At 52.0% G+C, this 141,473-nt stretch overlaps 7 protein-coding genes across 7 annotated transcripts; 6 read left to right on the top strand and 1 right to left on the bottom strand.

Annotated features, from left to right (window-relative positions):
- Positions 1-29,370: 29,370 nt before the first annotated feature.
- On the top strand, positions 29,371-61,988 carry LOC309685475 (olfactory receptor 14C36-like; the record flags this gene model as incomplete). The annotated part of the gene is made up of 2 exons (XM_082501238.1): positions 29,371-29,540; positions 61,217-61,988. The coding sequence occupies 2 exons, from the start codon at positions 29,371-29,373 to the stop codon at positions 61,986-61,988; spliced, it is 942 nt and encodes a 313-aa protein (XP_082357364.1).
- LOC309685469 (olfactory receptor 6E1-like) lies at positions 46,457-47,392 on the bottom strand (the record flags this gene model as incomplete). Its single annotated transcript, XM_082501232.1, has 1 exon — positions 46,457-47,392. The coding sequence occupies one exon, from the start codon at positions 47,390-47,392 to the stop codon at positions 46,457-46,459; it is 936 nt and encodes a 311-aa protein (XP_082357358.1).
- On the top strand, positions 54,377-55,337 carry LOC309685468 (olfactory receptor 8A1-like; the record flags this gene model as incomplete). The annotated part of the gene is given in 2 exon segments (XM_082501231.1): positions 54,377-54,445; positions 54,447-55,337. Coding segments are annotated over 2 exon segments (960 nt in total).
- Positions 61,989-74,113: 12,125 nt separating the features above from the next.
- On the top strand, positions 74,114-75,049 carry LOC309685474 (olfactory receptor 14I1-like; the record flags this gene model as incomplete). Its single annotated transcript, XM_082501237.1, has 1 exon — positions 74,114-75,049. The coding sequence occupies one exon, from the start codon at positions 74,114-74,116 to the stop codon at positions 75,047-75,049; it is 936 nt and encodes a 311-aa protein (XP_082357363.1).
- An 11,833-nt stretch (positions 75,050-86,882) lies between these two features.
- Positions 86,883-87,818, top strand: LOC309685473 (olfactory receptor 14I1-like; the record flags this gene model as incomplete). Its single annotated transcript, XM_082501236.1, has 1 exon — positions 86,883-87,818. The coding sequence occupies one exon, from the start codon at positions 86,883-86,885 to the stop codon at positions 87,816-87,818; it is 936 nt and encodes a 311-aa protein (XP_082357362.1).
- A 12,024-nt stretch (positions 87,819-99,842) lies between these two features.
- LOC309685472 (olfactory receptor 14A16-like) lies at positions 99,843-100,832 on the top strand (the record flags this gene model as incomplete). The annotated part of the gene is made up of 1 exon (XM_082501235.1): positions 99,843-100,832. One exon carries the CDS (start codon positions 99,843-99,845, stop codon positions 100,830-100,832), a length of 990 nt encoding a protein of 329 aa, XP_082357361.1.
- A 23,332-nt stretch (positions 100,833-124,164) lies between these two features.
- LOC309685471 (olfactory receptor 14A16-like) lies at positions 124,165-125,154 on the top strand (the record flags this gene model as incomplete). Its single annotated transcript, XM_082501234.1, has 1 exon — positions 124,165-125,154. One exon carries the CDS (start codon positions 124,165-124,167, stop codon positions 125,152-125,154), a length of 990 nt encoding a protein of 329 aa, XP_082357360.1.
- Between the last annotated feature and the right edge of the window lie 16,319 nt (positions 125,155-141,473).

The following is a 141,473-nucleotide window of genomic DNA, read 5'->3' as shown; positions in this document are numbered from 1 at the left end:
GCCTCTGCTCCCTCTCTGGCACGCAGTGCTGCCAGGCCTGACCGGTCACTATGGCCACGGGGACACGGCACGCCGCCCCCGCCCAGCCACGCCTCACATGCATTGTGACAAAAGGCCTGTCGCTGCCCCAGGCCGCTGCTGTCCCTGCTGTCCTGTGACCTGTCCCCGATGGGTCTCCTGTCCCCCCAAGTCTCTGGGGTCCCTCCTGTCCCCCCTGGGGCCTTCACCAGCCGGCGTCACCTCCCGGCAGCCCCTGGGCCAGTGCTGGCCCTCCCCACAGCCCTGTGCCCATCCTGCCACCCCCGATGCCTCTCACCTCCTGCTGCCCTCCTGTCACCCCCTGGGCTGTCACCCCCTGGGCTGTCACACCCGCTGTCCCCTCCTCTCCGCAGCCAGCCGGGGCAGATGCAGCGGGCTTTGCCCTGGGGCACCCGACTGCCCACGCTGCAGGGCCAGCCAAGGCAGGGGACATCTTGGGGACTCTGAAAGGACCTTGGGGCAGGGACGGAGAGTTCAGCCAAAGAGGCCAACGACCACCTCTGTTTATTTCCATAAACCAATGCACTTCCCAACCTCGGCACACACACAGTTGCTGCTTGAACTCTGCGGAGGAGGACGAAGGAGTCAGGAATGAACCGTCAAAATCAGGATGTGCCCCAGGAGACTATTTCTTGCTCTCTCAATCACCACAGCTGCTGCTGACACAGCCCTAGCGCATGGAATCCTGCCTTGAATGACGAGGTCTAGCTGTGCTGGTTGATACGCTGAAGCTTGCAGACGTTTCTGGGAACACTGCTGATTTCTCAGCCTTCCTTCCTAGGAAAGATGCTGCAGCCCCTTAAATCAGCTTTGGGGCCCTTTGCTGGAAGTCCTTTAGGAGGTCAAGAGCTTCCTTGCACTGGGGAGCCGAGCACTGGACACAGCACTGCAGATGTGACCTCACAAGTGCTGAGGAGAAGAGACAGGTCACATCCCTCCAGCTGAAGACAACGCTTTTCCTAACACAGCCCAGGAACCTCTTGGCCTTTGCTGCAGCGGTGCATTGATTTTGGATGCTTGTGCAATGCCTCACACAACTGTGGCCTGGGCACTCATAGAAAATAGATACCTGATCATTTCCATACAGTCAGTGTCAGTGTGTGTGCCTTCTGAAACCATGCACGTGCTAACAAGCAATGGGATTTGGGTGAGTGACGTGTTTGTACAGTGAATATGAACTACAAATTCATAGAATCATAGAATCATAGAATCACAGAATCATAGAATTGTCTAGGTTGGAAGAGACCCTTGGGATCATCGAGTCCAACCATCTACCCTACTCTACAAAGTTCTCCCCTACAGCATATTCCCCAACACCATATCTAAACATCCCTTAAACACACCCAGGGATGGTGACTCAACCACCTCCCTGGGCAGTCTATTCCAATGCCCGACCTTGTGACCTTCATACCCTTGGGAAGGCAGGATTTCAAAAGTTTCAAGCAAAGTCTTAACTGTCAACAATGTTGAGTTTATTTTTTTTTTAACTAAGACAAAGCTAGACTTTCATTTTTTTTAAATACATCCCCTGTGTCCCCCCTTCCACTCTTCCTCGCCCAGCAAGACTGCAACCTGCTGCCTCCTGTTCTGCGGGTCGTGAGCCATCCATTACAGAATGGCCTAGAACATGGCCCCTTCTTTCCCACTGAGATCCTCCTTCTGCAGGACGCGCTGGAGATGGTTGACAGAGAGCTCCAGAAACTCTCGATACCCTGGTCACCCTTTCCAAGTGATGGGGGATGAACGCGTGGGCTGCTTCTCGCAGGTCAGGACAGTAGTAATACTCGGTGAATCTCCAGAGGCCGACGCAGTTCTCCAAGCACAGCTGGGACTTTAAGAACTCGCAGCACAGTCTGACGATGCCCATGATGTTGAACTGCTCGGCCGCTATCAGCAAACGTTCAACATTGTTGGCTGTGACCGGTACTGTGCCGGTGTAAGCGTACTAGATAATGAGCTGCATCATTTCAGGTGAAGTGCCGGGGATTTTATAGACAACCTTCCCGGCATTGCTCCAGCGGGTGGAAAACAAAGCACTGAAAAAAGAAAAGCAGCGCTGGGGGAAAAGCATCTTTGATGCGTTAAACCTAGACCCCGTTATCCCCTGTGCCTCCTTCCCGGGGCACCAATTTGGGCACGCGCTGTAGCCACGCTGGGAGGCCGTGGGGTTTATAAATTCATGTGTTACGAGCCGGTTGTTTTAACAAGAAGTCACCGCCTCTGTTTTAGTTGTTGATGATTGATGCTTATACTAAGTCACGGACTTTTTCAACTTCCTGTAGAAGGTGGGGGGGCACAGACAAGACAAGCTCGCCAAAGGTATATTCCATCCCATAGATGTCATGCTCAGTATATAAATGGGAGTCAGCCTAGGGTCAGGGATCCATCATCGCTTCTCTGGACAGGCGGGGCAATTGATCATTGGGTGGTGACAGCAATTTGTGTTGCATCACTTTATTATCATCATCATCATCATCATCATCATCTTTTCTGTTATTATTCTATTAAACAATATTTATCTCAGCCCATGTCTTTTTTTCCTTTTTCTTCCTTTTCTCCCTATTCTACCTGGGACATCCCTTTTTATTTAAGAGCTGTTATTTGTCAGGCCACATGTGGCACGGAGTTGTGCAAGGGTCACACAGTAGGATCAAGATTCAAGACAAGTAGTATAAACCCAAAAAATACAAATAAGCGGGATTATCACAAGATAAAAAAGCAGGCTCGTGGCCTAAAATAAACTCTGGGCAATGTGCGGAGAAGGGGCGGCAGGTTATTGTCGGTGAAACAGTGTCCATTGGGCCAATTTCCATAGGGCATCCTTGAGCTCCTGGTTCCTCATGCTGTAGATGAGGGGGTTCACTGCTGGAGGCACCACCGAGTACAACACTGCCACCACCAGGTCCAGAGGTGGGGAGGAGATGGAGTGGGGCTTCAGGTGTGCAAACACGGCAGTGCTGACAAACAGGGAGACCACGGCCAGGTGAGGGAGGCATGTGGAAAAGGCTTTGTGCCGTCCCCGCTGTGAGGGGATCCTCAGCACAGCCCTCAAGATCTGCATGTAGGACACCACAATGAAAACAAAACACGCAAATACTAAACAGACACTAACTACAATAAGCCCAACTTCCCTGAGGTAGGAGTGTGAGCAGGAGAGCTTGAGGATGTGGGGGATTTCACAGAAGAACTGGTGCAGGGCATTGCCCTGGCAGAGGGGCAGTGAAAATGTATTGGCCGTGTGCAGGAGAGAATTGAGAAACCCACTGCCCCAGGCAGCTGCTGCCATGCGGACACAAGCTCTGCTGCCCAGGAGGGTCCCGTAGTGCAGAGGTTGGCAGATGGCAACATAGCGGTCATAGGCCATGACTGTGAGGAGAGAACACTCTGTTGACATAAAAAAGAGTACAAAAAAGAGCTGGACAGCACAGCCAAAGTAAGAGATATCCAGGGTGTTCCAGAGGGAATTGGCCATGGCTTTGGGGAGAGTGGTGGAGATGCAGCCCAGGTCTATGAGGGAGAGGTTGAGGAGGAAGACGTACATGGGGGTGTGGAGGTGGTTGTTGCAGATCATGGCAGTGATGATGAGGCTGTTTCCCAGGAGGGCAGCCAGGTAGATGCCCAGGAAGATCCCGAAGGTCAAGAGCTGCAGCTCCCGTGTGTCTGCAAACTCCATGAGGAGGAAGTAGGTGATGGAGCTGCTGTTGGACATTTGCTGCGTCTGGGCAGGGGCACCTGTCCAAGGAGGAAACAGAGTAAGTCAATGCAGACTTCTGTAAGAAAAATGAAAGCCATTTCCCGTAGGCTCTGTCTCTGTTGCATACAGTCCCTTTTCATTTTCCAGGAGACCTTCCTCACGTCCATGGCTGGAGCTCTATTTGGCGTTGGCTGCCTGTGCCGTGAGGATCAGGGCGCTGCCCAGTGGCTGCCGAGGAGTCAGCCCTGCTCTGCAGCAGGGAGTTCATAGGGAGGGTGGTGGCAGGAGCCAGTCCTGGTGTTCTGCTTTGGCTGAGGAACCCACACCTAATGCAGATGGGCTTTTCAACATCTCAGCACTTCTGCTGCCCTCCAGGGGAACAGAGTGAGTGCTGTGAGGCATGAGGATTGCCTGGGGCAGAGAGCAGAGTCAAGGGAAATGGTTTGTCCCTCCATCTTGCACCGTCATGAGATGGAGGGGGATTACCCTCTTGTATTATGCAATCAGACAGTGCTGAGAGCAGAAGGATCCATCTCAGACCATGAAATGTCTCACCCTTTCTCAAGGTCTCAGCAGCCCACCTCTAGCCAAGGACACCCACAGCTCATTTCACCCACCCAACAGCATTTCCTCAGTCACAGAGTCTCTGTTTCTCTGTGGGGCTTTCCGATATCACAAAGGTGCTATGGGACAGGTTGGCATCCTGGAGGGCAGCTCACAGCTTCCATGGACACCCAAAGGACTTACCCAATTTATGGGATCTCAGTGAGAGAAAATGGACTCCTTCCCCACCCACACAACCTGCATTGCCCACAGCCCCACAGGTCAGAGGAAAGCGGGGACACTGGTTCCCATGGACACACTGGCAGGAGTGGATGAACAATATCAGTGTGGGACTCTGCAGCTGAAATTCCCATCCCAGGGAGGCTGACAGCAATAAAAAGATAACTTTAAAGGAGACATGTGGAGAAACCCGGAGAAATTTCGTGAGGGTCTGACTGGGAGAGGCACAGGGAGAGGCAGCCGGGCACTCAGGGCAGCATTACCCTCACCCTGCTGGGAACGCCACCGCCCAGACACTGATCATGCAGGGCAGGTGCCCTCAGCCCCACCGCTGGGCAGCAGCAATGGGGCACGTGGCAGGAGGGATGCCCCTCGCCTCTCCTGCTGCTCTGCCGGGCACAGAGCCGACTCCCACCCCAGAGCCCATGGCCGTGAGGGCTGAGGGCTGTGATGGGTGACTCAGGGAAAGCATCTGCACTGCAGGGGTGGCTGGAGGTGCCCCTATCTCCCCTGCAGCAGGGCTTCCAGGAGCAGTCTCCCTCCTTCCCTGCCCGTCTCCACTGCCTGGAGCTCTCCCTGCCAGCAGCTCTTTCCCTGCCCCCACGTCTCTTCCCTGCCAGTGCTCACAGACCCCATGGCAGCCCCCGTGTGCCCAGCTCTGCCCTGCAGCCTCTGCGTGTGTGCAGGGGCTAAAGAGCAGGTGCCACAGACCCTGGTAAGACTGGAAAGGGGATGCTGGTGCTGTCTGTAGCCCCCAGAGCTGGAAACCGAAGACACAGACTCAGGAAAGCTCCTTATCTCTACATGAACCCTCCTTTGATCTTTCATTTGAAAGTCCTCTTGGACATGTGCCACTGCCCACCCAGCCAACCAAGAGAAGAAACAGCAAAAGAAATTTACCTTCATATTAAGGGAACTCCATCTTGAAAAGTCCCTCCAGGAATGACCAGAGGTCATCTGGAGGTGTAATAAGCCCTGACCCACACAGCACCCTCTTCAAGGCGAAGGACATTGCCCAGCCAGGGGTCACTCCTTCCACCCACAGCTTCTCCCCACAGAAGCTACGTGGGAGCTCTCTGGGCAGGCGGAGAGCTGACCCTGGCAGGTGGCAGAGTTCGTGCCTGGCACACAGCCCCTGAGGTGCAGGGACCCTGCTGGCAAGGACAGCCCTGACCACCCCTGCCTGCACACCCACCTTCACAGCCCTTTGGCCATTCCTGGGAGAAGGCAGCTGTCATGTCCTGATCCTCTGATGGTGAAGCAGGGAAGCCCCAATCTAGAGAATGTCCTCTTCTTCCACAGCAGAGAAGTGTGAGCGTCCACCTGAAAGATCCCACGGGCTGTGGGAGGTGCCAGCTGTTGGAGATCTCTCCAGCTACTGCAGCTGCTCTGCTTTGGGAAGAGTTCTCCCCCCACTCACCCTCAGCATCCTCCCTCTCCAGACTGCCTTCAACCTCTCTCTGCCTCCCTGCTCTGCCCTCGCTGCCTGCAGGCAGTGCCCTCAGCCCTGCTGCGCTGTGCAGAGGAGCTGCTCCTGGGCAGAGCTGTCTCTCTGCAGCGCTGCCCGCTTGCCAGGACCTCCCTCCGGCCCAGCAGCCCGGCCCAGCTCAGCAGCAGAGGACCAGCTGTGGCTTTCTCTGCCTCCTCCCCACACTGCCCCAATCCCTCGAGGTGTCCCTGCGCCTCCAGGGCTGACAGCTCCTCCAAGGCAGCGGGGTCTCTCCTGGGGAGCAGAGTTTGAAGCAGAATGAAGTCATCACCGACTGTCCCTCTCTGAACCCTGGACAGACTGATCCCTGTGGTGGAAAGTGCTCTGCCAGGGTGTGCGGACCTACAGGAGGTATCCGTGTTCCCCTCTGGAAACCCCCATTCCTGCCGCATTGCCAGGCAGGGAACGGAGGCAGTGATGGGCCGGGGATCATTCCCACCGGTGCAGGGCAGGGATTGAGCCAAGTCAATGAGGCATCTCAGCTCTCAGCAGTGTTTCTGAGGTCGGAGGGACATTCAGTTTCTCCAGTGCAGCGCACAGACCCACCAGAGGGAGGATTCCTCTTGCCTCACCTCAGCTGCCCTAAATCGGAGTGAGCTCCTTCTCTGAGCTGCCCTGTGAGTAATGGAGACAGAGGCCAGGAGGGAGCTTTTCCAATGCAAACACCGGGTGACATCTGAGGTGCCAGAGGTGGTTCAGGACACGTGCAGGGAACTGCAAGCTCTAATGGCGTAATTTTGAGAGACAGGGCAGCATCCGTGTGCACTGGTGGGGAATCCCTTTGGCCAACAGAAAACATAGAAGATCACAGAATCACAGGATCACAGAATGGTAGGGGTTGGAAGGAACCCTTGGAGATTGTCTAGTGCAACCCCCCTGCCAAAGTAGGGTCACCTACAGCACAGTTGGACAGGAATGCAGCCGGGCAGCTTTTGAATATCTCCACAGAAGGAGACTCCACAGCCTCTCTGGACAGCCTGTTCCAGTGCTTTGTTGCCCTCAAAGTAAAGACATTTTTCTTTGTGTTCAGATGGAATTTCCTGTGTTCCAGTTTGTGCCCATTTCCCCTTGTCCTGTCACTGGGCAGCACAGAAAAGAGTCTGGCCCCATCCTCTTGACACCCTCCCTTTAGACACTGATAAGCATGGAGGAGATCCCCTCTCAGCCTTCTCTTCCCCAGGCTAAACGTACCCACCTCTCTCACCTGATTCTTATAAGAGAGGTGCTCCAGTCCCCTGATCATCTTTGTAGCCCTCTACTGGACTCTCTCCAGCAGTTGCCTGTCTTTCTCACACTGGCGTACCTAGAACTAGACACAGTACTTCAGATGCAGACTCAGCAGGGCAGAGCAGAGAGGGAGGAAGACATCTCTCCACCTGCTGTCCATGCTCTTTTGTAATGCACCCCAGGAGACCATAGGCCTTCTTGGCCACCAGGGCACATTGCTGGTTTATGGTCAACTTATTGTCCACCAGGACTCCCAGGTCCCTCTCGGCAAAGCTGCTTTGCAGCAGGTGAACCCCCGACCTTTACTGCTGCATGGGTTTTTTCCTCCCTGGATGCAGGACCCCACACTTACCCTTGAACTTTATCATGTTCCTCTCCACCCAGCTCTCCAGCCTTTCCAGGTCTCACTGACCGGCCTGCTGTTTCCTGGGTCCTCCTTCCTGCCCTTTTTCAAGATAGGCATGACTTTGGCTTTCCTCCAGTCCTCAGGCAGTTCTCCTGTCCCTCCTGACCATTCAAAGATGATGGAGAGCACCTTCGCAATAACATCTGCCAGGTCCCTCAACACTCCTGGGTGTGAGCCATCAGGGCCCATGTATTTGTGGGTGTCAAGTTTGCCTAAATCATCTCTAACCTGATTCTCCTCCACCAAGCGAAAGTCTTCCTTTTTCCAGACTCTTTCTCTTCGCTCCAGTCTCTGGGATTGCTGAGGGCCAGCCTTAGCAGTAAAGACTAAAGCAAAGAAGGCATTAAGTAATTCTGCCTTCTCTGCATCTTCCGTCACCAGGGCACCCACCTCATTCAGTAGCAGGCCCACATTTTCCCTGGTCTGCCTTTTACTACTGATGCACTTGGAGAAGCCCTTCTTATTGTCCTTGACATCCCTGGCCAGGTTTAATTCCAAGTGGGCTTCAGCCTTCCTCGTTGCATCCCTACGTACTCTCGCAATGTTTATATACTCCTCCCAAGTTGCCACTCCCTTTTTCCACATTCTGTAAACTTCCCTCTCGCACCTGAGTTTTTCCAGAAGGTCCTTGCTTATCCATGCAGATTTCCTGCCTCCTCTGCCTGATTTATTACTCATAGGCATGCACTGATCTTGAGCTTGGAGGAAGTGGAGCTTTTCTATTAATCAGCTCTCCTGCACCCCCCTTCCTGCCAAAGCCTTTGCCCATGGGATTCCTCCAAGTATGTCTTTGAAGAGGCCAAAGTCAGCTCTCCTGAAATCCAGGCTTGTAATTCTACTTTTTGCCCTGCTTCTTCCACACAGGATCCAGAACTCCGCCGCCTCATGGTCACTGCAGCCAAGGCTACCCCCAGCCTTCACATCCCCAACTAGTCCTCCTTTATTTGTCAGTAATACGTCCTGCAGCGCACCTCTCCTCGTTGGTTTCCCCACCAACTGTGTCAGAAAGTTCTCATCAATGCTCTGCAGAAACCTCCAGGACTCTGTGTGCCTGGCTGTGTTGTTTCCAGCAAATATTGGGGTGGCTGAGGTCCCCCGTGAGAACCAGGGCCTGTGACCATGAGGCTATTTCCAGCTGTCTGTAGAAGGCCTCATCAACTTCCTCTTCCTGATCTGGTGGTCTGTAGTAAACACCCACAGCAGTGTCTCCCACATTTCCCTGTCCCTTAATTCTTAATGATAAGGTCTCAACACATTCTTCATCCAGCTGCAGGCAGAGCTCAAGACATTCCAGTTGCTCTGTCTTGTAGAAAGCAACTCCACCACCTCACCCTGCTGGCCTGTCTTTCCGAAACAGTACATAGCCGTCCGTGACAGCATTCCAGTCCTGCGAGCTATCCCACCATGTCTCTGTAATTGCAATGAGACTATGGCCCTGTGGCCATCATCCCCTCCGGAAGGGTTTTGTGGAAAGGAAGGCTGGGACACTGTGTCAGGGTTTTCACTGAAGGAAGTATTGACCCAGAAGCCTCATCATTTTACTGCTGTCCTTCAGTCCTTGTGCCCAACACATGTTGTTCAGACACATGTCCTTCAACACATGTCCTCCCAGAAATGGAGGAAAGTATGCCAAAGAAAAAGAAGTCATTATCAGGGGATTTGTTGGGAAACAGCACAGGATGGGCTCAAAGATGTCTCCCTTATCTTGTCAATGTCTTCTCTTTCAGCAGTGCGCCGTGCCCAGAGTAGCTGTTCAATAGCAGCTCCAATACCCAGTTCCTCCTTCTGGCATGTGCAAACACTCGGGAGCTGCAGCTCTTGACCTTCGGGCTCTTCCTGGGCATCTACCTGGCTGCCCTCCTGGGAGATGACCTCATCATCACCGCACACGCCTGCGACCACCTCCTCCACGCCCCCATGTACTTCTTCCTCCTCAGCCTCTCTGTTCTTGACCTGGGCTCCATCACCACTCTTCCCAAAGCCATGACCAATTCTCTGTGTATGTGGGACACAAGGGCCATCTCTTACTCAGGATGTGCTCTTCAGGTGTTTGGTTGTTTTTTTTTTTTTTCTTTTTCTGTGTTGCAGCAGAGCTTTCTCTTCTCACTGTCATGGTTTACAAACACTACATTGCCATCTGCCAACCCCTGCACTACGGGACCCTCCTGGGCAGCAGAGCTTGTGTCCACATGGCAGCAGCTGTCTGGGGCAGCATTTTACCCTATGCTGTGCTGCACACGGCCAATACATTTTCACTCCCCCTCTGCCAGGGCAATGCCCTGCACCAGTTCTTCTGTGAAATCCCCCACATTCTCAAGCTCTCCTGCTCACACTCCTACCTCAGGGAAGATGCAGTACTTGTGATTAGTATCGTTTTTGGATTTGGCGGTTTTGTTTTCATTGTGCTGTCCTATGTGCAGGTCTTCAGGGCTGTGCTGAGGATCCCCTCACAGCAGGGGCAGCACAAAGTCTTTCCCATGTTCCTCCCTCACCTCCTCATGGCCTCTGTTTGTCAGCACATCAGCGTTTACCCACCTGAAGCCCCTGTCTATCTCACCTCCCTATCCCTTGACCTGGTGGTGTCAGTGCTGTACTCGGTGGTGCCTCCAGCAGAGAACCCCTCATCTTTTGTTTTTCAGAAGCAACAGAATGCCTGTTTTCTTCTGCACAGCATTCAGAGTGTAACTCATTACAGGCCCAGAATGTCTTCTCAGGTTTTTGCTGTGTGTGTGTTTCTTTGTTTTTCTTGTTATAATGTTGTGCTCAGCAAAATTTTATTATTCTTCCCACTTCTAATTCATTGTGTACCTGTAGAATTTGACCCACAGACTGTGTAAATCAGGTGCAGTGCTCTCTGTGTATTCAAACAAAAGAAAGGACCCTGCAGCGACTTGTTTGTCTTAGGTCCTTCCTCTGAGACCTCTGTAAAGACACAGGGCAGTGCCTGTGTGCAGATGTGGAGGGGAATGAGTCCCAGCACAGCAGCACTGCCAGGGCGCACCAGCCTCGGTCTTGCCAGAGCTGCTCTCTTGCCACTCCCACGCTCTCGTTTGGAGCCCTTGTGTAGGTGTAAGGCCTCAGGGGTCACAGTCCTGCTGTGTGGTAGTCCTGTGACTGCAGGCAGGGACAGGCCATGAGCACTTCTGTGATACAGCTGACCTCTATAACGGCATCTCCATCATGACAGGGGATGTCCTCAGCACAGTGCTTGAAGGCTTCGGTCTTCTTCCAAAGTTGCTCTCAGGAACATGCCCAAGGAATAGACTCTAAAGAGCCTTGTTGCTTTGTTTGTTCTCTGTGGGCTCAGTGCGATGAGACTGTGGTCCCAGGATGGCCTTCTAGGGACTTAGGGCTGGTTCAGGTGTTGCTTGTTGGTGGCCAGGGCCCATGCAGACAGTGAATGGTCTCCAACGAACCTGCCTGGAGCTCTGCAGCAGTTCATAGGGCTGATGGCAGAGCAGCGTTTTTCTGGAGGGACTTGGGAGCTGCCAGAAGAGCACAAGGGATCTGCAGGGACAGCGCCAAATATCTGTATGGGCCTGCAAATGAGAGCTCTGCAGCCGCGAGGGAGACAGCTGGCACAGGGAAAGGAGTCTGGCAAGTGATCCATTTTACCCTCAGTGAACTTTCACAGACTGGATCCAGCGCAGCACCCAAACACATCTCACAGCACTGGAGTAAGGCAGGGTACCTCTGAGCACCTTCCATGGCCACATAAGAGCTTGTGTGGGAGGTGCTCAGTGGCAGTGACCACCATCAGCTGGGTCTGCCTCCCAGCCTGACCAGCACAGCCCAGCAGAATCAGCCCATTCGTCCTGGGCACCACAGCCCACTTGCTCTGCAGAGCAGCATCACCAGCTCGAGGGCTGTGGGGACCATGGGGACAGGGTGCAGCAATGACTGGCTGAGCCAGCACAGGCGTGCTGACCTTGGGAAAAGGCTCTGTGGGCAGGTGGGATGTCCTGGGAGAAGAGCAGGGAACGGTGTGTGTGCAGGGGAGACATGGAAAGAGAAACACTTGGCTGTGAGTGCCAGCTTGGGCCAGGCTGCCCTGCGGCTGGGACAGCAGAAGCTGCCGGAGGAGCGCTGGGGCCAGGACTCTGTGCTTTCCTGGGGAGCGCCGCTGGTAACGGGGGCTGCACGCTTCCTGGGATGGGATCTCCAGGACATGACAGCAGAAGAGACACTGCCACTTACCTCCGTTTCCTCCTTGCTGCAGGGCCCAACCAGACCGGGCTGCTCTGCTCGGCTGGGGAGAAGGTAGAGGAGTGGGGATTGCTGGGAAGGGGCTGGGACGGCTGGGCTCGGAAACGCTGGGGAGGGAGAAACACCAATGTACAGCTAAAGTGTGTGAGCGTGCAGGGTAGGGGCACACAGCAGTGTCCTCACACAGCCCGGGCTCCTGGGAGAGACACACAGGAGCAGCAGAGCAGGGTGATGTCTCTGCCTTTGTTCATGGGACACCCCAGGGAAGCTGCCCCGGGGCAATCGTCACAGGGCACCCACTAACAAGCACCGCTTCCATCACTGCCTTCTCGCCCAGCTCAGAGAGGTTGTTCTTCCCTCCACAGAGGGACATTGAAAGACGAGGTGTGAAGACCATGTTTGCGTTGTACAGAGGAGACAGAAGCATGCACATTGCGTGGGGGTGGTAAGATGAACCCAAGTGAGCACAAACGCCATCAGCTGTTCTTAGGGGTGCCATGAAGGACTGTGGGACAGACGGTGTCTTGAGGTCACTCCACCTGGAGAGTAAGGTCCCCTGGGAAACCCCCATAATGCAGCACTGGAATGATGAGTGAAGAGCAGGAGGACACACCACAGGGCTGAGGTGCCGGCCAGCCTCTGGCACTGGGAACAGGAGGCCAGGGAGACACTACGACTGCTGCAGTGCTCTGCCTCTGCCTGTGGAAGGGAAGGACTCGTGTCTCCAAACACCCCTGTATGTACGAGGAGTGCATGAGGCCAAATGAGGTGGGGACACCTCACAGCCCTGACATTTGTGTCTGACTCCAGGAACAACCCACACTATCCCAGTGAGGTTCATCTCACCTGCCTTGGACAGGCTCAGTACCAATTCCTCTGTCTGCTATGTTATCCCTCCTTGGCTTTCTGGCCAAGAAAGGGGAGGGGGACAATCGAACCTTCTTGATGCAGTTTCCCGTCCTGCAAATGGGGAACATCACCAACACTTGACAAATCTCTTCATCCTCTTTCATGACTTGCCCAGTATCTTCCTGCATTAAAAGGCTGCCAGGCTCTTCCTTGTTGTGCATGATGGGAGGAGGAAGGCCAATGGGCATCAGCTGAAAAACATGAAGAAAATCTTTCTCCCCATCAAGACAGTCAAGCACTGGAGGAGATCTCTCAGAGAGCTTATGTCATCTCTATATTTCATGGAATCATAGAATGGTTTAGGTTGGAGGGGAATTTAAAAACCATCTACTTCCAACCCTACTGCCATAGGCAGGGACACCTCCCACTAGACCAGCTTGCTCAAAGCCCCATCCAGCCTGGCCTTGAACACCTCCAGGGACGGGGCATCCACCACTTCCCTGGGCAACATGTTCCAGTGTCTCACCACCCTTGGAGTAATTAATTTGTTCTTAATATATATAATGTGACCCTCCTCTGGACTCACTCCAACAGGTCCATGTCCTTTTTCTGTTGGAGGCTCCAGAGCTGGATGCAGTACTCTAGGTGGAGTCTCACAAGAGCAGAGGGGAAGAATCACCTCCCTCGACCTGCTGGCCATGCTGCTTTTAATGAAGCTCAGGATGTGCTTGGCTTTCTGGGCTGCAGGCACACATTTCTGGCTCATGTTGAGCTTCTCATCCACCAACACCTCCAAGTCCTTCTCCTCAGGGCTTCTCTCTATCCATTCTGCACCCAGCCTGTATTTGTGCTTTGGTTGACTTCCTCTTGCAACTCTAAACTTCAAACATTTTTGGTGTTGTTATTCTCTTTGCTTGGTTTTGTCTTGTTTTAATAAGTGATTTCTCAGCGATTTTGTGCGCTGCCTCTGTTTGCAAAGGCATGTGATCATAAAATTGGGGTGGGATGCAGTGAGAGGGACACGGGAGCGCGGTGCCAGTGTAGGTGCCTGGGACCTTCTGCCCAGGCTCCAGCTGCAGCTTCCCAGGGGCTCTGGTCTCCAGCAGCTCCTCTGGGACAGTGGCCAGGCCCAGGCAGGTGCTTCAGAGACACAGGGCCCTCTGGAGGTACCACTGGGTACTGATGGTCAGACAGCGGAGCGCTGCCTGGAAGCCTGAGACATTTTGACATGTGTATGAGCATGACCTCATCAGCTAAAACAAGAGAATACTTTTAATACACATTTGGTGTTCTCCCATGAGATGTAGATGAGGAGTTTTCAGGATGTCCATTGACAGCAAGACGAGAGCTACTGACCTTTCCCTCTCTTTGTATTGTCAGGACTCTCTCTCAGCCTCTGAATTTAATCCCCCTCATCTTTCACGTATTTCCACCTCTCCTAAACGAAGTGGCCATGTCTGAAGGCACCTTTCCAGCCGTGCACGTGCACAGAAGCACTTGTGATTGCTCTCTACATTTCCCTTCCCCTTCCTCTTTCATCATTCAGACACCTCTCAACAATCCCACTGCTGCTTTGAGCTTCAGGCAGTTAAAATTTGTCTTTCAGTAGTCTGTTGAATTCTGGGTTTAGGACATCTCTTCATTTGTTCTTATTTCCATAAGAACAGGTTCAACAAGACTTTAGGTTCAACAAGGTTTCAGGTTCAACAAGGCCAAGTGCCGGGTCCTGCATTTGGGTCACAACAACCACATGGACACTACAGGCTTGGGGTAGAGGGGTTGGAAAGATGCCCAGCAGAAAAGGACCGGCAGATATGAGCCGGCAGTGTGCCCAGGTGGCCAAGAAGGCCAACGGCATCCTGGCCTGTATCAGGAATAGTGTGGCCAGCAGGACTGGGGAACTGACCATACCCCTGTACTGGGCACTGGTGAGGCCCCACCTCGAGTACTGTGTTCAGGTTTGGGTCCCTCACTACAAGAAGGACATTGAGGTGTTGGAGCGTGTCCAGAGAAAGGCAACGAAGCTGGTGAGGGGTCTGGAGGACAAATCTTATGAGGAGCGGCTGAGGGAACTGGGGTTGTTTAGCCTGGAGAAGAGGAGGCTGAGGGGAGACCTTATTGCTCTCTATAGTTCCCTGAAAGGAGGTTGTAGAGAGGTGGGGGCTGACCTCTTCTCCCTGGTGACAAGTGATAGGACAAGAGGAAATGGGTTCAAGTTATGCCAGGCAAGGTTTAGATTGGATATTAGGAATTTTTGTTTCACTGAAAGGATTATCAAGCATTGGAATAGGCTGCCCAGGGAGGTGGTGGATTCGCCATGCCTGGAGGTGTTTAAAAGGGGGTAGATGTGGTACTTGGGGACATGGTTTAGAAGTGGTTCTGCCAGGGTAGGTTAATGGTTGGATTTCATGATCCTAAACGTGCCTTCCAACCTCAACAATTCTATGATTCTATGATTCTATTCTATGAAATCCATGCTGATGTTTCTTGGACATGTTCTTCTGTTATCGGTGCCCAGAAATGTCACCAAGGAGGGCTCTGACTGATGGCGCAACACTCCTTACCAAAGTGAGCTTGTACAGCCAGTGGCTCCCTGGGTTGCACATTTGGACTCTTTCAAAGACAGGTGCTACACTTGCTTGTCCTCTCTCACCAGAGACCTCTGCAATCCCATGACCTTTCAAAAGGGATATTCCAAAGAAATATTGATCTTCCCCTGTAACCTCATTACCACTCTTCTCCCTGTTACACACTGTGTGTACTTTCTCTAATCTTTCAGATGCTTACCCTTCTCCTGTGACAATGCTCATTTCTAAAGTCATCTTTGCAGATGCAGACTCTCTGGGCAAAGGCTCTTTCCATTCTTCGCCAGTTTTCTCCTCCCCTTACTCTTTCTTCACTCAGATACCTCTCACCTGTGCTGCTTTGACTTTCAAGGAGTTCAAAGCTTGCCTGTCTTTCAACAATCTAATTGTCTCCTCGGCCAACTCCTTAATTGTGTTTATATGTCTTGTCTATCTACCTTCCTAAACTCTTTCTCATAAGAACTCGCTTGTAGAAAGGCAGCCTCATTAGAGGTAGCTTGTCCTGAGCGTGTGATTGCGGACTGTGTGTTATTGTTTAGGAAATCTGATTATGCTTTACTTTTCTTGTCTTACAAACAGGAAAAGTTCTCCTGCGCCTGGGTGCAGCCAGGGCTCTGAGGAGCGCAGGTGGGAGATGGGGCAATGGAGCTGTGACATCCAGCTGCAGACTTCAGTGGAGAAGTCTGATGCAAGGACCAGGGATGTCAGTCCCAGGTGGCCAATGTCAGAAATGGGGAGGGTGGGGAGGTGAGGAGCAAAGCTGTCCTACAGTGTCAGACCTCCATGGACTGCTTCTCCTCCCTGTCCAGACCCCCTGAAGGGACACCCTGTATCCAGAACAATCAGAGAATGCTTCTATCCTAATCGTAAGTGATAATCAGGAGTAATACATTATACCCTTTAAAATAAAAAAGACATTTTTCTTAGGTGCACTTTGAAATCTCCTCCTTAACTACACTCTGAAACCTCTCTAATTGGCTGTACAAGTCTTGAAGATTTGAAGAAAATTACAAGAACGATGAACACCTTGTTAGGGCTTTCTGTCTTTTAATGAGCCCCACGGTGTATTTGGTGCTGAGTCCATGAGCCTCAGGCACTGAGAGAAGATTGAACAAAGTGCTCCAGAAGTCCAAGTCAGAAGCAAAGTACCTTGAAGCCTTGATTGGCCCCACTGAGGGTCGTTACTGCCAAAGCCTCCCCAGGGACTCGTTAGAGGAGATAACTGGAGGCTGTGGCTGCAGGTAGGCAAAGGCACTGTGCAGGTGGCTGTAACGCTGAGGAACCCCTTGGCTTGGTTGATGCAGCAGAAAGGCCAAACCTTGACCCTCAGGCCCTGGGAAGGCAAGTCCTGCCCACTGGTGGCTCAGGGCTCTTCCTGGGGGCCGTGGGGTGTGAGGGTGAGCGAGGCTGAGTGTAGGAAAATTCTGTGACAACTCCTGCCCTCCTAAAAAGGGTCAAGGACAAAACAAAATCCAGAGTCCCAAAAGAATCACAGAATCATTGAGAATTGCAAAAGACCTTTAAGATCATAGAGTCCAACTGTAAACCTAACACTGCCGAGTCCACCACTAAACCATGTCCCTATGTGCCACATCTGCACATCCATTAAATACCTCCAGGGATGGTGACTCAACCACTTCCCTGGGCCGCCTGTTCCAGTGCTCGAAAGCCCTTTAGCTGAAGAAATTTTTCCTAATACGCAATGTAAATCTCCCCTGGAGAAACTTGAGGCCATTTCCTCAAGTCCTCTCTCTCATTACTTGGGAAAAGTGACCAACCCCCACCTCGCTACAACGTCCTTTCAGGGAACCGTAGAGAGCGAGAAAGTCTCCCCTCAGCCTCCTCTTCTCCTGTCTGAACAACCCCAGTTCCCTCAGCCGCTACCCACAAGACTTGTCCTCCAGACCCCTCACCAGCTTCGTTGCCCTTCTGTGGACACACTCCAACACCTCAATGTCTTCCTTATACTGAGGGGCCCAAAACTGAACACAGTACTCGAGGTGGGGCCTCAACAATGCAGAGTACAGGGGGACGATTACTTTCCTAGTCCTGCTCACCACACTTTTACTGGTACAAGCCTGGATGCTGTGGGCCTTCTTCGCCACCTGGGCACACTGCCAGCTCATATTCAGCCACCAACACCCCCAGGTCCTTTTCTGCTGGGCATCTTTCCAGCCACTCTGCCCCAAGCATGTAGCGCTGCGTGAGGTTGTTGTGACCCAAGGGCAGGACCCGGCTCTTGGCCTTGTTGAACCTCACACCATTTGCCTCGGCCCATGGATCCAGCTTGTCCAGATCCCTCTGTAGAGCCTTCCGACACTCAGGCAGATCAATACTCCCACCTTAATTGGTGTCATCTGCGAACTTACTGAGGGGGCACTCCACCCCTTTGTCTAGATCGTTGATAAAGATATTAAAGACAACCGGTCCCAGTACTGAGCCCCAGGGAACATCACTTGTGACCGGTCGCCAAATGGATTGAACTCCATTCAGCACCACTCTTTGGTCCCGGCCGTCCAGCCAGTGTTTTACCCAGCAGAGTGTACACCTGTCCAGGCCATGAGCAGCCAGTTTCTCCAGAAGAATGCTGTGGGAAAAAGTGTCAAAGGCTTTAATGAAGCGCAGGTAAACAACACCCACAGCCTTTTCCTCATCCACTAAGCCGGTCACCTTGTCATAGAAGGAGGTCAGGTTTCTCAGGCAGGACTTGCCTTTCATAAACCCATGCTGGCTGGGTCTGATCGCCTGGTTGTCCTGTATGTGCTGCATGATGGAACTCGGGATGATCTCCTCCATAACCTTCCCCAGCACCGAGGTCGGACTGATAGGCCTGTAATTCCCCAGGTCCTCCTTCTGGTCCTTCTTGTAGATGGGCACCACGTTTGTTATCTTCCAGTCAACTGGGACCACCCCAGTTAGCCAGGAATGCTGATAGATGACGGAAAGTGGCTTGCTGAGCACTCCCGCCAGTTCCCTCAGTACCCTTGGGTGGATCTCAAGCGGCGCCATAGACTTGTGTATTTCTAAGTGATGTAGCAGGTTCCTCACCATTTCCCCTTGGATTGTGGGGCTTCATTCTGCTCCCCAACCCTGTCTTCCAGCTCAGGGGGCTGGGTAACCAGAGAGCAACTGGTCTTACTCTTAAAGACTGAGGCAAAGAAGGCATTAAGTACGTCAGCCTCTTCCTCATCCCTGGTCACTGTGTTTCCCTCCACATCCAATAAAGGATGGAGATTCTTCTTGGCCCTCCTGGTGTTGATGGTGTATTTACGAAACATTTTTCATTGTCTTTTATGGCATGGCCAGATTAATTTCTAGTTGGGTTTTAGCCCTTCTACTTTTCTCCCTGCATAACCTCATGACATCCTTGCAGTCCAACTGAGTTGCCTGCCACTTCTTCCAACTGTCATAAACCCCTTTTTTCCCCTCAGTTCCAGCCAAAGCTCTCTGTTCAGCCAGGTCTTCTTCCCTGATGGCTCGTCTTTCGGCACATGGTGACAGCCTCCTCCCGTGCCTTTACAAGTTCCTTCTTGATGAATGTCCAGCCTTCCTGGACTCCTTTGCCCTTCAGGACTTCCTCCCAAGGGACTCTGTTAACCACACCCCTAAACAGGCCAAAGACCACCCTCCGGAAGTCCCAGGTGGCAGTTCTGTTGACCCCCCTCCTTACTTCACCAAGAATTGAAAATTCTGTCATTTCATGATCACTATGCCCAAGATGGGCTCCAATCCTCACATCCCCCACAAGCCCTTCTCTGTTGGCAAACAACAGGTCCAGCGGGGTGTTTCCCTCCTCTGCTCCCTCCCCACCTGTGTCAGGAATTATCCTCAACACACTCCAGGAACTTCCTGGGCTGTTTCCTCTCCACTCTATTGCATTTCCAGCAGACATCCAGTAAGTTGAAGTCCCCCACGAGGACAAGGGCTGGCTATCGTGACACTTGTCCCAGCTGCTTCTAGAATATTTCAACTGTCTCTTCATCCTGGTTGGGTGGTCTATAACAGACTCCCACCATGATATCTGCCTTCTTGGTGTTTAACACCTCCCAGTACAGACTGGGTCCTGTCCCAGTACAAAGTGGATTATTTTAACGTGTCCCAGCATAGACTGGGCCCCATCCCAGTAGCAGTGGGATCCCCTCATCCCCTTGGAATGCAGACTGGGCACCATCCAAGTACAAATTGCATCTCCTGGCAACCTCCCAGCACAGACTTGGCCCTTTCAAGTCCAAAATGGGTCCCTTTGAACTAAGCCCAAGAAGACTGGGCCCCGTCCCTGTACAAACTGGATCCCCAATCCAGTACAGACTGAGCCTTCTCACAGTATAAACTGCACCCCTTTAACCCCTCCCACTACAGACTGATCCCTGTGGCAGTACGAACTAGATGCTGTGGTCCCCTCCCAGTACAGACTGGGTTCCCTCCTGGTACAAACTGGATCTCTTGCTCCACTCCCAATACAGAACAGACTGTCAACAAATAGAGATTACTCCATTTAACCCCTTCGAGTACAGACTGGGTCAATGCCGAGTCCAAAATGGACTCCCCGGTCCCCACCCACTACCAACTGGCCACCTCCAATACAATCTGGATCCTCTAACTTATGCCAGGACAGACTGGGCCCTGTCCCAGTCCAAACTGCATCCCCTGATTCCCTCCCAGTACAGAAGGGGCCTTGTCCCAGTATGAAGAGAATCCCTTTAATTCCTCCCAGCGGAGAAAGAGCCTCTTCCTAGTCCAAAGTGGATCCCAGCACAGCTCCCAGTGCAGACTACTCTGTGTACCAGTACAAAATGGATCGCTTTAACACTGCCCTGTACAGACTGGGCCTCATCTCAGTACAGACTGGATCCCCCACTTTCCTCCCAGTACAGTCTGGGCCCTCTCCACGTAGAAACGGGATCCTCTGAGCCAATCCCAGCAGAGTCTGGGCCTCGTCTCAGTACAAACAGACTGGGCCCTGTCCCAGTACAAACTTTATCCCTTTAGACCCTCCCAGGGTACACTGGGCCACCCTCCCAGTCCACACTGGAGCCCCTGGCCCCTTCCCACTACAGTCTGGGCTCTGTCACAGTACAAACTGGATCGCTCTAACCCCTGCCAGTACAAACTTGGCCCCTCCCACTACAAACTAGTCCTCTTTAACCCCTCCAAGTATAGGCTGAGCACGCTCCCAGTATAAACTGCATCCTCTCATCCCCTCCCAGTACGACTGGGCACTGTGCCATTTCAAACTGGATTTCATTAAACCCTTCCAGTACAGACTTGGTCCCCTCCCAGTAAAAATGGGCTCTGTTTAGCATCATGGAATGGTCTGGGTTGGAAGGGACCATTAAAGGTCATCTAGTGCAACCCCCCTGCCATGAGCAGGGACACCTTCAACTGGATGAGCTGTCTCCAAGCCCCGGCCAACCTGGCCTGGAATGTTTCCAGGGATGGGGCATCTCCTGTCTCTCTGGGCAACCTGGGCCAGTGTCTCACCATCCTCATTGTTAAAAGGTTCTTTATATCGAGTGTAAATTTCCCCCCTTTTAGTTTAAAGCCCTCACCCTCTGTACTATCGCAACAGCCCCTGCTAAAAACTCTGTCCCCAGCTCTCCTGTAGGCCCCCTTTAGGTACTGGAAGGCCACAATAAGGTCTCCCCAGAGCCTTCTCTTCTCCAGGCTGAACAACCCCAACTCTCTCTACCTTTCCTCACAGCAGAGGTGCTCCAGCCCTCGGAGCATCTTTGTGGCCTCCTCTGGACCCACTCCAACAGGTCCATGTCTCTCCTGTGCTGAGGGCTCCAGAGCTGGAGCAGCACTCCAGGTGGGGTCTCACCAAAGCAGAGCAGAGGGGCAGAATGCCCTCCCTCGACCTGCTGGTAATGCTTCTTTTGATGCAGCCCAGGATACCGTTGGCTTTGTGATCTGCGAGCGCACATTGCCAGCTCATGTCCAGCTTTTCACCCCCCAGTATACCCAAGTCCTTCTCGGCAGGGCTGCTCTCCATCCCTTCATCCCCCAGGCTGTATTGATATCAGGGATTGCCCCAACCCACTCGATCCCACTGCCTATGTCATTGATGAAGATATTGAACAGTACCGGTCCCAGTACGGATAGCTGAGGTTCACCGCTTGTCACCAGTCTCCATCTGGACATGAGGCCGTTGACCACTACTGGATGGGACCATCCAAGCAGTTCCTCATCCACCGAACAGTCCACCCTTCAAATCCACATCTCTCCAGTTTCACAGAATCACAGAGTGGTCAGGGTTGGAAGGGACTTCTGGAGATCATCTAGTCCAAGCCCCCTCCCAGAGCAGGGTCACCTACAGCAGGTTGCACAGGACACGCCCAGGCGGGTTTGGAATGTCTCCAGAGTGGGAGATTCCCCCACCTCTCTGGGCAGCCTGTTCCAGTGCTCTGCCACCCTCAAAGGAAAGAAGTTACTCCTCATGTTAAGATGGAACTTGCTACATTCAAGTTTGTGCCTGTTCCCTATAGTCCTATCACTGGGCACCACTGACAAAAGACTGTTCCCATCCCCCTGGCACCCTCCCTTTAAGTATATATAAGCATAAATAGGATCCCCCCTCAGTCTCCTTTTCTCCAGACTAAAAAGCCCCAAGTCCCTCAGCCTTTCCTCATAAGACAGATGTTCCAATCCCCTCATCATCTTTGTAGCCCTTTGCTGGACCCTCTCCAGCAGTTCCCTGTCTTTCTTGAACTGGGGAGCCCAGAACTGGACACAGTACTCCAGATGAGGCCTCACCAGGGCAGAGTAGAGGGGGAGGATGACCTCCCTCGACCTGCTGGCCACACTCTGCTTGATGCACCCCAGGATGCCATTGGCCTTCTCAGCAACCAAGACACATTGCTGGCTCCTGGGCATCCTGTTGTCCACTGGGACATGCTGCTGCATGTTCCCCCAAAATCTTCTTTCCTTCCAGCTGGACAAGCCCAGCTTTTTCAGCTTCTTCTCACAGCACAAGTGCTCCAACCCTGACCACCTTGGTGGCCCTCCACTGAACGGGACCCAGTTTACCAGTGTCTCTCACGCATTGCAGGGGGTCAGAACCTGGGGGAGTATTCTGGATCTGTTCTCAAATGTGCTGAGCCCAGGGCGGTAATCACTCCCACTGGCTGTGCTCCTGCTCATATCACCCAGGATGCTTTTGGCCTTTGCTGATGGCTCCTTGTTTTGCCTAATGAAACCAAATGACCACCAGAGCCTTTCCTGCAGTGCTGATACCAACCTAGGCAGTCCCTGCCCTCTGTCACTTCAGGCCCTTAGTCAACCTCAGCGAAAGAACTTCAGATCTGTCCTTGTTGGATAGCATGATGTTACTGTTGGCCTGTCTTTCAAGCCTGTCTAGGTCCCTTGGGATGGCAACCCTGCCCTCTAATATAGTGTCTGCTCTCCTCAATGAGGTGTCAGCTACAAATGCTAGAAAAAAAGCATTTTCTCATCTCCTTTGGGTAATTAAAAGCCCTTGAAACATGGTGGAACCTGACTAGATACATCCCTCTGGGCAGAACACTATGCGTTCACCATGTTCTTCCAGGCCCGAGTACTGATCTCAGTTATTACCCATCTACTTATCCACCCAATCAGACCATAATGTCCTAACTGGACACAAGAATACTGTGGGGAATGAGGCTGATAGCATAGTGTTCGGCGCAGAGTCTAGTTGGAGGCCTGTAAGTAGCAGTGCTCCCCAGGGGTCAGTACTGGCCAGTCTTGTTCAACATGTTAATCAACGTCCTGGATGAGGGCACAGAGTGTATCCTCAGCAAGTTTGCTGACATCTGTTGGAAGGGTAACACAGCAGGGCATAGGCAGTCCAGGAGGTTCTTGGATTGTATTGCCAACGTCTTTCTCCCAGTGGTAGAGGAGCCAATGAGGAGAGGAGCTCTGCTGGACCTTCTCCCTACCAACAAGGAGGGGCTGGTAGGCAGTGTCAAGCTCAAGGGCAGCCTGGGCTGCCGTGACCATGAAATGATCAAGTCTGAGATTGTCAAGGCAGCGAGGAAGGTGCGCAGCAAGCTGACCACCCTGGGCTTTAGCAGAGCTGACTGTGGCTCCTTGATGAAACTGCTCAATATAGTGCCATGGGATGAAGCGCTGGAGAGAAGAAGGGCCCAAGTAAGCCAGTTAATATTCAAGGTTCACCTCCTCCAAGCTCAGGAGTCATGCATCCCTACAAAGGAGAAGGCAGGCAGAAAAGCCAGGAGGCCTGCATGGATGAACAAAGAGCTCCTGGACATGCTCACAAGTGAAAAGGAGGCCTATAGGGGGTGGAAACAGGGGCGGGAAGCCTGGGAGGAATACAGAGAAATTGTTCAAGCAGCCAGCGATTGGGTTAGGCAAGCTAATGCCCAGATTGAACTAAATCTGGCCAGGGGCATCAAGACAAACAAAAAATCCTTCTTTAAGTATGTCGGCGAGAAAAGAAAGACTAGGGAAGATGTGGGCCCTCTCCGGAAGGAAATGCAAGAACTGGTCACCCAGGACAGAGACAAAGCTGAGGTCCTCAGTGACTTACTTGCCTCAGTCTTCACTGGCAAAGACTGCAGCCACACTACCCATGATACATAAGGCAAAGGCAAGGAGCTGGAAAATGAAGAACTGCCCACTGTAGGTGAAGATCAAGTAGAAGACCACCTGAGGAACCTGAAGGTGCACAAGTCCATGGGACCTGATCAGACACATCCGCGGGTCTTGAGGGAACTGGCAGATGAAGTTGCTAAGCCACTGTCCCTCATATTTGAGAAGTCGTGGCAGTCTGGTGAGGTTCCCACTGACTGGAAAAATTGGAAGAATAACCCCTGTTTTCAAAGAGGAAAGAAATGAAACCCCAGGGAACTACAGGCCAGTCAGTCTCACCTCTGTGCCTGGCAAGATCATGGAGCAGATCCTCCTGGAAACTCTGCTGAGGCAGATGGAAAATAAGGAGGTGATTGGTAGCAACTAAGATGGCTTCAGCCAGGGCAAGTCATGCCTGACAAATTTGGAGGCCTTCTACGAAAGGCCTTGCAGCGGCAGTGGACAAGGGAAGAGCAACTGATGTCATCTACCTGGACTTATGCAAAGTGTTTGACACTGTTCCACACAATATCCTGGTCTCTAAATTGGAGACACATGGATTCGACAGATGGACCACTCAGTAGATAAAGAATTGGCTGGACGGTCGCACTCAAAGTGTTGTGGTCAATTGCTCCGTGTCCAAATGGAGAGCAGTGATGAGTGGCATTCCTCAAGTGCTGTACAACATCTTTGTCAGCGACACGGAGAGGGAGATCGAGTGCACCCTCAGCAAGTTTGCTGATGAAACCAAGCTGTTTGGCGAGGTTGACATGCTGGAGGGGAGGGATGCCATCCAGAGGGACCTGGACAGGCTGGAGAGGTGGGCCCAAGCCAACCTCATGCAGTTCCACGAGGCTGGGTGCAAGGTCCTGCATCTGGGTCGGGGCAATCCCAAGCACAAACACAGGCTCAGCGGGGAATGGCTGGAGAGCAGCCCTGAGGAGAAGGACCTGGGTGTGCTGATTGACGAGAAGCTCAACATGAGCCAGCAATGTGAGACTGCAGCCCAGAAGGCCAACCAGATCCTGGTGTCCATAAAAAGCAGCATGGCCAGCAGGTCAAGGGAGGTGATTCTGCCCCTCTACTCTGCTTTGGTGAGACCACGCCTGGAATATTGCATCCAGCTCTGATACCCTCAACATAAGAAGAACATGGATGTGTTAGAGCAGGTTCAGAGGAGGCCCTGAAGATGATCAACGGTCTGGAGCAGCTCTCCTATGAGGACAGGCTAAGAGAGTTGGGGTTGTTCAGCCTAGAGAAGAGAAGGCTCCGGGGAGACCTTATAGCCCCTTCCAGTACCTAAAGGGTGCCTACAGGGGAGCTGAGGAAGGACTTTATACTAGGGCATGTAGTGATAGGATGAGGGGGAATGGCTTTTAACTGGAAGTGGGTGGATTTAGATTAAATATTAGGAAGAAATTTTTGACTTTAAGGGTGGTAAGGCACTGGTGGAGGTTGCCCAGAGAAGTTGTTGAGGTCCCATCCCTGGAGGTGTTTAAGGCCAGGCTGGATGGGGCTTTGAGCAAATTGGTCTAGTGGGAGGTGTCCCTGCCTATGGCAGGGGGGTTGAAACTTGATGATCTTCAAGGCCCCTTCCAACCTAAAGCATTCTATAAAACAATAAGTGCTTTTTTAAGTACATTAATAGCAAGAGGAGGTCTAAAGAAAACGCTGGACCGATAGTTGTTGAAGGTGGTCAACTGACTGATAGGGATGAAGAAAAAGCAGCAGTGTGCAATGCTTTTTTTTGCCTCACTCGTTAATCACGCATCTAGAGCTTGGGCTGCCCGGTCCCCTGAATCGGAGGACCACGAGTGTGGAAACAAAGACTTTCCATTTGTGGGACGGAAATTGTCAGAGAACAGCTGTATCAGCTGAATGTTCACAAGTCCATGGGGCCTGATGGGGTTCATCCCAGGGTATTGAAGGAGCTGCTGGATGTGCTGGCAAGACCTCCCACAATTTCTCTGGGCAACCTGTTCCAGTGCCTTATCACTCTCAAAGTGAAAAATTTCTCCCTAAAAACTAATCTAAATCTACCTTCTTCCAGTGTGAAGCCATTCCCCCTCATCCTATCATGTCCTGCCTAATTAATAAATCAGAGCAGATATGCTGGACCTCAGCTAAGCACCAGAACCACGCTCAGATGTGTAACAAAGAAAGGCAGTACCAAGTGCCCAAGGTCCCATGCAAGGAAAAAGTTTTCTTCAGAGCATGCAGGAGTGGATGGCAGATGGCAATGGAAAGATGAAATGAGGTGACCCGAAGGAGAGCAAACCCTCGTGACCAGAGAGACGCAGGGCTGGACTGTGCAGCCGTGGCAGGAGAGGGCGTTGCTCTCTGGGATGTCTCTGCAGCCCTCCAGAGCCTGTGGTGTAGGGAAGCTGATCTCCAGGAAGGACATGGTGCTTTGGAAAATGTCCTCAGCGATGGACATCCTGTGATCCAAGAACATGGGGTAAATCATTGCTCTGTTCCATGATTGCATCATCAAAGGGATGACTAAAGGCTGTGGGAGAAGCACTGCCTACATCTGCTGGATGGAGATGGGACAGGACTGGCTTCACTGCAGCTGCCTCAAAAAAAGCACTGAATGTCCCAGAGGTTCTCTTGGGGTGTGTTACACGGCTGCTCTGAATGCCGATCGTGTTCCTGCAGGTCTTGTGCTGTCCCTGCTGGCTGCATGTGGCTGTGCAGGAGAGCCCTGGCACCTCCCGTAGCACACAGGGTGTAGGTCACCTTCCAATGGAGCAGCTGCCCTGAATGAGGTTGGGCACTGTAGGGGTGTCTGTGAGAAACGGGCCATGGGTGCCAAAGGAGATGGGGTAAAGACAGCTGGTGGAGGAGAGAGAGTGTCACCACCATGCCCCACCAGCCTCAAAACGATGACTCCAGACACTGCCCTGTCCCTCTTAATATTTCCATCAGTTACGAGCACGTGTCTTAGACCACCTCTGGCACCTCATGTGTCACCTGTGCTTTGCATGGGTACAGGAGGTACAGGAGACTCCTGCCTTTCACTGCCTGGGTGTGCTGTCTCCCAGTGGGGCAAGAAGAGGGGATTCTTGGACATAACTCTGTCTCCGAAAGGGGAAATGGCACTGCAGGGAAGAAGTTTCTCTGCCCAGCAGAGGGAGAAAAGATCAGTGATGACTTCAGCTTGTTTCCCAGGTGGTTCCCCTGGAGCGCCAGGGACATCTCTGAGGGAGCCCAGAGGGGACAGAGAGAGTGCCACCGTGGGCTGGTCCTCTGCTGCCAAACTGGGCTGGGCTGCTGGGCCGGAGGGAGCTCCTGGCAAGCGGGCAGCGCTGCAGAGAGACAGCTCTGCCCAGGAGCAGGACTGAGGGCAGTGCCTGCAGGCAGCGAGGGAAGAGAAGAGAAGAGAAGAGAAGAGAAGAGAAGAGAAGAGAAGAGAAGAGAAGAGAAGAGAAGAGAAGAGAAGAGAAGAGAAGAGAAGAGAAGAGAAGAGAAGAGAAGAGAAGAGAAGAGAAGAGAAGAGAAGAGAAGAGAAGAGAAGAGAAGAGAAGAGAAGAGAAGAGAAGAGAAGAGAAGAGAAGAGAAGAGAAGAGAGGGGTAAAGGCAGTCTGGGGTGGGAGGACAGGAGAGAGCTCACCGGGGGACAAACCTTCGCAGCCTTTCACATGGTAAGTCTCTGGCTGTGGGGCAATGCAGATGAGTTCCTGGCAGTGTCTCCTAGAGCTGGCACATGCCATGGCTGATAGGAGCTGTCAGGATGGCTCTCCTGGCTTGTCTGGTGTGGAGCAGAAGGATGTGCTTCAGAGCATGGATGTCCTGCTGCACCTTCAGAGGGACAATGACGGACAGCTGCCTTCTCCCAGGGATGGCTCCGGGGTTTGCAGATCGGTGTGCAGGCAGGGGTGGGCAGGGCTGTCCTTGCCAGCAGGGTCCCTGCACCCTGGGGGCTGTATGCCGGGGCAGGGACTCTGCCGCCTGCCAGGGTCAGCTCTGCGCCTGCCCGGGGAGCTCCCACGGAGGTGCTGTGGGGAGAAGCTGTGGGAGGAAGGAGTGACCCCTGTCAGGGCAGGGTCTTTCTAATTTTGAGAGGGTGCTGCATGGGTCACGGCTGCTCACAGCTGCTGACCACCCCTAGAACATTGGCAGAGGCAGCACTGCAAGGGGAAAGTCAAGGCAGGGGCTACCTTAAAGACAAAGACCTTTCCAGGCTCTGTGCTCGCAGCTTTCTCCTAAGGGAAAGGAGCTGTCACTGTGACACTGAGGGATCAGCAGGTCTGCCACAAACCTCATCAAGTGCCTGCACTCACTCCTCTACCCACAGACAGCACCAGCATCCCCTTTGCCTGCAGCATCAGGCTGGATCTGCTCCACTCCTCAGGACCCGCACAGAGGGAGGTGGCCCTGGGCAGTGCCCTGCTGCTGGGAGGGGGCTGCAGGGCAGAGCTGAGCACACAGCGGGTGGGATGGGCTCTGGGGCACTGGCAGGGGGAGACCTGGGCACAGAGCAACAGCTCCTGGCAGGGACAGCCCCAGGCAGCAGAGACAGGGGCAAGGGCCGGGGGGAAACTGCCAACACGCCCGGGGGGAGGCTGCCTTCAGCCAGCTCTCCTGGGCTCCTCCATGGAGGTGTCTGCTGGGCGCTGTCTGCTGGGACCTGAGCGCACTCTCTCTTCACATCATCTCCTCTGCGGCACCCCGACTGCCTGCTCTGCCGGTCCTGTGGGGCTTGCGAGCTGCCCCCAGCAAGGCACAGCGCTGCCGTCGGGTCCTGGGGAGTGCTGAGCCTTTCCTCGGGGGTGGGCAGTCTCCTCTCAGAGAGCTTTGCTTCTCTCGGGGAGGGGTGGTGTCCTGCTCTCTCCATCACAGCTCCATCTCTGCGCTGGGACAGGGAAGAGATTGCAGATCTGCCCTCTCAACCAGTGCTCCCCTCATCCCATATGAGTTCAGCTGTTTGGTATTTTTTAAAAAGTAGTTTGTGTGTGGAGTCATCTCGAAGGCAGATGAAACAAAAGCAGAGGGCAGATGGGCAAAACCCCGATGGACAGTGCAGCTCTGCTGACTCTGCTTTAAGCCAAAGAGAGCTGAACTCGTCTGTCCCGTCTGAAGAATCGTAACATGATTAGTCATCAAAATGAGGATTTCTACATTCATGAGATGTTATCATGGAAAATAAAAAGCACAGGCAAAAATTTATAAGGACATGCTAACCCTCTGCTCTGCAGCCCACGCTCTGGAGAGCCATGAGTGCAAATATTGAACTTTTCCATTACAGGTGGATTATATCTGACACCCCTTGTGACGGTTGGAGCTGTCACAGAGCAGCTCCCTTGTACCCACTGCAGCACAGCAGGGCTGACTCCTCAGCAGCACAGGGGCAGAGGTGCTGCTCCTCACACCACACTCAGCCAGCACCACCCAGAGATAAAAAATGCATTTCAACTGGGGGTGATATCTATGAAAAATGGAGTATATGGGCTCATAGAATTCTGTCCTGATTTTTTCCTGTCTTTTCCTTCCTTTAACAGAGCCCCCATAAAAGAAATAACTAATGTCCAACAGCAGCTCCATCACCCACTTCCTCCTCATGGAGTTCGCAGACACACGGGAGCTGCAGCTCTTGACCTTCGGGCTCTTCCTGGGCATCTACCTGGCTGCCCTCCTGGGAAATGGCCTCATCATCACCGCCATCGCCTGCGACCACCGCCTCCACAGCCCCATGTACTTCTTCCTCCTCAACCTCTCTGTTCTGGACCTGGGCTGCATCTCCACCACTCTCCCCAAAGCCATGGCTAATTCCCTCTGGAACACCAGGGCCATCTCCTATGGAGGGTGTGCTGTCCAACTCTTTTTCTTTCTCATTTTTATTTCAGCTGAGTATTTTCTCCTCACCATCATGGCCTATGACCGCTACGTTGCCATCTGCCATCCCCTGCACTATGGGACCCTCCTGGGCAGCAGAGCTTGTGTCCGCATGGCAGCAGCTGCCTGGGGCAGTGGGTTTATCAATTCTCTCCTGCACACGGCCAATACATTTTCACTCCCCCTCTGCCAGGGCAATGCCCTGCACCAGTTCTTCTGTGAAATCCCCCACATCTTCAAGCTCTCCTGCTCACACTCCTACCTCAGGGAAGTTGGGCTTCTTGTATTAAGTTCTTTCTTAGGTTTTGGGTGTTTTGTTTTCATTGTGGTGTCCTATGTGCAGATCTTCAGGGCCGTGCTGAGGATGCCCTCTGAGCAGGGACGGCACAAAGCCTTTTCCACGTGCCTCCCTCACTTGGCCGTGGTCTCCCTGTTTATCAGCACTGCTGTATTTGCTCACCTGAAGCCCACCTCCATCTCCTCCCCACCCCTGGATCTTCTTGTGTCATTTCTGTACTCGGTGGTGCCTCCAGCAGTGAATCCCCTCATCTACAGCATGAGGAACAAGGAAATCAAGGATGCCCTGTACAAATTATTGCAATACAATCTACTTACAATTAATATGGTGCCCATTATCCCACAAGGGCTCCCACAGTATTACAGCAAAGACCAGGACTAACTTTTCTTCAATTGTGCATTTTACCTTACTGCTTTTCTTGTTGTTTTGTTGTTTTGTTTTCTTTTTTTTTTTCATTCTGTTTTTTTATTATATACCTGTGATGTTACTGTTCTTCTTCTCATGCTTGTTTTTTTTGGGGGTTTTTTTTTGTTTGTTTTTTTTTTTTTTTCTTTTCCTGGACCCAAAGACCTCATGTGCATAAGGATCACAGAATCACAGAATGGTCAGGGTTGGAAGGGACCTCTGGAGAGCATCTAGTCTAACTCCACTACCAGAGCAGGGGCACCTACAGCAGTGGCACAGGACGGCTTCCAGGCGGGTTTGGAATGTCTCCAGAGTGGGAGACTCCCCCACCTCTCTGGGCAGCCTGTGCCAGTGCTCTGCCACCCTCAAAGGAAAGAAGTTTCTCCTCATGTTAAGATGGAGCTTCCTACGTTCATGTTTGTGCCCGTTACCTTTTGTCCTGTCACTGGGCACCACTGAACAAAGACTGTTCCCATCTCCCTGGCACACTCCATTTAACTATTTATACGCATTAATAAGATCCCCCCTCAGTCTTCTTTTCTCCACACAAAAAAAGCCCCAAGTCCCTCAGCTTTTCCTCATCAGAAAGTTGCTCCAGTCCCCTGATCATCTTTGTAGCCCTTTGCTGGACTGTCTCCAGTAGTTCCCTGTCCTTCTTGAACTGGGGAGCCCAGCACTGGACACAGTACTCCAGATGCAGCCTCACCAGGGCAGAGTAGAGCGGAAGGAAGACCTCCCTCGACCTGCTGGCCACACTCTGCTTGATGCCCCCCAGGATGCCATTGGCCTTCTTGTCCCCAGGGCACATTGCTGGCTCAAGGTCATCCTGTTGTCCCCCAGGATCCCAGGTCCCTTTCCTCTCCAGCAGGTCTGCCCCTAACCTGTACTGGTGCATGAGGTTATTCCTCTCCAGGCTCAGTACCCTACACTTGCCCTTGTTGAACTTCATAAGGTTTCTCTCTGCCCAACTCTCCAGCCTGGCCAGGTCACACTGTATGGCGGCACCACCTTCTGGCATGTCAGCTACATCTTCCAGTTTTGTGTCATCAGCAAACGTGCTAATGGTACACTCTATCCCTTCACCCATGTCATTGATGAATATATTGAACAGGACTGCACCTGAGCTAGATCAAAGCTCCTTGTTTAGACTAGCTTAATAAAGAATCCAGCAGAAAATTAGTTGTATCAACTTCTGCATCTTCACATCTCCCCTGGAGCTGGGCCCCAGCATGCAAGAGGGGTTCAAGAGGCAAATGCCCAGCTGTCCCATGGAGGATCAGCCTCGGGGGCCCTTGGGGCTACCCCTGGCTGCCTCGCTGGGCACTCTGTCTCTGCTGCCTGTGAGTCTGAGCTGTTGCTCCCCTTGAGCCATGGCCAAGGACAGCAGGATGAGGTCGTCTTTTCAGTGCTGGTATCTCCTCACATCCACAGTCTTCTGTGCTCTTGCCTTTGTGTTACCCAAAAGGTCTTGTGGAACTTGTGACAGTCCTGTTGTCCAGACAGTGGCATCCCTGTGGCTGCAGGCAGGAGCAGGTCACGTGAACCTGTTTACCAGAGCTGGTCTCTGTGCAGGAACCACCATAATCAAAATGGTTTCTTAAGGGAGGGCCCAAAGGCTGAATGCCTCTTCCAAAGCTGGTGTCAGGAATGCACCCAGGGAACTGCTCCCTCAAAGGACCGTTTCTCTTCTTGAGACCTTGATGGATTTAGGGGGACAGGCTCAGAGTGCCAGGGGGATCTGTGAGGGACCAAGGACTGGGTGAAGACCTCCCTTCATGCTTGCACATGTCCACTCAGACAGCAACTGGTCTTTGACTTATTTGCCCGGTGCTGTCCCACCTGCAGTGGGGCTGATGAAAGATGAGGAATCAGGCACTACCAGGAGAGCTCAGGGGATCTTCCGGGACAGTGCGTGAGTCTGGGTGGGCAGTGAGCGGCACCTCATAAAATGAGTGACCATCCAAGGTTGAAAATGTCAACCTGTGGAGCCCATGGGCTAAGAAGGAAACTTGAAAGCAATGACAGGTTGTGAGGACCCAGTAGGAAAAGGGACATAAGACTGGAGAGCAGTTCAGGACACCCTCTCGGAAAGCCTCAAAGGCTGGATCTAGTGCAGCCCTGTCCTGTCCTTTGTGCCATTGGAGACACCCTTTGGTCCTGCTCAGCCCTGTCCTCTCTTCCTGAGCCAGGAGGGGAGGTGGAACGGGGCTCAGCAGCAGTCATCCCTTTCTGGCTGGGTCTGCTGCCCACCCTGACCAGCATGGCCAGTGCAGGCTCACCTCATGGCCCCAGGGCACCACAGCCCCCTCCCTCTGCACAGCAGCACCACCAGCTCAGGGCCATGCAGGGATCACAGGGTGGGAACCAGGAACGTCAACCTGGGGAAAGGATCTCTGGGGAGAAGGGGTGTCCAGGGGGAAGAGCAAGGGAGCATTTCTGTGCCTGCAGGGAGGAACCCATGAGAAGGAGAAAGCTCTTTCTGCAGCACCCACTCGGGGCAGGCTGCTCCGTCTCTGGAGCAGGACTCTTGTGCCGGCCTGGGGAGAGGGGCTGGCACTGAGGGGGCAGAGGCCGCCTGTTGTGGGCACCTCCTTGGCCCGAGATCAGGGCTCCTGCAGGTTCACGGACCTCCGTGTCCTCCTGCCACGTGTAGCCTCCAGCCACGGGGCTGATGGGGAGGCTGAGAGCCCTCTCTGTTCCCCAGCAGCTGCTGTGCCCTTCAGAGGGGCTGTGGCTGTGGGGGAGCAGCCAGAGCTCTGCAGCACCCTGTGGTGGGCATGGCCATGGGGCCAGCCCAGAGGGGACTGCTTTGCGGGGCTGGGCTGGGGAGAGGGCAGGGGAGTTGGGGAGAGCCTGGGAGGGGCTGGGCTGGCCTTGGACGTGCCCGGGAGAGGACACACACCCACTGGAGTGTGTGGTGCAGAGCCCGGTCTCGTGGCAGGGAGCTGAGACATGCGGGTGCAGGAGAGAGGAGGCCGGTCTGTGCCCTCGGTGCCATGGGCAGACTGGGAAGGTGCCCAGGGCATTCGTCACCCTCAGCCTCTCTCCTCGGCTCCTTCCAGCACTGGCCACTCGCCCCTGTTCATGGGGGAGGTTTGCTCTGTGGCCATCTCCTGCCTGAGTCCTTGATAGGCCAGCAGAAGGCACATGGCCTGAATGCCAGTTGTGAGGGTGTGTTGTGGTTTGGGCCACACTGGGCACTGAAATGAAAGAGAGACGCTCTCCACCACCTCTGTCTCCAAGGAGAGGAGGGAGACAGAGAAAGAGACACTTGGGTTTGAAAACTAAACTACTTTAGTGAAAATATTAAGAATATAATAATAATTAAAAAGGAAATACTGTTATAGATACACTGTATGTAAAGTGTATTGAGCTCTCTGGATGATGATGACATTATCGTCAGGCACTGGGAAAGGCCCAGAATGGACTCAGTGCTGGACGGGAACTGGATTCCGGATCTGGATTCAGGAACACATGGATCGGGGTCAAAGGCAGATGGACAGAGTCCTCCTCAGACGTCGGCCATTGCAGAAAGAGGGCTGACCCTCTGACCACTCAGCTTTTACAGTGAGCATGGGGCAGATGGGGTGGAAGATCCTGTTGGTCACTTTGGGGTCACCTGTCCTGTCCGCTCCTCCGCGCAGGTGGGACCCCTCTACGCTCTTCTGCTTTTGACCCTCCAACGTGGCACATAACCAAGTGAGCTGCCCTTGGCTGTTATAGCAATGAGCGTAAGCGAGAGCCTCTCTGCACACCATTGCGGTATTGTGACTCTGGAAACAGACACAGTCTGAAGAAGGAGCCGTTAATTTCAGCGAGTGCAGCTAGTTAGAAGAGACTTCACTGGGAAGTATAATTACTGAACAGAAAAATGGTTCTGTTTTACCTCAAACTAGGACAGACAGGGATCTTCAGAGCCTGGGTGGGTGCAGCTACACAAACACAGATGTCTTCAGTCACAGGGACACAGATGCCTGGTGCCCGTGCAGGTGCCCTGACACCCTCTATCAGCAGCTCCCAAGGTGCTCTGGTCTCCTGCAGGTCCCGTGTGACATTGGCCTGTCCCAGACCAACACCTCAGCTACGCCGGGGCCTCTACAGGTGGTCCTGGATGTCTGCGGTCAGAGAGCTGAACTCTGCCAGGAACAGCTTGCAACTTCTCAAAACACATGAGCACCTTTTCACCAGCTGCGATGATGGTATCTTTTTTGTAAAATGGCAATTCTTTCCCACTGTGCCAGAATGGGAATTTCCAGGAAGTGTTTTAATCGCAGGAGAAGAAATCTTGGCCTTCCCCTGGACTTGCCTTGCAGGACTTTGCCCATGATCCTGTGTATTTAATCTCCTGACGCTTTCCACCTGTCCTGACAAAATGACCGGGTCTAAAGGCACCTTCTCAGCAGACCAGCCGGACCGATGCCCTTCCCATTGCTCTCCAGTTTCCCCTTGCCCTTACTGCTCGCTCAGTCTGATCCCTCTCAACTACCCAGGTGCTGCTTGAGAGTTAGAAGCCCGCCCTTGTCTTTCAGCAGTCTAATGGGCTCTTCAGCCAAATCCTTCCGTGTCTTTATACCTATCATTTCCCATCAGTCTCTCTCCAATACTTCTAGTGACAATGATGACCCTCGCTGGAGGAGTTTCACCAGGTTGAAGAAGCCCACCTGCCTCAGCGTTCCAACACAGGGCACGTGCTCTAGGCCCCAGGGCTCAAAACCAGGAAATTCCACCGGAATTAAGAAAACAGGTTGTGGCACCAAGGGTGCAGGACACTGGCCCAGGCTGCCCTGAGAGGCTGTGGAGTGTCCATTCATGGAGATATTCAAAACAGACCTGGGCATGCTATTGAGCAACCTGCTCTGGCCGACTCCCTTTAGGCAGGGGATTGAAGTAGATGATCTCCAAAGACCTCTCTCAATCTACATGGTACTGTGAGGACATGAAAGTCCAGTGAAAGCTTTATGTCTAGGGTAGATGCTTCTGAGGTCCCTTCTGCCTGAGAAGGCAACAGGCCAGCAGCAGCCCAAGGCCTGGCATGTTATTGTGAGGTCACCTCTGCCAGAGTCCCAGATACCTGAACAGCTGACATCTGCTTTGGATGCTCATTTTGGGGCCATTGCTGTCTCTGCAGGTGGCAGGCCAACCCCAGGCTCAAGGCTGGGTTCAGTGCCCATGACGGCCTTCCTTCATGAGTACCAGACAGCCCAGCAGCAGGCCCATGGTTTGGATGTTAATTCTGAGGTCAGTGCTGCCACAATCTCTGACAGGCCAGAAGCAGGCAGATCACCTGGATATGGAATTGGAGGTCAGCGCTCTCTGAGTGCCTGAGAGGCCAGCACCAGCATCACGGGTGAGGTTGGTGTTTGCAGGTCCTTTCTGCCTGAGTCCTTAACAGGTCAGCAGCAGGTATGGCCAGGATGCCAACTGTGAGGGTGCTGCTGCCGGAGAACATGAGAGACCATGAGCAAGCTCAGAGGTGTTGGACGTAGTGTGTTTCAGAGCACCTCTTAGGGCAGCAGAGGGTTGATGACCTGGCTTGGTACTTGTGAGGTCCCAACTATGGAACATGTCAGCAGCAGGAGTGTGTATGTAACATACAATATGTGCATGACAGCATGTATGGAACATGCCAGCAGCAAGAGGTTGCTTGTGAGGTCACCACTGCTTGGACACTGGACTGGCCAGTAGAAGGCCCGTGACCGGGATCTGTGTTTGTGAAGTCATTTCTTTGTGAATATCTTTTTAAGCAAGGATCAGGTTTGTAGCTGTGTTAGGTGCCTGTGAGGTCTCTTCTTCTCGGAAACTTTCCTGGACTCTTCCCTAGGTGGTGGGATGCCTGCAGTAGTGTTCCCAAGGCTTCAGACAGCTTTTGCCTTCTCAGCAGTGAAATGTCTCTACTTTTCTCTCCCCTGGGTTGGGATTCCTGGACTCACTGGAAAGACGCCCAGCAGAGCCAAGATGCCTGGTCCCCTAACCCCTGTCCTGGATGGGGATCATGATGGGAGGTGTGGCACTCAGCATACTGTGTGGTCCCCATCACTGCCTGGTGGGCTTGTATCCCCCATCCTCTGGAAGCCATTGTATTTCCTGCAGCAGCAGGAGCCCTTTCCCATTGCCCCTTAGATGGTTCTGTCAGGCTCCAAGCCCTGCCCGAGATCTACACTGGGACACAGGGGCTCCTTTCTCTTTAGTCCCCACCCATGCACACCACAACCTGGACGTCAGATGAACACGCAAGGGTGCATAAATGTGGGAGCAGTGTGACCACCACATCGGCAAAGATGTTTCAAGGGTGCACCCAAACCCTTGGCTCAGGATTTGCCTTCCCAGGGCCTGGGGCTCAGGGCTCGGCCTTTGTGCTTCAGAAAGCCAAGGCAGGGTTTTCTCAGCTGCGCAGCTGCCCCCACAGGGCCTTTGCCTACCCGCAATCATGGCCTCCTGTTGTCTGCTCGAACGAGTCCCTGGGGGGGCTTGGTCAGTAACCACCCTCAGTGGGGCTCAGTCATACTTGAAGGTGCTTTTTCTCTGCTGACTGTGACTTCTTCATGAGAGGTTTGTGCAATCTCCTCTCAGTACCTGAGGTTCAAGGGCTCAGCAGCAAAAATGCCATGGGGCTTGTTACAGTGAAGAAAGCCCTAAAAAACCATGTCTCTTCCTGCCATTTTCTTCTACTGTTGTACAGTTAATTGGACAGTTTCCCAGTGTACTTATGGAGAAAAGTATCAAAGAGCTTCTAAGAAAAAAGACTGTTTATTTTCAAAATAGAGGAGAGGCTATAGCTGCACTCTCTGATCGATGTTGATCCAGGGTCTCTGCTGAGGACATCTGGACTAGTCAGAGAAGCTGTCCCTTGAGGTCTGACACAGCATGGACAACCTTGCTCCGCATCTCCCCAACCCCACCACGTCTCTCCTCAGCCACCTGGGACGTGCCTCGCTTTGTCTCACATCACACTTCTCCACCGCACTCTGCAGCTGGAGGTTACAGCTCCTTTGCACCAGCGCCCACTGCTTTCCTTAGAGACCTGGAGGCACAAAGGCAAAGAGGGACTTGTTCTTATTTCTAACAAACCAAATAAGTTATAAGATTTGCCTCACAAAACACACTCAAAAACTCTATGTCAAGTACAAGCTGTCCCCAATGGAGTTCACCTTCCACAGTGCATAACCATGCAAAAAATGATTTAGACAGATGGAAATTATAAAATCAACAAAACTAAAGAGGTTCCTGAAGACTGATAGCCATAGATTTTGGAAAGACCCACAAGCTTTTAACTGCCTGAAGCTCAAAGCTGCAACTGGATTGTTGAGAGGTGTCTGAATGATGAAAGAAAAAGGGGAAGAGAGATCTAGAGAGCAATCACAAGTGCTTCTGTGCAGATGCACTGCTGGAAAGGTGCCTTCAGACATGGTCAGTTTAGTTAAGAGAGGTGGAAATAAGTGAAAGATGAGGGAGATGAAATTCAGAGCCTGAGAGAGGGAGTCCTGACAAAGCAAATAGAGGGGAAGGTCCATAGGTCTCCTCTTGCTATCAATACACATCCTGAAAACTCCTGAATTCGATCTCATGGGAAAACATTGACACTTTATCAAAAGTATTCACTTGATTCAGCTGATGAGCTTATGCTCTTACACGATGGTTGGGATCTGGGCTTGGTCATCCTGCTTGACGAAGCACATTGAGGGCTTTAACAATGATCTTCACATTTCATTTTCCTCCAACTTCCCACTTCACCAGCTCCCAGGGATGGCAAATTATCTGCTCATTCCCTCCATGGTCTCTTCAGTGAGGGACGTCAGCAGGGCCTGCCAACACCCTCAGAAACCTACAGGTTTGCTGCTTCTCCAGAAGCTTGGTCAGCCTTTCAGGAGCTGCAGTTCAGGAACTCGGCACCAGAGGGCTCATTCCCACAAAAAAAACACCCGAAGGAACCAAGTCGGGGCCTAATTTTCCTTTAGTCTTCAGGTCTGATGTGGCTCATTTAAGAGATTTTGGGAGTGTAGCCAAAGTGAAAAGATGTCAAAGCAGAGAGACAAAGGGAAGAAAAGGTTTGATTTTAACTAGCCAGTTTTGCATTAATGCCAATGCGTTTGGCTTAGAGGAATGACTTCAAGTAGAGTCGGCACCATCCAGAGCCATATGGATGGACTGTCACAGCCCCCGCACCATCCCTTGCAGGAGACACCCCCCTCTCCTAGGCTGAGGCGTGCATTCAAGATGCAAACCTCTGCAGTGCCCACTTGTCACAGGCCTCCCGGCAGAGGCTGACTCATTCCCCATGACCCTCCAAGCCTGCATCAGCTCATTGGGCTTTTGCTCCCCAGCACTGCAACGCTCCAGCCCATGGCAGCTTTGGCTTTGACACCCTCCCTCCATGCTGGGCCAAGGGTTCCCAGTTCCTCCTTGGCAGCTGCCCCTGCTTCCACCTCCTGCCTGCTGCCTTTTGGCCCTGGCGCTCACTCACTTTACACCAGCAGCCTCCTCAGAGGGATGTTTCTCTTCATGGCTATTCAGAGAGATCCTTCCTGCCCTTGGAGGAGGCTGTCCTGTAAGGCCTATGAGATTCCCTGAGCTCCTTCACCCTTCAGAGCTGCTTCCCAGGGCACCGCTTGTATCAGTCTCCCACACACGTCAAAGTCGTCTTCTCCCCATCTGTGCTCAGCTGCTGGCCTTCCTCACTCCTCTTTGACACCTGGGACACCACTATTTCCTGGCCACGACAGCCAAGGCTCACGCTGATGATCACACCCTGACCAGCTCTTCCATGTTGGCCAGTACCTGGGCTAGGTGAGCATCACCCTTCCTGGCCCACCTGGCAGCTGTGTTAAGAAGTCATCCCAGATTCCTCCAGACTGTTGGCACCCTGTTGCTTTGCCTGGCCACTGAATGCCAGGATACTTACGGTTCTTCATGGGAACCTGCTCATGCACCTGGAGGCTTCTCTGGGTAGATGTCAGAAGAGTTTCAAAGGTCCCTTATGGAGGCTGAGTGCCTTTCTTACTGGGATCATCACAGACCAGCACCTCCTGGTGAAAAAAAAAAAAACAAACACCCTTGGATGCAAACTCTCTGGTCCTACGCACTGGTAAGTGTGTAGTTGGCTCATGGCTTGTTCCCCATCCACTGCAGGTTGTTCTCCTCTGGAATCCTGCCTCAAAGCACAAAGGCCTGGGAGACCTTGCTGGTGGTAACAGAGGAAAAGAGGATATCAAGTATCTCAGATCTATCTACACATACTCCTACTAAATTCAGCAGTGCTGCTACATTATCCCTTGGGCTTCTTTAACTGTTCCAGAAGTAGCAAAAGCTCATCTTGGTGCCCTGGAATTCCTTTTGAGTTTCAATTGAGTTTTGATATGGACCATTGCTGGGCCTGGACAGTGCTCTCCTTTAGGACAAGATTTATCCAGGCACACTGTTCAAGTTATTGGTCTTTTCATTGACTGTATCACCAAGGGAGTGAGTGAGGATGCCTGTGTAGTGTGCTTCATGTCCATGCAACGCGTGTCACTGTGGGATAGAGAGGGGTCAGACCTTGCCCCTGAACAGACCTGGTGACTGATGCCTCTGACTGATGCCTCTGAATGATGGCATCAGACAACAGAACAGACACCAAATAGCACTCTCTGTGATGCTGTCTGGGGCATCTGTGATGCATCCACCCTGAATGGTAACTGTTTTCTCGTAGGTCCCGTGTGGCCCATGCCAGCCTTGGCATCTCATGTAGCTCTCTGGGCCAAGGTTTGAACATGAAATTGAGTAGCTGCCCTGAATTCTGTCAGGCAATGTGGGGCTGAACAGGGGAACAATGCCATTATTGTCACTGGAGATCTCTATGATTAGAGAGAGAACACAGAAAATAATATAGGAGTTCTCTATCATAGGTTCTATGATTCTGTGGTTCAGTGAAAGGGCGGTCGATTGGAAGCTTGCTGAACACCTGGGGTCAGAAGGTTGTGACCAGAGGTGCGCAATCCAGCTAGAGGTCATTTACTACGTCTGTACGTGGGGAGTCGACACTGGGACCAACGCTCTTTAACAACTTGGTTAATGGCCTGGATGGTGGGGCAGAGTTCACCCTCAGCGGGTTGCAGACGATATGAAACTGAGAGGAGTTGCTGCTACACAAGATGGTTGTGCTGCCCTTCTGAAGGACCTCAGCAGGCTGGAGAAAGGAGCAGAGGGGAACTTCACCGAGTTCAACAAGGGGAAATACCCAGGCAGCAGTAACACCATTCAGCAGTATATGTTATAGAATCATAGAATAGCTGAGGTTGGAAGGGACCTTTAAGATCATCAAGTCAAACCATTAACATACCCTGACAAAAACCACTTCTAAACCATGTCCCTAAGTACCACATCTACCCTGTTTTTAAACACCTCCAGGGATGGTGAATCCACCACCTTCCTGGGCAGCCTATTCCAATGTTTAATAACCCGTTCAGTGAAAACGTGTTTCCTAATATTCAGTCTAAACCTCCCCTGACATAACTTAAAGCCATTTCCTCTCCTCCTATCATTTGTCAGCAGGGAGGTCAGCCCCCACCTCTCTACAACCTCCTTTCAGGTAGCTGTAGAGGGTGATAAAGTCTCCCCTCAGCCTCCTCTTCTCCAGGCTAAACAACCCCAGTTCCCTCAGTCCTTCCTCATAAGATTTGTCCTCCAGACCCCTCACCAGTTTTGTTGCCCTTCTCTGGACACGCTCCAACACCTCAATGTCCTTGTAGTGAGGGGCCCAAAACTGAACACAGTACTCAAGGTGGGGTCTCACCAGTGCCGAGTACAGGGGAGCGATCACTGCCCCAGTCCTGCTCACCAAACCATTCCTGATACAGGCCAGGATGCTGTTGGCCTTCTTGGCCACCTGGGCACACTGCTGGCTCACATTCAGCCGTCTGTCCACCAACACCCCCAGGTAATTTTCTGCCGGGAAGCTTTCCAGACACTCCGCCCCCATCCTGTAGTGCTGCAGGGGGCTGTTGTGACCCAAGTGCAGGACCCGGCACTTGGACTTGTTGAACCTCACACCATTGACCTCGGCCCATTAGTCCAGCCTGTCCAGATCCCTCTGCAGAGCCAACCTACCCTCAAGCAGATCAGCACGCCCATCTAGTTTAATGTCATCTGCGAACTTACTGAGGGTGCATTCGATCCCCTCATCCAGACCATTGATAAAGATATTAAAGAGAACCGGCCCCAGCACCAAGCCCTGGGATACAACACTTGTGACTGGACACCAACTGGATTGAACTCCATTCACCACCACTCTCTGGGCACGGCCATCCAGATGGTTTTTTACCCAGCGAAGAGTACACGTGGTCCAGGCCATGAGCAGCCAGTTTCTCCAGGAGAATGCTGTGGGAAACGGTGTCAAAAGCTTTGCTACAATCCAGGTAGATTACATCCACAGCTTTTCCCTCATCCACTAAGTGGGTCACCTTGTCATAGAAGGAGATGAGGTTTGTCAGGCATGACCTGCCTTCCACAAACCCATGCTGACTGGGCCTGATCACCCTATTCTCCTGCATGTGCCATATAATGGCCCTGAGGATGATCTGTTCCATGACCTTCCCAGGCACCGAGGTCAGACTGACCGGCCTGTACTTCCCTGGATCCTCCTTCCTGCCCTTCTTGTGGATGGGTGTCACGTTTGCCAACCTCCAGTCAGCTGGGACCTCCCTGGTTAGCCAGGACTTCTCATAAATGATGCAAAGTGGGCTGGTGAGCACTTCCACCAGCTCCCTCAGTACCCTCAGGTGGATCCCATCCAGCCCCATAGATTTGTGTACCTCCAGGTGCTGAAGCAGGTCCCTCACCATTTCCCCTTGGATTACAGGGGATGCATTCTGCTCCCCATCCCTGTCTTCCATCTCAAGGGTCTGGGCACTCAGAGAACAACTGGTTCTACTGCTGAAGACTGAGGCAAAGATGTCATTAAGTACCTCAGCCTTTTCCTCATCCTTGGTCACGATGTTACCGGTCCCATCTACTAGAGGATAGAGAATATCCTCAGTGTTTTTTTATTGCTAATACATTTATAGAAACTTTTTTTTTTGCCCTTGACAACAGAAGCCAGGTATAGTTCTAGCTGGGCTTTGGTCCTTCTAATTTTCTCCCTACATAGCCTCACTACCTCTTTGTAGTCCTCCTGGGTGGCCTGCCCTTCCAAAGGCCATAAATCCTCTTTTTCTCACTAGGTTGCAACCCTAGCTCCCCGTTCAGCCAGGCCGGTCTTTTTCCCAAACGGCTTGTGTTTCGGCACAGGGGGACAGCCTGCTCCTGCGCCTTTAAGACTTCCTTCTTGAAAATCATGCAGGCTTCCTGGGCTCCTTTACCCTGGAGGACTGCCTCCCAGGGGACTTTGTCAACCAGGCTCCTGAAAAGCCCCAAGTCTGCCCCCCGGAAGTCCAGGGTAGCAGTTCTGCTGACAATTACGATAGATGGGACTCCTCGTTTTGAACTACAGAAATTCAACAGACCTCTTAAAGGAATAGTTCATCACTTTAGAGAATTATATTTTTGCGTGTGTGTGTATATATACTTTAGAAGACAAATATAACAGTAATTTGAGTGAGACTGCACTTTTAGAGGACTCTAGTGTCTGAATTTGTGACTATATTTACTTTATAGCCAGCTGTGGTGTGTGGGTTTCGAGGTCTCAGCGTTTTCGAGCTCACCCGGTGCGGGGACCTCAGGAGGAGACCTCAGCACTCGACCCAAGCTGCCACCACGGTTATTTCATACCATGAGCGTCGTCACATTCAATATAGATTAGAAAGTTTGCTGCAAAGTTCATTCTCTCCCTTGATGGCTGCTGTCGTGGTTTGGCCTCAGCCAGCAACAGAGAACCACGCAGCCGCTCGCACGACTCCCACAGCCGTGGGAAAAATCAGCAGAAAAGGGCAAAACTCGTGGGTTGAAATATTATAATTTAGCAGAACAGACAAAGGGAAAAAGAAAGAAAAGAAAGAAAGAAAAACAATAACACCGGTGAAGGAATACAAGAACGCGATTACAGTACCGCCGCGAAGCGCACCGACCGGACCCGCACCGCCGCGACCCGCCCCCGAGTGGCGACTGACTCCCCCGCCCCGGCTAGCTCCTTTTATAGCGGGGCATGGGTCACGTGGTATGGAATACGTGCCTCCCCTGCCGGCTCCTTGGAAATTAACCCCATCCTTGCCGGAACCAGGACAGCTGCCATCCTGAGAACTTCTTCCCCAGTGCCAGATCCCCCAGCCCTCCCCCTCCTCCTGAAGCTGTAGCGCTCGCAGTGTCCCACATTTACTGTCCACTGCTGGGAGTGCACAGCTTCCGACTGATATCGTTGGCTGAGTGTAGTCTTTGTATATTTTGTATTGGTATCTGGATCCATATTGGTTCTTTGGTGTTATAATGTAAATTATCCAATCTTTGTCTATTAAATCTGTTGACATTTCCACCCATGTGTTTGCTTGTTTTTTGCCTGATTCCCTTTCCTGGGTGGGCAGGGGTCATGGGGTGACAGAGTGATTGTCTAAATGACAATAAATTGTGAGGGGTTTCTCAAACCATAACACAGGCACAACTTTATGGTGAGGCTCTGGACTTGGTTTCTTCTTCCCCATTGCTCGGGGAAGCCGGGAGGTGGTGTGCGGTTTTCCTACACTCAGCCTCGCTCACCCTCACACCCCATGGCCCCCAGGAAGAGCCCTGAGCTACCAGTGAGGGGCAGGACCTGCCTTCCCAGGGCCTGGGGGTCAGGGGTTGGCCTTTCTGCTGCATCAACCAAGCCAAGGGGTTCCTCAGCATTACAGCCACCTGCACAGTGCCTTTGCCTACCTGCAGCCACAGCCTCCAGTTATCTCCTCTAACGAGCCCATGGGGAGGCTTTGGCAGTAACGACCCTCAGTGGGGCCAATCAAGGCTTCAAGGTACTTTGCTTCTGACTTGGACTTCTGGAGCACTTTGTTCAGTCTCCTCTCAGTGTCTGAGGTTGATGGAGTCAGGGCCAAATACATCATGGGGCTCGTTAAGGTACAGAAAGTCCTAATGAGCTATTTCTCTCCCTGTCATTTGCTTCAAGTCTTCAATAAAGCTAATTGGAGATGTTTCATAGTGTAATTTAGAAAGAAGATTTTACAGAGAACCTAATAGAAAATATTTTTTTATTTATTTCAAAGTTTCTTTTTATTAACTTTTCAGTGAGAAAGATGCGATAGAAGCAGTCAGCAGTTGATATTGATGCAGAGGGTCTCCTCAGGAGGTCTGGACAGCCAGGAAAAGCAGTCCCCTGAGGTCTGAGACTGTATGGACAGCCTTGCTCCTCACCTCCCCTTCCTCCCCATCCCTGTCATTGTCCAACTGGGGTTTGCATCACTTTTCCTTACCTCAGACTTCTCCACTGAAGTCTGCAGCTGGGTGTTACAGCTCCATTGCACCATCTCCCTCCTGCGCTCCTCAGAGACCTGGCTGCACCCAGGCACAGGAGGAGTTTTGCTCTTTGCAAGCAGAGAAAAGTAAAGCATGATCAAGTTTGATAAACAATAAAACACCCTCTGCAACCAGATGCTCAGGACAAGCTGCCTCTAATGAGGTTGCTTTGCTACAAGGGATGATCTTATCAGAAATGCTTTAGATGGACACGTACAAAAAGAGAGATATAAACGTAGTTACAGACTTGGCTAAAGGAGATAATTAGACAACTGAAAGACAGGCAAACTTGTAACTCCCTGAAGCTCAAAGCAGCAGCTGGATAGGTGACAGGAATCTGAATGACCAAAGAGGAAGGGCAGGAGAAAAGTGGAGTGCAATAGAAAAGGCCTTTGTCGAGACAGTCTGCATCTGAAAAGCTGACTTTAGAAATGGTCATTGTATATAAACAGGTGATACAGGTCTGAAAGTTGAGGGAAATTAAAACCACTTTATTAACAGGCAGAATAGTGGCAATGAAGTCACAGGGGAAGATCAATACTTCTGTGGAATATCATCTTTGAAAGGTCATTGGATTTGCAGAGGTCTCTTGTGAGAGAGGACAATCAAGTGTTGGACCCAACTTTGAAGGAGGCCAAAAGTGCAGCTCAGGGAACTACTGGCCCAGAAAGCCAACCACATCCTGGGCTGCATCAAAAGGAGCGTACCCATAATGTGTCCTACAGCCCTAGGCAACAAGGATGCACATAGAGAGCATGTATATAAACAGGTGATACAGGTCTGAAAGACGAGAAACATTAAAACCACTTTATTAACAGGCAGAATAGTGGCAATGAAGTCACAGGGGAAGATCTATACTTCTGTGGAATATAATTTTTGAAAGGCCATTGGATTTGCAGAGGTCTCTTGTAAGAGAGGACAATCAAGTGTTGGACCCAAATTTGACCAAGGCCAAAAGTGCAACTCAGGGAACCACTGGCTGTTCAAACTCAGATTGCTGAGGAGTGTGCCATGAGTCATTGTCCTCTTTTGTGACATTTCTGGGCACCAAAAAGAGAAGAATGTGTCCAAATGCAGTCAGCATGGACTTGCTGAGGCTACATACTGGGACATAGTGGGGCATGTGCACTTTCAGCCCAGAAAGCCAACCACATCCTGGGTTGCATCAAAAGAAGCGTACCCATAATGTGTCCTACTGCCCTAGGCAACAATCCCCGTAGTCCAAATGGTGATCCAGAGAGCTGCTCTCTTTGATTCATCTTGTTGGGTTTCACTCCTGGGGCTGATGGCTGTTCCAGGGCAGCTCTGGAAGGAGGTGAGCTGAGATGTTCCTTCCTCAGGAGTCTGTAATTGGGGTTTCCATCTGCCACTGTGCCTCTGTGCTCTTCTTGATTTCTGGAGATGGGCTCTTGATGAGCTGCTGGCTCTGCTGTGGTGGGTTGGGGAGCAGGACATTAAGTGAGTTACACCCCTGACATTGCTTGTGCCTTCTTCAGTTGCAGATGAGCTTCTTATCACTCAACCTAAAACAATCCAATGAGAACATAAATCTCCTGAGACATCTGTGTTTGGCGGTTACATGCATATTCATTGGTATTATTTAACATAGGAGAGCAGATCATTGGAGTTGCTGTCCAGAAAGGCATCGTGACTGAGGGAAAAGCTATCGTGTTGCACGGGCAATGGCTTCATTCAGGGCCAGTGTCACAGCCTTGTTTCTAAGACTGTAGATGAATGGATTTAAGAATGGGTACAGGACAGTGTTCAGCAAAGCTACCATTCTGTTTGCCTCCAAGGAAACATCTCCTGAAGGATGCACATAGAGAGCAATGCAGCTCCCGTATACAATGGCCAAGGTGGTGAGATGAGAAGAACATGTAGCAAAGGCTTTTTTCCTGCCGGAGGCTGCTGGGAGGTGTAGAATACAGGGAAGGATGCCTATGTAAAATGTCAGAGTTAAACATAAGGAACCGAGAATGACAAACGAAAATAAAACTGAGTCTATTTTCCAAATCAGGCTGGTGTCAGAGCAGGACAATTTGAATAAGGGGGAGTTGTCACAAAAAAAATGATGGATCTTGTTCGAACCACAGAAAGTCAGCTTGTAGAGGAGGACTGGACGGTAAGTCAACAGTGTGATGCCCATGACCCAAGCAGCAAGAACCAGGTGGACGCAGAGCTGAGGCTTCATGATGGCAGTGTAACGCAAAGGCTGGCAGATGGCAACATAGCAGTCAAAGGACATGACAACAAGTAGAACAAACTCTGTACAGCCCAGGGCAAAATAGAAATAGGATTGGGCAAAGCAGCTGCTTAGTGAGATTGTTCTCCTACCAGAACCCAGGATCACAAACAATTTGATGCTCGTGGAGGACGTAAAGCAGATTTCCAGGAAGGACAGGTTGCTGATGAAAAAGTACATGGGGGTTTGCAGGCGGTGATCCACACACACGAGGAAAATGATGGTTGTGTTCCCCATCACTGTTGTCAGGTATATGAGCAGAAGGACCAGAGAGAGAAATAGCTGTAGTCTTTGATCAAGCCCCGAGAAACCCTCGAGGATGAACTCAGTAACTGCAGTTTCATTTTCTGGTCCCATGCTGAATTTCAGTTCATCCTGCCGAGGCAGGAACACGGCACAAAGCCAAGTGTGATAATTTCATGGTCTGGATGACAAGGTCTATCCTTCCTCTTCTACGCCTTTCCTTTCCTGCAGTCTTCCTATAGAACACAGAGATAGTCCTCCAAGCATTTCTCACACCCTGGCTTTTATGTTTTACATTTCAGTCCCCAGAGTATTTGTCATCTTCTTTCTACCTTTTTCAAACACTCACAAAGGGTTCTTTCTGCAGAACAGAAGATTTTAAAGAGGCTTTTAGCCATTTCAGCCCATTCCTGGGAAATTCCAAATTCACTCAGACCTATTGCAAACATCTGTCATACCTATGTGCCAAACTCATCTCTTCTATTGCACAAATGCTAAACCATCAAATCAAATCAAATCAAATCAAATCAAATCAAATCAAATCAAATCAAATCAAATCAAATCAAATGTGTATGTTGAAAGCTCTTTTTTGTACTTTTCAGTACTTGCCTTTTTGGGCTAGGAATCCCTGAGGATTTGTTGATTTCAAACCAAGTAATATCAAGCACCTCTTTTGTAATCCCCTGCTCTCTTCCACAGATTCTGGCTCTCTGTTTCTTCAGGAAAGGGGGAGGGGGTGGAATAGGGACCACATAGAACTTGTCTTCTTCAGTATTCTAAATAATGATTGAAATTTACCATGGTTCCACACACTCTGTCACACGGTCTCCTCTGACATTCGTCTGGGCCGAAATGCAGTGGTTTCCAAACAGCGGCTCATTGCTATTACTACCAAATGTCCTGACCTAAATGCAGGGCAAGAGAAGAGTGTCTGGAAGAGATTTGTAATCTTTCTTTGGCATGCCAGTTATGGGTTGGGAGGACCCAGTCTCTAGCATTTTCTCGTGTCTCCATTGACTGTAGAGGGAGCCTTGGGGAAACAAGTTCTCATAGGCACCTGCAACGAAGTACATGGAACTCATTATTCGAGTCTCAAATCTCTGACTCATTAACATACTGTTTGTTTTTTTTTTCATCAAAATACACATTTAACAGAAGGAAGCACAAGAAAAAATACATGCAATAAAGACTGATGTTTTTCCCTTCATCTTTGCATTTGCTTTTAGACATAGAAAGAAGCAGAGCAGATGACCCCCCCAAATTAGGATGATTCAAAATGGAAGGGGAGGAGAGGGAGGGGAGGAGACGGTGGGTTTGAATCAGGGATGCAAAGCTTCTCCACAGCCTGTGTTGTCCCCGCAGGCTCTGTCCAGGGCAGAATGGGTAGCACTTACCCAAGGAGTAAAATGGGAAGTTCAGTATAGGGCGGTGCCCCATGCTTGCATGGACATTTGAGCTTGGGGCTCAGGCTTCTCTTAGAACCCAATCGCCCGGCTTGTTCTTTGCCTCTAGTCTGGCACAGGGGAATTTCTGCACTGGCTTTGCCTGGAAAACTTTCTGAGGTTAAACCACTGGCTGGATGCGGCTCAGGCTCAGTCACCTACAGCAGGATGAGCATAGTGAGTCAGTGCAACAGAGGTCACAGTCCCAGTTTCCATTTTCTGGGTCAGTTCAAACACCCAAAGGGTTGTGTGTTCTTACTCTGTTGGGTGACACCTAAATTATCTGAAAATAAGAGGAGAGAGCAACGCTAATGTTTCATAGTAGCTGGTGCCCACGCGGGCTGCTCCCGGCAAAGGGACAATGCCGCAGAAGAAGCAGTCTCTACACTGGGCACAGAGGGTCCGATGGCATACAAGTTGGTGGGGCTGAGCATGGATAGAGTTGTCATTCCCCAGCAGCTAAAGATAAGCATGGAGCACAACCAGGAGTTCGTAAGGACAGAGTAGTATGAGGGGTTGCAAATGGCACTGCAGCAAAGGAAACACATCCCAGCACATAGGTTAAACTCACCTGGGCCCAGGAAGACAGAGGAGAAGGTCTGTGACTTGTAAGCAGCCACAGAGACTGCCAAACATGTTAGGGGAATGACCAAAGTGAATTAAATGGCCAAGAAGGACAAGATGCTGAGGAAGGGATCCATGGGGGTGTGGTATAGCGGCAGAGTCAAATGATGGCAATGGTGACTGCATTCCCCGTGACAGTGAGCAGATAAATCACCAGCAGCAGTGTGAAAAGGAGGACTTTCCACTCTGGAATGACTGGAAAGGTCTTCAGGAAAGATGTGGTATGGTTGTGAGGATCCATTTCTGTACCCAGTCAGTTGAACGCATGACAAGGGTAACTAATACCATGTTGTGTTTTTGACCCTTCCTTCCCTTTTCTTGGGCTTCCTCTTCCTTCTTGAAATGGGACACCAGAACTGCCCTCTGTAAGGATTCTGCTTTTCTCTGTGTTTTTACCCAGTGGCATGAAACAAATATTGATCCAGCCCACTTGTCTTCAGACTCAGGAAATGCCTCTCCAGCCTTGCTGGTTTGCATGGGTATTCTGGACTGCCAGCTAGGAACTGATATTTCTGGCAAAAGCTGTATGAATTCTGTTACATTTCTCATGGTGGTGTAGCTGGGCATCAAGCCTGTGCAAGTGTGCAGCCAGAGCACTTCAGTCATTAATCCCCTGGGTGGTCCAGGGACCCTCCCAACTCATCATCTACATCGACAAGAGGAGACACTGGTCTGAGAGAGGGGATTGACATGGAACCAAAGGATTGAGTTGAGTCACCCCCTTCAAAATTAACCAGCTCCAAAATGAGCCAAAATGAGTCACCTTCAAAATTAACTGCTGGACTTGGCAGTGTTAGGTTAACAGTTGGACTCGATGATCTTAAAGGCTTTTTCCAACCTCAATCACTCTATGATTCTATGATCATTTCAGAAGCATCTCTTCTACAGACCCACGCAGCCATTGCAAAAGTCTCCTTGCAATTTCCCTTTAAGCCTTCCCTTGACTAGGATGCCTACAGCACCATAATCCATGTATTGCTATATACATACTGAAATCGGCACTCTCGGATAAGTCCCTGTTGTGTGTAGCCCTGGAAAACTCCTTTTGAGTGTAAAGGAAAACAGAACCAGCAGGAAAGTGGTTTGGCAACAAAATAGGAAAACAGAGCAAAGGGGGAAAAAGGGACCGTGTGAGTGGAAACAGGTTTCTAGTCAGCAGGCTTCTCTGATGGAGCCCTGCAGTAGCCTGTGTCCCGTGTTCTCATTGGAGCCGATTTCCAACTACCTTCTGTGCGGGCGCATCCTCTGTTCTTAGTGGGCATGTGTGAATGGCAGTGAACTTCAAGCTGGAATCACCGGTGAGGAGGATACGAGGTCTGTCTTCCAGCAACTGGAGCAGGGCTGCAAACATCCTGGACTCCAATGCCCGGGTGCAGGCAATGAGGAGACCATGAAGACCAGGGTCCAGCAGCTGGATAGAACCAGTGCCTAAGGCAGACCTGGGTCTTCTCCTAGAGAGACTCATGGGCTGGAGAAGGCTGACTGGCTCTCTCCTGCCCTCTGCGCATGGCTCACAGGGCCCTGCTGACCATAGACCTCAACGTTGCAAGAGCTGAGGAACTCCTGGAGGAACAGCATGGTACAAATTGGCAAAATGGGCTTTGAGTCCTTGCCGGTCCTGGCTCTCCAGACTGTACCTGCACAGCTTGATCAGGACACGGTTCTTCAGCCGCCACCAGCATCAGGTAGGCACCAGTGAGGACCCTCAGCTCCCTTCAGTCAGGGGAGCAGTGTCTGTAAGCAAGTTGTCTTGTGGAAGAAAAAGGGGGCCAAGGTGTCTGGGAGTCACTATCAGAACCCAAGTGGGAAAGGAAAAATGCTCTTGTTTTTGACAGAAAATCTCATCTGGAGTTAAAGCATGGGTCAGACCTTAACTAGAGCCAAGAGTGAACATAAATATCATCCAGGAAAAAATTCCTTCACGTGCACTGGCTCAAACCAGATCACTCACAGAATCCCAGGATCACACCGGTAGGGTTTTGGAGGGGGTCTCTGGAGATTGTCTTGTCCCACCCACCTGCTAAACCCCCCTTCAGCTAGTGTGCCTGAAGGGTGGTGGGATCTGCTCAGGGAAGGCTGCTCATGGGCCCCTCGTCCCCCCGCTCTGGCCTCACACACATCGAAAGCCACCAACAGCTGGGGCACATCTGGAGCAAGGCTTCATGTGTGATCAGAGATGGATCTGCAGAGACCCCCACCAGGAACGGCTACAACCTTACAGTTACAAAAGGACTCTGCTTGTGAAGAAACCATTAGCCTTGGTAACTACATGGTTTCATTCTTATGATGCAAGTGGATGGAGACCTCTCTTATGAAGAGAGGCTGAGAGAGTTGGGGTTCTTCAGTCTGCAGAAGAGAAGGCTCCAGGGAGACCTTACAGTGGCCTTCCAGTACTTAAAGGGGGCCTACAAGAAAGCTGGAGAGGGACTTTTTACAAGGGCATGTAGTGATAGGACGAGGGGGAATGGCTTCAAACTGGAAAAGGGGAGATTTAGATTGGATATGGGAAAAGAAATTCTTCGCTCTGAGGGTGGTGAGACACTGGCACAGGTTTCCCAGAGAAGCTGTGGCTGTTCCATCCCTTGAGGTGTTCAAGGCCAGGCTGGATGGGGCCTTGAGCAACCTGGACTGATGGAAGGTGCCCATGACAGGGGGTTGGAACAAGATGATTTTTAAGGTCCCTTCCAACTCTAACCATCCTAGGAGTCTATGATTCTATAACCTGAAACGGGAGATTCTGACCTGGAACAGGAAGAACATCAGACAAACAGACACTGGAACAAGTTGTCCAGACAGGCTATGGAATGTCTACCCTTTGCAGTTTTCAAGACCCTACTGGGACACAGCCCTGACCACCAAGTCTGACTTCACTGGAGACAATGCTCTGTGCAGTTGCTACCCTAAATGATGTCCCAGGGTCCTTCTCTCCCTTTGCACTCAGAGGAGAGACCTGAGGGGTCCACCTGTCATGAGGAGCAAGTCAGCAGAGCTGAACCTAAGTCAGCTCCCTCAACCTAAAGCTGGAGCCAAGCAGAACCCTGTGCACCATTCCTCTAGGAGGGTGGAGTCCTAACTGTCACTCTAGATCAGCAGCTGAGCTCACTTTAGTCCCCAGCAAGTGAAGCACCTTGGCCTCTGGGGAAGGTTTGGGTTTCCTCTCTCCTTAAAGGGCAGAGCCTGGCACCCCTGTGGGGGACTTATCCTGTCCCACATTCCCAGTCTCCTCAGCTTGGAGGAAATCACTCCTTCCTCCCCAACAACCATTCGTGGAGTCTAGAAGGACAAGATGTGAGGAGCATCTCATTACAGTTCTGCTCCATGAGCTGGAAGAGATCACGGCTCATTCCCCAGCTCGTTTCCCCGCCTCCAAAGAGCACAGAGGTCCAAGGGAGGGCAGCTCAGGGCTTTCATCCCCCCGGGGCTTCACTTGCACAGGGCTCACTTTCTGTGACACAGAGAGTTGAGCTGCAGCAGAAACCTTCAGGAGCCTTTTCTATAAACCTGGGAGGCACTGCAGAGAAGGGGATATTCAGGTGCTGCTGAAGACTCTCAGAAGGAGATGGTGACAGGTGAGTGCAAGGACAAGAGCAGCGACTAAGCCATGGGTCAGGGTCTGCAGGCAGAATTGGAAAGGGGAGGGTGGAATGCGGAAGAGGCAGGAGATAGCCCCCAGACCTTGCCTTTCATGCTCCATTCCCCTCAGAGGAAGGGCTGTGACATCCTGCTGGGGACTACAGGTAGGTGCTGGGTTTGCTGAGGTGGGTGTCATTAATGTGCCAGTGGCTCTTTGCACAGCGGCCACTAGGAAGTGGGGCCATGTGTCTTGGTACAGCCCTGTCCTGCACGTCTTCTTATTCCAGCTCACTCTTTCCTCTGGATACCCTCCCTGGGTCCTTGACGCCACTGAACAGATACAGGCAGCGTGGTTGTCAGTGCAGAGACAGAGCTGCGGGGCATCAGCTGATGGGCACTCGGACACCTCCGTGGACATGAAGAGGTTGGAGAGGAGGGTATGGGGCCAGCGTGCCAACACACGTCCTTTAATGTCTCAACTCTTATTCTCTCTCTGTCTCTTTCTCCATCTTGCTTGTGTCTTAGGGCTTCACCTCAATGCCTCAGCTCTCTCACAGCTGTCTCTCAGCCATCCACATGGGGTGTGATTTACTGAGAGCACTGACTCTGGGGCACCCTCCCCATGGAAGCACCTTCTGGAACAATGCATCCCAGTGTAGGTGCGCTGAATCACTGAGTCAAAGGGCTCCTCCGTCCCAGGAACTCTCTGGGCTCTCCAGGTGCCTGCCTTGGCCATCTCCAACTCTCTGTCAAATGTGTAAAGTTTGAGGCAGAGCATCATCAGGGACAGTGTTTTGTCTGACCCGAGTGTTATGGAAGCCCAGAGAGGTGGTGTGGGCTTTCTCTTTCAGCCACAGGCGTTCCCTGGGCAGGCAACCAGGTGTGTATCAGGCATTTACTGGAAACGTGTGGTTCATGAGGATCCTGCACCGCCTCAGCCCCCACTCACCCCCGGGACACTCTTGTGTCTTCATTGCAGTGCTGAACAGGGAGCCCTGAGCACTCAGGTGGCAATGCTGAGGTCAATGATGTATTATTCCCCTAAAGGCTTTTTTGCATGATGGAGTTTTCCTCCCTGGCCCATCTTTCTGTTGCTTGAAAGCAGGATTTGGTTAAACCTATGCTGGCTAGTCCTGGCAATAACTTCACGCATCATCATCTAATGTGATCAAATGAACTTTCTCTTTCATTCCACAGAAATAGGCACCTCGATGCGGCAACTCACCTCTCTAATCAGAGGAGATTCTTCAAAGAAGAGCAGTTTGGCCCTCTCAAAGAACCTTTTCTTGCCCATAGTGCCCCTAAACCAAGTCGGAATTCAGTCAAATGGGGGAAAACCTCCATGTTGTCTCTGGCAGTGACTTCTTCCCAGTTCATTTTCACAAAAAACACAGAAACGCATGCCCTTCCCCAGGTTCCCTTCCTGCCTCATGGGGAAAACAAGGTCCTACGGCACTTCATGGAGAAAGAAGAATGGGACAACCAGACCTCAGCAGTGGTGTTCCTCCTGCTGGGATTGAGTAACGTTCCCCAAGCTTCAGGTGCCTCTCTTCATCCTCTCTCTCATGTTCTACACGGTGACCATGTTTGGCAACATCCTCGTTGTTGTGCTGGTGGTGGCAGATCGGCATCTTCACACTCCCATGTACTTCTTCCTGGGGAATTTATCCAGTGTAGAAATCTGCTATACCTCCACTATCCTGCCCAGGCTGCTGGCCAGCTTCCTAACCAGGGACAGAACCATTTCTGCTCAAGGCTGCATGACGCAGTTCTTTTTCTTTTGCTGTTTTGCAGGTGCCGAGTGCTACCTGCTGGCCACCATGTCCTATGATCGGTACTTGGCCATATGTCAACCCCTGCTCTATGCAAGCCTCATGAACTGGAAGCTCTGTCTCCAGCTGGCGGCTGGGTCCTGGCTAGCAGGATTACTGATGTCTACCAGAGTCACTGGACAATTTTCCAAGTTACACTTCTGTGGTCCCAATGCAATTGATCACTTCTTCTGTGATTTTGCCCCGTTGCTAGAGCTCGCCTGCAGTGACACCACCGTGCTTAGACTGGTGACTTTCATAATCTGTTTTCTGGATGTAGTCGTCCCGTTTGTAGTCACTTTGGTATCCTACATCTGCATCATAGCTGCGATCCTGAGGATCCCCACCACCATGGGGAGGCAGAAGGCCTTCTCCACCTGCTCCTCTCACCTCATGGTGGTCACTGTTTTCTATGGCACCCTCGTCGTTGTCTATATGATACCCAGGACAGCCTCACTGAGGCAGCTCAATCAAGTGCTCTCCTTTTTCTACACCATCCTCACGCCCATGGTCAATCCTCTCCTCTACAGCCTGCGGAACAGGGAGGTCAAGGGGGCTCTAGGAAATGCACTCAGAAAAACTGTGGCCTGCGTCGAGAGCTCATACTAGTTGAGATCCACCAGGAAGACACAGGTTGTGGGTCTCCTTTGACCAAGCATGGACAATTCGTAAGTGCATATTTTGTGTCCCAGGTCTATCTTTAGAAGTGCAGAATCTGTGGACTGGTTGTGGAATGAGAAGTGGGAGAGGGGAATTTGTGTCTTAAAGAAATACAGGTCTGGTGTTGAAGAGTGTCAAATCTTCCCTGGCTTGCTTCCTTCTTTAAAGTAAACACGATTGTGATCCTGCAGGTGGGAGCTGTGAAATGCCACACCTGCCCAGGAGTGGGAGAAAACTTACGCTAAACATGCTGTTTCCTCTTCCGTTACCCAGCCAAGCTGAGGGCTGCCATTCTTGCATGCCTGGGACTCCTCAGGGCACCTCCCTATTGGCAGTGAGAAGTGGGCAGCTGAATCAAGACCCACTAGTGGACACGTCTAAATTCCAGTAGATGCATGCCAGCCCTCGTGTTCTCTGGGCTTCCTAGCAGAGGACAACTGTGAAAGCTAGTCTGACAGGGTCACCCCCCCGAAAAGAAAAACCAAGATCCATCTTCAGAAGACAGGCAAACAAGCTGGGTCTTGGCTTCCTGATGTTTTAACACAGCAATCATCACTTTCCCCTTTCTTTCCTCCTCCTAATCTGTTTCCCCCTCTCCGACCCTCCTCTCCCAATGTCTTTACTTTTTTGTTTCCCACTGGCTGACTGAGGTATGGCAAACTCAGTCCTCCTGTTTTCTTCTTTCTTGCATGAGAGAACAAGGTCAGCTCATGAGGCATGACTGAGTGAAGATACCCCCAGCAGCGGGCATGCCCCATTTCCTGCCCTGAGGCACGCACACAAGATGGAAATGTCTCCATCATCCCTGATTTGCGCAAGGGCCTTCGGCCCTGACATACTGCCACAACACGCTTATTCCTCCTCCAAGCACAGACGAAAATTCCTTCCCACTTCCAGGCTCAAATCACAGTTGCAAGAATTTGCTGCCCTTCAGAAGAGGCCTTGAGCTTCTTGGATCTTCTTGGTGCTCATGGCAATGTTCTTGGCTGCCTCCAGGGTTGATGGGCTTCTTGTCTATAGCAAGGACATTATGACAAACTTTTAGGAAATGTTTGCTTTTCTGTCATTCCGACATATAGAAAGAGTAGACATAGAAAAGAGTGAAATACACGGAAATGGATGCTGAGCTAAGGGACAGTAAGAACCAGGTGAGATACCCCCATAGCTGTGGCTTCCTGGCAAGAAGCCCATCCTGCGAAGGGGATCCAGCCTCTGCCGCTCTGGAGTGGGGAATCAGCAGTGTCCATGCCACCTGGGGACACATACAGTGACTTTTGAAAGACCACCCTTCCTCTGAACTGCTTTGGATTTGTTCTTGAGGATGGGGTATCACGGCTCACGCTGCAAATACTGATTTCACTGGCACTGCCCAGAGCGGCTGTCCAAGATGCAAACTGCTGCATTTAGATTTAGGCAGATTAATGTTTGTGGGTGACTTTGGATTGTTCTTTTGTGATTGGTGGGGCTTTTGTTTGTTTAGTTTTGGGGGAGGGTGTTACTTTTTTTAGATACTGATAGGGAACTCACACAACCGCCTGAAGGATTGTTGGAGGATTACTGACAGAAGGCCCAGCATTTCTTGCATCTCAAGACATGAGATGCCAGAGGCCAAGGGAAAGATGGTTTGGGCACTACCTTGGGATTTGGGGAACAGATACTCGCTCCCCTCTCGCAACACCCTGCTCTCCTCAGTGAGGGCTGTGAAAAACTCTGCCAACCAGGTCTGAACTCACATTTGTCTCAGGTAACTTATGTCTAACTGCAGCCAATGTGGTCCAGCCAGCTCAGGATTTGAGTTTCCATTGGAGGACAAATCATTTCAATTCACACTTCTTTTCCATCTTCACTCTGACACTGAAAGTTGTGTGACACAACTGTCCTGGCTCTCCGGGAAGGATGGGCAAAAGTTTGATACCTGAACGGGAACTTTTGCCCTTGCTGGAAATAGGAACGCAGCAGGCTCGAGCCAAGAGACCCAAGAAACAAAACTTCCCATAGGGCCAACTAATGAAAACTTCCCACAGGTTGTGGGACCTTCTCTTTACTGACAGAGAATTAGTGAGTCTGGAAAATACAGCTTCAGCTATTTTTCCCTCTCTCTTTGTAACGTGGCTCTCAGAATTTATGTAGAATAGAATCATGGAATCATAGAATCATGGAATCATAGAATCATGGAATCATAGAATCATAAAATCATGGAATCGTTTAGGTTGGAAGGGACCTTTAGGTTCATTGACTCCAACTGTTAACCAAGTCCACCACTAAACCATGTCCCTCAGCACCACCCCAACATGTCTTTTCAATACCTCCAGGGATGGTGTCTCAACCCCTTCCCGGGTAGCCTGGTCTAATGCTTGATAATCCTCTCAGTCAAGACGTTTTTCCTAATGTCTAATGTAAACCTCCCCCGGTGCAACTCGAGCCCAATTCCTCTTGTCCTATTGCTTGTTACTTAGTAGAAGAGACCAAGCCTCACCTGGCTACAACCTCCTTTCAGGTAGTTGTAGAGAGCAATAAGGTCTCCCCTCAGCCTGCTTTTCTCCAGGCTAAAAAAGCCCAGTTCCTTCAGACACTGGCTGAGATCATTGTTGCACATTTGGGCTGAAGCCCCCCAGCTGTGGCACCAGGCAAGCGGTGACTTGCCACAAGGAATCCTGGTACCAAGAGTCCAAGACCCCATGTGTGCTACTGATGGGACAAGAAGAGGGGGTACTCATGGCCAGCTCTTCTTCTGCTGGGAGAAATACCACTGCTGGAAGTAAGTGTCTCTGCCCACCAGAGGGAGGGAACATCAGAGATTGCATCAGCCTTTTTCACAGGCGGTTCCCCTGGAGCCCCAGGGACACCTCCAGGGAGCCCAGAGCGGACAGAGAGAGTGCCACCGCGGGCTGGTCCTCTGCTGCTGAGCTGGGCCGGGCTGCTGGGCCGGAGGGAGCTCCTGGCAAGTGGGCAGCGCTGCAGAGAGACAGCTCTGCCCAGGAGCAGCTCCTCTGCACAGCGCAGCAGGGCTGAGGGCACTGTCTGCAGGCAGCGAGGGCAGAGCAGAGTGTTCACCAGGGGAGGCATCTCCACAGCCCTCGGCACAGTAAGTCTCTGGCTGCGGGGCAGTGCAGCTGCAGCTCCTGGCACCATCTACAGCTGGCACCTTCCATGGCTGGGGCAAAGGAGAAGGACGTGCTCCAGAGCAGGGCTTCCCTGCCCCACCATCAGAGGCACAGGGCACGATGGCTGCCTGCTCCTGGGGACGTCTGCAGGAGGTGACACTGGGTGTGCAGGCAGGGGTGGGCAGAGCTGTCCTTGCCAGCAGGGTCCCTGCCCCCCGGGGGCTGTATGCCGGGGCAGGGGCTCTGCCGCCTGCTAGGGTATGCTCTCAGCCTGCCCGGGGAGCTCCCATGGCGCTGTGTGGAGAAGCTGTGGGTGGAAGGAGTGACCGCCAGTGAGGCAGATTACTTCTGCTTTTGCAAGGGAGCTGCAGGGCTGAGGACTGCTCCCAGCTCCAGATCACCCCAAGGACATTTGCAGAGGGTTCTTTTGAAAAATGATGTCAAGGAACTATTCACCTGCAGGGGAACAAGTCTGTGCTGTGAGTTTTCTCCTCTTGGTCGGCTGGATGGGCAGGGAGAGATGGGAATGGATTTCTCCACCGTGCACAAGGCTCTGAGACCCCATTTGTTGATAGGACTTGTCTGAGGTTCTCGTTAACCCCTGCACACGAAGATGTCCCTGGGCAGTGCCCTGCTGCCAGGAGGGGTCTGCAGGGCAGAGCTGTGCACGCAGCAGGCGGAATGGGGTCTGTGAGCATGAAGAGGGAGGAGATATGGGGACAGAGAAACAGGTCCTGGCCAAGACAAGCTCCAGGTAAGAGAGTCATGGGCAGGGAGGAAGAGAGGCGGGCTCCCAGAAATGCTGTGGGAAGGGGGATACAGGCATCTCCCTGCCCTCCCCGACAGTGCAGATGCCTTCCCTGGAGCAACCCCTGGTCCCCTCGCTCACACAGCAGAGCCTCTGCCCTTCGTGTCATGCGGGTTTGGTCATGAGTTGCCTTTCCAGCAACCTGACCACCACAGAGGAGATTTGCTCAAGTGTCCGACTGTGTCTCCCTCTCCTGCCTGCCCTGGCAGAGGTACTTTGGCATTCCCTCTTCTCCCGTCTGCCCTTGTTCTTACTGTTACACTCCCTGGTGGGGGGGGCTAAGGATTGAAGCGCAGCTGAGACACCAACACTGCACATCCTTTCGTGCACGTATGTCCATGGAGGAAAAGCAGCCAACTTGCATCCTGTCTGCCTTTGGCGCTCTTGGAATCACAGTGTATGTGGCTGGAAATGACCTGATCGTGCCTTCAGGATAAGCAAATTTAAGATAAGTGATTCCTTGTTTGAGGGGTCCTGCTGGGCTGCAGGCTGCCCTCCAGAAGGACACAGTTCTCCCACGGCATCTCTGTGTTATCTAGCAGTCCCACAGAGAAGACATCGTGGTGCTAAAGCCATGGAAACGCTGCTGGGCAGCTGTCTGTGGGCAGCTGTAATGAGCCCTCTGTGTCCCTGGCTGGGAGGGCAGAGCTGAGGTCTTCCTCAGGTATGATTAGAGGGGCTGAGGGCTTTAGAGAGATGCACTTGGAAGGCGCATTCCTCTGCTCGCACCAGTGCCACAGAATCGTAGACTCCTAGAATGGTGTGGTTGGAAGGGGCCTTTATGGGTCACCTAGTCAACCCCTTGCAATGACAGCCCGTTTGTGTCTCAGGACCCACAAGGCGCAGCAGGATTTCTGTCTTAAAAACACTCCTAAGGTGTGTTGGGGCAACTAAAACAGTATGAACACAACAACATCCCCACAGCTCTGCTCTGCAGTCGGGTGCATTGGGAGCCACAATGCTGAACAGCTCTTTGCTATCAAAAGTGGATTTAATCTGAGATCACCCCAAGTTCCTATTTTCCTTTTGCTGTAGGACAGGTCTGAGTCCTGCAGAGCCAACAGCAGAACCTTCTGTTCTCTGGGGCACCCTCAGACAGCACCAATCTCAGCTCACAAAAGGTCTTCCTGGAAAGGTAAAAGTGGTTTGGGGGGGTTTTATGAGAAATTGAATAGATTATACTCAGAGAATTCCAGCTCTGGAGCCCCAAGCAAAAGAAGGGCATGGACCTGTTGGAGTGGGTCCAGAGGATGGCCACAAAGATGATCAGAGGGCTGGAGGCCCTCTCCGATGAGGACAGGCTGGGAGAGTTAGAGTTTCTCAGCCTGGAGAAGAGACGGTTCCATGGAGAACTTACTGCGGCCCTCCAGTAACTAAAGGGGCTACAGGAGAGCTGGGGAAGGACATTTTACAAGGGCACGTAGTGACAGGCTGAGGGGGAATGGCTTTCAACTGGAAGAAGGTAGATTTATATTAGGAAGAAATTTTTCACTTTTATGGTGTTAAGGCACTGGAGCAGGTGTCCCAAAGAAGTTGCGGAAGCTCCAACCCTGGAGGTGTTCAAGGCCAGGCTGGATGGAGCTTTGAGCAACCTGGTGTGGTTGGAGGTGTCCCTGCCCATGGCAAGGGGGTTGCAACTCAGTGATCTTCAAGGTCCCTTCCAACCTAAACCATTCTATGATTCTATGAATTCTACCCTAACTTGTCACTGTCTTTACATTTTGAAAAGGTCCCTGTGCCCCAAAGAGGAAAATGCCCAATGGCAGCTCCATCACCCAGTTCCTCCTCCTGGCATTTGCAGACACACGGGAGCTGCAGCTCTTGACCTTCTGGCTCTTCCTGGGCATCTACCTGGCTGCCCTCCTGGGAAACGGCCTCATCATCACCACCATCGCCTGCGACCACTGCCTCCACACCCCCATGTACTTCTTCCTCCTCAACCTCTCTGTTCTTGATCTGGGCTCCATCTCCACCACTGTTCCCAAAGCTGTGGCCAATTCCCTCTGGGACATCAGGGCTATCTCCTACGCAGGATGTGCTGCACAGGTATTTCTGCTTTTCTTCTTGCTCGGAGCAGAGTTTTCTCTTCTCACAGTCATGGCCTATGACCGCTACGTTGCCATCTGCCAACCTCTGCACTACGGGACCCTCCTGGGCAGCACAGCTTGTGTCCGCATGGCAGCAGCTGCCTGGGGCAGTGGGTTCCTCAGTTCTCTCCTGCACACGGCCAATACATTTTCACTCCCCCTCTGCCATGGCAATGCCATCGACCAGTTCTTCTGTGAAATCCCCCACATCCTCAAGCTCTCCTGCTCACACTCCTACCTCAGGGAAGTTGGGCTTCTTGTGGTTAGTTCCTGTTTAGCATTGGGGTGTTTTGTTTTCATTGTGGTGTCCTATGTGCAGATCTTCAGGGCGGTGCTGAGGATCCCCTCACAGCAGGGACGGCACAAAGCCTTTTCCACGTGCCTCCCTCACCTGGCCGTGGTCTCCCTCTTTATCAGCACTGGAGTGTTTGCCCACCTGAAGCCCCCCAGCATCTCGTCCCCATCTCTGGACCTGGTTGTGTCATTTCTGTACTCGGTGGTGACTCCAGCAGTGAACCCCCTCCTCTACAGCATGAGGAACCAGGAGCTCAAAGATTCCATTCAGAAACTGATTTCATGGTCACCTTCTAAACAGCAATAAAATTACCATCTCTCTCCACAGATGACTCATAGGATGTTCTACGCCAGTCCTGAGCTCTCTTTCTTCTCTTCATTCTTATTTTCATTCTTACTTTTTTTTTTAGATTTTTCCTGCAGAAAGGTTTCGATGCCTTCCACTTCAAAAGAGGCTTTAACCCACTATCTCTCCACTGGTGCCTCTATAACAGTGTCTAACACCAGGTCAGAACTGAAACTCTCACAGCATCCCTATAACAAAATGGGATCTACTTTGTGCTATGCAGAAACACTGGTCCTTTCTTCTAAAAGTTGGTCTCAGGAGAAGGCCTGAGCAATGGCATCCCCAAAAGGACTGTTGCTTTTGTGTTCTTTTAGAGCTCGAGGATTGGATTTAGGACTCACTCGTCAGCATGTAGTGACAGTGGAAGCAATGGCTGGTCACAACAGCCAAGGCTGTCACATACAAGCCGTGACAGACAACTTTATTCTCAAGGGGGAAATGGAGTTTCCTGGAGATCCCCTGGGCTCTCCACAAGCAGCATTTGCCTGGGGTGGGCACGGAATGGAGCCCCACAAAGTGAGAAATCACCCAAGATGGAGTCACCAAGCTGAGTGGTGCTGTTGACATGCCTGAGGGATGGGATGGCATCCAGAGGGACCTGGACAAGATGGAGAAGTGGGCCCATTTGAACCTCATGAAGTTCAACAAGGCCAAGTGCGGGGTCCTGCACATGGGTTGGGGCAACCTCCCATATCAGTATAGGTCGGGGGGATGAAGGGATTGAGAGCAGCCCCACTGAGGAGGACCCGGGGGTATGGGGCAATGAAAAGCTGGACATGAGCCGACAATGTGCACTCACAGCCCAGAAATCCAGCTGTGTCCTGGGTTCCATCAAAAGAAGCATGGCCAGCAGGGAAAGGGAGGTGGTTCTGCCCCTCTATTCTGCTCTCGTGGGACCCCACATGGAGTGCTGCCTCCAGCTCTGGAGGCCTCAGCACAGGTGTCGTGGTTTAACCCCAGCCAGCAGCTAGGACCATGCACCCACCGGTGCAGTTCTCCCCCTTCCCCCAGGAGGAAAGGGAGAAGAGGGTGAAAAAGAGTGGAAAGTGAAAGAAAACGAACAAGCAAACAAACAAAATCCCCCAAAGTCATGCGTTGAGGTAAAGAGAGTTTAATAGAACAATAACAGAAAAGGAAAACAACAACAACAGCAACAACAATATTACTACTGCTACTAATGACAATACAAGTCACTGTCACCACTCAGTGAATTGGTGCCTTCCCGAGCAGCGTTTGCACGTACCCTCCCCCTGGTTAAACCCATCCAAATACCGAGCATGACTTCTGTGGAATGGAATATTTCATTGCCCATTCCATCATTCTCTCTCAGCCCCTTTGAGCTTCTACGGAAAGCTGAAAGAAAAGTCCTTGAAAAATATGAACAACACCTAGCAACAACTAAACCAATATGCATTACTAACATTCTTTTCCTACCAAATCTGAAACACAGCAGCCACTGGAAAGAAAATTAGAGTTGTGGTCAAGGTCTCCCTGTCCAAATGGTGGGCAGTGACGAGTGGCGTTCCTCAGAGGTCCGTACTGGGTCTGGTGCTGTTTAACATCATTGTTGGTGACATGGATGTTGTGATGGAGTGCACCCTCAGCAAGTTTGCCAATGGCACCAAGCTGTGTGGAGCGGTCGACATTCTGGAGGGGAGGGATGCCATCCAGAGGGACCCGGACAGGCTTGAGAGGTGGGCCTGTGCAAACCTCGTGAAGTTCTATTATGCCAAGGGCAAGGTCCTGCATGTGGGTCAGGGCAATCCTGTGAACAAATCCAGGCTGGGTGAAGAATGGCTTGAGAGCAGCCCTGAGAAAAAGGACTTGGAGGTGCTGGTGGATGAGAAGCTCAAGATGAGCTTGCAATGTGTGCTGGCAGCCCAAAAAGCCAACCGCATCCTGGGCTGCATCACCAGCAGCATGGTGAGCAGGGCGAGGGAGGTGGTTCTGCCTCTCTACTCTCTCTGGGGAGACCCCGCAGTGCTTCATCCAGCTGCTGGGCCCCAGCATAAGGAGGACATGGATCTGTTGGAGTGGGAAAAGAGGAGGCCACGAAGGTGATCAGAGGGGTGGAGCACCTCTGCTGTGAGGACAGGCTGAGAGAGTTGGGGTTGTTGAGCCTGGAGAAGAGAAGACTCCGGGAGACCTTATAGCAGACCGAGTAGCTGAAGGGGGCCTAAAGGAAAGCTGGAGAGGGACTTTTTAAATATGGTAGTTGTGGAGCTGGAGCTGGTGGACAGTCAAGGTAGGCCAAAGCATCTCAGCTGAGACTACTGATTTCTCTCCCTCCGGGAGAAAAGGCAGCCTGGACAATTGCACCCAAGCTGTCCATCACTGGAGGAGGATGGGCAAGGAGTGGGTGCGGATGTTGCAGAGTCTGCTTGAAGATGTTCCCGTAACCCAGACCCCTTCAAAAGAGCATGCCGTTCACTTTCTCTCTTTGCTTCCCTCTGTGAATGGAGGGAGCTCGTGACCTTAGTGTGTGACTCGCTGTGAGCCCATGTGAACCGAGTCCAGGGCAGGGAGTGCTTTAGTGTTCGTGGGATCCCAGTTTGGCACAAAAATGTGTTTTCCTTTGGTCTAAGGCTATCCACTGTGGAGAGTGGACTTCAGCAGAGGTAAGGTGGACTTAATGTACAGCAGAGGAGTGTATTTTGCATTTTGTATATTGTATTTTTCTATTCAACCATGCCTTCCTTTGGGCTTGTTTTTGGGTTGCAAAGAAAATTCTGTGTCTGGGTGCAGTTCATTCCCCAAGTGAAACAGGTGGAAACTGGTGCCAAAGGGCTGAAACCTGCAACTCCAGAGTGTAGCAGAGAAAGCTCAGATTTGAGGAAAGGTGCTGTAAGTCCCAGGTGGCTGATGAGAGAAAGGCGGGGTTGGAGGTGGGGACAAAGGCTGCCCATAGAGTGTCTGACATACAGGGTCTTGACTGCCCTACTCAGTCAGACTCTGTTTGGAGAGGTCCAGTTTCAGTGTCATTTGGAAATTGCTGATATCAATAGACAGAGAAATTAAGCAGACAAATAAAAAAAAAGTAAGAAAAATAAATCCTTTCTTCTTGTTATTTACTATTGAAACCTTTTCACTTCTGAAATCTCTCTAATTAACCACAGCAGAATTGTATAATAAGAAAATTATGCCCAGAGCTGTGGCTCGTTATGGCATTTTGCATGTTAATGAGCCCTCTGGTGCCCAGTTCCTGAACTGCAGGTACTGAGGGTGGATTGAAGTGGTCTCTAGAGCAGTGCAAGTCAGCCTCCAAGGTTCTGAGGGCGTCAGCGGTCCCCACTGAGGGCCATCCCTGACTGTCCCTGAAGCAGAAAGCCAGAGGCACTGCTTCCAGTTGGAAATGAAATGTGAAAGTGTCTGTGAAAGCCCTTGCCGTGTCTCATCAAGCAGGATATTCAAGCGCTGACCCCCACACCCTGGCAATGGGGACTTCTTCCTTCAAGGGATGCTCAGGGCTCTTCCTTGGAGCAGTGAGATGAGGGGGTGTGTGTAGGAAACCTCTCGGGCTGTCTGGAGGGTGGGGGAGGAGGCAGCGAAGCAGTGTGTCTGTGAGGAACTGGAGTGCTCTCAGGGGCTCCAGTGGAAGAGTCCACAGCCATCGTGGAAAGGACAAGGATTTCAGTTCTGCTGGGGCAGGGTGGGGGGGATGTCATGCATCCTGACCACAGGCTGTCCTACACTTTCCTCTGCCTGTGCCTGTTTCTCTGCAGCTTTCAACCACCACCCGTGCTTCCCCACCTCACTCCCACCCCGTGCTGGCCCAAGCTTTACCCATGACTCTCTGTCTTCACTATTTCTTCAAACACAAAGCTGTGTTTTTCTGAGCTTTTGCCAATGAGTTCCCCATAACCTGTGCAGCTTCTTCCAAAGCCCTCCTAATGCTCCTCTGTCTCTAGAGATGCAGCCACAAGAGGGAACCCCACCCCTGAGCCTTCCATCCTGTCTGTACTGAGAACTATGTGCCCATCCATTGCAGCACCACAAACTGTTTCATTTCTTCTACTGCACCTTCGCAGTGACTCCATCGCTGTCAATGGCAGGGGCTGTGCGGCTGGGTAGCAGCTCCACAGGAAAAGCTCTGCTGGTCCTGGGGTTTCATTTGGCAAAACAGGAGCCCTCAGCAAAGACAGCCAACAGCATCCTTTGGTTCTCTTGTCATTCCCTGAAATCACAAGTGCTTCTCTTTTATTCTCCTTATACCCTCCCAAAAGAACAGCCCACCTGTGCTGGTTTGAGGTGAAACAGAACCCCTCTTCTGTTCAGCAACTTTACTTTGCAGCTGAGCCTCTTTGAACTAACTGAACTCTCTGAAATTAACAACATATTGTGGTGACACTGTTCAGAGTGATAAAACCTGATTAGTTGTAATGTATGCCGAGGAATGGTATGCAGAATTCTCTTTCTCATACTTATTGGTATAACCCCCAAGGCCAGCTGATTTGGTTCTTTGCCCCATTGGAGGGTCAGAAGCAGAAGAGCATAGAGGAGTTGCACCTGTCGGGAGGAGGGGCCAGGACAGGTGACCCCAAACTGACCATCAGGGTAATTCATCCCATCTGTTTCATGCTCAGTATAAAAGCTGAGGGATCAAAGGGTCCCCTCTTTTCCTTCAATGGCTGTTGTCTTGGGAGATTTCTGGCTGTTTTTCTGCCTTTGATGCCTATCTGTGCATTCCTGAATGCAGTTCCCATCTGTCCCTGAGTTGAGCCTGGGACTTTCCCCAGGCCTGCTGGTGACGTGATTATCATCCTGGGAGTTTGATCCAGTTTAGTATGTATGTCATTATTTCTTTTTTATTTTGTTATTAATATTGTGTTAAAGTACCAGACTTTCTTCTAAGTTCATAAGTATTTTTCTCTTCTTCCTGTCCATGGAGAGAGAGGTAGGGGAGAGCGTCTATTGTTTGCTGCAATGGCCAGTGTGCTCCAAACCACAGTAAGAATAAGGGAACTGTACTGTTGGACTGAAGGCAGTCCTTGATCCTGCACATGGAATTCTGTCAACAAATAACTTGTGTTCATTTAATATTTGGTTGGCTGACTCAGGGAATTGTCCCTGACACTCCCTTGGCTGGACTCAAACAGTGTTTTCTCTGGGAAGCTGTCTGGAGGAACTGCCTCATATCAACTTCATTCCGTGGTCTGTAAACTTAGGGCCACGCGCTGCAGTTGAAGTGGAAGGTTCGTGGGTGATGGTGGTGACTGCAATGACACATCATGCAGCTTTTGGTCTGGGTCTCTGGACACTCCGAACCAATGGAACACTGAAGTGCAGTAAATCTGGATTTGGAGCATACGGAAAACACCATGAAAATGTTTAATCTGGTTGAAGCAGCAAAATTCTGTGAGTGTTTGCCCCTGTAGAGGCAGTATGGGAAGTGCACAGCATCAAATAGATGGTGCAGCTTGAGTGGTGTGAGTAGAATTGTAGAATCATAGACTCATAGAATAGTTTAGATTGGCAAGGAAATTAAAGATCACCAAGTCCCAGCCCCCCTGCCCTGGGCAGGGACACATCCCACTAGACCAGGTTTCTCCAAGCCCTGTCAAACCAGGCCTTGAACACCTCCAGGGATGGGGCAGCCACAGCTTCCCTGGGCAACCTGCGTCAGTGTCTCACTACCCTCACAGTGATATTTTTTTCCAAATATCTATTCTAAATCTCCCCTCTTCCAGTTTGAAAGCAATCCCCTTGTCCCGTCCCTACTTGCCCTTGTAAAAAGTACCTCCCCAGCTTTCCTGTTGCCCCCCTTCAGACACTGAAAGGCTGCTATAAGGTCTCCCAAAGAGCTTTCTCTTCTCCAGGCTGGATGCTGATGGTCCAGGGCCAGATGCCTGGCTGGACATCTGTGCCACCCACCATATGTGCTCTTTCGTAGTCGGAAGCCATGGGCTGGAGCCTGCAGGTCCCTCTGTCACTAGAAGCTCATGACTGTCCTGCTCAATGGCTTGCTGCGGTTCAGGTTGAAGGTCAGCCATCTCCCCTCCCCACAAGGCACTGCATAGACAGCAGGGCCAGGGAACCCTGTGGGGCGTGCGTACGCCTGCCTCTGTTTCTGCTTGAGCCCCACAGGTGAGATGGGCCAGCAGCCTGGGTGCTGGCAAGGGTCTCAGGCTCCCATGTGGGGTTTGGGAAGCTGTGGCGTGGCCACAGGGGACAAGCAGGCACCCTCCAGTGAAGCCCATAAGTGTTGCCCAAGCTCCCTCTCAGAACCTCAGGCCGCTTACCCACTGCTGTCCCATGTGCTGTTCATGGCCCAGCACAGGGCCGTCAGGACGACGACAAGGAGCACATTCATCATTGCCAGAAGCAGCACATGGCAGCTGCAAGAGCCGAGGGGTCATCCCCACCAGTGAAGCAGCCAACGTATTGCCCACAGTCCTCACAGTGCCTGCGGTGCCCTTGTTCCCGGGGCTGATGTCACAGAGTCGCTGGTTCCGGGCACTGGGCACGGTGGCCTCTCAGGGGGAAGGAGGGGCAGCCTGGGGGGTTCCAAGCAGGAGGGGAGGCAGAAGCTGGCATGGGATACCTCTGAGAGACCCCACTGAATGCTCTGCCTGTGGGATGATGGTGTGCAGGCCCCGTGGCAGGCAGCAGTGCCTGTCTCCGAACACTGCCTGCTGACAGCTAGCAGGAACAAACCAAGCGTGGCATCATTGCCCTTTGGGCAGTGCCTGCTGCGACAGGGTTATGGGTAGATGTTTTAAGGCAAAAGAGGGTCGATTTAGACTACATAGACTACATCTTTGGCAGCAGGCTGGCCAGCTTGGTGAGGCGGGCTTGAATAGAGAAGACTTGGGGCTGGGGTGAAGGGGACAATGCTCATGCCATCACAGCTTACTGGGGAATAAGCCCGGCCAACCAGAACAGTGACAAATATTCCTAGGTGGACTCCCAAGGTGATATCCAGAAAGCCAACCACCTCCACGGTGCGTACGACTGTGATGGATCCTCTCGCTCTCCTCCAGGGAAACCTGCATGCTTGATGACCTCTCTGAAATGCCTGAATTGATAAGGCCTTCTACAGACAGCTGGAAATAGTCTCATGGTCACAGGCCCTGGTTCTCATGGGGGACCTCAGCAATTCTGGTATTTGCTGGAGAAACAACACAGCCGGGTTCACACACAGTCCCGGAGGTTTCTGCAGAGCATTGATGAGAACTTTTTGACACAGTTGGTGGGGAAACCAACGAGGAGAGGTGCGCTGCTGGACGTATTACTGACAAATAAAGGAGGACTAGTTGGGGATGTGAAGGCTGGGGGTAGCCTTGGCTGCAGTGACAATGAGACGGTGGAGTTCCGGATCCTGTGTGGAAGAAGCAGGGCAAAAAGTAGAACTGGACTTAAGGAGAGCTGCCTTTGGCCTCTTCAAAGACATACTTGGAGGAAAGCCATGGGCAAAGGCTTTGGCAGGAAGGGGGGTGCAGGAGAACTGGTTAGTAGAAAAGCTTTATTTCCTCCAAGCTCAAGATCGGTGCATTCCTAGGAGTAAGCAATCGGAAAGAGGAGGCAGGAAATCTGCAAGGACCTTCTGGAAAAAAATCAGGTGCAAGAGGGATGTTTACAGAAAGTGGAAAAGGGGACTGGCCACTTGGAACGAGTATATAAACATTGCGAGAATATGTAGGGGTGGAACTAAGAAGGCTGAAGCCAGCCCTCAGCAATCCCAGACCCTGGAGGAAGAGAAAAAGCCTGGAAAAGGGAAGATTTTCCCTTGGTCAAGGTGGATAGGGTTAGAGATCATTTAGGCAAACTTGACACCCACAAATCCATGGACCCTGAAGGGACGCACCCGGGAATGTTGAGGGACCTGGCAGATATTATTGCAAAGGTGCTCTCCATCATCTTGGCTTTAAACTGGAAGAGGGCAAGTTCAGATTGAACATTAGGAAGAAGATTTTCACTTTAAGGGTGGTAAGGCACTTGAACATGTTGCCCAGAGAGGTTGTTGAGGCCCCATCCCTGGAGGTGTTGAAGGCTAGGCTGGACGTGGTCTTGGGCGACCTGTTCTAGTGAGAAATGTCCCTGCTATGGCAGGGGGGATGGAACTTGATAATCTTTAAGGTCCTTTCAAACCTAAACCATTCTATGATTCTATGATCTTTGAAAGGTCACAGGGGACAGGAGAAGTGCCTGAGGACTGGAGGAAAGCCAAAGTCACGCTAGTCTTCAAAAAGGGCAAGAAGGAGGACCCAGGAAATGGCAGGCTGGTCAGCGAGACCTGGAAAGGCTGGAGAGTTGGGTGGAGAGGGACATAATGAAATTCAACGAGGGCAAGTATAGGGTCCTGCACCCTGGGAGGAAAAATGCCATGCACCAGTAAAGGTTGGGGGTTCACCTGCTGCAAAGCAGCTTTGCTAAGAGGGACCTGGGAGTCCTGGTGGACAATAAGTTGACCATAAGCCAGCCCTGGTAGCCAAGAAGGCCTATGGTCTCCTGGGGTGCATTACAAAAGAGCGTGGGCAGCAGGTGGAGGGAGGCCATCCTTCCCCTCTGCTCTGCCCTGGTGAAGCCACATCTGGAGTACTGTGTCCAGTTCAAGAAACACAGGGAACTACTGGAAAGAGTCCAGTAGAGGGCTACAAAGATGTTCAGGGGTCTGGAGCACCTCTCTTATGAGAAACAGCTGAGAGAGCTGCGTCTGTTGAGCCTGGAGAAGAGAAGGCTGAGAGGGGATCTCCTCAATGCTTATCAATATCTAAAAGACGGGTGTCAAGAAGATGGGGCCAGACTCTTTTCTGTGCTGCCCAGCAACAGAACAAGGGGAAACGGGCACAAACTGGAACACAGGAAATTCCATCTGAACACAAGGAAAAATGTCTTTACTTTGAGGGCACCAAAGCACTGGAACAGGCTGTCCAGAGAGGCTGTGGAGTCTCCTTTCGTGGAGATATTCAAAAGCCTCCCGGCTGCATTCCTGTCCAACCTGCTGTAGGTGACCCTACTTTGGCACGGGGGTTGCACTAGACGATCTACGAGGGTTCCTTCTAACACCTACCATTCTGTGATCCTGTGATTCTGTGATCTTCTATGTTTTCTGTTGGCCAAAGGGATTCCCCACCAGTGCCCAGGGATGCTGCCCTGTCTCTCACAATTGCTCCATTAGAGCTTGCAGTTCCCTGCACGTGTCCTGAACCACCTCTGGCACCTCAAATGTCACCCGGTGTTTGCATCGGAAAAGCTCCCTCCTGGCCTCTGTCTCCATTACTCACAGGGCAGCTCAGAGAAGGAGCTCACACTGATTTAGGGCAGCTGAGCTGAGGCAAGAGGAATCCCTCCTCCAGTGGGTCTGTGGGGTGCACTGGAGAAGCTGAATGTCCCTCCGGCCTCAGGAACACTGCTAAGAGCTGAGATGCCTCATGGACTTGGCTCAATCCCTGCCCTGCACCGGCGGAAATGATCCCCGGCCCATCACTGCCTCTATGCCATGCCTGGCAATGGGGCAGGAATGGGGGTTTCCAGAGGGGAACACGGACGCCTCCTGTAGGTCCGTACACCCTGGAAGACAATTCCCACTGCAGGAATCAGTCCATCCACGGTGCAGAAAGAGACAGTCGGTGATGACTTCATTGTGCTTCAAACTCTGCTCCCCAGGAGAGACCCCACTGCCTTGGAGGAGCTGTCAGCCCTGGAGGCGCAGGGACACCTCGAGGGATTGGGGCAGTACGGGGAGGAGGCAGAGAAAGGCCCAGCGGGTCCTCTGCTGCTGAGCTGGGCCGGGCTGCTGGGACGGAGGGAGGTCCTGGCAAGCGGGCAGCGCTGCAGAGAGACAGCTCTGCCCAGGAGCAGCTCCTCTGCACAGCGCAGCAGGGCTGAGGGCACTGCCTGCAGGCAGCGAGGGCAGAGCAGGGAGGCAGAGAGAGGTTGAAGGCAGTCTGGAGAGGGAGGATGCTGAGGGTGAGTGGGGGGAGAACTCTTCCCAAAGCAGAGCAGCTGCAGTAGCTGGAGAGATCTCCAACAGCTGGCACCTCCCACAGCCCGTGGGATCTTTCAGGAGGATGCTCACAACTTCTCTGCTGTGGAAGAAGAGGACATTGTCTAGATTGGGGCTTCCCTGCTGCACCATCAGAGGCACAGGGCATGACGGCTGCCTTCTCCCAGGAATGGTCAAAGGGCTGTGAAGGTGGGTGTGCAGGCAGGGGTGGTCAGGGCTGTCCTTGCCACCAGGGTCCCTGCAGCCCGGGGGCTGTGTGCCAGGGCAGGGACTTTGCCGCCTGCCAGGGTCAGCTCTCCGCCTGCCCGGGGAGCTCCCACGTAGGTTCTGTGGGGAGAAGCTGTGGGTGGAAGGAGTGACCCCTGGCTGGGCAATGTCCTTCTGCTTTGAAGAGGGTGCTGTGTGGGTCAGGGCTCTTTACACCTCCAGATGACCTCTGGTCATTCCTGGAGGGACTTTTCAAGATGGAGTTCCCTTAATATGAAGTTAAATTTCTTTTGCTGTTTCTTCTCTTGGTTGGCTGGGTGGGCAGTAGCACATGTCCAAGAGGAATTTCAAATGAAAGATCAAAGGAGGGTTCGTGTAGAGATAAGGAGCTTTCCTGAGTCTGTGTCTTTGGTTTCCAGCTCTGGGGGCTACAGACAGCACCAGCATCCCCTTTCCAGTCTCACCAGGGTCCGTGGCACCTGCAGACCACACAGAGGCTGCAGGGCAGAGCTGGGCACACGGGGGCTGCCATGGGGTCTGCGAGCACTGGCAGGGAAGAGACGTGGGGGCAGGGAAAAGGCTGCTGGCAGGGAGAGCTCCAGGAAGTGGAGATGGGCAGGGAAGGAGGGAGACTGCTCCTGGAAGCCCTGCTGCAGGGGAGATAGGGGCACCTCCAGCCACCCCTGCAGTGCAGATGCCTTCCCTGAGCCACCTAGCACTGCCCTCAGCCCTCACGGCCATGGGCTCTGGGGTGGGAGTCAGCTCTGTGCCCGGCAGAGCAGCAGGAGAGGCGAAGGGCATCCCTCCTGCCACGTGCCCCATTGCTGCTGCCCAGCGGTGGGGCTGAGGGCACCTGCCCTGCATGATCAGTGTCTGGGCGGTGGTGTGCCCAGCAGGGTGAAGGTATTGCTGCCCTGAGTGCCCGGCTGCCTCTCCCCGTGCCTCTCCCAGCCAGACCCTCATGGGATTTCTCCTGGTTTCTCCACATGTCTCCTTTAAAGTTACCTTTTTATTGCTGTCAGCCTCCCTGGGATGGGAATTTCAGCTGCAGAGTCCCACACTGATCTTGTTCATCCACTCCTGCCGGTGTGTCCATGGGAACCAGTGTCAAAGTTTTCTTCTGACTTGTGGGGCTGTGGGCAATGCAGGTTGTGGGGGTGGGGAAGGAGTCCATTTTCTCTCACTGAGATCCCATAAATTGGGTATGTCCTTTGGGTGTCCGGAAGCTGTGAGCTGCCCTCCAGGATGCCAACCTGTCCCATAGCACCTTTGTGTTATCGGAAAGCCCCACAGAGAAACAGAGACTCTGTGACTGAGGAAATGCTGTTGGGTGGGTGAAATGAGCCGTGGGTGTCCTTGGCTAGAGGTGGGCTGCTGAGACCTTGAGAAAGGGTGAGACATTTCATGGTCTGAGATGGATCCTTCTGCTCTCAGCACTGTCTGGTTTCATAATACAAGAGGGTGATCCCCCTCCATCTCATGACAGTGCAAGATGGAGGGACAAACCATCTCCCTTGACTCTGCTCTCTGCCCCAGGCAATCCTCATGTCTCACAGCACTCACTCTGTTCCCCTGGAGGGCAGCAGAAGTGCTGAGATGTTGAAAAGCCCATCTGCATTAGGTGTGGGTTCCTCAGCCAAAGCAGAACACCAGGACTGGCTCCTGCCACCACCCTCCCTATGAACTCCCTGCTGCAGAGCAGGGCTGACCCCTCGGCAGCCACTGGGCAGCGCCCTGCTCCTCACGGCAGAGGCAGCCAACGCCAACCAGAGCTCCAGCCATGGACGTGAGGAAGGTCTCCTGGAAAATGAAAAGGGACTGTATGCAACAGAGACAGAGCCAACGGGAAATGGCTTTCATTTTTCTTACAGAAGTCTCCATTGACTTACTCTGTTTCCCTCCTTGAACAGGTCCCCCTGCCCAGAGGCAGCAAATGTCCAACAGCAGCTCCATCACCCATTTCCTCCTCATGGAGTTTGCAGACACACGTGAGCTGCAGCTCTTGACCTTCGGGCTCTTCCTGGGCATCTACCTGGCTGCCCTCCTGGGAAACGGCCTCATCATCACCGCCATCGCCTGCAACCACCGCCTCCACACCCCCATGTACTTCTTCCTCTTCAACCTCTCCCTCCTCGACTTGGGATCCATCTCCACCACTCTCCCCAAAGCCATGGCCAATTCACTCTGGGACATCAGGGCCATCTCTTACTTAGGATGTGCCGCTCAACTCTTTCTTTTTGACTTTTTCATTTCAGCAGAGTTTTCTCTTCTCACCATCATGGCCTATGACCGCTACGTTGCCATCTGCCATCCCCTGCACTACGGGACCCTCCTGGGCAGCAGAGCTTGTGTCCGCATGGCAGCAGCTGCCTGGGGCAGTGGGTTTCTCAATTCTCTCCTGCACACGGCCAATACATTTTCACTGCCCCTGTGCCAGGGCAATGCCCTCGACCAGTTCTTCTGTGAAATCCCCCACATTCTCAAGCTCTCCTACTCACACTCCTACCTCAGGGAAGCTGGGCTTATTGTAGTTAGTGTCTGTTTAGTATATGGGTGTTTTGTTTTCATTGTGGTGTCCTATGTGCAGATCTTGAGAGCTGTGCTGAGGATCCCCTCACAGCAGGGACGGCACAAAGCCTTTTCCACATGCCTCCCTCACCTGGCCGTGGTCTCCCTGTTTGTCAGCACTGCCGTGTTTGCACACCTGAAGCCCCACTCCATCTCCTCCCCACCTCTGGACCTGGTGGTGGCAGTGTTGTACTCGGTGGTGCCTCCAGCAGTGAACCCCCTCATCTACAGCATGAGGAACCAGGAGCTCAAGGATGCCCTATGGAAATTGGCCCAATGGACACTGTTTCACCGACAATAACCTGCCGCCCCTTCTCCGCACGTTGCCCAGAGTTTATTTTAGGCCACGAGCCTGCTTTTTTATCTTGTGATAATCTCACTTATTTATATTTTTCTGGGTTTATATTACTTGTCTTGAATCTTGATCCTACTGGGTCTGACCCTTGCACAACTCCGTGCCACATGTGGCCTGACAAATAACAGCTCTTAAATAAAATGGGATGTCCCAGGTAGAATAGGGAGAAAAGGAAGAAAAAGGAAAAAAAGACATGGGCTGAGATAAATATTGTTTAATAGAATAATAACAGAAAAGATGATGATGATGATGATGATGATGATGATGATGATGATGATGATGATGATGATGATAAAGTGATGCAACAGAAATCGCTGTCACCATCCAATGATCAATTGGCCCGCCTGTCCAGAGAAGCGATGATGGATCCCTGACCCTAGGCTGACTCCCATTTATATACTGAGCATGACATCTATGGGATGGAATATACCTTTGGCCAGCTTGTCTTGTCTGTGCCCCCCCACCTTCCACAGGAAGTTGAAAAAGTCCGTGACTTAGTATAAGCATCATTCAGCAACAACTAAAACAGAGGCGGTGACTCCTTGTTAAAACAGCCGGCTCGTAACACATGAATTAATAAACCCCACGGCCTCCCAGCATGGCTACAGCGCGTGCCCAAATTGGTGCCCTGGGAAGGAGGCACAGGGGATAACGGGGTCTGGGTTTAACGCGGCAAAGATGCTTTTCCCCCAGTGCTGCTTTTCTTTTTTCAGTGCTTTGTTTTCCACCCGCTGGAGCAATGCCGGGAAGGTCATCTATAATATCCCCAGCACTTCACCTGAAATGATGCAGCTCATTATCTAGTACGCCTACACCGGCACAGTACCGGTCACAGCCAACAACGTTGAACGTTTGCTGATAGCGGCCGAGCAGTTCAACATTATGGGCATCGTCAGACTGTGCTGCGAGTTCTTAAAGTCCCAGCTGTGCTTGGAGAACTGCGTCGGCATCTGGAGATTCACCGAGTATTACTACTGCCTTTATTATTGACTTTATTATTGACCTGCGAGAAGCAGCCCACGCGTTCATCCCCCATCACTTGGAAAGGGTGACCAGGGTATCGAGAGAGTTTCTGGAGCTCTGTGTCAACCATCTCCAGCGCGTCCTGCAGAAGGAGGATCTCAGTGGGAAAGAAGGGGCCATGTTCAAGGCCATTCTGCAATGGACGGCTCACGACCCGCAGAACAGGAGGCAGCAGGTTGCAGTCTTGCTGGGCGAGGAAGAGTGGAAGGGGGGACACAGGGGATGTATTTAAAAAAAAAAAAAAGTCTAGCTTTGTCTTAGTTAAAAAAAAAATAAACTCAACATTGTTGACAGTTAAGACTTTGCTTGAAACTTTTGAAATCCTGCCTTCGCAAGGGTATGAAGGTCGCAAGGTCGGGCATTGGAATAGACTGCCCAGGGAGGTGGTTGAGTCACCATCCCTGGGTGTGTTTAAGGGATGTTTAGATATGGTGTTGGGGGATATGGTGTAGGGGAGAACTTTGTAGAGTAGGGTAGATGGTTGGACTCGATGATCCCAAGGGTCTCTTCCAACCTAGACAATTCTATGATTCTATGATTCTATGATTCTATGAATTTGTAGTTCATATTCACTGTACAAACACGTCACTCACCCAAATCCCATTGCTTGTTAGCACGTGCATGGTTTCCGAAGGCACACACACTGACACTGACACTATGGAAATGATCAGGTATGTGTTGTCTATGAGTACCCAGGCCACAGTTGTGTGAGGCATTGCACAAGCATCCAAAAAAATGCACCGCTGCAGCAAAGGCCAAGAGGTTCCTGGGCTGTGTTAGGAAAAGCATTGTCTTCAGCTGGAGGGATGTGACCTATCTCTTCTCCTCAGCACTGGTGAGGTCACATCCGCAGTGCTGTGTCCAGTGCTCGGCTCCCCAGTGCAAGGAAGCTCTTGACCTCCTAAAGGACTTCCAGCAAAGGGCCCCAAAGCTGATTTAAGGGGCTGCAGCATCTTTCCTAGGAAGGAAGGCTGAGAAATCAGCAGTGTTCCCAGAAACGTCTGCAAGCTTCAGCGTATCAACCAGCAGAGCTAGACCTCGTCATTCAAGGCAGGATTCCATGCGCTAGGGCTGTGTCAGCAGCAGCTGTGGTGATTGAGAAAGCAAGAAATGGTCTCCTGGGGCACATCCTGATGCTGACGGTTCATTCCTGACTCCTTCGTCCTCCTCCGCAGAGTTCAAGCAGCAACTGTGTGTGTGCCGCGGTTGGGAAGTGCATTGGTTTATGGAAATAAACAGAGGTGGTCGTTGGCCTCTTTGGCTGAACTCTCCGTCCCTGCCCCAAGGTCCTTTCAGAGTCCCCGAGATGTCCCCTGCCTTGGCTGGCCCTGCAGCGTGGGCAGTCGGGTGCCCCAGGGCAAAGCCCGCTGCATCTGCCCCGGCTGGCTGCGGAGAGGAGGGGACAGCGGGGGTGACAGCCCAGGGGGTGACAGCCCAGGGGGTGACAGGAGGGCAGCAGGAGGTGAGAGGCATCGGGGGTGGCAGGATGGGCACAGGGCTGTGGGGAGGGCCAGCACTGGCCCAGGGGCTGCCGGGAGGTGACGCCGGGTGATGAAGGCCCCTGGGGGACAGGAGGGACCCCAGAGACTTGGGGGGACAGGAGACCCATCGGGGACAGGTCACAGGACAGCAGGGACAGCAGCGGCCTGGGGCAGCGACAGGCCTTTTGTCACAATGCATGTGAGGCGTGGCTGGGCGGGGGCGGCGTGCCGTGTCCCCGTGGCCATAGTGACCGGTCAGGCCTGGCAGCACTGCGTGCCAGAGAGGGAGCAGAGGCCGCGCTGGGCTCAGCCAGGTAAAACGATGAGGAAATGTGGGAGGATATCTTATAAGAACAAACTTGCCAGATGTCTTTGAAAGCTGGTGGAGAGCGCTGAAAGGGACAGAAACAGAACGGAAGGGCAATTTGAGGAAAAAGTGGTTTGGGCGACTTAATGTTGTCTTCAACTTGTTTTACTCCACTGCATTGGAGAACTGGTTTTGTGGCAGTTGCAGAAACTGCTCACCAGCAACATTTTGGATCAAGAGTGTATCTGTGAGGTATAATCTACGCAGGCCCTTGAAAGCCATCTTGCACACGAGTTTTCTCTCTATCTAAATGACAATTTGGAATCTCTTTTTAACGTGACTTCTTTTCTACACCAAAGAAATTGTCATTCAAGTGCTACTGAGCATCATTTCATCATTCATTTCTAACTGTATTTTTTTCCCTGGTACTACAAGTTAACCATATCAGGGCAGTACTGAAGTTTTACGGTAGAACATTTATGGTGAATATATGTAAGCAATGTTCTTAGAGAAGTCTTAAATTCTTTTAAATCTAGTCAAAGGTGCCTGTTTCTCAGAGATCATAATGGTTTCGTATTACCCAGTATGATATTTCAGTTTGGTAATCGCCGTCTTGATAAATTTGAATGTGATTAAAGACTTGGGGATGGGACTTCTCAGAAACAGAAAGACCTGTAACGTGTTTTCATTCCTTAAACATTAAATTCCCCCCATCCCAGCCCCTCCCGCCGGTCGTTCTGTGACACTCTTACAACAGTCTTTTCTTTAAAATGGGTACTCGTGGGTGTTTTCCTCTTCCTTTTTCATGTATTAAAAGTTAAAGAGAATAATATGTACGCTGCAGGAACTGTAACTTTGGGCTCTGCTGGGTGGAAGAGGAGACCAGGGCGTTCCTTCAGAGTGTGTGTCTGCACTGCAGGGGATGGCAGGGAGGGTGCCCAAGTGCCCTCTCCCAAGGTGTTTGTGGGAGCAGGTCCCTCCGACTCCCTGCCCACGTCTGGGCTGCCTGGAGCTGTCCCTGCCGGGAGCTGTTTCTCTGTCCCAACATCTCCTCCCTGCCAGGGCTCACTGACCCCATCCCTCCCGCTGTGTGCTCAGCTCTGCCCTGCAGATCCCTCCTGGCAGCAGGGCACTGCCCAGGGACATCTCTGCGTTCCAAGGGCTAAGAAGAGGCTCAGACAAGTGCTAACAAGAACTGGGGTCTCCGTGCCTGCTCCAGAGTGGAGAAAAAAAAATTCCCATCTCCCACTGTCAGGGATGTCACAGGGATGTCACAGTCAGGGGTGAGAAGGTAGAGTTGAGGCTCCTGAAAGAAGGGAACAAGGCCAAGAGGGGGACTTCAGGAGAGCAGGCTTTGGCCTTCTGAGGGACCTGATCAGAAGAATCCCATGGGATAGGGCCCTGCGGAGAAGAGGGGGGCAGAGAGCTCTTTGATAGTCAAGAATCAACTCTTGCAGCTCCAGAACCATCCACCCCATCATACAGGAAATCTGTCAAAGCTGGCAGGAGCCTGGCATGGGTGAGAAAGGAGGTCCTGACTAAAATGAAGCACGAAGGGGCAGTCTAGAGAAGGTGGACGCTGACTGGCTTGTGGCCTCAATGATTCTTTGACTCTGTGGTACAGAGAGCCATTTGTGTGAGCGTGTGCTTGTCTGTGCCTGGGGGGAGCAGGGGCACGAGGGGATCCCGGGGCCAGGTTCTGGATAGATGGAAAGTGTCAGACCAGCTCTTGGAAGGATCCGTTTTTGCTGTGTGTCTATATGGGTAGATATCTTACACTAACATAATACAGCACACAAAGAGCCCACCCTTGTTTCCCTCTCTCCACTGGGCGTGGTTTTGATTGCCCTAGACACCTCTTTGTGTACCACAAGTCCTCCAGTGATGATAATGCATTTGGGGGGGGGGGGCAGGGAGGCTGGGTGAGTAGAGGGACGAGGCTGGCTCTGACAGGGGCCATGAAGCAGCTGCCCGGAGGTGACAGCAAGGACATTACAAGGAAGAAACTTATCCCTATTGACGTCATTGTTTCTAGGAAGGCAAAGCTCCCCTTGAGCCAGTGGTTGCAAGGAAGGTCAAGAGCAGAAAGAAGGGTTACGGGGACCTCCTTGCAGCCTGTCAGAACCTAGGAGGAGGTCATAAAAATACGGAGATAGGCTCTCCAATTTGTTGCATATTAAGAGGATGAAAGACAAGTGTTGGGTGAAAGAGGGGATGTTCAACCTGGAGATAAGGAGATTTTCCGCCAGTGTCAGGGCTTGTCCTGAGCCGGGTGGCCATGAGCCCCGCCTGCCCTTCTGTCTGCCATGGTTGGTCAGGTTGCTGTAACAGAGGTGCCCCCAGGATCAGAACCAAGGTGGGCCTCTTCCACCTGCCTCACCCCCTCCCCTCCCAAAGGACGGAATTCCTCTTGGGTGGGGTCTCTGATGATGATGACCTCAGCATGCCTGCTGGCCAGCATGTCTCCTGAGGGCCAACCAGGCTGCTGCTGTGGAAGTGCCCTCAGAATCATCACCATGCCAGCCATCTCCCCTTGGCCTGCCACTCCCCTTTCCCTCTGCCCCTATCTTGGCTCTGCTGGGAAGAGCGGTTTTGTGATAAACATCTTGTCCCCAAACTGCTGGGGCCAGCTGCGGGCCAGTCATGCTCCTACAACAGTAGTGGCCTCACAATCAAGATCAGAACTTGTCTCACCTTTGCCTGCCTCTCCCCATCCACTCCCTTGACTCCTCATCTCTGCTGGACCCCACCTTCAACATCCAAACCCCGTTACTGGCTTTTGCCTCTCCTCTGCCCCACGGGTTGCCAGAGACAGGGCGACACATCTTACGTTTAGGTTCTGCAGTGCTCATGGATAATTATTGTGATAAAGTGAGTGCTGAGATCAGACTCTATGGTGTGGAGCAGTTAAAACAGCAGATTGGCAGCAGTGACCATCATGTTGGTTTTGTAAGGGGGGGCTTCTGTCTATGTACCAAAAGGATCTCCTACTACCAAGATGTGTTTGGTGTTTCAAGCTGTCACTTACAGAGGTCCCACAAAATTGATCTGCAGTTGTGCCCGTGGGCTTCCAATATGTTGGTGCTGGAGTTGGGCTTTTGATCCAGGGTTGTCTGCATGGGTCATGGCACAAGAAAGGCAGTTCCTACACCAGAGATATATATCCTTCTTCAAGTTAGGCCCCCACCCGCTGCTCAGAGTCTTTGTCTGAGCTCACGCATGAACTTCGATAAACTCTCCTTGAATATTCTGAGGCAAAATCCAATGCTTATTGCCTTCTGCATCTACAGCATAATAAATATTGCTTTCCCTTACTATGCAGGCTGACCTAATGGGTCTTTTCACATTAATCCCTTTCATTGCTTTCTACAGACCGGTTAGTCTCACCTCTGTCCCTGGGAAGGTATTGGAGCGACTCATTCTGGATGTCATCTCCAAACACGTTGAGGAACAGGAAGTTATTGGAAGTGGTCAACATGGATTTACCAAGGGTAAATCGTGCTTGACCAATCTGATAGCTTTCTATGATGTTATGACTGGTTGGCTGGATGAGGGGAAAGTCGTGGATGTCATCTACCTTGACTTTAGCAAGGCTTTTGACACTGTCTCCCATGACATCCTCATTAGGAAGCTGAGGAAGTATGGGCTAGATGAGGTGACAGTGAGGTGGATTGAGAGTTGGCTGCGGGACAGGACTCAGAGGGTTGTGATCAGCGGCACAGAGTCTAGTTGGAGGCCTGTAACCAGTGGTGTCCCCCAGGGGTCAATACTTGGTCCTATTTTGTTTAATATATTCATTAATGACCTGGATGAGGGGACAGAGTGTATCCTCAGCAAGTTTTCTGATGATACCATACTGGGTGGGGTGGCTGACACCCCAGAGGGCTGTGCTGCCATCCAGCGTGACCTGGACAGGCTGGAGAGCTGGGCAGAGAAGAACCTAATGAGGTTCAACAAAAGCAAGTGCAAGGTCCTGCACCTGGGGAGGAAGAATGCTAGGCACCAGTACAGGTTAGGGGCTGACCTGCTGGGAGATAGCTTGGAGGAGAAGGATCTGGGGGTTGTGGTAGACAGTAAATTATCCATGGCCCAGCAATGTGCCCTTGTCGCCAAAAAGGCCAATGGAATCCTGGGCTGCATAGGGAAGAGTGTGGCCAATAGGTCGAGGGAGGTCATTCTCCCCCTCTACTCGGCACTGGTGAGGCCACAACTGGAATACTGTGTCCAGTTTTGGGCTCCCCAGTTCAAGAGGGACAGGGAACTGCTGGAGCGAGTCCAGCGAAGGGCAACTAAGATGATTAAGGGCTTGGAGCACCTCCCTTATGAGGAAAGGCTGAGAGAGCTGGGACTCTTTAGCCTGGAGAAGAGAAGGCTGAGGGGAGACCTTATTATGGCATACAAGTATCTAAAGGGTGGGTTGAAGGAGGATGGAGCCAGGCTCTTGTCCTGTCACTGGGATCCATTGAAGAGGGGCAATGGGCACAAGTTAGAACGTAGGAAGTTCCGTTCAAATACACGGAAACAGTTCTTTACGGTGAGGGTGACAGAGCACTGGCCCAGGCTGCCCAGGGAGGTTGTGGAGTCCCCTTCTCTGGAGATTTTCAAGACCCGCCTGGATGCAGTCCTGAGTAATGTGCTCTAGGCAATCCTGCTTTAGCAGGGGAGTTGGACTAGATGATCTCTAGAGGTCCCTTCCAACTCTGATAATTCTGTGATTCTGTGATTCTGTGATTGCCTTGGTTGGAAGATGACATTTTCCCACCTTGGGTCTAGATTGGTTGTGACTTCTGTTCGTGATGATATGTTACTCTGCTGGAAGCTGAGCTGCTGTTCCAGCTTTCTGTAGCTCATTTTCTAAAACCTTTAGTTCTGTTTCTAAATCTTGTGCTTGTCCAACTTCTAAGTCCAGCTGTTTGATTTGTATCCAGGGTCTATGTCTGTTTACCTTGAGATCTTCCTATCAAATTTTGATTAAGATGATTGTCTTTATTTTGGGAAATTCCTCCTCCTTCAATTTACAGATGGGTTTTTTTTGCACATTCTTTACCTTCTCATCCATTTCTCTCAGGAGATCCTGTGAATCATACATGGTACACCACAGGGTTCCAATGGCACCGGCTTCCTTTTTCACTTTGCAATGACTAACGTAAACTTGACAGGCTGGAGAAGTGGGATCTGCTGCTTTAAGACAGTGGGATCTCCTAGGGCATTTCCCTGGTTCAATCACCTGCTTATTGAGTTTGTAACATCCTTTTCCTCCTTAACGCATATTTTAGCTCAAGCTGCATGGTCTGTTTTATGCTGTGCACTTCCCATACAGCCTTTACACAGGCAAACACTAACAGGAATTTTGCTGCTCCAAGCGACTCAGTAGAAAAGAGTTTTAAATGTGTTTTCTGTAAGCTCCAATTCCAGATTGACTTTCCTTCGGAGGTCCATTGGTTTTGAGCACCCAGAAAGCCACACCAAAGGTGCATTGTGGGTCATTTCAGTCACCACCATCACCCACAAACCTTCCACTTTGACTGCAGGGCTTGCCTCTCCGTTTCCAGACCACGCAATGAAGTTGGGATGAGGCTGTTTGTTAGGAGAGCTTCCCAGACAAGATGCTGCTTGAGCCCAGCCAAGGGTGTGTCAGGGACAATTTCTCGAGACAGCGAACCAAATATTAAATGAACATGAAGTTATTTGTGGCTGGAATTCTGTGTGCAGGAGCAAGGACTGCCTTCAGTCCAACAGTGCAGTTCCTTCACCCTTCTTGCGGTTTGGGTCGGTCTGGCCACTGCGACAAACGACAGATGCTCTCCCTCACCTCTCTTTCCAAGGAGAGGAGGGAGAGAGAGAAAGGACTTGTCAGTTTAGATAAGTTAGTCAGTTTTGGGTCACCTGTCCTCTCTGATCCTATCCAAAGGTGCGACCCCTCTACACTTTACCGCTTCCGACCCTCCAACGGGGCATATAACAAAGTGAGCTGCCCTTGGTTGTTATAGCAAAAAGTCTAAGCAAGAGCCTCTCTGCATACCATGCCTTGGCATAAATTATAGATAATCAGGTTTTGTCACTCTGAGAGCCAACAGCTTATGGACAATATGCATTAAATTTCAGAGAGTTCAGTTAGTTCGAGGAGGCTTGGCTGCAAAGTAAAATTACTGAACAGAAAAAGGGTTCTGTTTCACCTCAAACCAGCACAGGTGGGCTGTTCTTTTGGGAGGGTATTAGGAGAATAAAAGAGAAGCACTCGAGATTTCAGGGAATGGAACGAGAAGCAAAGGATGCTGTTGGCCTTCTTTGCCCCAGGCTCCTGTTTTGCCTAATGAAACTGAAGGACCAGCAGAGCCTTTCCCGCAAAGCTGCCACCCAGCCACACTGCCCCTGCCCTCTGTCATTGCATGAGGTTAGTGCACCTCAAGGGCAGGACTTCAGAGTTCTCTTTATCGGACATCATGATATTACTTTTGGCCCATCCCTCTGGCCTGTCTATGTACCTCTATGTTCCTTCCCTCAACCTCCATGGCCTTTCAATGATTACGGGGTATCATTGAAAACGCTGGGACATTGGCTTACCCTGTCATCTCCCTCAGCTGCCACCCTTCCTGTCCCATAGACTGGTAAGGATTGTCTTAGTTAAGGTGACTTGGGAACAATCCACTGCTGGTGGTGTTCCTCCAGATTCCTGCCCCGAGACACAGAGCCCTGGGAGACCTTGCTGGGGCAGACTGAGGCAAAGAGGATGTAGAGAATCTCTGATATAGCTCCACCTGCTCTCTGAAACTCAGCAGTGGCCACACAGTGGCTTTGATTCTCCTAGATTAGATTAGGTTAGATTGAATTGCGATCTGGACTATAGCAGAGCTTGGAGGAGGCTGTCCTTGAAGACCAGCTGGACTGAGCTCTGCCACCATGTCACAGCTCTGTCTGCCACAGGAACAGCTCCAGCTCCTCCTGTCTGTGCCCCTGGCTGAGATCATTGCTGCAGGTTTGTGCGGAAGCCCCCCGAGCTGTGGCACCAGGCAAGCGGTGACTTGCCATAAGGAATCCTGGTACTACGAGTCCAACACCCAGTGTGTGCTATTAATGGGACAAGAAGAGAGGGCCATCTCTTCTTCTGCTGCGAGAAATAATACTGCTGGAAGTAAGTGTCTCTGCGCAGCTGAGGGAGGGAACATCAGAGATTGCATCAGTTTTTTTCACAGGCGGTTCCCCTGGAGCCCCAGGGACACCTCCAGGGAGCCCAGAGGGGACAGAGGCAGTGCCAGCGTGGGCTGGTCCTCTGCTGCTGAGCTGGGCCAGGGTTCTGGGATGGAGGGAGCTCCTGGCAAGCGGGCAGCACTGCAGAGAGACAGCTCTGCCCAGGAGCAGGGCTGGGGGCACTGCCTGCAGGCAGAGAGGGGAGACCTGCGAGGCAGAGAGAGCTTAAAGGCAGTAGGGAGTGGGGGGTGCTGAGAGCTCAATGGGGCAGAAATCTTCACCGCCCTCTGCGTGGTAAGTCTCGGGGTGCCGGGCAATGCAGCTCCAGTTCCTGGAGGGATCTCCTCCAGCTGGTCCATCTGAGAGCTGCTGGGCTCTGTCAGGAGGACTCTCTCAGTTTCTGTGCTGTAGAGGAGGAGGATGTGCTCCAGAGCAGGGCTTCCCTGCTGCCCGGTGAGAGGGAGGGGGCCCGAGGGCTGCCTTCTGCCGGGGATGGTTGTGGAGGTGTGCATAGGGGTGTGCAGGCAGCGGTGGGCAGGGCTGTCCTTGCCAGCAGGGTCCCTACACCCCGGGGCCGTGTGCCGGGGCAGGGACTCTGCCAGGGTCAGCTCTCCACCTGTCCGGGGAGCTCCCACGGAGCTTCTGTGGGGAGAAGCAGTGGGTGGAAGGAGTGACTGCCAGCAAGGCAGATGCCTTCTGTTGCTGAGATGGACCTGTGTGGGTCAGGGCTGCTCCAGATCCACATCACCCCCAGGACTTTTGCACAGAGTCCTTTTGAAAAAGGACATCGAGGCACCTTTCCCCTGAAAGGGAACAAGTCTGTGCTGTGGGATTTCTCCTCTCAGCTGCTGGGTGGGCAGTGGGAGGTGGGAATGGATTTCTCCTTTGTGGAGAAGGCACAGAGACCCCCGTTCTCAATAGCTCTTCCCTGAACCCCTCCTGAGCCCCCGCACACCCAGAGATGCCCCCGGGCAGCGCTGTGCTGCCAGGAGGGGTCTGCAGGGCAGAGCTGAGCACACAGCGGGTGGGATGGGCTCTGGGGCACTGGCAGGGAGGACACCCGGGGGCAGAGAAGCAGCTCCAGGCAGGGGCAGCTCCTGGCAGCCCAGACATGGGCAGGGACAGAGAGGGAGCTGCTGCCAGACATGCCCGGGCCCCCCTGCCCTGATCCCGGCACCTCCCGCCATACCCTCACCTTCAGACAACTTCTCCGCAGCAAGCCTCTGCTCTCCTCTCCCGCCCGCCCCACAGCCAAAGGGTCCAGAGCCCAAGATGCCTTCTCGGCAGCTGCACCTCCAGTCCAGGAGAAGTGTTTGTGTCCTACAAGTGATGCACAACATAAAAACAAGTGCCCTGCAGTGTCTCTGTCTGGAGACACTGTCACTGAGGAGAAGGCTTCACTGCACGCCTGCCTGACTCCCTCTCCTCGCTTCCTTTTTTCAGAGCACAGGCGCATTTCTCCTTGTTTCCCCACCCCTCTGTTGAACTCTGCATCTAAGGAGTTGGGGAGGGGGGTGCAGGTCAGCTTCTCTTCTGCCTCTGACTCTGGGAGTCCTGCCCCAGAGCTGTCCTCATGGAAAGTAGGTGACGAAGTAGTATTTTACCTGAAGGGAATGTGTCATTGAGTTTGTGGGGTTGGGAATGAGCTGGGTCATTCCTCATTCAGCTGTGGGAGGGGGATTTCTGTGAGGAATGGCATTGGGATTTCCTCAGAGAAGTCTCTCCCAGTTTGTCACTGCCTTTTCCTCCTTGGACAGGTCCCCCTGCCCAGACACAGCAAATGTCCAATGGCAGTTCCATCACACAGTTCCTCCTCCTGACATTCGCGGACACTCGGGAGCTGCAGCTCTTGACCTTCGGGCTCTTCCTGGGCATCTACCTGGCTGCCCTCCTGGGAAACGGCCTCATCATCACCGCCATCGCCTGCGACCACCGCCTCCACACTCCCATGTACTTCTTCCTCCTCAACCTCTCTGTTCTTGACCTGGGCTGCATCTCCACCACCGTCCCCAAAGCCATGGCAAACTCCCTCTGGAACACCAGGGCCATCTCCTATGCAGGATGTGCTGCACAGGTCTTTTTCTTTCTCATTTTTATTTCAGCTGAATATTTTCTCCTAACCATCATGGCCTATGACCGCTACGTTGCCATCTGCCATCCCCTGCACTACGGGACCCTCCTGGGCAGCAGAGCTTGTGTCCACATGGCAGCAGCTGCCTGGGGCAGTGTTTTTCCTTATGCTGTGCTGCACACGGCCAATACATTCTCACTGCCCCTCTGCCAGGGCAATGCCCTGCACCAGTTCTTCTGTGAAATCCCCCACATCCTCAAGCTCTCCTGCTCACACTCCTACCTCAGGGAAGTTGGGCTGATTGTGGTTAGTGCCTGTTTAGCATTTGTGTGTTTTGTTTTCATTCTGCTGTCCAATGTGCAGATCCTGAGGGCGGTGCTGAGCATGCCCTCAAAGCACGGACGGCACAAAGCCTTTTCCACGTGCCTCCCTCACCTGGCCGTGGTCTCCCTCTTTCTCAGCACTGGAGTGTCTGCCCACCTGAAGCCCCCCTCCATCTCCTCCCCATCTCTGGACCTGGTGGTGTCATTTCTGTACTCGGTGGTGCCTCCAGCAGTGAACCCCCTCATCTACAGCATGCGGAACCAGGAGCTGAAGGATGCCCTGTGGAAACAGGCCCAATGGACGCTGTTTCACCGACAATAACCTACCGCCTCTTCTCCGCACATTGCCCAGAGTTTATCTTAGACCACGAGCCTGAATTTTTCTCTTGTCATAATCCTGCTTATTGATATTTTTCTGGGTTTATACTACTTTTTCTGAGGCTTGATCCTACTGGGTCTGACCCTTGCACAACACTGAGTCAGATGTAGCTGGTCAGATAACAGCTCTTAAATGAAATGGGATGTCCCAGGTAGAATAGGGAGAAAATGGAGAAATGGGGAAAAAAAAAGACATGGGCTGAGATAAATATTGTTTAAAAGAACAGTAACAGAAAAGATACTATTACTGCTACTACTACTACTACTACTAATAAACAAAATAAAGTGATGCAAAGCAAATTGCTGTCACTTCCCAATGATTAACTCCCCAGCCTGTCCGGAGACGTGATCACCGATCCCTGCCCCCCTGCTAAGTCCCATTTATATACTGAGCATGACGTCTATGGGATGGAACATTCCTTTGGCCAGCTTGTCTTGTCTGTGGCCCCCCACCTTCAACAGGAAGTTGAAAAAGTCCGTGACAATATAAGCATCACTCAGCAACAGCTAAAACAATATGTGTTAGCAATGTTATTCTCATAGTCAATCCAAAACACAGCAGCTACCAGGAAGGATATTAACTATATCCCAGGCAAAACCAGGACAGCGTCCGCCCCTTATTCTATACCATCTACCTCATGCCCAGGTCTTACACTTTTCCATAAATCACCACCATTTTCCTGTCTTTGATATATGTATATATGCACACAGATATCATTCCCTTAGTCCATGGGCCATCCCACTGAAATGTCCCTTGAGTTCATTTAGTCCATGACTTTGGGCTCCATCTGTTGTAACTGTCTTTCCCGGCAGGAGACGTGGTGTGTGGTGTTGAATTGTTGCGTGCTGCATCTGGAGCTCGCAGCTGGTGTAGACGGCAGGGCCCATGCCCATCATCTGTGGGTCACTCTCACTGTAATATCATGGCTAGAGCATACGACAACTGTAGTAGTGATGGCATATAGTGGTAATTTAGCAATAAATATATAATTTGATTCATTGGCCATTCTCACCAAAATCAAATCCCCTTGAGGAACACGTTGGTCATCCCCATCCTCCCGCATCACCCACCAAGTGCACCAAGGGCCCTAAACAAAAGAAATCCCATGGATAGGATTGCCTTTGCCTGTGTCAGGAATAACCCGGATTTTCTTCCCGAACATATTCTTCATGTGCCCTGCGGGGACTTTATCTCCTTTCACAGTATGGAAAAGTTCTCACTGGGCAGGGACAGCTCCATAGCAGATCCTCAAATGTTACCTAACCAGGTGGCCTTTGCTAAATGGGCATCCCTGCATTTGAAGGTCCCACCACCCATGGCTCTCAGTGTAGTTTATAGCAGTCCGTTGTATCGTTTGATCTTCCCAGAGGCTCGTGCATGGCAGTGGATGTGATACACCCACCCAATGCCATGCTCTTTGGCCCGCTGAATGCTCTGCCTGTGGGATGAGGGTGTGCAGGCCCCGTGGCAGGCAACAGCGCCTGGCTCCGAGCACTGCCTGCTGACAGCTCACAGGAACAAACCAATCGTGGCATCATTGCCCTTAGGGCAGTGCCTGCTGCGACAGGGCAATGGGTAATAGTTCTAAGGTAGAAGAGGGTCGATTTATACTACATAGAAGTCTTTTCCTCTGTTTTACCAGGTAGAGAAGGGAGCAGCCAGAAACGGACTCCTAATGCATGTCAACTCCTGGCTACGTGGCTGGTGCTATCATGAGGGTTTTTGCTTTTATGACAATAAAATATGAACATGGCCTTTTAGAGAGGGATGGGATCCACCTGTCTAGAAGAGGCAAGGGAGTCTTTGGAAGCAGGCTGGCCAGCTTGGTGAGGAAGGCTTGAAACTGTCACATCCAGCTGGGCAATAACCACAGCCAACCAGAGCAGTGACAAATATTCCTTAGCGGACTCCCAAGGTGATATCCAGAAAGCCAACCACCTCCAGGGCGTGTACGACTGTGATGGATCCTCTCGCTCTCCTCCAGGGAACCTGCATGCTTGATGACCTCTCTGAAACGGCTGTACACACGCAGCGTGGTTAATGGACAGGAAGAAGTACAGAAGAAGCCCAGTGTGCAGTCACAGGGCCATGGTTTCATTGCAATTACAGAGACCTGGTGGGATAGCTCGCAGGACTGGAATGCTATCACGGATGGCTATGTACTTTTTTGGAAAGACAGGCCAGCAGGGTGAGGTGGTGGAGTTGCTCTCTATGGGACAGAGCAACTGGAACCATTGAGCTCTGCCTGCAGCTGGATGAAGAACGTGTTGAGAGCTTATCGTTATGAATTAAGGGACAGGCTACTGTGGGAGTCACTGTTGTGGGTGTTTACTACAGACCACCAGATCAGGAAGAGGAAGTTGATGAGGCCTTCTACAGACAGCTGGAAATAGCCTCATGGTCACAGGCCCTGGTTCTCTCGGGGGACCTCAGCCACCCTGGTATTTGCTGGAGAAACAACACAGCCAGGCACACACACTCCCGGAGGTTTCTGCAGAGCATTGATGAGAACTTTCTAACACAGTTGGTGGGGAAACCAACGAGGAGAGGTGCACTGCTGGGCATTTTACTGACAAATAAAGAAGGACTACTTGGGCATGTGAAGGCTGGGGTAGCCTTGGCTGCAGTGACCATGAGATGGTGGAGTTCCGGATCTTGAGTGGAAGAAGCAGGGCAAAATGTAGGACTGGAGCAGCTCTTTTATGAGAAACAGCTAAGAGAGTTGCGTCTGTTGAGCCTGGAGAAGAGAAGGCTAAGAGGGGATCTCCTCAATGCTTATCAATATCTAAAGGACGGGTGTCAAGAAGATGGGGCCAGAATATTTTCTGTGCTGCCCAGTGACAGGACAAGGGGAAATGGGCACAAACTGGAACACATGAAATTCCATCTTAACACAAGGATAAATGTCTTTACTTTGAGGGCACCAAAGCACTGGAAGAGGCTGTCCAGAGAGGCTGTGGAGTCTCCTTCTGTGGAGATATTCAAAAGCCGCCCAGCTGCATTCCTGTCCAACCTGCTGTAGGTGACCCTACTTTGGCAGGGGGGTTGCACTAGATGATCTCCGAGGGTTCCTTCCAACCCCTACAATTCTGTGATTCTGTGATCCCGTGGTTCTGTGATCTTCTATGTTTTCCGTTGGCCAAAGGGATTCCCCACCAGTGCACACGGATGCTGCCCTGTCTCTCAAAAGTGCTCCATTAGAGCTTGCAGCTCCCTGCACGTGTCCTGAACCACCTCTGGCACCTCAAATGTCACCCGATGTTTGCATCGGAAAAGCTCCCTCCTGGCGTCTGTCTCCATTGCTCACAGGGCAGCTCAGAGAAGGAGCTCACACTGATTTAGGGCAGCTGAGCTGAGGCAAGAGGAATCCCCGCTCCGGTCTCCCCAGAGCCTTCTCTTCTCCAGGCTGAACAACCCCAACTCTCTCAGCCTTTCCTCACAGCAGAGGTGCTCCAGCCCTCGGAGCATCTTTGTGGCCTCCTCTGGACCCACTCCAACAGGTCCATGTCTCTCCTGTGCTGAGGGCTCCAGAGCTGGAGCAGCACTGCAGGTGGGGTCTCACCAAAGCAGAGCAGAGGGGCAGAATGCCCTCCCTCGACCTGCTGGTAATGCTTCTTTTGATGCAGCCCAGGATACCGTTGGCTTTCTGGGCTGCGAGCACACATTGCCAGCTCATGTCCAGCTTTTCACCCCCCAGTATACCCAAGTCCTTCTCGGCAGGGCTGCTCTCCATCCCTTCATCCCCCAGGCTGTATTGATATCAGGGATTGCCCCAACCCACGTGCAGGACCCTTCACTTGGCCCTGTGGAACCTCATGCTGTTTATACGGGCCAACTTCTTGAGCCTGTCCAGGTCCCTCTGGATGACATCCTGTCCGCTGGGAGTTTCAATCGCACCACTCAGCGTGGTGTCATCAGCATACTTGCTGAGGGTGCACTCGATCCCACTGCCTATGTCATTGATGAAGATATTGAACAGTACTGGTCCCAGTACGGATAGCTGAGGTTCACCGCTTGTCACCAGTCTCCATCTGGACATGAGGCCGTTGACCACTACTGGATGGGACCATCCAAGCAGTTCCTCATCCACCGAACAGTCCACCCTTCAAATCCACATCTCTCCAGTTTCACAGAATCACAGAGTGGTCAGGGTTGGAAGGGACTTCTGGAGATCATCTAGTCCAATCCCCCTCCCAGAGCAGGGTCACCTACAGCAGGTTGCACAGGACACGCCCAGGCGGGTTTGGAATGTCTCCAGAGTGGGAGATTCCCCCACCTCTCTGGGCAGCCTGTTCCAGTGCTCTGCCACCCTCAAAGGAAAGAACTTCCTCCTCATGTTAAGATGGAACTTCCTACATTCAAGTTTGTGCCTGTTCCCTATAGTCCTATCACTGGGCACCACTGACAAAAGACTGTTCCCATCCCCCTGGCACCCTCCCTTTAAGTATATATAAGCATAGATAGGGTCCCCCCTCAGTCTCCTTTTCTCCAGACTAAAAAGTCCCAAGTCCCTCAGCCTTTCCTCATAAGACAGATGTTCCAATCCCCTCATCATCTTCGTAGCCCTTTTCTGGACCCTCTCCAGCAGTTCCCTGTCCTTCTTGAACTGGGAGCCCAGATCTGGACACAGTACTCCAGATGAGGTCTCACCAGGGCAGAGTAGAGGGGGAGGATGGCCTCCCTCCACCTGCTGGCCACACTCTGCTTGATGCACCCCAGGATGCCATTGGCCTTCTCGGCCACCAAGGCACATTGCTGGCTCATCGTCATCCTGTTGTCCACTGGGACATGCTGCTGCATGTTCCCCCAAGATCTTCCTTTCTTCCAGCTGGACAAGCCCAGCTTTTTCAGCTTCTTCTCACAGCAGAAGTGCTCCAACCCTGACAACCTTGGTGGCCCTCCACTGAACGGGCTCCAGTTTACCAGTGTCTCTCAGGCGTTGCAGCGGGTCAGAACCTGGGGGAGTGTTCTGGATCTGTTCTCAAATGTTCTGAGCCCAGGGCGGTAATCACTCCCACTGGCTGTGCTCCTGCTCATACCACCCAGGATGCTTTTGGCCTTTGCTGACGGCTCCATATTTTGCCTAATGAAACCAAAGGACCACCAGAGCCTTTCCTGCAGTGCTGATACCAACCTAGGCAGTCCCTGCCCTCTGTCACTTCAGGCCCTTAGTCAACCTCAGCGAAAGAACTTTAGATCTGTCCTTGTTGGATAACATGATGTTACTGTTGGCCTGTCCTTCAAGCCTGTCTAGGTCCCTTGGGATGGCAACCCTGCCCTCTAATATAGTGTCTGCTCTCCTCATTGAGGTGTCAGCTACTAATGTTATGAAAAAAGCATTTTCTCATCTCCTTTGGGTAATTAAAAGCCCTTGAAACATGATGGAACCCGACTAGATACATCACTCTGGGCAGAACACTATGCATTCACCATGTTCTTCCAGGCCCGAGTACTCATCTCAGTTATTACCCATCTACTTATCCACCCAATCAGACCACAATGTCCTAACTGGACACAAGAATACTGTGGGGAATGAGGCTGATAGCATAGTGTTCGGCGCAGAGTCTAGTTGGAGGCCTGTAAGTAGCAGTGCTCCCCAGGGGTCAGTACTGGCCAGTCTTGTTCAACATGTTAATCAACGTCCTGGATGAGGGCACAGAGTGTACCCTCAGCAAGTTTGCTGACATCTGTTGGAAGGGTAACACAGCAGGGCATAGGCAGTCCAGGAGGTTCTTGGATTGTATTGACGACAACTTTTTTCTCCCAGTGGTAGAGGAGCAAAGAAGGAGAGGATCTCTGCTGGACCTTGTCCTTACAACAAGGAAGGGTTGGTAGGCATTGTCTCAAGCTCAAGGGCAGCCTGGGCTGCCATAACCATGAAATGATCGAATTTGAGATGCCCAAGGCAGCGAGGAAGGTGCGCAGCAAGCTGACCACCCTGGGCTTTAGCAGAGCTGACTGTGTCTTCTTGAAGAATCTGCTTGGTATAGTGCCAAGCTTGGATGAAGCACTGGAGGGAAGAAGGGCCCAAGTAAGCCAGTTAATATTCAAGGTTCACCTCCTCCAAGCTCAGGAGTCATGCATCCCTACAAAGAAGAAGGCAGGCAGAAAAGCCAGGAGGCCTGCATGGATGAACAAAGAGCTCCTGGACATGCTCACAAGTGAAAAGGAGGCCTATAGGGGGTGGAAACAGGGGCGGGAAGCCTGGGAGGAATACAGAGAAATTTTTCAAGCAGCCCCGGATCAGGTTAGGCAAGCTAAAGCCCAGATTGAACTAAATCTGGCCAGGGGCATCAAGACAAACAAAAAATCCTTTAAGTATGTCAGCGAGAAAAGAAAGACTAGGGAAGATGTGGGCCCTCTCCGGAAGGAAATGCAAGAACTGGTCACCTGGGACAGAGACAAAGCTGAGGTCCTCAGTGACTTACTTGCCTCAGTCTTCACTGGCAAAGACTGCAGCCACACTACCCATGATACATAAGGCAAAGGCAAGGAGCTGGAAAATGAAGAACTGCCCACTGTAGGTGAAGATCAAGTACAAGACCACCTGAGGAACCTGAAGGTGCACAAGTCCATGGGACCTGATCAGACACATCCGCGGGTCTTGAGGGAACTGGCAGATGAAGTTGCTAAGCCACTGTCCCTCATATTTGAGAAGTCGTGGCAGTCTGGTGAGGTTCCCGCTGACTGGAAAAATTGGAAGAATAACCCCTGTTTTCAAAGAGGAAAGAAATGAAACCCCAGGGAACTACAGGCCAGTCAGTCTCACCTCTGTGCCTGGCAAGATCATGGAGCAGATCCTCCTGGAAACTCTGCTGAGGCAGATGGAAAATAAGGAGGTGATTGGTAGCAACTAAGATGGCTTCAGCCAGGGCAAGTCATGCCTGACAAATTTGGAGGCCTTCTACGAAAGGCCTTGCAGCGGCAGTGGACAAGGGAAGAGCAACTGATGTCATCTACCTGGACTTATGCAAAGTGTTTGACACTGTTCCACACAATATCCTGGTCTCTAAATTGGAGACACATGGATTCGACAGATGGACCACTCAGTAGATAAAGAATTGGCTGGACGGTCGCACTCAAAGTGTTGTGGTCAATTGCTCCGTGTCCAAATGGAGAGCAGTGATGAGTGGCATTCCTCAAGTGCTGTACAACATCTTTGTCAGTGACACGGAGAGGGAGATCGAGTGCACCCTCAGCAAGTTTGCTGATGAAACCAAGCTCTTTGGCGAGGTTGACATGCTGGAGGGGAGGGATGCCATCCAGAGGGACCTGGACAGCCTGGAGAGGTGGGCCCAAGCCAACCTCATGCAGTTCCACGAGGCCGGTGCAAGGTCCTATATCTGGGTTGGGGCAATCCCAAGCACAAATACAGGCTCAGCGGGGAATGGCTGGAGAGCAGCCCTGAGGAGAAGGACCTGGGTGTGCTGATTGACGAGAAGCTCAACATGAGCCAGCAGTGTGAGACTGCAGCCCAGAAGGCCAACCAGATCCTGGTGTCCATAAAAAGCAGCATGGCCAGCAGGTCAAGGGAGGTGATTCTGCCCCTCTACTCTGCTTTCGTGAGACCAAGCCTGCAATATTGCATCCAGCTCTGATACCCTCAACATAAGAAGAACATGGATGTGTTAGGGCAGGTTCAGAGGAGGCCCTGAAGATGATCAACGGTCTGGAGCAGCTCTCCTATGAGGACAGGCTAAGAGAGTTGGGGTTGTTCAGCCTGGAGAAGAGAAGGCTCCGGGGAGACCTTATAGCCCCTTCCAGTACCTAAAGGGTGCCTACAGGGGAGCTGAGGAAGGACTTTATACTAGGGCATGTAGTGATAGGATGAGGGGCAATGGCTTTTAACTGGAAGTGGGTGGATTTAGATTAAATATTAGGAAGAAATTTTTGACTTTAAGGGTGGTAAGGCACTGGTGGAGGTTGCCCAGAGAAGTTGTTGAGGTCCCATCCCTGGAGGTGTTTAAGGCCAGGCTGGATGGGGCTTTGAGCAAATTGGTCTAGTGGGAGGTGTCCCTGCCTATGGCAGGGGGGTTGAAACTTGATGATCTTCAAGGCCCCTTCCAACCTAAAGCATTCTGTAAACCAAGAAGTGCTTTTTTAAGTACATTAATAGCAAGAGGAGGTCTAAAGAAAACGCTGGACCGATAGTTGTTGAAGGTGGTCAACTGACTGATAGGGATGAAGAAAAACCAGCAGTGTGCAATGCTTTTTTTTGCCTCACTCGTTAATCACGCATCTAGAGCTTGGGCTGCCCGGTCCCCTGAATCGGAGGACCACGAGTGTGGAAACAAAGACTTTCCATTTGTGGGACGGAAATTGTCAGAGAACAGCTGTATCAGCTGAATGTTCACAAGTCCATGGGGCCTGATGGGGTTCATCCCAGGGTATTGAAGGAGCTGCTGGATGTGCTGGCAAGACCTCCCACAAATTCTCTGGGCAACCTGTTCCAGTGCCTTACCACTCTCAAAGTGAAAAATTTCTCCCTAAAAACTAATCTAAATCTTCCTTCTTCCAGTATGAAGCCATTCCCCCTCATCCTATCATGTCCTGCCTAATTAATAAATCAGAGCAGATACACTGGACCTCAGCCAAGCACCAGAACCACGCTCAGATGTGTAACAAAGAAAGGCAGTACCAAGTGCCCAAGGTCCCATGCAAGGAAAAAGTTTTCTTCAGAGCATGCAGGGGTGGATGGCAGATGGCAATGGAAAGATGAAATGAGGTGACCCGAAGGAGAGCAAACCCTCAGGACCAGAGAGACGCAGGGCTGGACTGTGCAGCCGTGGCAGGAGAGGGCGTTGCTCTCTGGGATGTCTCTGCAGCCCTGCAGAGCCTGTGGTGCAGGGGAAGCTGATCTCCAGGAAGGACACGGTGCTTTGGAAAATGTCCTCAGCGATGGACATCCCGTGATCCAACAACACTGGGAAAATCATTGCTCTATTCCTTGATTGCATCAAAAAGGGGTGACTAAAGGCTGTTGGAGGAGCAGTGCCGACATCTGCTGGATGGAGATGGGACAGGACTTGCCTCACTGCAGCTGCATGAACAAAGGTACTGAACGTCCCAGAGGTTCTCTTGGGGTGTGTTACACTGCTGCTCTGAATGGCGGTCGTGATCCTGCAGGTCTTGTGCTGTCCCTGCTGGCTGCATGCGGCTGTGCAGGAGAGCCCTGGCACCTCCCATAGCACCACAGGGTGTAGGTCACCTTCCAATGGAGCAGCTGCCCTGAATGAGGTTGGGCACTGTAGGGGTGCCTGTGAGAAACGGGCCATGGGTGCCAAAGGAGATGAGGTAAAGACAGCTGGTGGAGGAGGGAGAGTGTCACCACCATGCCCCACCAGCCTCAAAATGATGACTCCAGACACTGCCCTGTCCCTCTTAATATTTCCATCAGTTACGAGCACGTGTCTTAGACCACCTCTGGCACCTCATGTGTCACCTGTGCTTTGCATGGGTACAGGAGGTACAGGAGACTCCTGCCTTTCACTGCCTGGGTGTGCTGTCTCCTAGTGGGGCAAGAAGAGGGGATTCTTGGACATAACTCTGTCTCCGAAAGGGGAAATGGCACTGCAGGGAAGAAGTTTCTCTGCCCAGCAGAGGGAGAAAAGATCAGTGATGACTTCAGCTTGTTTCCCAGGTGGTTCCCCTGGAGCCCCAGGGACATCTCTGAGGGAGCCCAGAGGGGACAGAGAGAGTGCCACCGTGGGCTGGTCCTCTGCTGCCGAGCTGGGCCGGGCTGCTGGGCCGGAGGGAGCTCCTGGCAAGCGGGTAGCTGCTGGGAGACAGCTCTGCCCAGGAGCAGGGCTGAGGGCAGTGCCTGCAGGCAGCGAGGGAAGAGAAGAGAAGAGAAGAGAAGAGAAGAGAAGAGAAGAGAAGAGAAGAGAAGAGAAGAGAAGAGAAGAGAAGAGAAGAGAAGAGAAGAGAAGAGAAGAGAAGAGAAGAGAAGAGAAGAGAAGAGAAGAGAAGAGAAGAGAAGAGAAGAGAAGAGAAGAGAAGAGAAGAGAAGAGGAGAGGTAAAGGCAGTCTGGGGTGGGAGGACAGGAGAGAGCTCACCTGGGGACAAACCTTCACAGCCTTTCACATGGTAAGTCTCTGGCTGTGGGGCAATGCAGATGAGTTCCTGGCAGTGTCTCCTAGAGCTGGCACATGCCATGGCTGATAGGAGCTGTCAGGATGGCTGTCCTGGCTTGTCTGGTGTGGAGCAGGAGGATGTGCTTCAGAGCATGGATGTCCTGCTGCACCTTCAGAGGGACAATGACGGACAGTTGCCTTCTCCCAGGGATGGCTCCGGGGTTTTGAAGATAGGCATGCAGGCAGGGCTGGGCAGGGCTGTCCTTGCCAGCAGGGTCCCTGCAGCCCGGGGGCTGTGTGCCGGGGCAGGGACTCTGCCGCCTGCCAGGGTCAGCTCTGCGCCTGCCCGGGGAGCTCCCACGGAGCTTCTGTGGGGAGAAGCTGTGGGAGGAAGGAGTGACCCCTGTCAGGGCAGGGTCTTTCTATTGTTGAGAGGGTGCTGCATGGGTCACGGCTGCTCACAGCTGCTGACCACCCCCAGAACATTGGCAGAGCCAGCATTGCAAGGGGAAAGTCAAGTAAGGGGCTACCTTAAAGACAAAGACCTTTCCAGGCTCTGTGCTCGCAGCTTTCTCCTAAGGGAAAGGAGCTGTCACTGTGACACTGAGGGATCAGCAGGTCTGCCACAAACCTCATCAAGTGCCTGCACTCTCTCCTCTACCCACAGACAGCACCAGCATCCCCTTTGCCTGCAGCATCAGGCTGGATCTGCTCCACTCCTCAGGACCCGCACAGAGGGAGGTGGCCCTGGGCAGTGCCCTGCTGCTGGGAGGGGGCTGCAGGGCAGAGCTGAGCACACAGCGGGTGGGATGGGCTCTGGGGCACTGGCAGGGGGAGACCTGGGCACAGAGCAACAGCTCCTGGCAGGGACAGCCCCAGGCAGCAGAGACAGGGGCAAGGGCCGGGGGGAAACTGCCAACACGCCCGGGGGGAGGCTGCCTTCAGCCAGCTCTCCTGGGCTCCTCCATGGAGGTGTCTGCTGGGCGCTGTCTGCTGGGACCTGAGCGCACTCTCTCTTCACATCATCTCCTCTGCGGCACCCCGACTGCTGCTCTGCCGGTCCTGTGGGGCTTGCGAGCTGCCCCCAGCAAGGCACAGCGCTGCCGTCGGGTCCTGGGGAGTGCTGAGCCTTTCCTCGGGGGTGGGCAGTCTCCTCTCAGAGTGCTTTGCTTCTCTCGGGGAGGGGTGGTGTCCTGTTCTCTCCATCACAGCTCCATCTCTGCACTGGGACAGGGAAGAGATTGCAGATCTGCCCTCTCAACCAGTGCTCCCCTGATCCCATATGAGTTCAGCTGTTTGGTATTTTTTAAAAAGTAGTTTGTGTGTGGAGTCATCTTGAAGGCAGATGAAACAAAAGCAGAGGGCAGATGGGCAAAACCCCGATGGACAGTGCAGCTCTCCTGAGTCTCCTTTAAGCCAAAGAGAGCTGAACTCGTCTGTCCCGTCTGAAGAATCGTAACATGATTAGTCATCAAAATGAGGATTTCTACATTCATGAGATGTTATCATGGAAAATAAAAAGGACAGGCAAAAATTTATAAGGACGTGCTAACCCTCTGCTCTGCAGCCCACGCTCTGGAGAGGCATGAGTGCAAATATTGAACTTTTCCATTACAGGTGGATTACATCTGACACCCCTTGTGACGTTTGGAGCTGTCACAGAGCAGCTCCCTTGTACCCACTGCAGCAGAGCAGGTCTGACTCCTCAGCAGCACAGGGGCAGAGGTGCTGCTCCTCACACCACACTCAGCCAGCACCACCCAGAGAGAAAAAATGCATTTCAACTGAGGGTGATATCTATGAAAAATGGAGTATATGGGCTCATAGAATTCTGTCCTGATTTTTTCCTGTCTTTTCCTTCCTTTAACAGAGCCCCCATAAAAGAAATAACTAATGTCCAACAGCAGCTCCATCACCCACTTCCTCCTCATGGAGTTCGCAGACACACGGGAGCTGCAGCTCTTGACCTTCGGGCTCTTCCTGGGCATCTACCTGGCTGCCCTCCTGGGAAACGGCCTCATCATCACCGCCATCACCTGCGACCACCGCCTCCACACTCCCATGTATTTCTTCCTCCTCAAACTCTCTGTTCTGGACCTGGGCTCCATCTCCACCATTGTCCCCAAAGCCATGGCCAATTCCCTCTGGAACACCAGGGCCATCTCCTACGTAGGATGTGCTGCACAGGTTTTTATGCTTTTCTTCCTTCTTGGAGCAGAGTTTTCTCTTCTCACAGTCATGGCCTATGACCGCTACGTTGCCATCTGCCATCCCCTGCACTACGGGACCCTCCTGGGCAGCAGAGCTTGTGTCCGCATGGCAGCAGCTGCCTGGGGCAGTGGGTTCCTCAATGCTGTGCTGCACACGGCCAATACATTTTCACTGCCCCTCTGCCAGGGCAATGCCGTGGACCAGTTCTTCTGTGAAATCCCCCACATCCTCAAGCTCTCCTGCTCACACTCCTACCTCAGGGAAGTTGGGCTTCTTGTATTAAGTTCTTTCTTAGGTTTTGGGTGTTTTGTTTTCATTGTGGTGTCCTATGTGCAGATCTTCAGGGCGGTGCTGAGGATGCCCTCTGAGCAGGGACGGCACAAAGCCTTTTCCACGTGCCTCCCTCACTTGGCCGTGGTCTCCCTGTTTATCAGCACTGCTGTATTTGCTCACTTGAAGCCCACCTCCATCTCCTCCCCACCCCTGGATCTTCTTGTGTCATTTCTGTACTCGGTGGTGCCTCCAGCGGTGAACCCCCTCATCTACAGCATGAGGAACAAGGAAATCAAGGATGCCCTGTACAAATTATTGCAATACAATCTACTCACAATTAATATGGTGCCCATTATCCCACAAGGGCTCCCACAGTATTACAGCAAAGACCAGGACTAACTTTTCTTCAATTGTGCATTTTACCTTACTGCTTTTCTTGTTGCTTTGTTGTTTTGTTTTCTTTTTTTTTTCATTCTGTTTTTTTATTATATACCTTTGATGTTACTGTTTTTGTTCTCATGCTTGTTTTTTTTTTTTTCTTTTCCTGGACCCAAAGACCTCATGTGCATAAGGATCACAGAATCACAGAATGGTCAGGGTTGGAAGGGACCTGTGGAGAGCATCTAGTCTAACTCCTCTGCCAGAGCAGGGGCACCTACAGCAGTGGCACAGGACGGCTTCCAGGCGGGTTTGGAATGTCTTCAGAGTGGGAGACTCCCCCACCTCTCTGGGCAGCCTGTGCCAGTGCTCTGCCACCCTCAAAGGAAAGAAGTTTCTCCTCATGTTAAGATGGAGCTTCCTACGTTCATGTTTGTGCCCGTTACCTTTTGTCCTATCACTGGGCACCACTGAACAAAGACTGTTCCCATCTCCCTGGCACCCCCATTTAACTATTTATACGCATTAATAAGATTCCCCCTCAGTCTTCTTTTCTCCAGACAAAAAGAGCCCTAAGTCCCTCAGCTTTTCCTCATCAGAAAGTTGCTCCAGTCCCCTGATCATCTTTGTAGCCCTTTGCTGGACTGTCTCCAGTAGTTCCCTGTCCTTCTTGAACTGGGGAGCCCAGCACTGGACACAGCACTCCAGATGCGGCCTCACCAGCGCAGAGTAGAGGGGAAGAAAGACCTCCCTCGACCTGCTGGCCACACTCTGCTTGATGCCCCCCAGGATGCCATTGGCCTTCTTGTCCCCAGGGCACATTGCTGGCTCAAGGTCATCGTGTTGTTCACCAGGATTCCCAGGTCCCTTTCCACACAGCTGCTCTCCAGCAGGTCTGCCCCTAACCTGTACTGGTGCATGAGGTTATTCCTCCCCAAGCTCAGTACCCTACACTTGCCCTTGTTGAACTTCATAAGGTTTCTCTCTGCCCAACTCTCCAGCCTGGCCAGGTCACACTGTATGGCGGCACCACCTTCTGGCACGTCAGCCACCTCTTCCAGTTTTGTGTCATCAGCAAACTTGCTAATGGTACACTCTATCCCTTCACCCATGTCATTGATGAATATATTGAACACGACTGCACCTGAGCTAGATCGAAGCTCCTTGTTTAGACTAGCTTAATAAAGAATCCAGCAGAAAATTAGTTGTATCAACTTCTGCATCTTCACATCTCCCCTGGAGCTGGGCCCCAGCATGCAAGAGGGGTTCAAGAGGCAAATGCCCAGCTGCCCCTTGGAGCTTCAGCCTTGGGGGCCCTTAGGGCTGCCCCTGGCTGCCTCGCTGGGCACTCTCTCTGCTGCCTGTGAGTCTGAGCTGCTGCTCCCCTTGAGCCATGGCCAAAGGCAGCAGAATGAGGTCGCCTTTTCAGTGCTGGTATCTCCTCACATCCACAGTCTTCTGTGCTCTTGCCTTTGTGTTACCCAAAAGGTCTTGTGGAACTTGTGACAGTCCTGTTGTCCAGACAGTGGCATCCCTGTGGCTGCAGGCAGGAGCAGGTCACGTGAACCTGTTTACCAGAGCTGGTCTCTGTGCAGGAACCACCATAATCAAAATGGTTTCTTAAGGGAGGGCCCAAAGGCTGAATGCCTCTTCCAAAGCTGGTGTCAGGAATGCACCCAGGGAACTGCTCCCTCAAAGGACCGTTTCTCTTCTTGAGACCTTGATGGATTTAGGGGGACAGGCTCAGAGTGCCAGGGGGATCTGTGAGGGACCAAGGACTGGGTGAAGACCTCCCTTCATGCTTGCACATGTCCACTCAGACAGCAACTGGTCTTTGACTTATTTGCCCGGCGCTGTCCCACCTGCAGTAGGGCTGATGAAAGATGAGGAATCAGGCACTACCAGGAGAGCTCAGGGGATCTTCCGGGACAGTGCGTGAGTCTGGGTGGGCAGTGAGCGGCACCTCATAAAATGAGTGACCGTCCAAGGTTGAAAATGTCAACCTGTGGAGCCCATAGGCTAAGAAGGAAACTTGAAAGCAATGACAGGTTGTGAAGACCCAGTAGGAAAAGGGACATAATACTAGAGAGCAGTTCAGGACACCCTCTCGGAAAGCCTCAAGGGCTGGATCCAGTGCAGCCCTGTCCTGTCCTTTGTGCCGTTGGAGACACCCTTTGGTCCTGCTCAGCCCTGTCCTCTCTTCCTGAGCCAGGAGGGGAGATGGAACGGGGCTCAGCAGCAGTCATCCCTTTCTGGCTGGGTCTGCTGCCCACCCTGACCAGCATGGCCAGTGCAAGCTCACCTCATGGCCCCAGGGCACCACAGCCCCCTCCCTCTGCACAGCAGCACCACCAGCTCAGGGCCATGCAGGGAGCACAGGGTGGGAACCAGGAATGTCCACCTGGGGAAAGGATCTCTGGGGAGAAGGGGTGTCCAGGGTGAAGAGCAAGGGAGCACTTCTGTGCCTTCAGGGAGGAACCCATGAGAAGGAGAAAGCTCTTTCTGCAGCACCCACTTGGGGCAGGCTGCTCCGTCTCTGGAGCAGGACTTTTGTGCCGGCCTGGGGAGAGGGGCTGGCACTGAAGGGGCAGAGGCCGCCTGTTGTGGGCACCTCCTTGGCCCGAGATCAGGGCTCCTGCAGGTTCACGGACCTCCATGTCCTCCCACCACGTGCAGCCTCCAGCCCCGCGGCTGATGGGGAGGCTGAGAGCCCTCTCTGTTCCCCAGCAGCTGCTGTGCCCTTCAGAGGGGCTGTGGCTGTGGGGGGAGCAGCCAGAGCTCTGCAGCACCCTGTGGCGGGCACAGCCATGGGGCCAGCCCAGAGGGGGCTGCTTTGCGGGGCTGGGCTGGGGAGAGGGCAGGGGAGTTGGGGAGAGCCTGGGAGGGGCTTGGCTGGCCTTGGACGTGCCCGGGAGAGGACACACACCCACTGGAGTGTGTGGTGCAGAGCCCGGTCTCGTGGCAGGGAGCTGAGATGTGGATGCAGGAGAGAGGAGGCCAGTCTGTGCCCTCGGTGCCATGGGCAGACTGGGAAGGTGCCCAGGGCATTCGTCACCCCCAGCCTCTCCCCTCGGCTCCTTCCAGCACTGGCCACTCGCCCCTGTTCATGGGGGAGGTTTGCTCTGTGGCCATCTCCTGCCTGAGTCCTTGATAGGCCAGCAGAAGGCACATGGCCTGAATGCCAGTTGTGAGGGTGTGTTGTGGTTTGGGCCGCACTGGGCTCTGAAAGGAAAGACAGACGCTCTCCACCACCTCTGTCTCCAAGGAGAGGAGGGAGACAGAGAAAGAGACACTTGGGTTTAAAAACTAAACTACTGTCGTGAAAATATTAAGAATATAATAATAATTTAAAAGGAAATACTGTTATAGATACACTGTATGTAAAGTGTATTGATCTCTCTGGATGATGATGACATCATCGTCAGGCACTGGGAAAGGCCCAGAATGGACTCAGTGGTGGACGGGAACTGGATTCCGGATCTGGATTCAGGAACACATGGATCGGGGTCAAAGGCAGATGGACAGAGTCCTCCTCAGACGTCGGCAATTGCAGAAAGGGGGCTGACCCTCTGACCACTCAGCTTTTACACTGAGCATGGGGCAGATGGGGTGGAAGATCCTGTTGGTCAGTTTGGGGTCACCTGTCCTGTCCGCTCCTCCGTGCAAGTGGGACCCCTCTATGCTCTTCTGCTTTTGACCCTCCAACGTGGCACATAACCAAGTGAGCTGCCCTTGGCTGTTATAGCAATGAGCGTAAGCGAGAGCCTCTCTGCACACCATTGCGGTATTGTGACTCTGGAAACAGACACAGTCTGAAGAAGGAGCCGTTAATTTCAGAGAGTGCAGGTAGTTAGAAGAGACTTCACTGGGAAGTATAATTACTGAACGGAAAAATGGTTCTGTTTTACCTCAAACTAGGACAGACAGGGATCTTCAGAGCCTGGGTGGGTGCAGCTACACAAACACAGATGTCTTCAGTCACAGGGACACAGACGCCTGGTGCCCGTGCAGGTGCCCTGACACCCTCTATCAGCAGCTCCCAAGGGGCTCTGGTCTCCTGCAGGTCGTGTGTGACATTGGCCTGTCCCAGACCAACACCTCAGCTACACCAGGACCTCTACATGTGGCCCTGGATGTCTGCGGTCAGAGAGCTGAACTCTGCCAGGAACAGCTTGCAACTTCTCAAAACACATGAGCACCTTTTCACCAGCTGCGATGATGGTATCTTTTTTGTAAAATGGCAATTCTTTCCCACCGTGCCAGAATGGGAATTTCCAGGAAGTGTTTTAATCGCAGGAGAAGAAATCTTGGCCTTCCCCTGGACTTGCCTTGCAGGACTTTGCCCGTGCTCCTGTGTATTTAATCTCCTGACGCTTTCCACCTGTCCTGACAAAATGACCGGGTCTAAAGGCACCTTCTCAGCAGACCATCCGGACCGATGTCCTTCCCATTGCTCTCCAGTTTCCCCTTCCCCTTACTGCTCGCTCAGTCTGATCCCTCTCAACTACCCAGGTGCTGCTTGAGAGTTAGAAGCCCGCCCTTGTCTTTCAGCAGTCTAATGGGCTCTTCAGCCAAATCCTTCCGTGTGTTTATACCTATCATTTCCCATCAGTCTCTCTCCAATACTTCTAGTGATGATGATGACCCCCCAAATTAAGATGATTCAAAATGCAAGGGGAGGAGAGGGTGGGGAGGAGATGGTGGGTTTGAAGCAGGGATGCAAAGCTTCTCCACAGACTGTATTGTCCCCGCAGGCTCTGTCCCAGGGCAGAATGGGTAGCACTTACCCAAGGAGTAAAATGGGAAGTTCAGTATAGGGCGGTGCCCCATGCTTGCATGGACATTTGAGCTTAGGACTCAGGCTTGTCTTAGAACCCAATCACCTGGCTTGTTCTTTGCCTCTAGTCTGGCACAGGGGAATTTCTGCACTGGCTTTCCCTGGAAAACTTTCTGAGGTTGAAATGTCTGGAACTTAACAGTGTGGATGACAACACTGAATGTGTATGGATAAGAATTAAGGGGAAGGCCAATAAGGCAGACATCGTGATGGGAGTTTGTTATAGACCTCCTAATCAGGATGTAGAAGCCGATGAAGTATTCTATAAGCAGCTGGCAGAGGTCTCACAATCATCTGCCCTTGTTCTTGTGGGGGACTTCAACTTCCCAGACGTCTGCTGGAAATACAATGCAGCAGAGAGGGAACAGTCATGGAGGTTCCTGGAGTGTGTGGAAGACAACTTCCTAACACAGCTGGTGAAGGAACCAACTAGGGGAAGTGCACTACTGGACCTACTGTTTGTTAACAGAGAAGGTCTTGTGGGGGATGTAAAGGTTGGAGGTCGCCTTGGGCAGAGTGATCACAAAATGATAGAATTTTCAATTCTTGATCACGTAAGGCGGGGAGCCAGCAGAACTGCCACCTTGGATTTCCGAAGGGCAGACTTTAGCCTGTTTAGGAGCATGGTCGAGAGTGTCCCTTGGGAGGCAGTTTTGAAGAGCAAAGGTGCCCAGGAAGGCTGGGCATACTTCAAGCAGGTGCTCTTAAAAGCTCAGGAGAAGGCCATCCCCTTGTCTCGAAAAACGAGCAGACGGGGAAGACGACCAGCCTGGCTAAATAGAGAACTTTGGCTGGACCTCAGGAAAAAAAGAAAAGTTTACATTCTCTGGAAAAGGGGGTTGGCAACTTATGAGGACTATCAAGATATAACAAAGCTACGTAGGGGGAAAATGAGAAGGGCCAAAGCTCAATCAGAACTCAGCTTGGCCACTGCAGTTAAAGACAATAAGAAAAGGTTCTTTGAATATATCAATAGAAAAAGGAAGACTAGGGAAAATGTAGGCCCACTGGTGAATGAGACAGGTGCCCTAGTGGTGGAGGACGCAGAGAAGGCAGAGTTACTGAATGCCTTCTTTTCTTCGGTCTTCACTGCTAAAGCTGTCCCTCATGAATCCCATACTCTGAAGACAAAGGGGAAGGTCTGGAGAGAGGAAGATTTTCCCTCAGTTGAGGAGGACCGTGTCAGAGACCACTTGGCCAAGCTGGACATTCACAAGTCCAAGGGCCCTGATGGCATGCATCTGCGCGTGCTGAGAGAGCTGGCGGATGTTATTGCTAGACCACTCTCCGTCGTCTTTGAACGGTCATGGAGAACAGGAGAGGTGCCTGAGGACTGGAGGAAGGCCGACATCACTCCAATCTTCAAAAAAGGCAAGAAGGAGGACCCAGGGAACTACAGACCAGTTAGTCTCACCTCTGTCCCTGGGAAGGTAATGGAGCGACTCATTCTGGATGTCATCTCCAAACACGTTGAGGAACAGCAAGTTATTGGAAGTGGTCAACATGGATTTACCAAGGGTAAATCATGCTTGACCAATCTGATAGCTTTCTATGATGTTATAACTGGTTGGCTGGATGAGGGGAAAGTCGTGGATGTCATCTACCTTGACTTTAGCAAGGCTTTTGACACTGTCTCCCATGACATCCTCATTAGGTAGCTGAGGAAGTATGGGCTAGATGAGGTGACAGTGAGGTGGATTGAGAGTTGGCTGCGGGACAGAACTCAGAGGGTGGTGATCAGCGGCACAGAGTCTAGTTGGAGGCCTGTAACCAGTGGTGTCCCCCAGGGGTCAATACTCGGTCCAATTTTGTTTAATATATTCATTAATGACCTGGATGAGGGGACAGAGTGTATCCTCAGCAAGTTTGCTGATGATACCAAACTGGGTGGGGTGGCTGACACCCCAGAGGGCCGTGCTGCCATCCAGCGTGACCTGGACAGTCTGGAGAGCTGGGCAGAGAAGAACCTAATGAGGTTCAACAAAAGCAAGTGCAAGGTCCTGCACCTGGGGAGGAAGAATGCTGGGCACCAGTATAGGTTAGGGGCTGACCTGCTGGGAAGTAGCTCTGAGGAGAAGGATCTGGGGGTTGTGGTAGACAGTAAATTATCCATGGCCCAGCAATGTGCCCTTGTTGCCAAAAAGGCCAATGGAATCCTGGGCTGCATAGGGAAGAGTGTGGCCAATAGGTCGAGGGAGGTCATTCTCCCCCTCTACTCTGCACTGGTGAGGCCACAACTGGAATAGTGTGTCCAGTTTTGGGCTCCCCAGTTCAAGAGGGACAGGAAACTGCTGGAGCGAGTCCAGCGAAGGGCAACTAAGATGATTAAGGGCTTGGAGCATCTCCCTTATGAGGAAAGGCTGAGAGAGCTGGGAGTCTTTAGCCTGGAGAAGAGAAGGCTGAGGGGAGACCTTGTTATGGCATACAAGTATCTAAAGGGTGGGTTGAAGGAGGATGGAGCCAGGCTCTTTCCAGGGGTCCCCAGTGACAGGACGAGGGGTAACGGGCACAAGTTATAACATAGGAAATTCTGTTCAAATACACGGAAAAACTTCTTTACGGTGAGGGTGACAGAGCACTGGCACAGGCTGCCCAGGGAGGTTGTGGAGTCCCCTTCTCTGCAGATTTTTAAGACCCGCCTGGATGCAGTCCTGAGTAATGTGTTCTGGGCAATCCTGCTTTAGCAGGGGAGTTGGACTAGATGATCTCTAGAGGTCCCTTCCAACTCTGAAAACTCCGTGATTCTGTGATTCCTGTTTCATCACAGTTATTGACATGGAAAATGGGATTGAGTGCACCCTCAGCAAGTTGTCCGACACCACCAAGCTGTGTGGTGCAGTTGATGTGCTGGAGGGGAGTGATGCCATCCAGAGGGACCTGGACAGTCTGGAGAGGTATGCCCATGCCAACCTCATGAAGTTCAACAAGGCCAAGGGCAAGGTCCTGCATGTGGGTCACGGCAATCCCAAGCACAAATCCAGGCCGGGCGGAGAATGGACTGAGGACAGCCCTGAGGAGGACTTAGGGCTGTTGGTAGTTAAGAAGCTCAACAAGAGACAGCAATGTGCACTTGCAGCCCAGAAACCTAACCATATCCTGGGCTGTATCAAAAGAAGTATGGGCAGCAGGTCGAGGGAGGTGACTCTTCCCCTCTTCTCCTCTCTCGGGAGACCCCACCTGGAATACTGTGTCCATAAGAAGAAGCGGGTCCCGAGGAGGCTGACTAAGATGATCAGAGGATTAGAGCATCTCTGCTATGAAGATAGGCTGAGAGAGTTGGGGTCGTTCAGCCTGGAGAAGAGAAGGATCCAGGGAGAGCTTATAGCAGCTTTCCAGTACCTGAAGGGTGCCTACAAGAAAGCTGGAGAGGGCTTTTTTACGGGGACATGTAGTGATCAGACGAGGGGTAAAGGCTTCAAACTCGAAGACAGGAGATTTAGATTAGATATTAGGAAGAAATTTTTGACTCTGAGGGTGGTGAGGCAATGGAGCAAGCGTCCCAGTGAAGTTGTGGAGGCTCCATCCCTGGAGGTGTTCAAGGCCAGGTTGGATGGGGCTTTGAGAGACCAGGTCCAGCGGAAGGTGTCCTTGCCCATGGCAGGGGGCTTGGAAGTAGACGATCTTTAAGGTCCCTTGAACCCAGACCATTCCGTGATTGTAAGAACAATGTTTGAATGGACTGTCCATGCCCCCTCTAACACTTGGCACAGAGTGAGTCGCACTGGGAGGTGTTGACCACTCTTGTGGTGTGTCTCCCCTGCTCTGCATGTGTCTGAGACGTCCCACAGCATGAGGAATGGACACCATGTCCTGGTTTGAGGTAAAACAGGACCAATTTTGTTCAGTACCTTTACTTCTTAGCCGGGCCTCTTCTAACTACTGAAATTAACTGCATATTGTGCAGACAGTGTTTGCTCTCTCAGAGTGATCAGACCTATGTTTACAGCTGATGCCCAGGCACGGTGTGCAGAGAGGCTCTGCTTATACTTATCGCTATAACACCCACGGGCAGTGAACTTTGGTAATTGCCCCGTTGGAGGGTTGGAAGTGGAAAAGCACAGAGGGGTCACACCTGTGAGGCTGAGCGGACAGGACAGGTGACCCAAAACTGACCAACGGGGTATTCCATCCCATCTGCGTCATGCTCAGTATAAAAGCTGAGGGATCAAAGGGTCAGCTCTCTTTCTTCAATGGCCGACGTCTGAGGAGGACTCTGTCTGTTTGTCTGCCTGTGATCCCGATCCTGAATCCTTTTCATTGGTTCCAAGTGACAGGACGAGGGGTAAAGGGTACAAGTTAGTACACAGGATGTTCCATTCAAATACACAGAAAAACTTCTTTACGGTGAGGGTGACAGAGCACTGGCACAGGCTGCCCAGGGAGGTGGTGGAGTCCCCTTCTCTGGAGATTTTCAAGACCCGCCTGGATGCAGTCCTGAGTAATGTGTTCTGGGCAATCCTGCTTTAGCAGGGGAGTTGGACTAGATGATCTCTAGAGGTCCCTTCCAACTCTGAAAATTCTGTGATTCTGTGATTCTGTGAAAGTGAGAAAAACATGCAACAAGATGAGAAGAGTTGAACGGGTAAAGCAAACACCGTGCCCGCAAGGACAGGAAAGTAGGGAATTCATTCACTGCTTCCCATCGACGGGCAGATATGGTGCCATCTCCAGGAAAGCGGGGCTTCATCATGTGTAATGGTGACTTGGCAAGACAAATCCCATCGCTCTGAAGGTTATTCCTTTCCTCCTTCTTGGCCCAGCTTTTATTGCTGAGCACGATGCCCTGTGGTACGGAAAATCCCTTTGGTCAGTTGGGCTCAGCTGTCCCAGCTGTGTCTCCTCCCAGCTTCTTGTGCACCCCCAGCCTACTCACTGGTGGGGTGGGGTGAGGAGCAAAAAAGGCCTTGGGGCGGTGCAAGCACTGCTCAGCAATGACTAAAACATCGAGGGATTATCAACACGCAAGTTACTAGGAAGATACTTAACTCTTTCTCATAAGAACTCACTTGTAGAAAGGCAGCCTCACTAGAGGTAACTTGTCCTGAGCGTGTAATTGCGGACTGTGTGTTATTGTTTAGGAAATCTGATTATGCTTTACTTTTCTTTTCTTACAAACAGGAAAAGTTCTCCTGCGCCTGGGTGCAGCCAGGGCTCTGAGGAGCGCAGGTGGGAGATGGGGCAATGGAGCTGTGACATCCAGCTGCAGACTTCAGTGGAGAAGTCTGATGCAAGGACCAGTGGTGTCAGTCCCAGGTGGCCAATGTCAGAAATGGGGAGGGTGGGGAGGTGAGGAGCAAAGCTGTCCTACAGTGTCAGACCTCCAGGGACTGCTTCTCCTCCCTGTCCAGACCCCCTGAAGGGACACCCTGTATCCAGAACAATCAGAGAATGCTTCTATCCTAATCGTAAGTGATAATCAGGAGTATAGTATAGTATATCCTTTAAAATAAAAAAGACATTTTTCTTAGGTGCGCTTTGAAATCTCCTCCTTAACTACACTCTGAAACCTCTCTAATTGGCTGTACAAGTCTTGAAGATTTGAAGAAAATTACAAGAACTATGAACACCTTGTTAGGGCTTTCTGTCTTTTAATGAGCCCCACGGTGTGTTTGCTGCTGAGTCCATGAGCCTCAGGCACTGAGAGAAGATTGAACAAAGTGCTCCAGAAGTCCAAGTCAGAAGCAAAGTACCTTGAAGCCTTGATTGGCCCCACTGAGGGTCGTTACTGCCAAAGCCTCCCCAGGGACTCGTTAGAGGAGATAACTGGAGGCTGTGGCTGCAGGTAGGCAAAGGCACTGTGCAGGTGGCTGTAACGCTGAGGAACTCCTTGGTTTGGTTGATGCAGCAGAATGGCCAACCCCTGACCCCCAGGCCCTGGGAAGGCAGGTCCTGCCCCTCACTGGTGGCTCAGGGCTCTTCCTGGGGGCAGTGGGGTGTGAGGGTGAGCGAGGCCGAGTGTAGGAAAATTCTGTGACACCTCCTGCCCTCCCAAAAAGGGGCAAGGACAGAACAAAATCCAGAGTCCCAAAAGAATCACAGAATCATTTAGAATTGCAAAAGCCCTTTAGGATCATAGAGTCCAACTGTAAACCTAACACTGCCGAGTCCACCACTAAACCATGTCCCTGTGTGCCACATCTGCACATCCATTAAATACCTCCAGGGATGGTGACTCAACCACTTCCCTGGGCCGCCTGTTCCAGTGCTCGAAAGCCCTTTAGCTGATGAAATTTTTCCTAATACGCAATGTAAATCTCCCCTGGAGAAACTTGAGGCCATTTCCCTCAAGTCCTCTCTCTCATTACTTGGGAGAAGAGACCAACCCCCACCTCGCTACAACGTCCTTTCAGGGAACTGTAGAGAGCGAGAAAGTCTCCCCTCAGCCTCCTCTTCTCCAGGCTAAACAACCCCAGTTCCCTCAGCCGCTCCTCACAAGACTTGGCCTCCAGACCCCTCACCAGCTTCATTGCCTTTCTCTGGACATGCTCCAACACCTCAATGTCCTTATTGTAGTGAGGGGGTCAAAACGGAACACAGTACTCGATGTGGGGCCTCACCAGAGCCGAGTACAGGGGGACGATCACTTTCCTAGTCCTGCTCACCACACTTTTACTGGTACAAGCCCGGATGCTGTGGGCCTTCATGGCCACCTGGGCACACTGCCAGCTCATATTCAGCCACCAACACCCCCAGGTCCTTTTCTTCTGTACAGCTTTCCAGCCACTCTGCCCCAAGCATGTAGCGCTGCGTGAGGTTGTTGTGACCCAAGGGCAGGACCCGGCACTTGGCCTTGTTGAACCCCACACCGTTTGCCTCGGCCCATGGATCCAGCTTGTCCAGATCCCTCTGCAGAGCCTTCTGACACTCAGGCAGATCAACACTCCCACCTTAATTGGTGTCATCTGCGAACTTACTGAGGGGGCACTCCACCCCCTTGTCTAGATCGTTGATAAAGATATTGAAGACAACCGGTCCCAGTACTGAGCCCCGGGGAACATCACTTGTGACCGGCCGCCAAATGCATTGAACTCCATTCAGCACCACTCTTTGGTCCCGGCCGTCCAGCCAGTGTTTTACCCAGCAGAGTGTACACCTGTCCAAGCCATGAGCAGCCAGTTTCTCCAGGAGAATGCCGTGGGAAAAAGTGTCAAAGGCTTTAATGAAGCGCAGGTAAACAACACCCACAGCCTTTTCCTCATCCACTAAGCTGGTCACCTTGTCATAGAAGGAGGTCGGGTTTCTCAGGCAGGACTTGCCTTTCATAAACTCGTGCTGGCTTGGTCTGATCGCCTGGTTGTCCTGTATGTGCTGCATGATGGAACTCAGGATGATCTCCTCCGTAACCTTCCCCAGCACCGAGGTCGGACTGATAGGCCTGTAATTCCCCAGGTCCTCCTTCTGGTCCTTCTTGTAGATGGGCGCCACGTTTGTTATCTTCCAGTCAACTGGGACCACCCCAGTTAGCCAGGAATGCTGATAGATGATGGAAAGTGGCTTGCTGAGCACTCCCGCCAGTTCCCTCAGTACCCTTGAGTGGATCTCAAGCGGCACCATAGACTTGTGTATTTCTAAGTGATGTAGCAGGTTCCTCACCATTTCCCCTTGGATTGCAGGGCTTCATTCTGCTCCCCAACCCTGTCTTCCAGCTCAGGGGGCTGGGTACCCAGAGAGCAACTGGTCTTACTCTTAAAGACTGAGGCAAAGAAGGCATTAAGTACGTCAGCCTTTTCCTCATCCCTGGTCACCGTCTTTCCCTCCACATCCAATAAAGGATGGAGATTCTTCTTGGCCCTCCTTTTGTTCATGGTGAAACAGTGTTTTCATTGTCTTTTATGGCATGGCCAGATTAATTTCTAGTTGGGCTTTAGTCCTTCTAATTTTCTCCCTGCATAACCTCATGACATCCGTGCAGTCCAACTGAGTTGCCTGCCACTTCTTCCAACTGTCATAAACTCCTTTTTTCCCCTCAGTTCCAGCCAAAGCTCTCTGTTCAGCCAGGTCTTCTTCCCTGATGGCTCGTCTTTCGGCACATGGTGACAGCCTGCTCCCGTGCCTTTAAAAGTTCCTTCTTGATGAATGTCCAGCCTTCCTGGACTCCTTTGCCCTTCAGGACTTCCTCCCAAGGGACTCTGTTAACCACACCCCTAAACAGGCCAAAGCCCACCCTCCAGAAGTCCCAGGTGGCAGTTCTGCTGACCCCCCTCCTGACTTCTCCAAGAATTGAAAATTCTGTCATTTCATGATCACTATGCCCAAGACGGCCTCCAATCCTCACATCCCCCACAAGCCCTTCTCTGTTGGCAAACAACAGGCCCAGTGGGGTGCTTCCCTCCTCTGCTCCCTCCCCACCTGTGTCAGGAAGTTACCCTCAACACACTCCAGGAACTTCCTGGGCTGTTTCCTCTCCACTGTATTGCATTTCCAGCAGACATGCAGTAAGTTGAAGTCCCCCACGAGGACAAGGGCTGACTATCGTGACACTTGTCCCAGCTGCTTCTAGAATATTTCAACTGTCTCTTCATCCTGGTTGGGTGGTCTATAACAGACTCCCACCATGATATCTGCCTTCTTGGTGTTTAACACCTCCCAGTACAGACTGGGTCCTGTCTCAGTACAAAGTGGATTATTTTAACGTGTCCCAGTATAGACTGGGCCCCATCCCAGTAGCAGTGGGATCCCCTGATCCCCTCGGAATGCAGACTGGGCACCATCCAAGTACAAACTGCATCTCCTGGCAAACTCCCAGCACAGACTGGGCCCTTTCAAGTCCAAAATGGGTCCCTTTGAACCAAGCCCAAGAAGACTGGGCCCCGTCCCTGTACAAACTGGATCCCCAATCCAGTACAGACTGAGCCTTCTCACAGTATAAACTGCACCCCTTTAACCCCTCCCACTACAGACTGATCCCCGTGGCAGTACGAACTAGATGCTGTGGTCCCCTCCCAGTACAGACTGGGTTCCCTCCTGGTACAAACTGCATCTCTTGCTCCCCTCCCAATACAGAACAGGCTGTCAACAAATAGAGATTACTCCATTTAACCCCTCCAAGTACAGACTGGGCCAATGCCAAGTCCAAAATGGACTCCCCGGTCCCCACCCACTACCAACTGGCCACCTCCAATACAATCTGGATCCTCTAACTTATGCCAGGACAGACTGGGCCCTGTCCCAGTCCAAACTGCATCCCCTGATTCCCTCCCAGTACAGAAGGGGCCTTGTCCCAGTATGAAGAGAATCCCTTTAATTCCTCCCTGTGGAGAAAGAGCCTCTTCCTAGTCCAAAGTGGATCCCAGCCCAGCTCCCAGTGCAGACTGCTCTGTGTACCAGTACAAAATGGATCGCTTTAACACTGCCCTGTACAGACTGGGCCTCATCTCAGTACAGACTGGATCCCCCACTTTCCTCCCAGTACAGACTGGGCCCTCTCCACGTAGAAACGGGATCCTCTGAGCCAATCCCAGCAGAGTCTGGGCCTCGTCTCAGTACAAACAGACTGGGCCCTGTCCCAGTACAAACTTTATCCCTGTAGACCCTCCCAGGGTACACTGGGCCACCCTCCCAGTACACACTGGAGCCCCTGGCCCCTTCCCACTACAGTCTGGGCTCTGTCACAGTACAAACTGGGTTGCTTTAACCCCTGCCAGTACAAACTTGGCCCCTCCCACTACAAACTAGTCCTCTTTAACCCCTCCAAGTACAGGCTGAGCACGCTCCCAGTATAAACTGCATCCTCTCATCCCCTCCCAGTACGACTGGGCACTGTGCCATTTCAAACTGGATTTCATTAAACCCTTCCAGTACAGACTTGGTCCCCTCCCAGTAAAAACGAGCTCTGTTTAGAATCATGGAATGGTTTGGGTTGGAAGGGACCATTAAAGGCCAACTAGTGCAACCCCCCTGCCATGAGCAGGGACACCTTCAACTGGATGAGCTGTCTCCAAGCCCCGGCCAACCTGGCCTGGAATGTTTCCAGGGATGGGGCATCTCCTGTCGCTCTGGGCAACCTGGGCCGGTGTCTCACCATCCTCATTGTTAAAAGGTTCTTTATATCGAGTGTAAATTTCCCCCCTTTTACTTTAAAGCCCTCACCCTTTGTCCTATCGCAACAGGCCCTGCTAAAAACTCTGTCCCCAGCTCTCCTGTAGGCCCCCTTTAGGTACTGGAAGGCCAAAATAAGGTCTCCCCAGAGCATTCTCTTCTCCAGGCTGAACAACCCCAACTCTCTCAGCCTTTCCTCAAAGCAGAGGTGCTCCAGCCCTCGGAGCATCTTTGTGGCCTCCTCTGGACCCACTCCAATAGGTCCATGTCTCTCCTGTGCTGAGGGATCCAGAGATGGAGCAGCACTGCAGGTGGGGTCTCACCAAAGCAGAGCAGAGGGGCAGAATGCCCTCCCTCGATCTGCTGGTGATGCTTCTTTTGGCTTTCTGGGCTGCGAGCGCACATTGCCAGCTCATGTCCAGCTTTTCATCCCCCAGCATACCCAAGTCCTTCTCGGCAGGGCTGCTCTCCATCCCTTCATCCCCCAGGCTGTATTGATATCAGGGATTGCCCCGACCCAGGTGCAGGACCCTTCACTTGGCCTTGTTGAACCTCATGCTGTTCATACGGGCCCACTTCTTGAGCCTGTCCAGGTCCCTCTGGATGACATCCTGTTCCCTGGGAGTGTCAATCGCAATACTCAGGGTGGTGTCATCAGCACAAGTCTCCATCTGGACATGAGGCCGTTGACCACTACTGGATGGGACGATCCAAACAGTTCCTCATCCACTGAACAGTCCACCCTTCAAATCCACGTCTCTCTAGTTTCACAGAATCACAGAGTGGTCAGGGTTGGAAGGGACTTCTGGAGATCAGCTAGTCCAAGCCCCCTCCCAGAGCAGGGTCACCTACAGCAGGTTGCACAGGATAGCATCCAGGCGAGTTTGGAATGTCTCCAGAGTGGGAGACTCCCCCACCTCTCTGGGCAGCCTGTGCCAGTGCTCTGCCACCCTCAAAAGAAAGAACTTCCTCCTCATGTTAAGATGGAACTTCCTACATTCAAGTTTGTGCCTGTTCCCTATAGTCCTATCACTGGGCACCACTGACAAAAGACTGTTCCCACCCCCCTGGCACCCTCCCTTTAAGTATATATAAGCATAGATAGGGTCCCCCCTCAGTCTCCTTTTCTCCAGACTAAAAAGCCCCAAGTCCCTCAGCCTTTCCTCATAAGAGAGATGTTCCAATCCCCTCATCATCTTCGTAGCCCTTTGCTGGACCCTCTCCAGCAGTTCCCTGTCCTTCTTGAACTGGGGAGCCCAGATCTGGACACAGTACTCCAGATGAGGCCTCACCAGGGCAGAATAGAGGGGGAGGATGACCTCCCTCGACCTGCTGGCCACACTCTGCTTGGTGCACCCCAGGATGCCATTGGCCTTCTCGGCCACCAAGGTACATTGCTGGCTCATGGGCATCCTGTTGTCCACTGGGACATGCTGCTGCATGTTCCCCCAAGATCTTCCTTTCTTCCAGCTGGACAAGCCCAGCTTTTTCAGCTTCTTCTCACAGCACAAATGCTCCAACCCTGACAACCTTGGTGTCCCTCCACTGTACAGGCTCCAGTTTACCAGTGTCTCTCAGGCATTGCAGGGGGTCAGAACCTGGGGGAGTGTTCTGGATCTGTTCTCAAATGTGCTGAGCCCAGGGCGGTAATCACTCCCACTGGCTGTGCTCCTGTTCCTACCACCCAGGATGCTTTTGGCCTTTGCTGACGGCTCCATGTTTTGGCTAATGAAACCAAAGGACCACCAGAGCCTTTCCTGCAGTGCTGATACCAACCTAGGCAGTCCCTGCCCTCTGTCACTTCAGGCCCTTAGTCAACCTCAGCGAAAGAACTTTAGATCTGTCTTTGTTGGATAACATGATGTTACTAGTGGCCTGTCCTTCAAGCCTGTCTAGGTCCCTTGGGATGGCAACCCTGCCCTCTAATATAGTGTCTGCTCTCCTCAATGAGGTGTCATCTACAAATGGTATAAAAAAAGCATTTTGTCATCTCTTTTGGGTAATTAAAAGCCCTTGAAACATGGTGGAACCCGACTAGATACATCCCTCTGGGCAGAACACTATGCGTTCACCACGTTCTTCCAAGCCCGAGTACTGATCTCAGTTATTACCCATCTACTTATCCACCCAATCAGACCATAATGTCCTAACTGGACACAAGAATACTGTGGGGAATGAGGCTGATAGCATAGTGTTCGGCGCAGAGTCTAGTTGGAGGCCTGTAAGTAGCAGTGCTCCCCAGGGGTCAGTACTGGCCAGTCTTGTTCAACATGTTAATCAACGTCCTGCATGAGGGCACAGAGTGTACCCTCAGCAAGTTTGCTGACATCTGTTGGAAGGGTAACACAGCAGGGCATATGCAGTCCAGGAGGTTCTTGGATTGTATTGACGACAACTTTTTTCTCCCAGTGGTAGAGGAGCCAACGAGGAGAGGAGCTCTGCTGGACCTTGTCCTTACCAACAAGGAGGGGCTGGTAGGCAGTGTCAAGCTCAAGGGCAGCCTGGGCTGCCATGACCATGAAATGGTCGAGTTTTAGATCATCAAGACAGCGAGGAAGGTGCGCAGCAAGCTGACCACCCTGGGCTTTAGCAGAGCTGACTGTGGCTCCTTGATGAAACTGCTTGGTATAGTGCCATGGGATGAAGCGCTGGAGGGAAGAAGGGCCCAAGTAAGCCAGTTAATATTCAAGGCTCACCTTCTCCAAGCTCTGGAGTCATGCATCCCTACAAAGAAGAAGGCAGGCAGAAAAGCCAGGAGGCCTGCATGGATGAACAAGGAGCTCCTGGACATGCTCACAAGTGAAAAGGAGGCCTATAGGGGGTGGAAACAGGGGCGGGAAGCCTGGGAGGAATACAGAGAAAATTGTTCAAGCAGCCAGTGATCGGGTTAGACAAGCTAAAGCCCAGATTGAACTAAATCTGGCCAGGGGCATCAAGACAAACAGAAATCCTTCTTTAAGTATGTCAGCGAGAAAAGAAAGACTAGGGAAGATGTGGGCCCTCTCCGGAAGGAAATACAAAAACTGGTCACCCAGGACAGAGACAAAGCTGAGGTCCTCAATGACTTTTTTGCCTCAGTCTTCACTGGCAAAGACTGCAGCCGCACTGCCCATAATGCAGAGGGCAAAGGCAAGGAGTGGGAAAATGAAGAACCGCCCACTGTAGGTGAAGATCATGTATAAACCACCTGAGGAACCTGAAGGTGCACAAGTCCATGGGACCTGATGAGACACATCCGCGGGTCCTGAGGGAACTGGCAGACAAAGTTGCTAAGCCACTGTCCCTCATATTTGAGAAGTCATGGCACTCTGGTGAGGTTCCTGCTGACTGGAAAAATGGGAAAAATAACCCCTACTTTCAAAAAGGAAAACAATGAAAACCCAGGGAACTACAGGCCAGTCAGTCAGTCTCACCCCTGTGCCTGGCCCGATCATGGAGCAGATCCTCCTGGAAACTCTGCTTAGGCAGATGGAAAATAAGGAGGTGATTGGTAGCATCCAGCATGGCTTCACCAAGGGCAAGTCATGCCTGACAAATTTTGTGGCTTTCTACGAAAGTGTTACAGCGGCAGTGGACAAGGGAAGAACAACTGATGTCATCTACCTGGACTTGTGCAAAGCGTTTGTCATTGTCCCGCACAATATCCTGGTCTCTAAATTGGAGACACATGGATTCGACAGATGGACCACTCAATAGATAAAGAACTGGCTGGACGGTCGCACTCAAAGTGTTGTGGTCAATTGCTCCATGTCCAAGTGGAGAGCAGTGATGAGTGGCGTTCCTCAGGTGCTGTACAACATCTTTGTCAGCGACATGGAGAGGGGGATCGAGTGCACCCTCAGCAAGTTTGCTGATGAAACCAAGCTGTTTGGCGAGGTTGACACGCTGGAGGGGAGGGATGCCATCCAGAGGGACCTGGACAGCCTGGAGAGGTGGGCCCAAGCCAACCTCATGCAGTTCCACGAGGCCGGGTGCAAGGTCCTACATCTGGGTTGGGGCAATCCCAAGCACAAATACAGGCTCAGCGGGGAATGGCCGGAGAGCAGCCCTGAGGAGAAGGACCTGGGTGTGCTGATTGACAAGAAGCTCAACATGAGCCAGCAATGTGAGACTGCAGCCCAGAAGGCCAACCAGATCCTGGTGTCCATAAAAAGCAGCATGGCCAGCAGGTCAAGGGAGGTGATTCTGTCCCTCTACTCTGCCTTCTTGAGACCACGCCTGGAATATTGCATCCAGCTCTGATACCCTCAACATAAGAAGAACATGGATGTGTTAGGGCAGGTTCAGAGGAGGCCCTGAAGATGATCAACGGTCTGGAGCAGCTCTCCTATGAGGACAGGCTAAGAGAGTTGGGGTTGTTCAGCCTCGAGAAGAGAAGGCTCCGGGGAGACCTTATAGCCCCTTCCAGTACCTAAAGGGTGCCTACAGGGGAGCTGAGGAAGGACTTTATACTAGGGCATGTAGTGATAGGATGAGGGGCAATGGCTTTTAACTGGAAGTGGGTGGATTTAGATTAAATATTAGGAAGAAATTTTTGACTTTAAGGGTGGTAAGGCACTGGTGGAGGTTGCCCAGAGAAGTTGTTGAGGTCCCATCCCTGGAGGTGTTTAAGGCCAGGCTGGATGGGGCTTTGAGCAAATTGGTCTAGTGGGAGGTGTCCCTGCCTATGGCACGGGGGTTGAAACTTGATGATCTTCAAGGCCCCTTCCAACCTAAAGCATTCTGTAAACCAAGAAGTGCTTTTTTAAGTACATTAATAGCAAGAGGAGGTCTAAAGAAAACGCTGGACCGATAGTTGTTGAAGGTGGTCAACTGACTGATAGGGATGAAGAAAAACCAGCAGTGTGCAATGCTTTTTTTTGCCTCACTCGTTAATCACGCATCTAGAGCTTGGGCTGCCCGGTCCCCTGAATCGGAGGACCACGAGTGTGGAAACAAAGATTTTCCATTTGTGGGACGGAAATTGTCAGAGAACAGCTGTATCAGCTGAATGTTCACAAGTCCATGGGGCCTGATGGGGTTCATCCCAGGGTATTGAAGGAGCTGCTGGATGTGCTGGCAAGACCTCCCACAATTTCTCTGGGCAACCTGTTCCAGTGCCTTATCACTCTCAAAGTGAAAAATTTCTCCCTAAAAACTAATCTAAATCTACCTTCTTCCAGTGTGAAGCCATTCCCCCTCATCCTATCATGTCCTGCCTAATTAATAAATCAGAGCAGATATGCTGGACCTCAGCTAAGCACCAGAACCACGCTCAGATGTGTAACAAAGAAAGGCAGTACCAAGTGCCCAAGGTCCCATGCAAGGAAAAAGTTTTGTTCAGAGCATGCAGGAGTGGATGGCAGATGGCAATGGAAAGAGGAAATGAGGTGATCCGAAGGAGAGCAAACCCTCAGGACCAGAGAGAAGCAGGGCTGTGCTGTGCAGCCCTGGTAGGAGAGGGCTTTGCTCTCTGGGACGTCTCTGAAGCCCTGCAGAGCCTGTGGTGCAAGGGGAAGCTGATCTCCAGGAAGGACACGGTGCTTTGGAAAATGTCCTTGGCGATGGGCATCCCGTGATCCAAGAACACTGGGAAAATCATTGCTTTATTCCTTGATTGCATCAAAAAAGGGTGACTAAAGGCTGGGGGAGGAGCAGTGCTGACATCTACTGGATGGAGATGGGACAGGACTTGCCTCACTGCAGCTGCCTCAAAAAAAGCACTGAATGTCCCAGAGGTTCTCTTGGGGTGTGTTACACAGCTGCTCTGAATGGCGATCGTGTTCCTGCAGGTCTTGTGCTGTCCCTGCTGGCTGCATGCGGCTGTGCAGGAGAGCCCTGGCACCTCCCGTGGCACCACAGGGTGTAGGTCACCTTCCAATAGAGCAGCTGCCCTGAATGAGGTTGGGCACTGTAGGGGTGTCTGTGAGAAACGGGCCATGGGTGCCAAAGGAGATGGGGTAAAGACAGCTGGTGGAGGAGAGAGAGTGTCACCACCATGCCCCACCAGCCTCAAAATGATGACTCCAGACACTGCCCTGTCCCTCTTAATATTTCCATCAGTTACGAGCACGTGTCTTAGACCACCTCTGGCACCTCATGTGTCACCTGTGCTTTGCATGGGTACAGGAGGTACAGGAGACTCCTGCCTTTCACTGCCTGGGTGTGCTGTCTCCCAGTGGGGCAAGAAGAGGGGATTCTTGGACATAACTCTGTCTCCGAAAGGGGCAATGGCACTGCGGGGAAGAAGTTTTTCTGCCCAGCAGAGGGAGAAATAATCAGTGATGACTTCAGCTTGTTTCCCAGGTGGTTCCCCTGGAGCCCCAGGGACATCTCTGAGGGAGCCCAGAGGGGACAGAGAGAGTGCCACCGTGGGCTGGTCCTCTGCTGCCGAGCTGGGCCGGGCTGCTGGGCCGGAGGGAGCTCCTGGCAAGCGGGCAGCGCTGCAGAGAGACAGCTCTGCCCAGGAGCAGCTCCTCTGCACAGCGCAGCAGGGCTGAGGGCACTGCCTGCAGGCAGCGAGGGCAGAGAAGCGAAGAGAGAGAGAGGTAAAGGCAGTCTGGGGTGGGAGGACAGGAGAGAGCTCACCGGGGGAGAAACCTTCGCAGCCTTTCACATGGTAAGTCTCTGGCTGTGGGGCAATGCAGATGAGTTCCTGGCAGTGTCTCCTAGAGCTGGCACATGCCATGGCTGATAGGAGCTGTCAGGACGGCTGTCCTGGCTTGTCTGGTGTGGAGCAGGAGGATGTGCTTCAGAGCATGGATGTCCTGCTGCACCTTCAGAGGGATAATGACGGACAGTTGCCTTCTCCCAGGGATGGCTCCGGGGTTTTGAAGATAGGCATGCAGGCAGGGCTGGGCAGGGCTGTCCTTGCCAGCAGGGTCTCTCCACCCCGGGGGCTGTGTGCCGGGGCAGGGACTCTGCCGCCTGCCAGGGTCAGCTCTGCGCCTGCCCGGGGAGCTCCCACGGAGCTTCTGTGGGGAGAAGCTGTGGGAGGAAGGAGTGACCCCTGTCAGGGCAGGGTCTTTCTATTGTTGAGAGGGTGCTGCATGGGTCACGGCTGCTCACAGCTGCTGACCACCCCCAGAACATTGGCAGAGGCAGCATTGCAAGGGGAAAGTCAAGGAAGGGGCTACCATAAAGACAAAGACCTTTCCAGGCTCTGTGCTCGCAGCTTTCTCCTAAGGGAAAGGAGCTGTCACTGTGACACTGAGGGATCAGCAGGTCTGCCACAAACCTCATCAAGTGCCTGCACTCACTCCTCTACCCACAGACAGCACCAGCATCCCCTTTGCCTGCAGCATCAGGCTGGATCTGCTCCACTCCTCAGGACCCGCACAGAGGGAGGTGGCCCTGGGCAGTGCCCTGCTGCTGGGAGGGGGCTGCAGGGCAGAGCTGAGCACACAGTGGGTGGGATGGGCTCTGGGGCACTGGCAGGGGGAGACCTGGGCACAGAGCAACAGCTCCTGGCAGGGACAGCCCCAGGCAGCAGAGACAGGGGCAAGGGCTGGGGGTAACTGCCAACACGCCTGGGGGGAGGCTGCCTTCAGCCAGCTCTCCTGGGCTCCTCCATGGAGGTGTCTGCTGGGCGCTGTCTGCTGGGACCTGAGCGCACTCTCTCTTCACATCATCTCCTCTGCAGCACCCCGACTGCCTGCTCTGCCGGTGCTGTGGGGCTTGCGAGCTGCCCCCAGCAAGGCACAGCGCTGCCGTCGGGTCCTGGGGAGTGCTGAGCCTTTCCTCGGGGGTGGGCAGTCTCATCTCAGAGAGCTTTGCTTCTCTCGGGGAGGGGTGGTGTCCTGCTCTCTCCATCACAGCTCCATCTCTGCGCTGGGACAGGGAAGAGATTGCAGATCTGCCCTCTCAACCTCTGCTCCCCTGATCCCATATGAGTTCAGCTGTTTGGTATTTTTTAAAAAGTAGTTTGTGTGTGGAGTCATCTTGAAGGCAGATGAAACAAAAGCAGAGGGCAGATGGGCAAAACCCCGATGGACAGTGCAGCTCTCCTGAGTCTCCTTTAAGCCAAAGAGAGCTGAACTCGTCTGTCCCGTCTGAAGAATTGTAACATGATTAGTCATCAAAATGAGGATTTCTACATTCATGAGATGTTATCATGGAAAATAAAAAGGACAGGCAAAAATTTATAAGGACATGCTAACCCTCTGCTCTGCAGCCCACGCTCTGGAGAGCCATGAGTGCAAATATTGAACTTTTCCATTACAGGTGGATTACATCTGACACCCCTTGTGACGGTTGGAGCTGTCACAGAGCAGCTCCCTTGTACCCACTGCAGCAGAGCAGGGCTGACTCCTCAGCAGCACAGGGGCAGAGGTGCTGCTCCTCACACCACACTCAGCCAGCACCACCCAGAGAGAAAAAATGCATTTCAACTGAGGGTGATATCTATGAAAAATGGAGTATATGGGCTCATAGAATTCTGTCCTGATTTTTTCCTGTCTTTTCCTTCCTTTAACAGAGCCCCCATAAAAGAAATAACTAATGTCCAACAGCAGCTCCATCACCCACTTCCTCCTCATGGAGTTCGCAGACACACGGGAGCTGCAGCTCTTGACCTTCGGGCTCTTCCTGGGCATCTACCTGGCTGCCCTCCTGGGAAACGGCCTCATCATCACCGCCATCGCCTGCGACCACCGCCTCCACAGCCCCATGTACTTCTTCCTCCTCAACCTCTCCCTTCTGGACCTGGGCTGCATCTCCACCACTCTCCCCAAAGCCATGGCTAATTCCCTCTGGAACACCAGGGCCATCTCCTATGGAGGGTGTGCTGTCCAACTCTTTTTCTTTCTCATTTTTATTTCAGCTGAGTATTTTCTCCTCACCGTCATGGCCTATGACCGCTACGTTGCCATCTGCCAACCCCTGCACTACGGGACCCTCCTGGGCAGCACAGCTTGTGTCCGCATGGCAGCAGCTGCCTGGGGCAGTGGGTTTCTCTATTCTCTCCTGCACACGGCCAATACATTTTCACTACCCCTCTGCCAGGGCAATGCCCTGCACCAGTTCTTCTGTGAAATCCCCCACATCTTCAAGCTCTCCTGCTCACACTCCTACCTCAGGGAAGTTGGGCTTCTTGTATTAAGTTCTTTCTTAGGTTTTGGGTGTTTTGTTTTCATTGTGGTGTCCTATGTGCAGATCTTCAGGGCCGTGCTGAGGATGCCCTCTGAGCAGGGACGGCACAAAGCCTTTTCCACGTGCCTCCCTCACTTAGCCGTGGTCTCCCTGTTTATCAGCACTGCTGTATTTGCTCACCTGAAGCCCACCTCCATCTCCTCCCCACTCCTGGATCTTCTTGTGTCATTTCTGTACTCGGTGGTGCCTCCAGCAGTGAATCCCCTCATCTACAGCATGAGGAACAAGGAAATCAAGAATGCCCTGTACAAATTATTGCAATACAATCTACTCACAATTAATATGGTGCCCATTATCCCACAAGGGTACCCACAGTATTACAGCAAAGACCAGGACTAACTTTTCTTCAATTGTGCATTTTACCTCATTGCTTTTCTTCTTGTTTTGTTGTTTTGTTTTCTTTTTTTTTTCATTCTGTTTTTTTATTATATACCTTTGATGTTACTGTTTTTGTTCTCATGCTTGTTTTTTTTTTTTCTTTTCCTGGACCCAAAGACCTCATGTGCATAAGGATCACAGAATCACAGAATGGGCAGGGTTGGAAGGGACCTCTGGAGAGCATCTAGTCTAACTCCACTGCCAGAGCAGGGGCACCTACAGCAGTGGCACAGGACGGCTTCCAGGTAGGTTTGGAATGTCTCCAGAATGGGAGACTCCCCCACCTCTCTGGGCAGCCTGTGCCAGTGCTCTGCCACCCTCAAAGGAAAGAAGTTTCTCCTCATGTTAAGATGGAGCTTCCTACGTTCATGTTTGTGCCCGTTACCTTTTGTCCTGTCACTGGGCACCACTGAACAAAGACTGTTCCCATCTCCCTGGCACCCCCATTTAACTATTTATACGCATTAATAAGATCCCCCCTCAGTCTTCTTTTCTCCAGACAAAAAGACCCCCAAGTCCCTCAGCTTTTCCTCATCAGAAAGTTGCTCCAGTCCCCTGATCATCTTTGTAGCCCTTTGCTGGACTGTCTCCAGTTCCCTGTCCTTCTTGAACTGGGGAGCCCAGCACTGGACACAGTACTCCAGATGCGGCCTCACCAGGGCAGAGTAGAGCGGAAGGAAGACCTCCCTCGACCTGCTGGCCACACTCTGCTTGATGCCCCCCAGGATGCCATTGGCCTTCTTGTCCCCAGGGCACATTGCTGGCTCAAGGACATCCTGTTGTCCATCAGGATCCCAGGTCCCTTTCCTCTCCAGCAGGTCTGCCCCTAACCTGTACTGGTGCATGAGGTTATTCCTCTCCAGGCTCAGTACCCTACACTTGCCCTTGTTGAACTTCATAAGGTTTCTCTCTGCCCAACTCTCCAGCCTGACCAGGTCACACTGTATGGCGGCACCACCTTTTGGCATGTCAGCTACATCTTCCAGTTTTTTGTCATCAGCAAACGTGCTAATGGTACACTCTATCCCTTCACCCATGTCATTGATGAATATATTGAACAGGACTGCACCTGAGCTAGATCAAAGCTCCTTGTTTAGACTAGCTTAATAAAGAATCCAGCCCAAAATTAGTTGTATCAACTTCTGTATCTTCACATCTCCCCTGGAGCTGGGCCCCAGCATGCAAGAGGGGTTCAAGAGGCAAATGCCCAGCTGCCCCATGGAGGATCAGCCTTGGGGGCCCTTGGGGCTACCCCTGGCTGCCTCGCTGGGCACTCTGTCTCTGCTGCCTGTGAGTCTGAGCTGCTGCTCCCCTTGAGCCATGGCCAAGGACAGCAGGATGAGGTCGTCTTTTCAGTGCTGGTATCTCCTCACATCCACAGTCTTCTGTGCTCTTGCCTTTGTGTTACCCAAAAGGTCTTGTGGAACTTGTGACAGTTCTGTTGTCCAGACAGTGGCATCCCTGTGGCTGCAGGCAGGAGCAGGTCACGTGAACCTGTTTACCAGAGCTGGTCTCTGTGCAGGAACCACCATAACCAAAATGGTTTCTTAAGGGAGGGCCCAAAGGCTGAATGCCTCTTCCAAAGCTGGTGTCAGGAATGCACCCAGGGAACTGCTCCCTCAAAGGACCGTTTCTCTTCTTGAGACCTTGATGGATTTAGGGGGACAGGCTCAGAGTGCCAGGGGGATCTGTGAGGGACCAAGGACTGGGTGAAGACCTCCCTTCATGCTTGCACATGTCCACTCAGACAGCAACTGGTCTTTGACTTATTTGCCCGGTGCTGTCCCACCTGCAGTGGGGCTGATGAAAGATGAGGAATCAGGCACTACCAGGAGAGCTCAGGGGATCTTCCGGGACAGTGTGTGAGTCTGAGTGGGCAGTGAGCGGTACCTCATAGAATGAGTGACCATCCAAGGTTGAAAATGTCAACCTGTGGAGCCCATAGGCTAAGAAGGAAACTTGAAAGCAATGACAGTTTGTGAGGACCCAGTAGGAAAAGGGACATAAGACTGGAGAGCAGTTCAGGACACCCTCTCAGAAAGCCTCAAGGGCTGGATCTAGTGCAGCCCTGTGCTGTCCTTTGTGCCATTGGAGACACCCTTTGGTCCTGCCCAGCCCTGTCCTCTCTTCCTGAGCCAGGAGGGGAGATGGAACGGGGCTCAGAAGCAGTCATCCCTTTCTGGCTGGGTCTGCTGCCCACCCTGACCAGCATGGCCAGTGCAGGCTCACCTCATGGCCCCAGGGCACCACAGCCCCCTCCCTCTGCACAGCAGCACCACCAGCTCAGGGCCATGCAGGGATCACAGGGTGGGAACCAGGAACGTCAACCTGGGGAAAGGATCTCTGGGGAGAAGGGGTGTCCAGGGGGAAGAGCAAGGGAGCATTTCTGTGCCTGCAGGGAGGAACCCATGAGAAGGAGAAAGCTCTTTCTTCAGCACCCACTCGGGGCAGGCTGCTCCGTCTCTGGAGCAGGACTCTTGTGCCGGCCTGGGGAGAGGGGCTGGCACTGAGGGGGCAGAGGCAGCCTGTTGTGGGCACCTTCTTGGCCCGAGATCAGGGCTCCTGCAGTTTCACAGACCTCCATGTCCTCCCACCACGTGCAGCCTCCAGCCCCGCGGCTGATGGGGAGGCTGAGAGCCCTCTCTGTTCCCCAGCAGCTGCTGTGCCCTTCAGAGGGGCTGTGGCTGTGGGGGAGCAGCCAGAGCTCTGCAGCACCTTGTGGTGGGCATGGCCATGGGGCCAGCCCAGAGGGGGCTGCTTTGTGGGGCTGGGCTGGGGAGAGGGCAGGGGAGTTGGGGAGAGCCTGGGAGGGGCTTGGCTGGCCTTGGACGTGCCCGGGAGAGGACACACACCCACTGGAGTGTGTGGTGCAGAGCCCGGTCTCGTGGCAGGGAGCTGAGACATGCGGGTGCAGGAGAGAGGAGGCCGGTCTGTGCCCTTGGTGCCATGGGCAGACTGGGAAGGTGCCCAGGGCATTCGTCACCCCCAGCCTCTCCCCTCGGCTCCTTCCAGCACTGGCCACTCGCCCCTGTTCATGGGGGAGGTTTGCTCTGTGGCCATCTCCTGCCTGAGTCCTTGATAGGCCAGCAGAAGGCACATGGCCTGAATGCCAGTTGTGAGGGTGTGTTGTGGTTTGGGCCGCACTGGGCTCTGAAAGGAAAGACAGACGCTCTCCACCACCTCTGTCTCCAAGGAGAGGAGGGAGACAGAGAAAGAGACACTTGGGTTTAAAAACCAAACTAAACTACTTTAGTGAAAATATTAAGAATATAATAATAATTAAAAAGGAAATACTGTTATAGATACACTGTATGTAAAGTGTATTGAGCTCTCTGGATGATGATGACATCATCATCAGGCACTGGGAAAGGCCCAGAATGGACTCAGTGCTGGACAGGAACTGGATTCCGGATCTGGATTCAGGAACACATGGATCGGGGTCAAAGGCAGATGGACAGAGTCCTCCTCAGACGTCGGCCATTGCAGAAAGAGGGCTGACCTTCTGACCACTCAGCTTTTACACTGAGCATGGGGCAGATGGGGTGGAAGATCCTGTTGGTCAGTTTTGGGTCACCTGTCCTGTCCGCTCCTCCGCGCAGGTGGGACCCCTCTACGCTCTTCTGCTTTTGACCCTCCAACGTGGCACATAACCAATCGAGGTGCCCTTGGCTGTTATAGCAATGAGCGTAAGCGAGAGCCTCTCTGCACACCATTGCGGTATTGTGACTCTGGAAACAGACACAGTCTGAAGAAGGAGCCGTTAATTTCAGAGAGTGCAGCTAGTTAGAAGAGACTTCACTGGGAAGTATAATTACTGAACAGAAAAATGGTTCTGTTTTACCTCAAACTAGGACAGACAGGGATCTTCAGAGCCTGGGTGGGTGCAGCTACACAAACACAGATGTCTTCAGTCACAGGGACACAGATGCCTGGTGCCCGTGCAGGTGCCCTGACACCCTCTATCAGCAGCTCCCAAGGGGCTCTGGTCTCCTGCAGGTCGCGTGTGACATTGGCCTGTCCCAGACAACAACTCAGCTACGCCGGGGCTTCTACAGGTGGCCCTGGATGTCTGCGGTCAGAGAGCTGAACTCTGCCAGGAACAGCTTGCAACTTCTCAAAACACATGAGCACCTTTTCACCAGCTGCGATGATGGTATCTTTTTTGTAAAATGGCAATTCTTTCCCACCGTGCCAGAATGGGAATTTCCAGGAAGTGTTTTAATCGCAGGAGAAGAAATCTTGGCCTTCCCCTGGACTTGCCTTGCAGGACTTTGCCCGTGCTCCTGTGTATTTAATCTCCTGACGCTTTCCACCTGTCCTGACAAAATGACCGGGTCTAAAGGCACCTTCTCAGCAGACCATCCGGACCGATGTCCTTCCCATTGCTCTCCAGTTTCCCCTTCCCCTTACTGCTCGCTCAGTCTGATCCCTCTCAACTACCCAGGTGCTGCTTGAGAGTTAGAAGCCCGCCCTTGTCTTTCAGCAGTCTAATGGGCTCTTCAGCCAAATCCTTCCGTGTGTTTATACCTATCATTTCCCATCAGTCTCTCTCCAATACTTCTAGTGACGATGATGACCCTCGCTGGAGGAGTTTCACCAGGTTGAAGAAGCCCACCTGCCTCAGCGTTCCAACACAGGGCACGTGCTTTAGGCCCCAGGGCTCAAAACCAGGAAATTCCACCGGAATTAAGAAAACAGGTTGTGGCACCAAGGGTGCAGGGCACTGGCCCAGGCTGCCCTGAGAGGCTGTGGAGTGTCCATTCATGGAGATATTGAAAACAGACCTGGGCATGCTATTGAGCAACCTGCTCTGGCCAACTCCCTTTAGGCAGGGGATTGAAGTAGATGATCTCCAAAGACCTCTCTCAATCTACATGGTACTGTGAGGACATGAAAGTCCAGCGAAAGGCTTTATGTCTAGGGTAGATGCTTCTGAGGTCCCTTCTGCCTGAGAAGGCAACAGGCCAGCAGCAGCCCAAGGCCTGGCATGTTATTGTGAGGTCACCTCTGCCAGAGTCCCAGATACCTGAACAGCCGGCGTCTGCTTTGGATGCTCATTTTGGGGCCACTGCAGTCTCTGCAGGTGACAGGCCAACCCCAGGCTCAAGGCTGGGTTCAGTGCCCATGACGTCCTTCCTTCATGAGTACCAGACAGCCCAGCAGCAGGCCCATGGTTTGGATGTTAATTCTGAGGTCAGTGCTGCCACAATCTCTGACAGGCCAGAAGCAGGCAGATCACCTGCATATGGATTTGGAGGTCAGCGCTCTCTGAGTGCCTGAGAGGCCAGCACCAGCATCACGGGTGAGCTTGGTGTTTGCAGGTCCTTTCTGCCTGAGTCCTTAACAGGTCAGCAGCAGGCAAATGACCTGAATGCCAACTGTGAGGGTGCTGCTGCCGGAGAACCTGAGAGACCATGAGCAAGCTCAGAGGTGTTGGACGTGCTGTGTTTCAGAGCACCTCTTAGGGCAGCAGAGGGTTGATGACCTGGCTTGGTACTTGTGAGGTCCCAAGTATGAAACATGCCAGCAGCAAGAGGTTACTTGTGAGGTCACGACTGCTTGGACACTGGACTGGCCAGTAGAAGGCCCGTGACCGGGATCTGTGTTTGTGAAGTCATTTCTTTGTGAATATCTTTTTAAGCAAGGATCAGGTTTGTAGCTGTGTTAGGTGCCTGTGAGGTCTCTTCTTCTTGGAAACTTTTCTGGACTCTTCCCTGGGTGGTGGGATGCCTGCAGTAGTGTTCCCAAGGTTTCAGACAGCTTTTGCCTTCTCATCAGTGAAATGTCTCTGCTTTTCTCTCCCCTGGGTTGGGATTTCTGGACTCACTGGAAAGACGCCCAGCAGAGCCAAGGTGCCTGGTCCCCTAACCCCTGTCCTGGATGGGGGTCATGATGGGAGGTGTGGCACTCAGCATGCTGTGTGGTCCCCATCACTGCCTGGTGGGCTTGTATCCCCCATCCTCTGGAAGCCATTGTATTTCCTGCAGCAGCAGGAGCCCTTTCCCATTGCCCCTTAGATGGTTCTGTCAGGCTCCAACCCCCGAACGAGATCTACACTGGGACACAGGGGCTCCTTTCTCTTTAGTCCCCACCCATGCACACCACAACCTGGACGTCAGATGAACACGCAAGGGTGCATAAATGTGGGAGCAGTGTGACCACCACATCGGCAAAGATGTTTCAAGGGTGCACCCAAACCCTTGGCTCAGGATCTGCCTTCCCAGGGCCTGGGGCTCAGGGCTCAGCCTTTGTGCTTCAGAAAGCCAAGGCAGGGTTTTCTCAGCCACGCAGCTGCCTCCACAGGGCCTTTGCCTACCCGCAATCATGGCCTCCTGTTGTCTGCTCGAATGAGTCCCTGGGGGATGTTGGTCAGTATCCACCCTCAGTGGGGCTCAGTCATACTTGAAGGTGCTTTTTCTCTGCTGACTGTGACTTCTTCATGAGAGGTTTGTGCAATCTCCTCTCAGTACTTGAGGTTCAAGGGCTCAGCGGCAAAAATGCCATGGGGCTTGTAACAGTGAAGAAAGTCCTGAAAAAACATGTCTCTTCCTGCCATTTTCTTCTACTGTTGTACAGTTAATTGGACAGTTTCCCAGTGTACTTATGGAGAAAGGTATCAAAGAGCTTCTAAGAAAAAAGACTTTATTTTCAAAATAGAGGAGAGGCTATAGCTGCACTCTCTTATTGATGTTGATCCAGGGTCTCTGCTGAGGAGATCTGGACTGGTCAGAGAAGCTGTCCCTTGAGGTCTGACACAGCATGGACAACCTTGCACCTCCCCAACCCCACCACGTCTCTCCTCAGCCACCTGGGACGTGCCTCCTTTTTCCTCACATCACACTTCTCCACCACAGTCTGCAGCTGGAGGTTACAGCTCCTTTGCACCAGCGCCCACTGCTTTCCTTAGAGACCTGGAGGCACAACGGCAAAGAGGGACTTGTTCTTATTTCTAACAAACCAAATAAGTTATAAGATTGCCTCACAAAACACACTCAAAAACTCTATGTCAAGTACAAGCTGTCCCAAATGGAGTTCACCTTCCACAGTGCATAACCATGCAAAAAATGATTTAGACAGATGGAAATTATAAAATCAACAAAACTAAAGAGGTTCCTGAAGACTGATAGCCATAGATTTTGGAAAGACCCACAAGCTTTTAACTGCCTGAAGCTCAAAGCTGCAACTGGATTGTTGAGAGGTGTCTGAATGATGAAAGAAAAAGGGGAAGAGAGATCTAGAGAGCAATCACAAGTGCTTCTGTGCAGATGCACTGCTGGAAAGGTGCCTTCAGACATGGTCGGTTTAGTTAAGAGAGGTGGAAATAAGTGAAAGATGAGGGAGATGAAATTCAGAGCCTGAGAGAGGGAGTCCTGACAAAGCAAATAGAGGGGAAGGTCCATAGGTCTCCTCTTGCTATCAATGCACATCCTGAAAACTCCTCAATTCGATCTCATGGGAAAACATTGACACTTTATCAAAAGTATTCACTTGATTCAGCTGATGAGGTTATGCTCTTACACGATGGTTGGGATCTGGGCTTGGTCATCCTGCTTGACGAAGCACATTGAGGGCTTTAACAATGATCTTCACATTTCATTTTCCTCCAACTTCCTGCTTCACCAGCCCCCAGGGATGGCAAATTATCTGCTCATTCCCTCCATGGTCTCTTCAGTGAGGGACGTCAGCAGGGCCTGCCAACACCCTCAGAAACCTCCAGGTTTGCTGCTTCTCCAGAAGCTTGGTCAGTCTTTCAGGATCTGCAGTTCAGGAACTCGGCACCAGAGGGCTCATTCCCACAAAAAAAACACCCGAAGGAACCAAGTCGGGGCCTAATTTTCCTTTAGTCTTCAGGTCTGATGTGGCTCATTAAAGAGATTTTGGGAGTGTAGCCAAAGTGAAAAGATGTCAAAGCAGAGAGACAAAGGGAAGAAAAGGTTTGATTTTAACTAGCCAGTTTTGCATTAATGCCAATGCGTTTGGCTTAGAGGAATGACTTCAAGTAGAGTCGGCACTATCCAGAGCCATATGGATGGACTGGCACAGCCCCCGCACCATCCCTTGCAGGAGACACCCCCCTCTCCTAGGCTGAGGCATGCATTCAAGATGCAAACCTCTGCAGTGCCCACTTGTCACAGGCCTCCCGGCAGAGGCTGACTCATTCCCCATGACCCTCCAAGCCTGCATCAGCTCATTGGGCTTTTGCTCCCCAGCACTGCAATTCTCCAGCCCATGGCAGCTTTGGCTTTGACACCCTCCCTCCATGCTGGGCCAAGGGTTCCCAGTTCCTCCTTGGCAGCTGCCCCTGCTTCCACCTCCTGCCTGCTGCCTTTTGGCCCTGGCGCTCACTCACTTTACACCAGCAGCCTCCTCGGAGGGATGTTTCTCTTCACGGCTATTCAGAGAGATCCTTCCTGCCCTTGGAGGAGGCTGTCCTGTAAGGCCTATGAGATTCCCTGAGCTCCTTCACCCTTCAGAGCTGCTTCCCAGGGCACCGCTTGTATCAGTCTCCCACGCACGTCAAAGTCGTCTTCTCTGGAGCCACCCATCTGTGCTCCGCTGCTGCCCTTCCTCACTCCTCTTTGGCACCTGGGACACCACTATTTCCTGGTCACGACCGCCAGGGCTGACACTGTTGATCACATCCTGACCAGCTCTTCCATGTTGGCCAGTACCTGGTCTAGGTGAGCACCACCCTTCCTGGCCCACCTGGCAGCTGTGATAAGAAGTCATCCCAAGATCCTCCAGACTGTTGGCACCCTGTTGCTTTGCCTGGCCACTGAATGCCAGGATACTTACGGTTCTTCATGGGAACCTGCTCATGAACCTGGAGGCTTCTCTGGGTAGATGTCAGAAGAGTTTCAAAGGTCCCTTATGGAGGCTGAGTGCCTTTCTTTCTGGGATCATCACAGAGCAGCACCTCCTGGTGAAAAAAAAAAAAAAAAATACCCTTGGATGCAAACTCTCTGGTCCTACGCACTGGTAAGTGTGTAGTTGGCTCATGGCTAGTTCCCCATCCACTGCAGGTTGTTCTCCTCTGGAATCCTGCCTCAAAGCACAAAGGCCTGGGAGACCTTACTGGTGGTAACCGAGGAAAAGAGGACATCAAGTGTCTCAGATCTATCTACACCTACTCCTACTAAATTCAGCAGTGCTGCTACATTATCCCTTGGGCTTCTTTAACTGTTCCCGAAGTAGCAAAAGCTCATCTTGGTGCCCTGGAATTCCTTTTGAGTTTCAATTGAGTTTTGATATGGACCATTGCTGGGCCTGGACAGTGCTCTCCTTTAGGACAAGATTTATCCAGGCACACTGTTCAAGTTATTGGTCTTTTCACCAAGGGAGTGAGTGAAGATGCCTGTGTGATGTGCTTCATGTCCATGCAACGCGTGTCACTGTGGGATAGAGAGGGGTCAGACCTTGCCTCTGAACAGACCTGGTGACTGATGCCTCTGACTGATGCCTCTGAATGATGGCATCAGACAACAGAACAGACACCAAATAGCACTCTCTGCGATGCTGTCTGGGGCATCTGTGATGCATCCACCCTGAATGGGAACCGCTTTCTCGTAGGTCCCGTGTGGCCCATGCCAGCCTTGGCATCTCATGTAGCTCTCTGGGCCAAGGTTTGAACATGAAATTGAGTAGCTGCCCTGAATTCTGTCAGGCAATGTGGGGCTGAACAGGGGAACAATGCCATTATTGTCACTGGAGATCTCTATGATTAGAGAGAGAACACAGAAAAGAATATAGGAGTTCTCTATCATAGGTTCTATGATTCTGTGGTTCTGTGAAAGGGCGGTCGATTGGAAGCTTGCTGAACACCTGGGGTCAGAAGGTTGTGACCAGAGGTGAGCAATCCAGCTAGAGGTCATTTACTACATCTGTACGTGGGGAGTCGACACTGGGACCAACGCTCTTTAACAACTTGGTTAATGGCCTGGATGGTGGGGCAGAGTTCACCCTCAGCGGGTTGCAGACGATATGAAACTGAGAGGAGTTGCTGCTACACAAGATGGTTGTGCTGCCCTGCTGAGGGACCTCAGCATGCTGGAGAAAGGAGCAGAGGGGAACTTCACCGAGTTCAACAAGGGGAAATACCCAGGCAGCAATAACACCATTCAGCAGTACATGTTATAGAATCATAGAATTGCTGAGGTTGGAAGGGACCTTTAAGATCATCAAGTCAAACCATTAATGTACCCTGACAGAAACCACTTCTAAACCATGTCCCTAAGTACCACATCTACCCTGTTTTTAAACACCTCCAGGGATGGTGAATCCACCACCTTCCTGGGCAGCCTATTCCAATGTTTAAGAACCCGTTCAGTGAAAACGTGTTTCCTAATATTCAGTCTAAACCTCTCCTTACATAACTTAAAGCCATTTCCTCTCCTACTATCATTTGTCAGCAGGGAGGTCAGCCCCCACCTCTCTGCAACCTCCTTTCAGGTAGTTGTAGAGGGTGATAAGGTCTCCCCTCAGCCTCCTCTTCTCCAGGCTAAACAACCCCAGTTCCCTCAGTCCTTCCTCATAAGATTTGTCCTCCAGACCCCTCACCAGTTTTGTTGCCCTTCTCTGGACACGCTCCAACACCTCAATGTCCTTGTAGTGAGGGGCCCAAAACTGAACGCAGTACGCAGGCATGACCGGCCTTTCACAAACCCATGCTGACTGGGCCTGATCACCCTATTCTCCTGCATGTGCCATATAATGGCCCTGAGGATGATCTGTTCCATGACCTTCCCAGGCACCGAGGTCAGACTGACCGGCCTGTAGTTCCCTGGATCCTCCTTCCTGCCCTTCTTGTGGATGGGTGTCACGTTTGCCAACCTCCAGTCAGCTGGGACCTCCCCGGTTAGCCAGGACTTTTCATAAATGATGCAAAGTGGGCTGGTGAGCACTTCCACCAGCTCCCTCAGTACCCTTGGGTGGATCCCATCCAGCCCCATAGATTTGTGTACCTCCAGGTGCTGAAGCAGGTCCCTCACCATTTCCCCTTGGATTACAGGGGATGCATTCTGCTCCCCATCCCTGTCTTCCATCTCAAGGGTCTGGGCACTCAGAGAACAACTGGTTCTACTGCTGAAGACTGAGGCAAAGATGGCATAAAGTACCTCAGACATTTCCTCATCCTTGGTCACGATGTTACCGGTCCCATCTACTAGAGGATAGAGATTATCCTCAGTCTTCTTTTTTTGCTAATACACTTATAGAAACTTTGTTTGTTGCCCTTGACAACAGAAGCCAGGTTTAGTTCTAGCTGGGCTTTGGCCCTCCTAATTGTCTCCCTACATAGCCTCACTACCTCTTTGTAGTCCTCATGAGTGGCCTGCCCTTCCAAAGGCCATAAATCCTCTTTTTCTCCCTAGGTTGCAACCCTAGCTCCCCGTTCAGCCAGGCCGGTCTTTTTCCCTGACAGATTGTCTTTCGGCACAGGGGGACAGCCTGCTCCTGCACCTTTAAGACTTCCTTCTTGAAAACCATGCAGGCTTCCTGGGCTCCTTTGCCCTGGAGGACTGCCTCCCAGGGGACTTTGTCAACCAGGCTCCTGAAAAGCCCCAAGTCTGCCCTCCGGACGTCCAGGGTAGCAGTTCTGCTGACAATTATGATAGATGGGACTCCTCGTTTTGAACGACAGAAATTCAACAGACCTCTTAAAGGAATAGTTCATCACTTTAGAGAATTATATTTTTGCGTGTGTGTGTATATATATTTTAGAAGACAAATATAACAGTAATTTGAGTGAGACTGCACTTTTAGAGGACTCTAGTGTCTGAATTTGTGACTATATTTACTTTATAGCCAGCTGTGGTGTGTGGGTTTCAAGGTCTCAGTGTTTTCGAGCTCACCCGGTGTGGGGACCTCAGGAGGGAGACCTCAGCACTTGACCCAAGCTGCCACCACGGTTATTTCATACCATGAGCGTCGTCACATTCAATATAGATTAGAAAGTTTGCTGCAAAGTTCATTCTCTCCCTTGATGGCTGCCATCCTGAGAACTTCTTGCCCCAGTGCCAAATCCCTGAGATCTTCCGCTCCTCCCGAAGCTGTAGCGCTCGCAGTGTCCCACATTTACTGCCCACTGCTGGGAGTGCACAGCTTCCGACTGATATCGTTGGCTGAGTGTAGTCTTTGTATATTTTGTATTGGTATCTGGATCCGTATTGGTTCTTTGGTGTTAGTAATGTAAATTATCCAATCTTTGTCTATTAAATCTGTTGACATTTCCACCCATGTGTTTGCTTGTTTTTTGCCTGATTCCCCTTCCTGGGTGGGCAGGGGTCATCGGGTGACAGAGTGATTGTCTAAAGGACAATAAATTGTGAGGGATTTCTCAAACCATAACACAGGCACAACTTTATGGTGAAGCTCTGGACTTGGTTTCTTCTTCTTATTCCCCATTGCTCGGGGAAGCCGGGAGGTGGTGTGCGGTTTTCCTACACTCAGCCTTGCTCACGCTCACACCCCACCACCCCCAGGAAGAGCCCTGAGCCACCAGTGAGGGGCAGGACCTGCCTTCCCAGGGCCTGGGGGTCAGGGGTTGGCCTTTCTGCTGCATCAAACCAACCAAGGGGTTCCTCAGCATTACAGCCACCTGCACAGTGCCTCTGCCTATCTGCAACCACAGCCTCCAGTTATCTCCTCTAACGAGCCCATGGGGAGGCTTTGGCAATAACGACCCTCAGTGGGCCCAATCAAGGCTTCAAGGTACTTTGCTTCTGACTTGGACTTCTGGAGCACTTTGTTCAGTCTCCTCTCAGTGTCTGAGGTTAATGGAGTCAGGGCCAAATACACCATGGGGCTCGTTAAAGTACAGAAAGGCCAAACGAGCTATTTCTCTCCCTGTAATATTCTTCAAGTATTCAATAAAGCTAATTGGAGATGTTTCATACTGTAATTTAGAAGGAAGATTTTAAAGAGAACCTAATAGAAAATATTATTTTTTTTTATTTCAAAGGGTTTTTTTATTAACAGTTCAGTTAGAGAAGAGGCGATAGAAGCAGTCAGCAGTTGATATTGATGCAGAGGGTCTCCTCAAGAGGTCCAGGCAGCCAGGAAAAGCAGTCCCCTGAGGTCTGAGACTGTATGGACAGCTTTGCTCCTCACCTCCCCTTCCTCCCCATCCCTGCCATTGGCCAACTGGGATTTGCATCACTTTTCCTTACCTCAGACTTCTCCACTGAAGTCTGCAGCTGGGTGTTACAGCTCCATTGCACCATCTCCCTCCTGCGCTCCTCAGAGACCTGGCTGCACCCAGGCGCAGGAGGAGTTTTCCTCTTTGCAAGCAGAGAAAAGTAAAGCATGATCAAGTTTGATAAACAATAAAACACCCTCTACAACCAGATGCTCAGGACAAGCTGCCTCTAATGCGGTTGCTTTGCTACAAGGGATGATCTTATCAGAAATGCTTTAGATGGACAGGTACAAAAAGAGAGATATAAACGTAGTTACAGACTTGGCTAAAGGAGATAATTAGACAACTGAAAGACAGGCAAACTTGTAACTCCCTGAAGCTCAAAGCAGCAGCTGGATAGGTGACAGGAATCTGAGTGACCAAAGAGGAAGGGCAGGAGAAAAGTGGAGTGCAATAGAAAAGGCCTTTGTCGAGACAGTCTGCATCTGAAAAGCTGAGTTTAGAAATGGTCATTGTATATAAACAGGTGATACAGGTCTGAAAGATGAGAGACATTCAAACCACTTTATTAACAGGCAGAATAGTGGCAATGAAGTCACAGGGGAAGATCAATACTTCTGTGGAATATCATCTTTGAAAGGTCATTGGATTTGCAGAGGTCTCGTGTGAGAGGACAATCAAGTGTTGGACCCAAATTTGACCAAGGCCAAAAGTGCAACTCAGGGAACCACTGGCTGTTCAAGCTCAGATTGCTGAGGAGTGTGCCATGAGTCATAGTCCTCTTGTGTGACATTTCTGGGCACCAAAAAGAGAAGAATGTGCCCAAATGCAGTAAGCATGGACTTGCTGAGGCTACATACTGGGACATAGTGGGGCATGTGCACTTGCAGCCCAGAAAGCCAACCACATCCTGGGCTGCATCAAAAGAAGCGTACCCATAATGTGTCCTACAGCCCTAGGCAACAATCCCCGTAGTCCAAATGGTGATCCAGACAGCTGCTCTCTTTGATTCATCTTGTTGGGTTTCACACCTGGGGCTGATGGCTGTTCCAGGGCAGCTCTGGAAGGAGCTGAGATGAGATGTTCCTTCCTCAGGAGTTTGTAATTGGGGATTCCATCTGCCACTGTGCCTCTGTGCTCTTCTCGATTTCTGGAGATGCGCTCTTGATGAGCTGGATGAGCAGATGAGGGAAAAGCTGTGGATGTAATCTACCTGGATTGTAGCAAAGCTTTTGACACCGTTTCCCACAGCATTCTCCTGGAGAAACTGGCTGCTCATGGCCTGGACAGGTGTAATCTTCGCTGGGTAAAAAACCATCTGGATGGCCGTGTCCAGAGAGTTGTGGTAAATGGATTTCAGTCCAGTGGTATCCCCCAGGGCTCGGTGCTGGGGCCGGTTGTCTTTAAGATCTTTATCAATGATCTGGATGAGGGGATTGAATGCACCTTCAGAAAGTTCGCAGATGACATTAAACTAGGTGGGCGTGCTGATCTGCTTGAGGGTAGGTTGGCTCTCCAGAGGGATCTGGACAGGCTGGACTAATGGGCCGAGGTCAATGATGTGAGTTTCAACAAGTCCAAGTGCCGGGTTCTGCACTTGGGTCACAACAGCCCCATGCAGCACTACAGGATGGGGGCGGAGTGTCTGGAAAGCTGCCCGGCAGAAAATTACCTGGGGGTGTTGGTGGACAGCCGGCTGAATGTGAGCCAGCAGTGTGCCCAGGTGGCCAAGAAGGCCAACAGCATCCTGGCCTGTATCAGGACTAGTGTGGCGAGAAGGACTGAGGCAATGATCATCCCCCTGTACTCGGCCCTGGTGAGACCCCACCTCGAGTACTGCGTTCAGTTTTGGGCCCCTCACTACAAGGAGGACATTGAGGTGTTGGAGCGTGTCCAGAGAAGGGGAACGAAACTGGTGAGGGGTCTGGAGGACAAATCTTATGAGGAAGGACTGAGGGAATTGGGGTTCTTTAGCCTGGAGAAGAGGAGGCTGAGGGGAGACTTTATCACCCTCTACAACTACCTGAAAGGAGGTTGTAGAGAGGTGGGGGCTGACCTCTTCTCCCTGGTGACAAGTGATAGGACCAGAGGAAATGGGTTCAAGTTATGTCAGGGGAGGTTTAGATTGAATATTATGAAACACGTTTTCACTGAACGGGTTATTAAACATTGGAATAGGCTGCCCGGGGAGGTGGTGGATTCACCATGCCTGGAGGTGTTTATAAAAAGGGCAAATTTGGTACTTAGGATCATGGTTTAGAAATGGTTTTTCTCAGGGTAGGTTAATAGTTGGACTTGATGACCTTAAAGGTCCCTTCCAACCTCAGCAATTCTATGATTCTACAACATATACGGCTGAATGGTGTTACTGCTGCCTGGGCATTTCCCCTTGTTGAACTTGGTGAAGTTCCCCTCTGCTCCTTTCTCCAGCCTGCTGAGGTCCCTCAGAAGGGGAGCACAACCATCTTGTGTAGCAGCAGCTCCTCTCAGTTTCATATCATCTTCAACCCGCTGAGGGTGAACTCTGCCCCACCATCCAGGCCATTAACCAAGTTGTTAAAGAGTGTTGGTCCCAGTGTCAACTCCCCACGTACAGACATAGTAAATGACCTCTAGCTGGATTGCGTATCTCTGGACACAACCTTCTGACCCCAGGTGTTCAGCAAGCTTCCAATCGAACGCCCTTTCACAGAACCACAGAATCATAGAACCTATGAGAGAGAACTCCTATATTCTTTTCTGTGTTCTCTCTCTAATCATAGAGATCTCCAGTGACAATAATGGCATTGTTCCCCTGTTCAGCCCCACATTGCCTGACAGAATTTGGGGCAGCTACTCAATGTCATGTTCAAACCTGGGCCCAGAGAGCTACATGAGATGCCAAGGCTGGCACGGACCACACGGGACCTACGAGAAAGCGGTTCCCATTCAGGGTGGATGCATCACAGATGCCCCAGACAGCATCGCAGAGAGTGCTATTTGGTGTCTGTTCTGTTGTCTGATGCCGTCACTCAGAGGCATCAGTCAGAGGCATCAGTCACCAGGTCTGTTCAGAGGCAAGGTCTGACCCTTCTCTATCCCACAGCGGCACACATTGCATGGACATGAAGCACATCGCACAGGCGTCTTCACTCACTCCCTTGGT

The sequence above is a fragment of the Vanellus vanellus genome (genome assembly GCF_965231255.1).
Source record: "Vanellus vanellus genome assembly, contig: HAP1_SCAFFOLD_76, whole genome shotgun sequence".
Lineage (NCBI taxonomy): Eukaryota > Metazoa > Chordata > Aves > Charadriiformes > Charadriidae > Vanellus > Vanellus vanellus.
Note: the sequence above shows the minus strand (reverse complement) of the source record. Positions and strands in the feature narration are given on the sequence as shown.